This window comes from Mytilus trossulus, chromosome 10, assembly GCF_036588685.1.
Source record: "Mytilus trossulus isolate FHL-02 chromosome 10, PNRI_Mtr1.1.1.hap1, whole genome shotgun sequence".
NCBI lineage: Eukaryota > Metazoa > Mollusca > Bivalvia > Mytilida > Mytilidae > Mytilus > Mytilus trossulus.
Genome location: NC_086382.1, coordinates 69,388,347 through 69,508,040, shown reverse-complemented (window position 1 = coordinate 69,508,040; position 119,694 = coordinate 69,388,347). Strand labels below are relative to the sequence as shown.

Here is a 119,694-nt window from a genome sequence, read left to right as displayed (position 1 = left end):
ACCCAAAAAGCTAATTTTTCAAAAGAAAAATATTTTCAAGATACTAATGGGTGTTAAATATCTCTTTGGGCATTCCATTGGCTTATATCAATTTTGTTACAGAAACTATGTGTAAATGTAAATCTTTCGTAAAACTGTGAATTTTGACTTGTTTATAACATCACAAATGACCATAGAATATATATATTTTTCAATTGTTACAGCCACAATCCTTTTCCCTAATGTGATCTACTGAATTAGACTAATAACAGGATTCATACTAACAAACATGAACATCACGACAGGTGCCACATGTGGAGTATGCTCTGCTTTCCCTTCCAGAAAACCTAAGACTACCTGAGGTGTTGGGTTGGGTTCGTGTTACTCAATCTTTAGTTTTCTATGTTGTGTTTTACATGCTGTTGTTTGTCCTTCAAAATAAGTCTTTTTTCTTTTTTTGCCATGGCATTGAAAGTTTATTTTCTACTTGATGTTGTATGAGTGTTAATGAGACAACTCTCCATTCAATTCACAATTAGTAAAAAGTAAACCATTATAAAGACAGCCTTCAACACAAAGACTTCGTTCAAACCAATCAGCAATCTATAAAGGGCCCCACAAGTGACTAGCTATAGTGTATAACCATTCAAACATGAAAACCAATGTCTAATCTGTATATAAAAAACGAGAAACATGAAACACTTATGAAACAAACGACAACCACTGAAAAACAGGTTCTTGACTTTATCAGCCTGTTCATTTTTCAATAAGATTAAAATAGACTTCTTGCAAAATAGACAATGTTCTATACTGACATGCTGAGTAGGACAACTAAATAGCATTGAACATATTTATAAGTATTTGTCTTTTACAATTTTTTCACAACAAATGTATAACCAAATAGGTATATAAACCTGTAAAAACTCTTCTTCTAGAGTCACCAAATTGTTAAAATTTGCACCAAAAATGAGCCAACATTTGTTTTTTGGGGAAATTTAGTATAATATGAAATATTTCGTGAAACATGGTTAATAATTTTTAAAATACTAATGTCCATGCAATTTTTTGAGCATTCACTAGTATTGCTTGATCGGTTCTTTGTGTGTTTAGTCTTTTTGTTTATTATTTTAAAGTTTTGTGTGTCTATCGGAAAATGTATGAACATAGAAAATGGTAGTGTGAGCGGGGACTCCGTGTACACATTTTTGATTCATCTTGTTACTAGGCTGGTATGTTTATCCACAATCCCAAAGAGATATAATTTTGCAGTTTACGAATTTTGATATTCAACGATTCAAAGTGCAGAAATTGCTTTATTATACAAATTGGATAATAAAAAGATCTGCCAGAGCACATAGAATGCTAGACTCTTATCTTGCAACAGTACTTAACCAACTGACTTTTCTATCCCCTACACAATTATCTCTCATTTCATACTGAAAGAAATATTAAAATAGCTAGTTATGCCTTGATTCATAAAAAAATATCTTGCATCATACCGAACCTTCCTGAATGAAAAGAAGCTGATATTATCCTTTTATTAACTTCACTTTCCAAAAAATAGATGCTGTCTATAGATTCTTTCTACATAATTCACAGTCAGGTGACTGTTGAACACACTTATTTCATCGAACTTGAAATAAAGGATACGACAGATGCAATTAAGTCTGCCTCATACCTTGACAACACTTTACAACATAAGAGATTTTCAGCTTCTCAAAAATGAACCATCCATTTCTAACTAGCATTACTCCAGAAGCGCAATCACATGGAAGATATATCTCAAATTGAAAAAATATTTCAGGGATCCCATTTCTTATCATGACTTCCTTAATAGAGATTGCTGCTCACAAAGATGTTATTAAACCTAGTTTGAATTTGAAATCATCTTTTCATAACTTTTTCAGACGCCACAACGAGTTGGGTGACCGTCATTGAATATTTATTTCACAGATGACGACGGATATTTTTCAATTGTTACAGCCACAATCCTTTTCCCTAATGTGATCTACCGAATTAGACTAATCACAGGATTCATACTAACATGAACATCACGACAGGTGCCACATGTGGAGTAGGCTCTGCTTTCCCTTCCAGAGAACCTAATATAACCCGAGGTGTTCGGTTGGGTTCGTGTTGCTCAGTCTTAAGTTTTCTATGTTGTGTTTGCATGTTGTTGTTTGTCCTTTTCTTCAATTTTTTGACAGTTTATTTTCTACTTGATGTGGTATTGGGTGTTAATGGGATAACTCCCCTTTCAAGTCACAATTAGTAAAAAGTAAATCATTATATGTTAGAAAGTACAACATTTAACACAAAGCCTTCGCTCACACCAAACAGCAATCTTTAAAGGTCCCACAAATGACTAGTGTATAACCATACAAACATGAAAACCAAAGGTCTAATCTCAGATTAAAAAACGAGAAACATGAAACACTTATGAACCACATCTACAAATGACAACCCCTAAACAACATGTTCCTGACTTTGGACAGATGCAAATTTAAACAGATGTAGCGTGTTAAAACATTTTAACAGACGCCAAACTTCACCAAACCCTGAAGTAGTGGTGTAACATTACAATATAGAAAGACACACTATAAATAATCAATTGAAATGGTTAAACTGGATCAAAAACATGGCGTTGAATAAAATAATGTAAACAGGGAAACAATTTCAAATTCTTATTTATAATTATTCTTTTCATTTTATTTATCAGGGACTAAATTATTACAATAAAGTATAAAATACAAGGAACTACATAAGTGTTATGCACTATCAATTTGTTAAGATGTAATATTAACAACAATATCTTGACAAACACTAATTGTTGTATGATGTATGAAAAGTTAAATAATCCAATATATTTCACATGCGATTTTGTATTTTTCTATTTTACTTTGATATTTCATTGCAACAAAAGAATATCACCACATGATTTAGAGGCAAATCGGAAATAAAGTTGGGTTTTGCAAAATTTCTCTACCCATTCATATGATTGTAAACCACTCGTTTTGTCAAAATACATAAGATTTGCAATTAATCAGATATATGCACAGTTAAGGCCTTCAAATATACCTTTATTTTTTAGAGGCAGTAAAAGTTCCCTTATCGGCCGGAGGGACACATCTCGGCTACTTTTTTTTATTAGAAATAATAATGATTGTTGATATTGGTCAGCTCTTGTTCAGAATATAAAGACATATACTTGCAATATTGCAACTGAACAGAAGGCATATGCAAATCAGTCGATCAATTTTGATGGATAAAAACAGCAGAATGCTTCCATTTGAAGATGTCACATACCCTTTCATTCAATAGCATACAAGTAACATTTTTTTAACACTTTAAAGGTCCAATACGCGCATTTTAATTCTTTACTGCAATGTCCGCCTTGATTCAGTTCTGCATTGTCAAGTAAACGTGCAGTTATTGTAAAAATCTATAAGTTACAATACATCTTTTATTATTATAGTTATGTATTTGAAGGATACATGTTTAATGCATGAGTTTATTAAAGAATCATACAGGATTTGTGAGTATTTGATATCCATCCAATTATTTGATTATTAACTTTGTTAATCATTATGTATCATTCGAATTATTTTGTTTTAAAAGACATGACTGGATGTTTTCTTACATTATAATATTCATTTAGTAAATATTGATAACGTTAACATATAACAAACATATTACATACAACATTGTCAATCTCCAGATACATGTAGTGACCATATTAAATCTACTTTTATTTTGTAACAATAAATTGTCCTTTTTGTATGAAGAGGTTTTGCGTCGCATGATGCACTTGTTTTTACTGTCTTAATAACACGCTACCTTGCTCACAAATTGTTATCCATTTATAATGTCATTCAGGGAGAGATGAAGCTCTACAACCAGGTTTGATCCACTAAATTCTACATAAGGAAATGCATGTATAGTATAGGAAAATGACAGCTAATTTGTAATCGTTTGATGTGTTTGAGTGTTTCATTTTGCCATTTTTTAAGGAACTTTCTGTTTTGAATTTTCATGGATTTCAGTATTTTTGTGATTTTACTCTCTGATAGAAATTGAACTACAAATACAAAGGTACATTTAGTTTAAGAGTGTCCTCTCTGTAGCTCACCAAGATAAGAACTCTTACAAAATTATTTCAATACTTTCCAAATTTAAGAAACATTAACTAAGTATTAAAATCAAAATCTTCATCTGTCATGATCCAGATAGATTTTCTAGTTTTTAGTACTTATTTAAAAAAAACAATTTCCAGATTATACAGAAAACAGAGACGCGATATAATAGTAAGGTTAACAAATGCAATTCCCTCATATCCTGTATATATTTTTGTTAATCATGCTAAGATATTAGATCTTAATCATATTAATAATTAACAGTCAGTATGTATTGTAGATTATATCTGGTACTATTATACTTTTAGTATAATAGTGCGAGATAGCATGTAAAACTTTGAGATTTGTATTGATTTATTCTCTCTTTATGGGCCTTAAATTATTACGAATAAAGACATTTAATATGATTTGATTTGATTTGATTTGATTTTAAAACTACAATGCAATTTTCGCCTTTATGCAGTTCTGCGTTGTATTCTACAGGCATCGTTTGATTTGTATGTATAAATCAATAGCCTTATATCTTTATTATCATAGTGCATGAATTTATTTAGGATCTATACAAGCGATGTGAGTATTTTAAATTCAGTGGTTTACTTTATTTGATATATATTGTATTTTGCATGGTATTGCAATATTTATATCAAAAAAGAATTTAAGTGTGACAATACCATCAAGGTAACCATTTTAAACTTTTATCAAAAACTATGAGCATATAAAATCTGCTTTCGCTTTTGACCGAACTATAAACTGTTTGTCACCAGTAAAAGGGGTAGGAATTGATTTTGACTTGTATGGTGCTGTATAAATTACACACGGAACTATATCTTACAAACCCTCGTTATAATAAATATGAATATGTAACCCAAACCCTCGAAATCCATGTTTTTGTTATAATGTCAGTTACGGCAATGCATCTCTTACTTTAATTATTAATTTATTTGGATACTAGTCGTAATAGAAGTTAAAATCTACAACAAAACAAATTCGTATTCGTGTGATCTATAAAATAGTAAACATAACCTCATTTGTAGATTACTGGTATTGTATTATAAAAATGCTTATCTACCTGAAATCAAATATTTAAGTACTGTAGCCATCTTCAGGCACACTGAAATGACATAGAAAATCCAAAATCGGCAAAGGGCAAGTTTCAATATAAGAGAATGTCAACCAAAATTTAAGTGCATGTGCTTTGTATCGATTAGAAAATGTTAAAGTCGTAGATATTTAAAAAAATGCATATAATAAATATGACATCAAATTGTACTGTGTGTTTGATTATTTTGTTTTCAGTACCATTAAAACAGATGGCTTCACCATTTAATAGGGAACTAACACATGAAAATAATGAAAATGACGATAATTCACAACAAACTAGACCACTTCCTGATGGCAAGAAGTATCACGTGTTTATATCATACAGTGAAAGTGACAGACCCTGGGTCGAAACAGTAATACAACACTTACAAAATGATTACAATTTTAAGTGTTTTGAACATTCAACTGATTTTATACCAGGGAAGAAAATAGCGGAAAACATAGAATATGCTATGACAAACTCCGTAAAAACAATGTTTGTTTTAACGGAGGAGCACAATAAGAGTTACTGGTGCCATTATGAAGTAGAATTCGCCATATTAAAGTTGCTAGCTGAAATGAAAGAAAATGTCATCATTCCAGTCTTAAAGGAGGAATGTGAAATACCAGGCTATCTTAGACCATTCACTTATGTGAACGCCACAGGGGATTTGAACGTGTGGCTTCCAAGACTTGTTTCAGCTATGGAGGCAGAAGGTAAATTTCGAAATTAAAAGTGCAAACATTCATCTTTGTGCATTATTTTAATCATGTTTGCATTGTTAAGGATGAGTGTTCATCTGGTTTATACCTAAGAGTTATATAGTATTGATGAATTACGTTTTGAATACTACATAGCCATTTATATGAAAAAGTAAAATAACAAATATACCGAACAGTGAGGGAATTTCAAAACAGACAGTCTTAAAAAAATAGCAAAATCAACTGCACAAATACATCGATATCCAACAAAAGAAAAATAACTGTCATATGCCTGACTTGGTACAGGAATTTCTTTATGTAGAAAATTGGCGGGAAAATTCGATAGTTTGCTTCACTACTCCTTGTATGACAGTGGAATTGAATTTCATTATATTGACAACAATGTGTGAGCCAAAACAAACCAGCCATAACAGGTAAATAAAGGCAACAGTAGTATACCGCTGTTCAAAACTCGTAAATCCATGGACAAAATCGGGGTAACAAACTAAACGTCAAACATTATGGTACATCAGTCTACATTGTAATATAATATTTCACTATAAAACATATAACTGTTTTAACAATAATGTTGAAAAGAGAAGCATGATGTGCAAATGCAAATTCAACAATGTTTTTCCTAGGTAAATATTCTGCACAATTTAACGAAAAACATTCTGATGAAACAATTGACACTTTACTTTAAATTGAAAATTAACTCGGCGTAGTTCATAAGATTTTAAAGCTGTTGAACCCTACATTATTACCTCTTCTATCGTTTCTTATGTTTTAGCACTGCGTATTAACTATAATGAACAGAAAAACGTGCGAAGTTCTGTGAAAGGTGTATACAAATTTATGTGATGTCTATTATTAGTCCAGGCATTAATCTGATTAAATTTTAAGTACGTGCTTTTACGAGGCGACTAAACGCCTCTTTTCTTTAATTTATATCAAATATTTGCCATGATTTCATTGCATAAAATACAAAAAGGAAATACAAAAGAAAAGGTAAAGATCAATTAAAACATAACTTTTACATTTGCAATTCTTTCAGACATACAGTACAATCATGACATTGACTTAACCAGCGTAAAGGATGCAGGTATTGTCTTCATAAGATGTACAAAAACATAAAAACGGTTTCGACTGGTTAAAAAAGTAAAGGACATCACCAAAATTTTGTATGACATTTTCAAATAAAACTTGCATGTTAATGTAAGGGTGAATCATCGGTGGAAGAATTATGAGGAGTTATGTGAATTCCTGAGGTTTCGTTGGATACCCATTTTCGTTGATTTTGCGACTACAAAAAATAATTTTGTATAGGCTTATATACCGATTTCTGCACAGTAGATATTTAGCAGAAAAGATGTTCCTGTATAACTATATCATATAAAAAGCATGGTTTATTAATGGAAAAAGTTACGCCATTATATATGTGATGTAACTTGATATATAAATTACAATCTGTTAACCTTTTTACACGCAGTAGTAAGAGCTTTGAAGTACCATTTATAATCCTGAACACGAATTAAACATTTGCCACTGGACATAAAACAATTAAATTATCAATACTTACAAGTAACTATAACACTGTCACGCCGAAACTGTCTTTTAAACCATAAACGTTTAGTATATTAGTAATTGTGGTAAAACTCTTTACTATATTATGAACGCTAGACATTACTATTGGAGGATTTCACTGAATAACAGGGTCCTTATTTGGAACTTCAATTAGCCATATCTGCAATTATTAAATGGGCAACAGTCCGAACCAATGAATATGCTATTTTGAAAATAAACTTTGACACATTCCCCATTTACTTTCTCAAATTTATATTTCGAAACTAAAATTTGTTTATACAGGTAAAACAAAGTTAATGCATAAATTATATAATATATATATATATATATTTAGCATTCAAATGTGTCAAGCATTGCATTTAAATTTTCCTCTCATAGCAAGTACAAAGTATTTAAATTGGGGAAACTGTAAATCTTATTTTATTTAAAAAGATGAATACATTTGAAATATTTTCAGTAAATCGACACCGTAATCTTGAGATACTCCATAAGATGGAAAGTCAATTTAGCTGCAGCGGTCCAGTCTTCCAATCAAAATACGTGCCTCCCTCCTTGAGCAAAGATCCTGTAAACGTAATGTATTTGAAATTAAGAAGATCTGTTTTAATCTTTCGACTATAGGAGGGGCGAAAGATACCAGTTGGACGTTCAAACTCACCTAGAAAAAGAAAAAGAAAAACACACAAACAAACAAACAAACAAAAGTACACAAGACACAACATATAGACCAATCACAACAAAATCCATCCCAAAACTTGGGATGAAGTTAATGTATTGACAGCTAAACGCATCTTTTAATTTAATGTTGTTTTGGCATTGTGCCGCTTACATATTCATAAGAAGTTTTTTTTTCAGCCAAGAGATTGTCTGCTTGCTTTTCCTTTCCAAAATTAGCCTTGTGCAACAATATAACTCTTATATGGAAAAAAAAACCTCACCAGATAGTAAATTTGGTACGCCAGACCAACATTTCGTTTATACAACACACGACAGACCAATCTGATGACTAATCAGTGAAAGTCGAATTCTTAAAATAATATTTAATTACGCAGTTTAAGAGCATTGTGTTCCTTGTGGTATTGCTTGCTCCGGAGCTAGAATGTTTGCACCTAAATGATTTATTACATATTGTTTTGGAGTTTAAGCTATTTTTTCACACTCTGAAATTGTATAAATCTACTACAGATTAGCCAGCAGCTTTACCATGACACAATACACAAACTATCAACGAGTCATCTTGTCAAAGGTCGACACTGTCGGAATCTGTGGTGTCCATCAACATTGTTATGGATTGTGCTTTTTTTGACAATGAATGGCTTCGGAATTGTGTTTATAATCTTCTCTGTTCGTCAACAAGCACTAGTTGAAGAGCTCGATAAAGAACACGCACAGGGAAAAGAACTTTACACCACAGCGAAAAATCCACATGTTTTATTTATAATGGCTGGAGTTTGTCAATCCATTGGGTTGTTTACCATACTGTGGTCTGGTGTGTGTTGTTACTCAGAATATAAGGTAAAGAAATTACAACGATGAAATAAATTATTTAATGTATAAATGTGTATAAACTGTGCAGTTTAAGATTTCAAATGACATTGACCTTGGTGAGATGAATGCGTTATACATGAAAAGCTTCACTAAACATTAATTGAATAAACGATTATAAATAGCGCTTATAAGATAATATAACTTAGTGGTGTGGTAAAGGAATGTCGAACCAATTGTCTATTAAAATTTCACATTTTTTTTAAAAATTTATTTGTTATTGGTATACTAGTATTTGATGTTATTGTGATACGAATTTGTTGAGGAAGGTTTGCCGAAGAATGCGATACGATTTCATGACTGTGTTTTCCTATCACACAGGGCGATTGGGGTGATGCATTTATTTCCCATTCTTTCTTTCTCATATTTCACATATGTTTTCCTATTTTCACGAATATTCTATACATTCAAGTGTATAACACATACTTTGTATCTGGCTATTGACAGTACCATGTATTATGATAATCACGATTTAATGTATTACATTTGTCTATGCACAGGGTAAACGTCAGACTCATCGTGATCTCCGGGAACTGAACAAAAGACTTCTGCCATCCAAAGTTTTAGTTGCCTATAAAAGACAACGATGTCTGGCAAACTTTACCGTATCCTTTTTTTTTTATAGTAAAACAATATTCTGAAATAACAAAAATCAACACTTATTTAAACAACAGAATTTACTGACTTAAGAATCTTTTCCCAGGTATAGATAGCGTTGTCCTGATTTGGCCAAAAATATAATATTTATTTTTACTGTACAATGATTTTATAATCGGACTTTGGTCATCAAATTTCACCTCTTATTACATCGAAAAACTAATATTGTGTTTCATATGTAACGTCGTGCAAATAATTATCATCTTCCTTATCAAACTTAGATATGTTTTCTTTTTTATGATGTGACTCAGTGTGTAGTAAGTGTTTTAACAAAGTTTGATGGTGATGCAATATACTATGATTTAAAGCAACAGCTGTTGGTTACCGGTGTAAAAGTCTTGAAAATGATTTACAATGGGGGGTTTTAATCTCGGCATGTATTAAATCTTAGTGAAAATATGTTTTTCATCAATCACCATCCAGATGGTGTCAGTTATAGTACGAACGACAAATCAGCAACATGAACCCAAACCTATGATATGGGAAAAAACATTTAGACACCTATATCTGTTATGATAAAGAATTTCGGAGTATATCTTAATAAGAATTGATGTTTCCCGAAGTCAGTATGACTCTGTTATCTTTGATATTTGATTCCCAGATTAGTCCAATATGATAAATCTCTCAGAGTCACACATTTTTCTGTGGAGTGAAATTACCGATTTGTTTGAAACTATTAATACAGTTGTAACAAACCGTGAGTTAAAAATTTTCTTGTTTCGTTGAATTCTTGTTACTTATTAAAACGTTTTAGATTTTTTTACTGTTTTAAAATCGTTTGTCTTTCCTGTTATAATCGTGTGTTATGGTAAAGATAAATAATCAGTCCCATCATTTATTAGATTTTAGTTTGGTTCAACGAAATTTATACGATATATTTAGTTTACAGTTTGATTCAGAAGAAACACCGACGTAGCTAGATAATACAATTAAATATCTAGTTACTACCACAATTTGATTTTGTAATTTGCATTGTTATTAATGAATGTAACATCAGTTTTACAAATCTAATCTTGAATCTATACTAATTCTATCTTATTTTTGGGAAATATGTTTTAGAAATCCAATAGTTATCAAAGCTACCAGGATTATAATTTAGTACGTCAGATGCGCGTATCGTCTACATAAGACTCATCAGTGACGCTCCTATCAAAATAGTTATAAACCAAACAAATACAAAGTTTAAGAGCATTGAGGATCCAAAATTCCCAAAAGTTGTGCCAAATACGGCTAAGGTAACCTATGCCTGGGATAAGAAAATCCTTAGTTTTTAGAAAAATTCAAAGTTTTGTAAACAGGAAATTTATAAAAATGACCACACAAATGTGACGTCACTTTGTTGGTTTTTTTTAGAATTTCAAATGTGACGTCACTTTATACGTTGAGGCTTAAACCAATTCGGCTGAGTATTTTTATGTGCTGTAATAGGTTGTTTTATGAAATCTTTCCGTTTTTATACTGTAGATAGTCACACTTCGGTTTTCTCAGGTATATCTATTATTTAAACATTTTATAGAATTTACTTTTTTGCAAAAGTATGAATTATTCTAAATAATAAGGATGTTCTTATCCCAGGCAGAAAATCCTAGCCATATTGGGCACAACTTTTTGAAACTTTTGGTCCTCAGTGCTCTTCAACTTTGTACTTGTTTTGGCTTTCGAACTTTTTTCATCTGACCGTCACTGGTAAGTCTTGTGTGGACAAAACGCACGTCTGGTGAATTAAATTTTAAACCTTGTACCTTTTGTTAGCTATTATTCGTGTGTTTCTCTGTCCTATATGGTCTCCCATTTATTTATATTGTAGTGGTGTCGTGTAAAGTTGTCATTTTAATGTTATATTTAGCATTGCAAAAAAGAGGGAGGTTTGGCATGCCACAAAACCATGTTAAACTCACTATTTTTATATATGGTATACTTATTTAAGATTTCCAGAAAACCAGGGGTTATTTTTAGTGGTACCTCCTTTCGGGAGCTCTCTTTCTTATATGATTTTGAATGTATGTTGAAAATTGGCATGCAGAAAGGTGACATCTGTACAATTCAGGATATACCTAGTTTCTATGAAGTTAAACTTAAGGTAACATATTTAGAAAGCTGTGAAAATTGCAAAATTTGGTTAAACAGATATGGACATTTAATTGGTGGTATGACACCTTAATCTATTTACCGCTTTGATGTGCCTCTGATTTGTTCAAAACAACCAATCACTTATTTACCGAGGTTTCAGTTCACCGAACACACATATTTATGCAAGAAACAGAAATATCTACAAACTAAAGACTACAACGGTCGAAGAAATACACCAATGAAGCAACAATTTGGCAAACAATGTCATGATATATGATAGAAATAAACACTAAAGGGGGCCTAAGATATCAAAGGGACTAACAAGAACATACGCCATGGCAAAAAAAACATACAAAACGAATCTTCAGTTTATAGATGGAATATTTTTGTTTATCCCTCACAACATCCTATTAAACAAACATATACTTGAATTGAGCATGATTGAACACTTTTTATTATTGTGATAACATTGATTGATGGAAAGCCCTATTAAATGTTATCTTACAGAATCATATAGCTTTAGAAAAACACAACAAAAGAATACGACAGCGTCAGAATGGCGGTGAGATGGAATTTATCATGAATCATGAGGACAATGTTCACTTGTTGGATGATACAACTGAGATACCAATGGATGATGATCTTCAGGTACTAATAATCCTTTATACGGTAAAGACAGACAAACTTTACATTTCTTGGAATGGACCACACTAAATTTAATTCTTATCTATAACTGCAAGCATTTCATAAAACAGTATTTACACAGATCCATTTAAAAAAAAAATTTAAATCTTTAACCTAAAATGTATTTCTTGTTGCTTTCATTACTTAGACATCAACCATTTGGGGTCTTGGGTTTTTTTTTAGAAGAAAAATTGTGCTAAAAAATTAAAGCATTAGGCGTATTTTCGTCGTACCAATGCCGAAATACTGGCTACTGTGCTGGTAATAACTTTAGGAAAATAAAATTCACAAGTTGTCGACCTAGTGGTAATAATAACATGAAAGGTAAAAACTTTACTGCATCAGTTGTGATTTCGGTGAATGTTGTTTATTCATTGATTCTCGAGGCCGCAATATTTAAAAATTGAAGAAAAAAAACATTGTACAAACATTGGATAGTTTATAAGGTATGAATTTCAGTTCAGGAGACTACTATTATGCATTTCTTTTAACGAATATGCGTTGTAATTAGATTTTATTTCGATAAAAGAACATGCATTGTGTATTTAATGTTTTACATGTTTTATAGGAAAGGATAACTGAACTTTTGTTGAATTTGAGCTCAGCATATTTAATGGAATATATGAATGAAAGACTAGACCTGCCTATCGATTCCATCAGACATGCGTCACAAGCAAAGTGTCTTTGTCAGTTTGCAGAATCAATAAACACAAATTTGGACAATGTAATTAATGTATAATAATTGTGTCTTATTGTACACTCTCACCAGAAATAGTTATTATCATGCTCAATATAGATAATTATAAATGCAATGAAAGACAACGTAACTTTTAGTTATTTCATAGCAGTTTAACTTTTCTACAAATAAATATATACCCGTACTTTACTTTTAATAAGATATTTTTATATCTTATTTTTGCTATATATGACAATATTATCTGAAAAAGTAAAAAGGATGAAATTAAAAATTGAACTTTTTGCATATTTAAATGTTTTGAATGGTCTTTCTGACTAAACTTCATTCAGATTAGTTCGAATTATCGGTCCTACTAAAAAGCGCCCGGGAGCGCCCGGGAAAAGAAAAAGCCCCCGGGAAAGTAAAAATAGCGCCCGGGGAGAATAAAATAAATAATATTTTACAACATTAATGTTTTCTTGAATAAAAAAGGAAAATTTTGCTTGTTATGTCCTTAATATAAATTAGGAAAATGCACGATGCTAAATCTAAAGTGTGTAGATGGTGTTGTTGCATTTTTACATTTTAGATTTCAAAATTTTATATAGTTTACTTATAGTTAGTAAATATAAACAAGAGTTTATAGAAAAATCATGAACTTTATTGTCTTCGATCAAAACGTATACTTCGTTATTTAAAAATAAGCGTTGCCTGAGGTCTAATATTCGCAACTGCATGGTGAACACTTTTCAAAGTTTTGTATTTTACAAAACACACTTGAATTGACGGTTGAAGATTGAGGAAGGGTTTCAATATGCCTGCCACTAAGAAAAGAAAAGTTAAACCTACTGCAAAAGCTAAAGCTAATATGATATTCCGGAACTGTGGGATATGCCGTAAAAACTGTAAAATTGCTAGCATCTGCTGTGACAATTGTGATACGTGGTACCATCTACGATGTGAAGAGTTGGAATTGGCAGACTATGAAATGTTCCTGACAGAAGAAAATGTGAATTATTCGTGCAAAGGGTGTTTTTCCCATGAACAATCAGACGAATACACATACACCTCAGCGTTATTAAGATTGACAGAGGTGAGATTTGTAATATATTATATAAATAATAAGAGAGAAAATAATAAAACTTCTTGTTCAGTCAAAATGTACGCTTATGGAATTTTAATTTTCATTATTCTCCCCCGTTTTCATTTTTAAAAATTATATGTATGTTTAAAGTAATAAATGAAATGTATATTTATAAATATAATAAGCTAAGACTAATTAACAATCGTAAACTGTAAACACGACGCGCTGATTACGGTAATCCAATTGTAATGAAAGAAGATAAGACTAATTAACAATCGTTAACTGTACACACGACACGCTGATTACGGTAATCCAATTAACCACAATCGTTAATATTCAAAACCATTTGTGTGTATCTCATATATATATATACACAAATTGTTGATGACATCAAGGGAATGGTAAAAACACAGAATTGCAGGGAAATTTATACCGATCTAGCGTTAGATGACTCAATGGAAGCCCCAAGAGACTTGAAACAGATACAAAATTTTAAGTACAACGAGAAGAAAAGGGAACGTCCGCATCAACAGAAGGCATCTAATAATGCCGACGACATACAAACATTAATGAGTATGCAACATGGACATCCGTTTATTAAAGAAATTGTTCAACTCTCCGGCAAACCCCCTTCAGTAGTAGTGTATACTGATGAACAACTTCTCGATCTCAAGAAATTCTGCTCATCCGAATCTAAACATATCATTGGGGTTGACCGCACTTTTAATTTGGGGGCTGCATATGTTACTGTTACAGTTTTTCACAACCAGAACTTAATAAGAAAGGTTTCTAACACTCCAGCACCAATCATGCTTGGGCCATGCTACCTCCACTGGGACGGTTGCTTCCACACTTACCATCTATTTTTTAGCCACCTCCAGTGCTTTTTGGACGATATTCCTGGAGCACAGATTAGTGGCAAAAGTCTTGTATTTGGCTCGGACGAGGAAAAGGCTTTGACGAAAGCTATACAGAAGCGCATTCCAGATTCCCAGCAAATTCTTTGCACACGTCACATTGAGGAAAATGTTAAGAGACATTTGCGGGAAGTCATTGGCGAAAAAGACCCAAACTACAACACTGTGCTCCACGATGTTTTTGGTGTAGATGGTCTCCTCTCTTCTCCTGATGATGTTGAGTTTGACCTAAAGGTAATGGAGTTGGAAGCGAAGTACGAGTACAGTGTTCCCGCGTTTCAACGTTACTTTAGCTGTAGTACATCATCTCTCAAGAACTATGTTTGGGAACCGGCACAAAAAGACATTGCCCCAATTAACTGGAAGAACAATTCATGCGAATCCATGAACAATATTTTAAAACTTTCTACAAATTGGAAAGCCGTTAAGCTCCCGGACCTTATAGGCAAACTACACAAAATTGTTCAATTACAGTATCGAGATATACGCCGAGCATTACATGGCAAGGGGAACTATGCGTTGGCTCCTTGGGCTAGAAAACTTCAAGTAACAGATGTGGTATGGTCGTCGAAATGTGCAAAAAAAAAGGACGCCATTTTCAGAAAGTTAATGAATCTAAGCAAACCAAGAGACAATTTTGTGGAATCATCCGATGGAAAATTAAAGATTCCCAAAACTCCAACCACCGCAAGGAAGCCAAACCAAAAGAAGCGTATTCGAAGCAACAAGACCACTACCTTGAAATTTTCAACATAACTTTTAATGTGCATTGTTTTATATTTGTTTTGTACAGTAATGTAATTTACAGTTTGCATGAATAGGTGGTAAGACGCATAGTGCTGTACTTTTAGTGCTTTTTAACAATAGTAAATGTTTTATATGCATACGCTGATAAAGATTTATTATATCTTTTTTTTTAACCTGAAACTGTTTTAATGGCTTTGCTTATCAGTGTTTTAATATTTACTTTTTGTACTTTAAGTGCTTTTTCAAAATAGTAAAAGTTTTATAAGCAGATGTTGATATAGATTAATTATTTCTTTATTTTAAAACTGAATCTCTTTAAATGGCTATGCTTATCAGTGTTCTAATGCTTAGTTTTAAAATTAAACTGCTTTTTAAACCATTGTTTTACCTATACGGTACATGTATAGTACTGCTTTATTTGCTGATTTTTGTATATGTGTAACTATTTTAATTTTGTATAAAGTAATATCTAACTGTGAATTTTAAGGTTTTTTTTTTAGTTTTCATTTTCAAATCGTTTTTGAAAACATGTCTTTTGATGTCTTACATTTTATAAAACTTCAGCATTAACTGTGATCCATTATTATCTGCCTTTCGAAATAGTATTCATATATTATTGTTTAAATTGAAACATTCTTAGATGTGTTTGTGCTTTATAACAAATGTCTATTATCTTTATTTGCAAAATACTTGTCTAAAATTAAAAAAAATCAATTTACATAACTTATTTTATCGCCACAAAGTTGTCTTATACCATTACAATAACTATTTATTTTTCCCCGGGCGCTTTTTCTTTTCCCCGGGCGCTGTTTTTTCTTCCCCGGGCGCTATTTCTTTTCCCCGGGCGCTTTTTCTCCACCCGGGCGCATTTTAGTAGGACCCCGAATTATCCATCAATGTAATATTTATCAGTTGTATTTAAGAGTTGAATAACATATGGATGTAACACATGTAGGTCTCCATTATGTTATAAACTATCAAATATTTACTTTTGAATTCAAGAACAGTGTATACAATTTTAGATTGATCTGTGTAATTCAATATATGTTTTAATACGTAATGCTAGAGATGTTGCGTGTGTAATTGTCTTGCCATGTATGGTTATACACATCTTTTTGTAACTTGAATACCTGAGTATATATTTTATTGATAGCTTCTTAGAACTTTTAAAGATAGAATGTATAGAATGATGTTCTCAATACACTATGCTTACTCAGAAACAATTATGTTAGATATACTGTACCAAGGCTTGGTGTATAATAAAAGTAGAGATACAAATCGATATCTATCAAGCCAGTCATATTAGGACTTTGATTGAATGAATATCTTTACCCCACGTTTTAAAAGTATATAAATACACTTTGATTTCAAAACACTAATAGTTTCACTTTATCTGATTTCTTACACAGGCAAATAAAACTTGTGAAATACTTTCACAATTATCATCAACTGCTTTAAAAAATTCTATTTACAAAGACTTCTTAATGAACTATAAGGAACAAGAATGTGTCCTCAGTACATGAATGCCCCACTCGCACTATCATTTTTTAGGTTCAGTGGACCATGACATTGGAATAAAAACTCTAATTTGGCATTACAATTAGAAAGATCATATCATAGGGAACATATGTACTAAGTTTGAAGTTGATTGGACTTCAACTTCATCAAAAACTACCTCGACCAAAAACTTTAACCTGAAGCTGGACAGACAGACTGACGAACGAACGGACGCACAGACCAGAAAACATAATGCCCCTCTACTATCGTAGGTGGGGCATAAAAAGTAAAATCACAATGCAATAATACTGAATTCTTAGGAAAATTTAAAACGGAAAGTCCCTAATCAAATAGCAGAATCAAAAGCTCAAATACAGAAAAATGGATAACAATTGGCATATTCCCTACTTTGTACAGTCCTTTTCTTATGTATAAAATGGTGGATTGAACCTTAATAAGGTTATCTAAAATGTATAAGCTTATTGTTCTCTATTCTAATTTTATGGCCAAATAACATGTCAAACGTCTGCACTGCATGATTGGAATGGTTATTAAGATATATACATACATCATTCGTTACATGACATGTCTTTTTAATTTAATTATGCCTTTTAGTAAATGTTTGATTTTGTCTTCTGCTGACACTCTTCTATTAATCACATAAACTCTGTATCCAGGGTTTTTTGCATTCAGAACAGGTATAACAACCACAAATTTTTCATGGTCAAACAAAAACTGGTCAATTTTCATCTGATGTCAATCATGACCCGAAGAAATACTATTCTGCACGAGTTTCTCACTCAAATGATTAGTTCAGTAAACACTGAGATAACGTATCATCAGCTTGACAACTGAAGGGGCAATGTATTCTTATAGACTTGATTTGTTTCAATTGGTATGAACAGTAGAAGATTTAGATAAAAGCTAACAGCCACTCATGACAGATGCCAAGTGATTAGAAAAAGTCAACCAGCACTTCAACCAAGTGAACTAAAAAGGTGTAACCCTTTTTAATATTGTAAGACTAGCCATTGGTGGATTTCAAAATTCGTAGTAAAAGATTTTCATTTTGACAAAGGCCTCTTTAAAGAGTAAAAATAAACAAACATAATTACTTGAAAATTTTTATTTTCTGAAATCTTAAAAAAATGAAAATGAAACAGATGAAATGAAAATGAGTCTTCCCTCTAACACACTGAAAATAATAGTTGATAAAAAAAAGTGTACATCATAAATATATCGCTCAGATCCAAACTTGATAAACAGCATTATTCAAATGTAATGTAAATATACATTATAACAAATTGTTCAGTATTTTCTAACAATAACATAATCAAGAACAAATTATACCAGGTTGAGAGTTCAATTGCCAATTATATAATCTTCATATTCATATACATTCTTAAACACATGAAATGTCATGAACTATCTAAATAATCTTTCCTACGAAATTGGGCAATCATCATTTTACACAATATCTATCATTTTAAGAAAAACAAGTTCAAAAACTCTGGAATGCTGTCAAAAAGGAGGCATTACTGTTCTTATTTTGTAGACTGCATCAAAATTAATAAGTAAGGTCAAACTGGATATGGGCAGTTTAAAATCTAAACTTAATTACTTCTTACTAAAAAGTTTCTGCTTTATACTAAATTCATTCAGACACTCACTCTCCTTATTAAGCCAAAATAATCAAAGAAAATTTGACATATAAAAAAGGATAAGAAACATAGGTTAAATTCTGAAGTGCTGTTTTGAGGTAGTTGTATAAAATTTGACAAAGTACAGAAACAACACATCGAATAACTATTAGTCACTTAATCTTTGAAGTCAGGTGACACAAATATACCTTGGTAAGAAGTTATAAGCTGCAAAATTCTTGTCATGTAATTCTATATCTAACCTAGCTAGATATGATTTGTAATACACAGAAGGTAAATGCAAATAGACAAATTAAGGATGTATATTTGTCTTGGAATAGCAAGCATTCATGGCAGATAAGTGTTTTGCAGAAATTATCCTACTGGATAGGTGTAAATAAAATATATTGATGCATATAAAACATGACTAGAATTATACAAGTGAGCTAACAAGTCAGATAAAAATGTGTTTTTCACATTTATCAAAGCCATATTTCGGCATCAATTAAAAAATTTAAATAAAGCCCTGTCTACAGTTACAAGTATTCAAAAATATATAAATACTGTAAGAAATCACAATATCTGTTCAGGTTTAAATTTAATCTATTTCATGGAAAAACATGATCCTCAAATCAAAAAACCTATTACACTCAATTGAGGCTGTATCCTTATCAATAAGCCAGAAAGGTTTGCAAAAAGAGAGAAATTCGTAACAAGCTAATTAATTTTGTAATTAAAATGATAATAAATCTTTTTTGATGATGATGAAACTTTAAAATCTTTCTAATCTAGTAATATAAGTGTAAACATTTGATCCAAACCAGACATTAGAAAAATAGAAAAATAATGTCCACGTAACACAAAAAACAAACCATTTACAAAAAGGACTATCGAATCAAATGTTTAAGTCACAATGATCTTTTCCTCTGGTCTTTTAAAATTTGAATTTGACATTTTATAAAGTAAAGAAGAAATATGACCATGTTTAATCATATCTCATTGTTTGGAATCTAAAAAGGTAACCATTAAAGTTGTTTTAATGATATAATACAATGATATTGCACATCATAAAGTATGACTCTTTATATCACTTGTAACAAAGTACATACACAATCAACAAAGACCTTCACTGTCAGTTGATGTATTCTCTAGTATAACCAATTATACATTGGTGAAATAAAGTCTCTTCTTCTAGTACCAGCTGATAAAGCTGAGAACAACAATCTCATGTTGAAAATTCTTTCACTCAATTTTCATAAATGAAACAATCACAATAATTTCTAATTTGGCCAAGCTTCAATTGACGAAAATAACCACACCAGTTAATTTCTAATTTGGTCAAACTTCAATCAAGCGAGTCTTCATCATCACATTGGTCACTCCATGATTTTGTTCTTATTCTTTCTTCAGGAACAGTCAGATCTTCATTCAAGAAAGAGTTATCTCCCTTAGTTGTACTTGTTGAGGTATCTAAATCAACAACTTCTTCTCTCTCAATTATTACATCATCTTCTATCTGACCAATTAGACCCTCATCAAATCTGAAAAATCAAACAGTAGATCCTGTAAATTGTGAAACCTCCACCTTCAGTAAAAGGCTCTCTTTGAAAAACGTTTAAAAAACGAAATAAATGTATTTTTTTTTAGATCTTTCATCTTTTTTTGTCAACGAAAGTTAAAATCATCAATATAAACTTTGTCTTCATTTATAAAAAACAACATCATTGGTTAAGTTGTTCACAAGTCATTACACAGAAACAGTATGAATTGCAATTTTCCAATAGATTTAGGTGGTACCCAACACCTTCACTAAAATTAATTTGGCTCGTTTAATTTTCATAAAATTTTGACCAAACATTTACTTTGACCCTTTGACCAAAATGTAAAAATTTTTAAAAATTTGAACCAACCATTTTATGAGAAAAATTACACTGTTTATATGGCAGTTTGACAAACACTTATTTGGATCATTGAGAAGCTAAATATTCCCTTAATAAGACAAAGTAATTAAAACTTGTAGCTTATTTTTCCAGAGTTATCTCCCTGTAGTGTTAGGTACCACCTCAATGACCATAACTTCTGAAAGGAAAAGTCAAAATCTGCAATCTTCAACTTGATCTCCACTTTATCATCAGTGACAGCATATTATAATTTGAAAAGCATTTATAGAAGGATTCATAGGTTGTTGAATAGTAACAACATAAAGATCCATTTTGCCAATATATAAAGGACCACAACTCCTGAACAGAATAGGTTTAGATGGTCAATTTTGAATTAAACCTCCGATTTGTTATTATTATCAACATGGTATAATTTGAAAAGCATTGGTTGAACAGATCATTAGTTATTCCAAGACAACTCTTGGTAGGTGCTTGAAGGTCTCCTGACAGCAATACTTTCATCAAACTATTTTTTCTTTTCGAAAACCCTGTCATAATTCAATACACCATGACAGTGGCTACAGTATGTAGTGTGACTTACAACTGGTTATCATCTGGTGCCTGTAACAACCCCTGGTTTATCAATGACTGGTACGCCAACTCTAGTGGTTCTCCAGGAGCGTCAGATATCTTCAATAAATCACCAGTCACTGGGCTATGTGTCTGAAAAAATAAATGATCTTTATTCTGAAATCAATGTATTCTTTTCATTTAAAATAATATGCATAAAATTTCAAATACTTTAACAACTTATTATGAACAAGCCATGGATGAATAGGTTTAAGACATTGATAGATTTTTAATTACACCAATGCCTAGTTAAAAAGCATGTTATGCAACAGTCTGAAACCTAAAAACCTCAAAAACATGTGAAAATGTGTCAATTTTATAAAGTGTGGTTGAGATCAATGAGACAGGTCTCTAAAAGATAAAAAATTTGGAATAAAATTAATATATTTAACTGTTACACATCTGACATAACACTTTTCATAATGACAAAATGATATGATCTTCCTAAGCATACTAATCTAATTGTATAAATAAAATGAAATATTATAGAAAGTCTAAATGAACTTAGTCTTTTGTGGATAGTTGTCTCATTGGCAATCATACCACATCTTCTTTTCTATATTGCAGGAGAATATCACTTCAGGACATGCATCATTAAAATATATTCACCTTCAAACATGCCATAAAAGGTCTGTTTTCTACTTCAGCAACCATTGCTTTGAGGACATCTTCAGTCCAGTATTTCTGACCTGTTGGTAGCCTGACCTCATTCAGTTTCATTCTGACACCTTGTGCTGGTAGATCAAGAAATTGAATAGGTAATGCTCTTAGTCTGAAACGAGTGAAAGTTATATTTGTGTATTCATTCACTTCAAGGCATTCTTGTCCAATTTAAATATTTGTTTGCTGGTACATTCTAAAGTGTGTCTACCGTTAAATGTTCCCTACATTAGGAAAACAAGTTTCTCTGTTCATTCTATAAGTGTGTCTACCGTTAAATGTTCCCTACATTAGGAATAAAGTTTCTCCTCTATTACCCAAGCATAATAACTGATATCACTGATATAAATGCATTTTACTGAAAAAACAAGGTCCTGGACCCTAATTTGTATATTGAAATGTAGAAGCACAATGACCAGCATGGATTTCGACCAGCTGGAGTCTGCCTCTGGTAGCAAAATTTCTAGTTGTGTTGAAGACCCATTGTTTACTTTCAGCTGTTTTTTAATTTTTTGGTCGGGTTGTTCTCTTTGACACATTACCCATTTCCACTTTCAATTTTATATTACAGAAGTTTAAAAAATTAATAGGTTGATCATTTACATTCTCAAGCTACCTAAACTCCCTATTTAAAAGTTTGTAGCAATATATATTAATCAAAACTTGGTGATTATTTTTTAAATTTAGCAGGTTGTAAAAGAGTGAATACTCTTCTCGACATCTGTGTTGAGATTGAAAAAATCTTTAGTTTCCAACCTTTCCTTATCTTACCTGTCAAATGTGAGTATCTCTGAGTTTCCATAGTCAACATATAGAACTCTGGCTTGTAGGATCTCAGGATCAACTTCAATTATAAGTCCCCTATACCAACTGTTATCCATAGTGTATTGTCCTAAACATGGCAAACCTATAAACAGAGTTTACAATATCAACTGTTATCCATAGTGTACTGTCCTAAACATGACAAGACTGTAAACAGAGTTTACAATATGAACTGTTGACAATATTGTATTTATAGATCATTTTTGCTTGGTTTAGGAGTTTAGACAGCTGATTCATTATATAATCATATGATCAATCCTAATCATCATTACAGAAATATTCTTAATATTTAACTGCACAATATTTGAATGATTTATTCCCGTCAGGTTTAATATTAACCTTATTGATGAGTTTTTACTTTTCGTATCCATTGATTTAGTTAATCAGATTTGAACTAAATTTTTGGGCTTGTAATTAAACTAGCCATTTCTTATGCTTATAATTCAGACTGGTCATGTTATAATTTATGAGAATTTTGGATTTGATGTGTCCATATAAATTAATTCCATGACTATAAAGAAATCTCCTTACCTGGTTTTGGTATAGGTAATGTGTTGAAGTTATGAGCTACTTGGTTCAGTTCTACAGATATTAGTTACCTGGTTTTGGTATAGGTAATGTGTTGAAGTTATGAGCTACTTGGTTTAGTTCTACAGATATTAGTTACCTGGTTTAGGTATAGGTAATGTGTTGAAGTTATGAGCTACTTGGTTCAGTTCTACAGATATTATTTGAAGTCTTGTCAGTTGTTCGTTGATTTCATCAGTTCTCTCATCATTGTTCTCCTCTTGTTTACAATGTTGGAAATAGATCTACAATGAAAGATATTAAATAAACACATTAAAATCTTTCTTTAAGACTGAGAATGGAATTGCTAAATCACTTATAAAAATATCAGTTTCTATCTTTATTAGGTTAATTGATTTTTGGTCTGTCAAAATACTCAAATATTTGAAAAAAAAAGAGTTGTCAGATATTCATCACAATAAATCATGCAAACAGAGACCAAAACATTGAAATCAACTAGAGACTTATAGTCCTCATTATATTTCAAGCACTCTTTCTATTGTATTTGAATATGCAAGAAATATTTAAGAAGCATACTGAGAACTTTTCATAGTTTTTTTCAATTTAGGGACCAATTTAGTAGGGTACAAAGCTTAGCAGTTTACAAGGTCACAGCTGATGTTAAATCATCACAGTAAGATAAGATTTATATTTGACCATACTCACCACATCAGGAGCTTCTACATTAGTGATACACACATTAAAATATTCATTCTTAGGTGCCAACTTTACTTTAGGATAGGCCAACCTTTTCTGCAAATAAATAAGTAATAAATTTTATTCTTATGATCACAAATACTTGAAAGAATGTAGGTCCATTTACTCCTGGTAAAACTGAATTTTTAAAACAATATTAATATAATGTTAAGATTCAGAAGGGGAACGAACACTCATTAATTTTTTTGTTGTTCTTAAATATCTTTATTTTAAAACAATTTTGTGATGGAACATGTTGAAGACTTTCTAAATCAAATTGTAAAACATGTATCAAATATAACTTACGGCTTGAAGTTTAGGCTATGGACTTATGAATTTTGTTATTTTGTTAAAATACATTAGAAACTATATGAAATATGCTATTCTTTCCAATTTAGAGTATGTTCTTCAGTATCCTGTTAACCTTATCATCAGTCATTGCAATTTTACATTTATTTTGACCTACAGATGATAAAATTCTGCCGATCTTATTGCTGGTTTCTACTCTATATGTGACATCATTTGTCCTGTAACATAAACCTTTCTTGTATAGTATTGTACTGAGATCCTTCTTGTCTGGCAGGGTTATATTAACTTCTAATGGACGGTCTACTTCTCTGCTCTGTAATGAAAACATTTGGTCTATATTAAAATAAAGGGAGATTTGCTAATATGAACAGGTAATTTACATGTATAGAAAATTATTTTTTAACATGCTACTGCTCACTAACAATAATCCAGCTTTAAAGTAATATCTTAACAGGAAGTTAAAGTGAAGGTTGATTCAAAATATTGAAAGGTCGACATTCTTATCCCTCTTTCAGAGCAAAGGATATAATTCTAAAATATGTCTGAAAATCAAATTGAAAACTTTCACATGAAAATCATTTATTTCTTGTTTTTTACCTGTGTACACCAGAAATTAATTTAACTTGAAACTGAAAGCCTATGACAGCATATGTAACTAGATTTCTCCAAAAGTCACCAGGATTGTATATGTCAACTTCGCATGATTCTTACAAGTTATCTTAAAACATCTGATTGCCAAACAAGAATGTGTCCCTAGTACATGTAGTATACAGATGCCCAATCCGCACTATCATTTTCTATGTTCAATGGACCATGAAAATGGAAGAATATCTCTAGTTTGGCATTAAACTTAGAAAGATCATATCATAAGGAACAGGTGTACTTAGTTGTAAGTTGATTGGACTTCAACTTCATCAAAAACTACCTCAACCAAAAACTTTACCCTTAGGTGGGACAGATGGACAGATGAACAGACAAATGAATGAACCAACAGACCAGAAAATATAATGCTGTTAAAAAATCTTAATAAATCATGCGTTGTGTTTTCTATACGATTAATCGTCGTGATAGCTTATGCATATATATAATATAACCTCACACAGTAAAAGCGTTATGGTAACAACGTTATGTTAGCGCAATGTTTATACTTTGATATTTTCCAACAAATGCCCATAAATGGGGCATAAAAAGGAACATATTTATTTTTCACATTTAATTGAATTAAAACCCTTTTCTTCCTGAACTGAACGTTTTTTTGTATAAATATGTGTGTTTGCATTACCTTTATATCTATGACACAAGGCTTGTTAACTACCATCGTGTGCATCTTATCCAGGGTAGGTACGGGCCATTTACCTGTTGTTGTTACCTGTAAATATATAGCAACAATTAACTATAACTTGATCATGTATGAAAACCTATATAAACTGATTGCCAATGGGACAACCCTCCACAAGAGATCCAAACAACACAGAAGTTAACATTTATACATTTGTAGGTCACCACACAGCCAATTACACCAAACCGTTACTTGCTTTTTGTGAGCATGTAAACTATCATTTAGGTCAGAACATAGAACTATATAGCTTCCCATTGCTAGTTAAACACATTATGTGCATGACCTGTAGCTGTCTGTATTTGGATTGTTAAAGAAGCTATAGATATGTCAGTTGTTCAATTAAACTTTTTTTGATGAAGTAGGTAACAGTTATTCAGGTAATTCTATTTTAGATTGAAAAATAAATATGAGCTATTTGGTTTAACTGATGTTGAAATACCTCTTGTAACAAGCTGGTTAAAATAGTTCTATTACAAGAGAGTTAGTTTGAAGTACATTCCATTTTGTTGTTATAATATTGTGAAAACTGTGCATTGTGATACCTTTTCAGATTTTGAAACCTTTTGAGTGCAATGATGCTTATATTTGGTGTCATCACTTTTTATACTCAAAACATTAAAAATATATTTTGTTATGAAATGCACGAGTACAATCTCAAATTTTGTAGGGATCTCAATATGTGACAGCAAAACAACTTTGAGTGATCATTGTTTTTTTCCCACAATGCAACTACTACATTATACTTACAGGTATAACATTGTGTAACATACAGGCCAAACATTGTATAGGTATCTCTATAAACTCCAGTACACATGTTACACTATACTTACAGGTATTACATTGTGTAACATACAGGCCATACATTGTATAGGTATCTCTATAAACTCCAGTACACATGTTACAATATACTTACAGGTATTACATTGTGTAACATACAGGCCATACATTGTATAGGTATCTCTATAAACTCCAGTACATGTTACATTATACTTACAGGTATTACATTGTGTAACATACAGGCCATACATTGTATAGGTATCTCTATAAACTCCAGTACACACGTTACATTATACTTACAGGTATTACATTGTGTAACATACAGGCCATACATTGTATAGGTATCTCTATAAACTCCAGTACACACGTTACACTATACTTACAGGTATAACATTGTGTAACATACAGGCCATACATTGTATAGGTATCTCTATAAACTCCAGTACACACGTTACACTATACTTACAGGTATTACATTGTGTAACATACAGGCCATACATTGTATAGGTATCTCTATAAACTCCAGTACACACGTTACACTATACTTACAGGTATAACATTGTGTAACATACAGGCCATACATTGTATAGGTATCTCTATAAACTCCAGTACACATGTTACACTATACTTACAGGTATAACATTGTGTAACATACAGGCCATACATTGTATAGGTATCTCTATAAACTCCAGTACACACGTTACACTATACTTACAGGTATTACATTGTGTAACATACAGGCCATACATTGTATAGGTATCTCTATAAACTCCAGTACACACGTTACACTATACTTACAGGTATAACATTGTGTAACATACAGGCCATACATTGTATAGGTATCTCTATAAACTCCAGTACACATGTTACACTATACTTACAGGTATTACATTGTGTAACATACAGGCCATACATTGTATAGGTATCTCTATAAACTCCAGTACACACGTTACACTATACTTACAGGTATTACATTGTGTAACATACAGGCCATACATTGTATAGGTATCTCTATAAACTCCAGTACACATGTTACACTATACTTACAGGTATAACATTGTGTAACATACAGGCCATACATTGTATAGGTATCTCTATAAACTCCAGTACACATGTTACACTATACTTACAGGTATAACATTGTGTAACATACAGGCCATACATTGTATAGGTATCTCTATAAACTCCAGTACACATGTTACACTATACTTACAGGTATTACATTGTGTAACATACAGGCCATACATTGTATAGGTATCTCTATAAACTCCAGTACACATGTTACACTATACTTACAGGTATTACATTGTGTAACATACCAGTACACACGTTACACTATACTTACAGGTATTACATTGTGTAACATACAGGCCATACATTGTATAGGTATCTCTATAAACTCCAGTACACACGTTACACTATACTTACAGGTATAACATTGTGTAACATACAGGCCATACATTGTATAGGTATCTCTATAAACTCCAGTACACACGTTACACTATACTTACAGGTATAACATTGTGTAACATACAGGCCATACATTGTATAGGTATCTCTATAAACTCCAGTACACACGTTACACTATACTTACAGGTATTACATTGTGTAACATACAGGCCATACATTGTATAGGTATCTCTATAAACTCCAGTACACACGTTACACTATACTTACAGGTATAACATTGTGTAACATACAGGCCATACATTGTATAGGTATCTCTATAAACTCCAGTACACACGTTACACTATACTTACAGGTATTACATTGTGTAACATACAGGCCATACATTGTATAGGTATCTCTATAAACTCCAGTACACACGTTACACTATACTTACAGGTATAACATTGTGTAACATACAGGCCATACATTGTATAGGTATCTCTATAAACTCCAGTACACATGTTACACTATACTTACAGGTATTACATTGTGTAACATACAGGCCATACATTGTATAGGTATCTCTATAAACTCCAGTACACACGTTACACTATACTTACAGGTATTACATTGTGTAACATACAGGCCATACATTGTATAGGTATCTCTATAAACTCCAGTACACACGTTACACTATACTTACAGGTATAACATTGTGTAACATACAGGCCATACATTGTATAGGTATCTCTATAAACTCCAGTACACACGTTACACTATACTTACAGGTATAACATTGTGTAACATACAGGCCATACATTGTATAGGTATCTCTATAAACTCCAGTACACACGTTACACTATACTTACAGGTATTACATTGTGTAACATACAGGCCATACATTGTATAGGTATCTCTATAAACTCCAGTACACACGTTACACTATACTTACAGGTATTACATTGTGTAACATACAGGCCATACATTGTATAGGTATCTCTATAAACTCCAGTACACACGTTACACTATACTTACAGGTATAACATTGTGTAACATACAGGCCATACATTGTATAGGTATCTCTATAAACTCCAGTACACATGTTACACTATACTTACAGGTATAACATTGTGTAACATACAGGCCATACATTGTATAGGTATCTCTATAAACTCCAGTACACATGTTACACTATACTTACAGGTATTACATTGTGTAACATACAGGCCATACATTGTATAGGTATCTCTATAAACTCCAGTACACATGTTACACTATACTTACAGGTATTACATTGTGTAACATACAGGCCATACATTGTATAGGTATCTCTATAAACTCCAGTACACATGTTACACTATACTTACAGGTATAACATTGTGTAACATACAGGCCATACATTGTATAGGTATCTCTATAAACTCCAGTACACACGTTACACTATACTTACAGGTATTACATTGTGTAACATACAGGCCATACATTGTATAGGTATCTCTATAAACTCCAGTACACACGTTACACTATACTTACAGGTATTACATTGTGTAACATACAGGCCATACATTGTATAGGTATCTCTATAAACTCCAGTACACATGTTACACTATACTTACAGGTATAACATTGTGTAACATACAGGCCATACATTGTATAGGTATCTCTATAAACTCCAGTACACATGTTACACTATACTTACAGGTATAACATTGTGTAACATACAGGCCATACATTGTATAGGTATCTCTATAAACTCCAGTACACACGTTACACTATACTTACAGGTATTACATTGTGTAACATACAGGCCATACATTGTATAGGTATCTCTACAAACTCCAGTACACACGTTACACTATACTTACAGGTATTACATTGTGTAACATACAGGCCATACATTGTATAGGTATCTCTATAAACTCCAGTACACACGTTACACTATACTTACAGGTATTACATTGTGTAACATACAGGCCATACATTGTATAGGTATCTCTATAAACTCCAGTACACACGTTACACTATACTTACAGGTATAACATTGTGTAACATACAGGCCATACATTGTATAGGTATCTCTATAAACTCCAGTACACACGTTACACTATACTTACAGGTATTACATTGTGTAACATACAGGCCATACATTGTATAGGTATCTCTATAAACTCCAGTACACACGTTACACTATACTTACAGGTATTACATTGTGTAACATACAGGCCATACATTGTATAGGTATCTCTATAAACTCCAGTACACACGTTACACTATACTTACAGGTATTACATTGTGTAACATACAGGCCATACATTGTATAGGTATCTCTATAAACTCCAGTACACACGTTACACTATACTTACAGGTATAACATTGTGTAACATACAGGCCATACATTGTATAGGTATCTCTATAAACTCCAGTACACACGTTACACTATACTTACAGGTATTACATTGTGTAACATACAGGCCATACATTGTATAGGTATCTCTATAAACTCCAGTACACATGTTACAATATACTTACAGGTATTACATTGTGTAACATACAGGCCATACATTGTATAGGTATCTCTATAAACTCCAGTACATGTTACATTATACTTACAGGTATTACATTGTGTAACATACAGGCCATACATTGTATAGGTATCTCTATAAACTCCAGTACACACGTTACACTATACTTACAGGTATAACATTGTGTAACATACAGGCCATACATTGTATAGGTATCTCTATAAACTCCAGTACACACGTTACACTATACTTACAGGTATTACATTGTGTAACATACAGGCCATACATTGTATAGGTATCTCTATAAACTCCAGTACACACGTTACACTATACTTACAGGTATAACATTGTGTAACATACAGGCCATACATTGTATAGGTATCTCTATAAACTCCAGTACACACGTTACACTATACTTACAGGTATAACATTGTGTAACATACAGGCCATACATTGTATAGGTATCTCTATAAACTCCAGTACACACGTTACACTATACTTACAGGTATAACATTGTGTAACATACAGGCCATACATTGTATAGGTATCTCTATAAACTCCAGTACACACGTTACACTATACTTACAGGTATTACATTGTGTAACATACAGGCCATACATTGTATAGGTATCTCTATAAACTCCAGTACACACGTTACACTATACTTACAGGTATTACATTGTGTAACATACAGGCCATACATTGTATAGGTATCTCTATAAACTCCAGTACACACGTTACACTATACTTACAGGTATTACATTGTGTAACATACAGGCCATACATTGTATAGGTATCTCTATAAACTCCAGTACACATGTTACACTATACTTACAGGTATAACATTGTGTAACATACAGGCCATACATTGTATAGGTATCTCTATAAACTCCAGTACACACGTTACACTATACTTACAGGTATAACATTGTGTAACATACAGGCCATACATTGTATAGGTATCTCTATAAACTCCAGTACACACGTTACACTATACTTACAGGTATAACATTGTGTAACATACAGGCCATACATTGTATAGGTATCTCTATAAACTCCAGTACACACGTTACACTATACTTACAGGTATAACATTGTGTAACATACAGGCCATACATTGTATAGGTATCTCTATAAACTCCAGTACACACGTTACACTATACTTACAGGTATTACATTGTGTAACATACAGGCCATACATTGTATAGGTATCTCTATAAACTCCAGTACACATGTTACACTATACTTACAGGTATAACATTGTGTAACATACAGGCCATACATTGTATAGGTATCTCTATAAACTCCAGTACACATGTTACACTATACTTACAGGTATAACATTGTGTAACATACAGGCCATACATTGTATAGGTATCTCTATAAACTCCAGTACACATGTTACACTATACTTACAGGTATAACATTGTGTAACATACAGGCCATACATTGTATAGGTATCTCTATAAACTCCAGTACACATGTTACACTATACTTACAGGTATAACATTGTGTAACATACAGGCCATACATTGTATAGGTATCTCTATAAACTCCAGTACACGTTAACAATATACTCACCGGTATAACATTGTGTAACATACAGGCCATACATTGTATAGGTATCTCTATAAACTCCAGTACACACGTTACACTATACGTACAGGTATAACATTGTGTAACATACAGGCCATACATTGTATAGGTATCTCTATAAACTCCAGTACACATGTTACACTATACTTACAGGTATTACATTGTGTAACATACAGGCCATACATTGTATAGGTATCTCTATAAACTCCAGTACACATGTTACACTATACTTACAGGTATAACATTGTGTAACATACAGGCCATACATTGTATAGGTATCTCTATAAACTCCAGTACACATGTTACACTATACTTACAGGTATAACATTGTGTAACATACAGGCCATACATTGTATAGGTATCTCTATAAACTCCAGTACACAGGTTACATTATACTTACAGGTATTACATTGTGTAACATACAGGCCATACATTGTATAGGTATCTCTATAAACTCCAGTACACACGTTACACTATACTTACAGGTATTACATTGTGTAACATACAGGCCATACATTGTATAGGTATCTCTATAAACTCCAGGACACACGTTACATTATACTTACAGGTATAACATTGTGTAACATACAGGCCATACATTGTATAGGTATCTCTATAAACTCCAGTACACACGTTACACTATACTTACAGGTATAACATTGTGTAACATACAGGCCATACATTGTATAGGTATCTCTATAAACTCCAGTACACACGTTACACTATACTTACAGGTATTACATTGTGTAACATACAGGCCATACATTGTATAGGTATCTCTATAAACTCCAGTACACACGTTACACTATACTTACAGGTATTACATTGTGTAACATACAGGCCATACATTGTATAGGTATCTCTATAAACTCCAGTACACATGTTACACTATACTTACAGGTATAACATTGTGTAACATACAGGCCATACATTGTATAGGTATCTCTATAAACTCCAGTACACACGTTACACTATACTTACAGGTATAACATTGTGTAACATACAGGCCATACATTGTATAGGTATCTCTATAAACTCCAGTACACACGTTACACTATACTTACAGGTATTACATTGTGTAACATACAGGCCATACATTGTATAGGTATCTCTATAAACTCCAGTACATGTTACACTATACTTACAGGTATAACATTGTGTAACATACAGGCCATACATTGTATAGGTATCTCTATAAACTCCAGTACACACGTTACACTATACTTACAGGTATTACATTGTGTAACATACAGGCCATACATTGTATAGGTATCTCTATAAACTCCAGGACACACGTTACATTATACTTACAGGTATAACATTGTGTAACATACAGGCCATACATTGTATAGGTATCTCTATAAACTCCAGTACACACGTTACACTATACTTACAGGTATAACATTGTGTAACATACAGGCCATACATTGTATAGGTATCTCTATAAACTCCAGTACACACGTTACACTATACTTACAGGTATTACATTGTGTAACATACAGGCCATACATTGTATAGGTATCTCTATAAACTCCAGTACACACGTTACACTATACTTACAGGTATTACATTGTGTAACATACAGGCCATACATTGTATAGGTATCTCTATAAACTCCAGTACACATGTTACACTATACTTACAGGTATAACATTGTGTAACATACAGGCCATACATTGTATAGGTATCTCTATAAACTCCAGTACACACGTTACACTATACTTACAGGTATAACATTGTGTAACATACAGGCCATACATTGTATAGGTATCTCTATAAACTCCAGTACACACGTTACACTATACTTACAGGTATTACATTGTGTAACATACAGGCCATACATTGTATAGGTATCTCTATAAACTCCAGTACATGTTACACTATACTTACAGGTATAACATTGTGTAACATACAGGCCATACATTGTATAGGTATCTCTATAAACTCCAGTACACACGTTACACTATACTTACAGGTATTACATTGTGTAACATACAGGCCATACATTGTATAGGTATCTCTATAAACTCCAGTACACATGTTACACTATACTTACAGGTATAACATTGTGTAACATACAGGCCATACATTGTATAGGTATCTCTACAAACTCCAGTACACACGTTACACCATACAGGCCATACATTGTATAGGTATCTCTATAAACTCCAGTACACACGTTACACTATACTTACAGGTATTACATTGTGTAACATACAGGCCATACATTGTATAGGTATCTCTACAAACTCCAGTACACACGTTACACTATACTTACAGGTATTACATTGTGTAACATACAGGCCATACATTGTATAGGTATCTCTATAAACTCCAGTACACACGTTACACTATACGTACAGGTATAACATTGTGTAACATACAGGCCATACATTGTATAGGTATCTCTACAAACTCCAGTACACACGTTACACTATACTTACAGGTATTACATTGTGTAACATACAGGCCATACATTGTATAGGTATCTCTATAAACTCCAGTACACACGTTACACTATACTTACAGGTATTACATTGTGTAACATACAGGCCATACATTGTATAGGTATCTCTATAAACTCCAGTACACACGTTACACTATACTTACAGGTATAACATTGTGTAACATACAGGCCATACATTGTATAGGTATCTCTATAAACTCCAGTACACACGTTACACTATACTTACAGGTATTACATTGTGTAACATACAGGCCATACATTGTATAGGTATCTCTATAAACTCCAGTACACACGTTACACTATACTTACAGGTATAACATTGTGTAACATACAGGCCATACATTGTATAGGTATCTCTATAAACTCCAGTACACACGTTACACTATACTTACAGGTATAACATTGTGTAACATACAGGCCATACATTGTATAGGTATCTCTATAAACTCCAGTACACATGTTACACTATACTTACAGGTATTACATTGTGTAACATACAGGCCATACATTGTATAGGTATCTCTATAAACTCCAGTACACATGTTACACTATACTTACAGGTATTACATTGTGTAACATACAGGCCATACATTGTATAGGTATCTCTATAAACTTCAGTACACATGTTAGAATATACTTACAGGTATTACATTGTGTAACATACAGGCCATACATTGTATAGGTATCTCTATAAACTCCAGTACATGTTACACTATACTTACAGGTATTACATTGTGTAACATACAGGCCATACATTGTATAGGTATCTCTATAAACTCCAGTACACACGTTACACTATACTTACAGGTATTACATTGTGTAACATACAGGCCATACATTGTATAGGTATCTCTATAAACTCCAGTACACACGTTACACTATACTTACAGGTATAACATTGTGTAACATACAGGCCATACATTGTATAGGTATCTCTATAAACTCCAGTACACACGTTACACTATACTTACAGGTATTACATTGTGTAACATACAGGCCATACATTGTATAGGTATCTCTATAAACTCCAGTACACACGTTACACTATACTTACAGGTATAACATTGTGTAACATACAGGCCATACATTGTATAGGTATCTCTATAAACTCCAGTACACACGTTACACTATACTTACAGGTATTACATTGTGTAACATACAGGCCATACATTGTATAGGTATCTCTATAAACTCCAGCACATCAGCTCTAATGTTGTCATATCTTATATATTCCACATTACCAAAGTCTACAAACTCAACCTAAAAAACAAAAAAATCATATTTCTTCCAATTCCCTAGCTTCAAAATATTGGGCACTTAAAAACCATAAAACAGATATGGTCTCCACTTGCATGTTACCATATGAAGAACCATAACTTAAGAACAATAAAAGTAATGAGTTCTAACAGAAACTAATTTGGGAACGTACTTTTAAGGTTAACGCTTAATGCCCCCTCCACTGTGGTGTAATACAAAAAATAAATTTTTGAATACCTGACCCGATCTCAAAAATCCATACCTGTATTCTATGTGGCTCCACTTTCAATATTCTAGCTCTATGCCACTTTTCTTCTAGATGAAACACGGCAATACAAGCTTGTCCTTCCTGCCACCTTATCTCATCTCTACCATGTGGTTCAGAATCTACAAACTTCTCCTGTAATCTATTTACCATACTGTATAGAGTATCTTCTAGAGGAGTCAAATAAATAATGATGTTAACTAACTATTATTTCTCTACATCTGCTTAACTTCAATAAAATATCCACGTACAATTTGTGACATTAAAAATACTCAGTAGAAGGAACAGATTATTAGTTTTTCAGCAAAATGATAGTGTAATCAAGAATGTGTGCAAAGTACATGGCCATCAGCACTATCATTTTCTATGTTCAGTGGACCTAGAAATTGGGGTAAATCCTCGAGTAAAAATTTGGCATTAAAATTAGAAAGATCATATCATAGGGAACATGTGTACTAAGTTGCAAGTTGATTGGACTTCCAACTTCCTCCAAAATTACCTTGACCGAAAACTTTAACCTGAAGCAAGACAGACAAAAGAACAAACAAACAGAAGCACAGACAGAAAAAACATAATGCCCATAAATGATACACATAATTAACCTACCATTTTCCTTTAGTTCCTGTACCCAAATGATTCCTTCAAAATCAACATAAGCTGGCATGCCCAGTATAGAGGAACTCATTGGCTTGACTGCTGGCTTCCAGTAACTTACAGGCTGGATCTTCTTTATTTTAGCAGCTTCAGCTTCAACTAAAATTTTCTTCTTCCTTCTATAATTGAAGATAATGTTTTTCCTTCAGTAAGTTGCTTGAAGAAACGTTTATAAGTAAAAGAAATAAGAAAAGTTATGTTTATCTTACCCTGCTTTAGGGGAAAGTCTTCTTTTTTATTATTATAAATAATGACCTTGACCTATTGGCCCAAATGTTTCTATCTCTCTCTATATATAGATTAAAGTGAATTCAAATGCAAGGGCATGCTAAATAATTTCAATAAATATTCAACACATACTCGTATTATAGAAGATTTGAAAATTGTAAAATAGACAGTCCTGAAAATTTGAACTATGTATATTTATTAACTATTTGTAACTGGTCTACATTAAATCAAACACATCAATAGTTTGAAGATATCTTACCTTTTCACTAGAACAGAAGGTTCATTTTTGTATCTATAAATGATTCCTTGAAGGTAAAAAAATTTGTCACAATTTTACAATAACTGATCTTTTGATAGGAAAAGGAAATCTATTTCTATCAGTTTGTCTATGAGGCCATAAAAAAAAAATCCTCAAAAGTTCTAAATCTTGCAGAATTTTAAGAACAACAGACCTAGGCTATTAATTGGGAAAGCTAGTCACTTTTCTATGCTGGAGGGGATTTGATTTTTTGGAAAGATACAAAATCTGACAGAATTTTAAGGATAACTAACCTGTTGATTGGAATAGCAAGACCTTTTTCTATCAGCTTATCAGTGAGGCTGTAATAATGTTTTCTGGAAGGCTCTAAAGCTGTCTCAGAAATGTCTTCCTCCATCAACAGATCAATAGGTAATGAATCATTCTGGGTATTTCCCTGTAAAACATTAATCAAAGTTCTTATAAGCACAGAAGGATAAAGAATGTGTTAATTTATCAATGGGAAGTAAAATTAAATACATGTATTGTATTATCAATAAAGTATTGGTTGTAGTTCATTCAACTTCCAATATGAACAACGGGAGATAACTTGAAATTTTAATGATGACTTTAACAATGACAAAATTTATATTTTACAGCAGATATTAGATTCATGCACCTTGCAAAAGTTAGGTAATTTTTTTGACAAGTGTAACATTATTTTGTGACTTGATTAACTGAGCATATATTACATTTATAAATTTCTAGAAATGTTCAAGGATAGGATGTATAGAATATTATGATCAATGCTCTATATTTTGTGTATCAAAAATGTAGTGATAAGCCTTGGAAGATTGAGATGTCAAGTAAGTAACATAGGGTTTTGTTGCATTTCATGCAATCTTTACCCTAAAACATTGATATGTAAATTACAAGTCAATTCCATCTTTTCAATGAACTGCACAAAGATGTTATTTTCATGGGACATTAGGCATTTTTTCTTCTTTTTCTTTAGATGACAATAGAGACCAAAGCACAAAATTTTGAAGTCATATTGAATATTAAACAGGTTTTTTTTAACAATGATCTTTTCTGTGGTCCATAAGTTCAAAATTTCACATTTTTTAATTTATAACAACAAAATCGTCAAACAATACCTTTTTCTGGATATACATTTTCATATTTTTTACTTCCTCTGCCATGAATTCACAAGCTGTTCTAGACCATTTTTTCATGTCTCCAGCTGACACAATATCTGCCAAATGACAAGAAAAGGCAAAACACATCTGTTTTAGGAATGGCTTCTGTAGAGGTCTAATCTCTGATACGCCAACTTGACAAATATAACCATAATCCACCATAAACACCTACAACAAACAACAATCTTATACAGGTCAAGGAGGATGTGTAAACAATATTTGTAATAAGCATAATTCACTATTGAATTAATAGCCAAGAAATAAAATCTAGCCCTAAATTTTAACAATAGTTTTCCTTTTTTTAAAAAGTAAAAAGAAATGTGTTTGTATCAACACCAAGCGCCTTCACATAGCCATAACCATTAAAAATTCAATTATTTTAGGTCTTGCTATTCCACTTACTACTGGTTTTTACTCAGATACTTGTTCCCGAAGTCAGGAGCCTCTGGCCTTTGTTAGCCTTGTTTGTGTTTTTAAAATTTTACTTCGTTTATATGTTTTTGAGTTTAGTATGATGTCCAATTTCACTGAACTAGTACACATTTTATTTAGGGGCCAGCTGAGGCCCACTTCATGGTGTGGGATTTTCTCACAGCGTTTAAGACCTATTGTTGGCCTTTGGCTGTAAACTGCTCTTTGGTCAGGTTATAGTCTCTTTGACATATAGCGCTTCAATGATTTTCAGCATTTATCTATCTTTGGATTTCAAATGTTTTGCTTAGAGTGTTCCTGATGAAGGTAAATCTAGAAATGCACTTTGGATGCAAGAAATTATTATTGTTTCAATTTTTTAACATACTCCTCATTTCTTTCTCAGTTTTAATTCCTTATAAAAAGGGTCAATTCTTTGTTTAAATGAATATTATCTCTCTGATATCTGATAATAGTTCAGAGACAGAAAATGTCTGCTATTAAGTGCCTGTACCTAATTATATAATTATACAGTAAATAGAGGATACACACACATAGTAGATATTAAGTACCTCTGCTATAGTTTTATGAGGCATACTGAGTATTTTAGCTCTGTACCATCTTTTATCATCGGAATGCCTGGCTGCACAGAAGTTTCCAACCTCCCACGTGACCCACTGATCCTCACTCAGACGATACTCATTTCCTATGTCTTCCATTAAACTGCAACATAAAAATATAGATGTATGTGGCATAATTTCCATTAATATTTTTTCTAAAATCATAGATAACAGTGAACCAATGACAGGTAAATTCTATACACAATTGAATCCTTAGAATGGAAACATAGCTTGAGTTGTTACGTTCAAGAATATAAATACAGTATACGTATGAATTCATTTATATTCTTTGGTATCAATTTTCGTGGAATGAGGAAAACACACATTTTCGAGGTAATATAATTTTGTGGTTTGCCAATCTCAGCATAAATAGCCTATAAAAAATCTGTAATTCATTGAACATTAGAAACCCAAGAAAAATAGTATCAAACAAATAATAATGAATCCACAGTAGACTTTTAATATATATAGTAGCAACAGAGTTTTATTGTTGTAAGCATAAGAGCTTTGCAAATTAACCTAAAACCTAAAAATTCAAAATATTTAAGAAATGATAAAAACATTGTAAAGAATCAAGGATACTGTAAACTTATCAAAGGGAGACAATCATAGTGGCAAAATTTAGAAGGAAATCATTACAACAAATACCAATCTGATATTGATGAAAGTAAATTTCATAAACTTATCTTATAGTTATGAGATCTAGAGAAGGTACACCATGTTACAAAATGATTTGATAGTATTTATTCACAATATCTATTTACCTATTGAGACCATTTTCTCCTGCAGTAGCCAGCTGTACATAGAAATCTGTGGGTGATGTGAATTGACTGATGATAACTTCTAGCTCCACAGCTGGGGATTCAGGGTCAGATGTGTCACTAGCTTTACCAGGAGAGGGGATAGGGGTGTGCTGCTTGGCTTTTTCAACATCAAGACGCAAAGCTACAATGGATAGCAGATGCTCATTAGTAGGTGAAGCTTAAAACTTATGTCAATTCTTAGCATTCTTAAATCACTTTTAAGTGTACAGCTTAAAAAGAATCCTGTATGTTTAAAAAATATTTAACATTCATAAATACCTTACATCCAATTTACAAACAAAACCCATACTTATTGACTACCAGTGTATAGCTTTATTATAACTGGTTTTACTTACATGATTTTGATGATTCCTCTCCTGAACTACTTGTACTTTTATGATATTTTTCTGGAGAATCTGACTTTTCTTTCTGAGGAGACAATGATTTCACAGGAGAGCTTGATGTCACATCTCTACCAGGTGATAATCGTAATTGTGGTTGTTTTGGTGACAGACCAACATCATGTCTTGCAGGTGATTGCTGTTGTCTTGGAGGCTGTTGTCTCCCTGGACATGCTCCTGACTGAGGTTGTTTATTAAGTGACAGACTGATATCCCGTCTAGCAGGCGATTCTGATTGTTGTTGCCTGAGTGGGTGTGGTGATGTTTCTAGCTTCAGTGGAGAGCTGATAGGTGTAACATAAGATCCTGTAGATCTTGATGATAATGATTCACTTCGTACAGACTAAAATTTAACAGAACTGTGGGTCAATAAATGATAAAAGGTAAACATACAATCTGTACAAAAGTTATCTTTGAAAGATAGCTCTTTAAGTTAACCTGAGACATCTTATATTACCAACCAGGCAGTTTAACCAAGGTCTACAGACCAAACTAACCCTGTGAACAGTTGGCTTTTACAGAAAGGTCTAGGTTTTCAGACCAAACTAGCCCTGTGAACAGTTGGCTTTTACAGAAAGGTCTAGGTTTTCAGACCAAACTAGCCCTGTGAACAGTTGGCTTTTACAGAAAGGGAGCTATTGATATATCAGGTGAATAAAGATAATACCCTTGGAAGTAAGATGTCTAAATACCAGGTGTGTTTCTAAGCTTATAAGTATTCAATACATGTCTGATCCTTCATAAGGTCTTAAGCATATAAGTATCTATTATACTACATAACCTTCACAAGGTCTGAAGCTTTAAAACATCTGTTTTACACCCCCTTCACATGGACCCAAACTGGTTTTTTTCTCCAGAAGGACAGATCTAGTTTTAAAAGTATTACTGTTATAACCTTACCACACTTTCATCTGAACTGTCAATCACTGGCTGTAAATACTGAGGAGGCACAGCTGAAGACCTGCAAAATATAACATAAGTGAATAATTGGTATATATAACAAGAGGCTCTCAAGAGCCTCAATCGCTCACCTTAATTCTTTTGGTTAAATCTCTCATCAATGATTATTTTGGCTTTTCAATTTATTTAAATGTTTTTTGAATCTTCCTATTTTCTTCAAAAGCCCAAAAAAATAATCATTTTCTCCTATGTTCTATTTTAGCCATAGGAGCTATGTTTCTTGACATACAAGGAAATAAAATATAAAATTTATACTAGATACTCTGCAACTCATTTAGCCTAAGTTTGGCTGAAATTGATACAGCAGTTTCAAAGGAGAAGATTTTTTAAAGTAAGTCAACATGATGAACAAATTGTGAAAAAAGTCTTTAAAGGTCAATAACTCCTTAAGGGGTCAATTGACAATTTTGATCAAATTGACTTAATTGAGGATCTTACTTTGCTGAACATTATTGCTGTTTACAGTTTATTTCTATCTATAATTATATTCAAGATAATAAACAAAAACAGCAAAATTTCCTTAACATTATCAATTCAGGGGCAGCAACCCAACAACAGGTTGTCTGATTCATCTGAAAATTTCAGGGCAGATAGATCTTGACCTGATAAACAATATTACCCAACGTCAGATTTGCTCTAAATGCTTTGGTTTTTGAGTTATAAGCCAAAAACTGCATTTGACCCCTATGTTCTATTTTTAGCAATGGCGACCATGTTTGTTGATAGATCATAACTTCGGATACAATTTACAAACTAGATACCCTAAGGAACATTCAGTTAAAGTTTAGAAGTATTTGGCCTAGTAGTTTCAGAGGAGAAGATTTTTGTAAAAGATTACTAAGATTTACGAAAAATGGTTAAAAATTGACTATAAAGGGCAATAACTCCTAAAGGGGTCAACTGACCATTTCCGTCATGTTGCTTATTTGTAAATCTTACTTTGCTGAACATTATTCCTGCTTACAGTTTATCTCTATCTATAATAATATTCAAGATAGTAACCAAAAACAGCAAAATTTCCTTAAAATTACCAATTCAGGGGCAGCAACCCAACAACGGGTTGTCCGATTCATCTGAAAATTTCAGGGCAGATAGATCTTGACCTGATAAACAATAAACCTCATGTCAGATTTGCTCTAAATGCTTTGGTTTTTGAGTTATAAGCCAAAAACTGCATTTGCCCCCTATGTTCTATTTTTAGCAATGGCGACCATGTTTGTTGATAGATCAAAACTTTGGATACAATTTATAAATTAGATACCCTAAGGAACATTCAGTTAAAGTTTGAAAGTATTTGGCCCAGTAGTTTCAGAGGAGAAGATTCTTGAAATAGTTAAAGACGACAGACGACGACGACAGACGACAGAGGACGGACGCCAAGTGATGGCATAAGCTCACTTGTCCCTTCGGGACAGGTGAGCTAAAAAGGGGATACATTTTTATCCCAGTCAGATTTCATTCCTACATGTATATTGCATTGTAGCCATCAAGTTATTTTTTAGTATTTTAATTACGGTATAGCGGGTTATTTTCGCGGGGTGTAAATTTTCGCTTATTTTCGCGGATAGAACAAAATCGCCAAAATAAATTCCGCCAATTTAAAAGTGTACATGCAAAGGTAATGTTAAAAATGTTGAATCCGCCAAAATAATAACCGCCAAAATATTTCGTATACCTTATTCAATGAAAATCGCGAAATTTTACACCCGCGAAAATAACCCGCTTTACGGTATATGTGTTTTATAATAATTGAGATACAGAACAATGGATAAAGATACCAATAAATGGCTTATTTATAAATAGATAATGACTACTAACCCTTTACCCGTACTGATGGCATGTCCTGCTCCAACCAATTCACCATTAATGGTACAAATACCCGTGTCATCTTGTAATATCACATTTAGTTCAGGTCCTTTTACATCTGAAAATATCATCAATTCAAATATGCTATCACATTTGTAATAGTGTAAACACATTAATCCCTTTTACCTTTTCTGACAATTAATGGTAACAAACCATCTGAATATATCAATAAAAGAATAAGAATTTTACCTTATACACATACAAAGGAGTAGGTTCAGTAAAACCCCTTTTTAGCCTCAAAATATAGCTGTTTTACAAAATTGTGAAAATGTAATCATTTACTTATTTATTGGAAAGAAGAATGCTTCTGCTACGTAAATATGGACTGTTTTTGACAATAAAATGCGCATATATTGGGTACTAGCATCATGAAGTCATACTAAAATACTGAAATCTTCACAACTTTAGCATTTTAGTTATATTTTAGACAGTTTCCATCTGATATGAAAGTGGCCACATTCGTGTTCATTCATAATATTGAAATGTAAGTTGTATTTGATGATAATACATAACATAAAGGTTGAGGATGAACACGAATGAGGCCACTTTCATTTTTGACAAAAACCATCTGAAAAGTGACGTTTTTGGGGATATTTGATAGATTTATCATATTTAAGCTTGAAAAGAAGCATTTTTAATCAGTTAAAATCTGTCACATAAACTAATTGAATCAATTGAAATAGACACTTAAGTGTTTAAAAAGTGTCTAAAATCTTTTGTAAGATGAACCTGAAATTTGAGGCCAAAATGGGCCCTAACCAGACCTACTCCTTTTAGATAATATTGTGCAAGCAGAATTGAGATTAATAGTCTGACACAGGTCTTACAAGATAATTGTCTATTTAAAGTTATTAATAAAATTGTGAATGGAAATGGACAATGTGTCAAAGAGACAACAACCCGACCATAGAAAAGACAACAGCAGAAGGTCACCAACAGGTCTGTAATGAACTGGAGAAGTTCTCGCTCGGCACACACTCCATAATCTAGTATATTATAAGAGCATAAGCCTGAAACAGGGGAGGCACTCTACTGTCTCCACACGGCACTAAAGACAAACTCTGTAAAAAATAAAGTTGTGAATGGAAATGGGGAATGTGTCAGAGAGATTAAGTCTGGAATGGCATGCACACAGTTCTAACCTTTTCTGTAGACCATTGTTTCTGAGTGGTAGTCAGAACTCTAAACAATAATGCCTAAAGTTTAAATGTCAAAATATAATCTCCAACATATTAAGTCAAGAAGATAAACTGCTTCGTGCAATTCATTGATGACCAATTAATTGAACATGTTACTTATAATGATTTTTGTACAACATACCTGTAACATGTACAGAGAAAACTTTCATTGTCACTTTTCTTATCCACCAACTATTACACTGAAAAACAAAATAATCTCTGAATCAATACAATTCTAAACAAATTTATTTTAATTTATTTATATGACCATTTGTCATGTTGTTATCATGACCAGTCTGTTTGTTTTATATCTATTATTACAAAAAAACATGAAAATGATAAAATTGCTGTTAAACTTAAAGCATAAAATATGATTATGTTGGTTTATTGCTTTTATTTCAGTGGATCAATTAAAACCTTTGAGTTCGACATATCAGTTAAATAAATGTGTGCTTTAATATAAAATAAGGAGACATCTATCTGCCAGAGAATAAGTTCAGTATCAAAAGAAACTAATAAATGTTCAGTAGGTCAATAATAAACAGCTGCGCCATGAGCGCATGATACGCCCAACGTCTTATGTGGAAGTTATATGCAATAATCATAAATAGTTTCTGAGAAAGTTTTAAGCAATAACCATATATAGTTTTTGAGACACGGCGGAAAAACCCCCACCCTGTTTTTTTTTTTACAAAAAACTAAATATCACTAAAATAAAATTTTGAATCAAAACCAAAAAGTATACAGATCTTTAGATTAATATAACTAAGAAGTGTGTAAAGTTTTAAGCAATAATCATAAATTATTTTTGAGATACGGCGTGACATGTAAAAAAATAAATCCCCCTTTTTTACAAAATACTCAATCACTCAAAAATGAAATTTTGAATCATCATCAAAAAGTATACAGATCTTAAGATTAGTATAACAAAGACATGTATAAAGTTTGTAGGAATAATCATAAATCGATTTTGAGATATAGCACGACATGTAAAAAAACTCTCCCCCTTTTTTACAAAATACTCAATAACTCAAATGGGACAATACCCCTAATGCGCCTTGAAATGAGGAACACAAAAGTCACGTGTAAACGAAAAATCTCTGTGTAGTGATATTTGACACATTTCTATAATAACAAAATGACTGAGCTAAACCATTTGTGTTAATTCAGGAAGTAGGGGAACACAGAATAAATGTGTAAAAACTATGGAGCTATTAAATGTGTTCAAAGTATTAAATTTTCAATGCACTTATTGTGTTAAAAATGGGATTTTTTACCATGAGGAGCCACATCGCAAAAGGATACTCGGGTTTGCTAATTTACGGAAAAATGAATCACACTTCGTACCCCGAAAATTTAACCACATATGTAAAAATGTCTCAGCTTTGAAACAAGCCATCATACATACATATACAAGTTTACATTAGATTACATTTTTACTGATTAGTCACCATTACTTTTGATTCAAATCATATAAAATAAAAAATGAAACTTACAGTTCATAAAGAGCAGATCTTTACAAAGATAACATTTTTCTTTGCAATACACAAGTTGATTTATGTTATGTTAATGCAAGTGCGAGAGTGTGTGAATGTGTGTGTGATTGTTTCTTTTCCACTTTTTATTATAATGTTAATATTTAAATAATATATATTCACATTAGAAGAAAAAAATGTAGTCAATTTTTTGTTGTATATATATATATCAAACCTCTTAACACCATAGTCAGGTGGTGATGTAAAGGGATTGTAAAAGCCTGACTACTGAAAAAAAAAAAGTTTACGATATGGACTGAGCAACAGAAGAAAACGTTACCGTTACGGCCAATGTAGAAACAATTGCGCATATTGCCCCAAATATGAAATTTTGAATCATCACCAAAAAGTATACAGATATTAAGATTAATATAACTAAGAAGTGTTTAAAGTTTTAAGCCATAATCAAGAATAGTTTTTGAGATACAGTGCGACATGTGAAAAAAAACCACCCTTGTTTTAGTTACAAAGTGCCTTAAATCAAAAAGTTTAAATCTAATTTTCACCAAAAAGTATACAGATCATTTGATCATCATAAGAAACAACAATATTAAGTTTCATAAAATTTGGATAAGTCGTTCTCAAGTTACGGTGCAACATGTTTACGCCGGACAGACAGACGAACACAGGACATGTGTATACCATAATGCGTCCTGTCAAAATTTTGATGGGCGTATTAAAACTGCTACTTAGAAAATTTAGGGTTCAGTGGGTAAAGAGCTAAACTGACCTCTGATGACCAGTCTGTGCTAGCTGGAGTGATATCTGTTAATCTGCATGGTAAAGCCTGAAAATATAAATGTATATAACAATCAAAAAATTTGTAAGTGTTCCGCGGAACCCAGTGTCTCGCCTATTTTTGCTGTAAATCACAGGCTCAACAACAATGAGGAAAAAAATCAATAAAAATATTCCTCTTGTTACTATTTTATGATTGTAAGAAAATCTAAGTCCATTTAAAAGTAAATTACAGGAAAAACGGAGTAATCTTTGTACAAACTTTACTTCTGGATACAATCTTATGATCATAAATAACCTTCTGTCCAAGTTTGGTAAAAACCCAGGATAGTTTAAGAAAGTCATTAAAATTCTAAAAACTTTAACCACAGAGTGAATGTTATGATTCCCCGCAGAAAAACTCAGTCCATTTAAAAGTAAAATATGGAAAAAATGGATTTATTTATTTACAAAATTTACTTCCGGATACTATCTTATGATCATAAACAAGCTTCTGTCCATGTTTGGTACAAACCCAGGATAGTTTAAGAAAGTTATTAAAATTCTAAAAACTTTAACCACAGAGTGAATGTAACGTTTCCCCGCAGAAAAAACTAAGTCCATTTATAAGTAAAATACGGAAAAAATGGAATTTTATTTTTACAAAATTTACCTCTGGATATTATCTTATGATCACAAACAAGCTTCTGTGCAAGTTTGATACAAACCCAGGATAGTTTGAGAAAGTTATTAAAATTCTAAAAACTTTAACCACAGAGTGAATGTTTTGTTTCCCCGCAGAAAAAACTAAGTCCATTTATAGTAAAATACGGAAAAAATGGAATTACATTTTTACAAAATTTACTTCTGGATACTATCTTATGATCATCAACAAGCTTCTGTCAAAATTTGTTAGAAATACAGTATAGTTTAAGAAAGTTATTAAAATTTCAAAAACTTTAACCACAGAGTGAATATTTGTTGACGCCGCCGACGACGACGGAATGTAGGATCGCTTAGTCTCGCTTTTTCGACTAAAGTCGAAGGCTTGACAAAAAGATAGGAAATTCATCTATTAGATTACTGTAAACCAACTTATTTTGTGCTTATACTTTATTTTGCATTTCACCCTTTTTAGTCCACAGGGCTATTAAAATTCGCGATATTTTTTACTTGATGTAGTTTGACCAGGAATGGTCCAAATTTTAAATATACGCAATGATTCATAATTGTGTTATTTTTCTACTCATGAAAGACGTTAAAATATAAGCTAGTTTACATTACTTGAAACTATACATACATACAGTTGATTCCATGCAGACCTATACCTAGTACTCCTCTTAGTTTTGCACTAGGATATAAATATGTGTATTCCTTAAATAAATATCTATTTCAACAAAACACCTGTGCTATCACTAGCCACAAATGTGTAAAGTTTAGATAGATTTCAAGTATCTTATTTTACTGTAATATTTCACTTTCTCTATATGCAGTTTCTTGTTTGAAAGCATGCAAGTAATATCACTACCTTCTGTCTTTATGTGTAAAATAGCAATTAAGCTATAAAAAAACTAGAGGCTCAAAAGAGCCTGTGTCGCTCACCTTGGTCTATGTGAATATTAAACAAAGGACGCAGATGGATTCAAAACAAAATTGTGTTTTAGTGATGGTGATGTGTTTGTACATCTTAATTTACTGAACATTCTAGCTGCTTACAAATATCTCTATCTATAATTAACTTGGCCCAGTAGTTTCACAGGAAAAGATTTTTGGTCATGTTGACTTACTTATAGATCTTACTTTGCCAACATTTATTGTATTCTAAAGTTTATCTCTATCTATAATAATATTCAAGATAATAACCAAAATCAGCAAAATTTCCTTAAAATTACCAGTTCAAGGGCAGCAACCCAACAACAGGTTGTCCAATTCATCTGAAAATTTCAGAGCAGATAGATTTTGACATGATAAACAATTTTACTTCATGTCTGATTTGCTTTAATTGCTTTGGTTTTTGAGTTATAAGCCAAAAACTGAATTTTACCCCTATGTTCTATTTTTAGCCATGGCGGCCATCTTGGTTGATCAACCGGGTCACGCCACACATTTTCTAAACTAAATACCCAAATATGATTGTGGCCAAGTTTGGTTTAATTTGCCCACATAGTATCAGAGGAGAAGATTTTTGTAAAACATTACTAAGATTTACGAAAAATTGTTAAAAATCATCTATAAAGGGCAATAACTCCTAAAGGGGTCAACTGACCATGACTTATTTGTAAATCTTACTTTGCTGGACATTATTGCTGTTTACAGTTTATCTCTTTCTATAATAATATTCAAGATAATAATCAAAAACAGCAAAATCTCCTTAAAATTACCAATTCAGGGGCAGCAACCTAACAATGGGTTGTCCGATTCATCTGAAAATTTCAGGGCAGATAGATCTTAACCTGATGAACAATTTAACACCATGTCAGATTTGCTCTTAATGCTTTGTTTTTTTAGTTATAAGCCAAAAACTGCATTTTACCCCTATGTTCTATTTTCAGCTGTGGCGGCCATCTTGGTTGGTTGGCCGGGTCACGCCACACCTTTTTTAAACTAGATACCCCAATGATAGTTGTGGCCAAGTGTGGTTTAATTTGGCTCAGTTTTTTCAGAGGAGAAAATTTTTGTAAAAGATTTAGATTTACGAAAAATGGTTAAAAATTGACTATAAAGAGCAATAACTCCTAAAGGGGTCAAATGACCATTTCGGTCATGTTGACTTATTTGTAAATCTTACTTTGCTGAACATTATTGCTATTTACAGTTTATATATATCTATAATAATATTCAAGATAACCAAAAACAGCAAAATTTCCTTAAAATTACCAATTCAGGGGCAGCAACCCAACAACTGGTTGTCCGATTCATCTGAAAATTTCAGGGCAGATAGATCTTGACCTGATGAACAGTTTTACTTCATGTCTGATTTGCTTTAAATGCTTTGGTTTTTGAGTTATGAGCCAAAAACTGAATTTTACCCCTATGTTTTATTTTGAGCCATGGGGGCCATCTTGGTTGGTTGGGCGGGTCATTGACACACAATTTTTAAACTAGATACCCTAATAATGATTATGGCAATGTTTGATTAAATTTGGCCCAGCAGTTTCAGAGGAGAAGATTTTTGTAAAAGTTAACGACGCCGGAAGACGGACGATTGACGACGCCGGACGCCAAGTAATGAGAAAAGCTCACTTGGCCCTTCAGGCCAGGTGAGCTAAAAATGTCCATCTAATACAATATTTTTGGAAAATATATAACTTTATAAAAGGTGACAAATAAAACTTGAGCTGAAATTTTAGAAAAGTTAAGAACACCACTAGGTGGATGTAGATGTGCCAGAAGCTGATGTGTCTAGTTTGTGATTTTATATAAAGGCTGATTTCTTTATTTAAAACATAAGTTTAAAAAAAAAACTTACCTGTACTGGCATCATGATGAAATGGTCAAGTAGTTTTCTAAGTCTCCAATACGGAACTCTTTCTGTGTTTCCAAAGTCTACATACTGGACATCTACCTGTTTGTTACCTGGGATACCAATGACCTTTGCCCTATACCACATGTCATCCCCAGAGTATTTACAAACACATGGCATATCTGCAACAGAAAAGTTTCATAGAAACATTATTTACAGTTTGATTGAAAAATCCTTTCAACTCTACAAAAATAAGAAAACGTTAATTTTTTTCTTCTTCAAAAAACACTTTAAAAGTGTTTCAATTTTGCATTTGAAATTCTTTTCTTAGTATCTAACAATACAACCTTTAGTTGCCAATATAGATATCAAAGGTACCAGGATTATAATTTAGTACGCCAGACACACTTTTTGTCTACATAAGACTCATCAGTGACGCTCATATCAAAATAAATTATTAAGCCAAACCAATAAAAGTGGAAGAGCATTGAGGATCATTAAGTGTAATTTTGCAATTGAAAGATGAAATCACCATGTCTGCATAAACATATAGCATGTTAATGTCTGCATAAACATATAGCATGTTAATGTCTGCATAAACATATAGCATGTTAATGTAACTATTCCTTATTTCAGAAAGGTCTGCTTTTGAAGTAGAAGTAACCCTTGTCTACCAAATTCACTTTGGGATGGAAATACAGTTACAAGCAAGAAAAAATTCTATTTCTCTAATTCTATATAATTTTGAGATATGAGGATGTATTTTTAATGATCATAGATAATGCTTGGTAAAAAGAGTTTAAAAGTTTTAGGAAAGGAAAGATATGAAACAATCTGACGTAAATAGCTGACCACCTTGTTATATTTTAAGTTAGTAGTAAGTTGTGAAGATATTTGATATCATAGCTGATTTATTCACTCACCCATCTGTGGACAATATATAAACCATAAATCTCCCATATCTCTGTTGTATCTATCCTGCATCTGTCCCATCAGTTGGGCAAAATATGTGGAGTCTTCTGTTATCTAAAAGGTAAAAAAGAAAACTTTTGTTGATAAATGTGTCCTCTGGTCTTTGAAGATGATCGTCTCATTGGCAAGCATACAACATCTCCTTATTTTAATATTTATACTATGTACTATTCATCAAAGCAACAATTTAAATTTCAAGGAGATTTCTATACATTATACTTTTGAATCACACTTAAATACAGGTATACCACAAAACATTGACCAACTCAGGAGTCCATCTTAAATTATTAACTTTCCATTTAGTTGTTCCAGATATCAAATGTTACTTAAAATAAGTTATATGTCTAAGAGACAGCAATAGAACAAAATAATACAACAAAGATGTATACAACCTAATATTTTTTGTAAACACCTTGAACCTCTTATAGTTGCCTGAAACTTTGAGTCTGCAAAATGAATTTCTTTGATTTATTTACTAGCCGTTTTCGTCCTTAATTACTGATGAGTAGACCTACTAAATATACAAAAATTAAACCTCTAGAGTTCATGAATTTCAAATCAAGACTATTCAGTATGAAATTCTTTCTCCACAGAAGAACCTTTTCTATTTTTACCTCTTGAACATAGAATGCTGATGGATCTCCAGCACATGTCACTAACCCTGTAAATGAACAACCTCGGCTCTTTGGTTCTGGTTTTATAAATGTACGTCTCGTAGCAGTCTGACCTATAATTAATAGATAATATCACTGTTCAAAGCTTATTTTAAAAAAAGAATCAATTGAATATGAAGTTAATAATTAATAGATTATAAAACTTTTGATCACATAGAATTGACATTAGACCAAGTCTCTGACCTCTGATTGTGTAGGCTGAAAAATGAATAGAAAATTAAATGTAGTGTTTCACCTTTTAAAAGCAATATGTGTGGCAAACATAACAATTTTTGAGTTGTGTGTTATCAACAGAAAAGAAACTGCAATATATGTCTTTTTAATAAATATCATGTTAAAATAAAAAGAATTGTAGCATTTGATGTATGATCTTTGCCATACTCACCAACTACATTGCCAGAGTCTGGAGAGATGAATTTAGCAAGTTCTAAGAAGACAAGACTGTCTCTCACTGATATTGGTCTGTCATCTTTTATGTCTTCATTTGGTGGTTTACTGAGGTCAACATGTAGGACATTGTTCACTTCTCTCACAACCACTAGATTAAGGGTGTGATTTTCTGTCATTTTAACAAAGGTTGATATAGACTCTTCAGACCAGGCGCCAGTCTAAAATAAATTATAGAGAAACGTTTTTTTTAATTTCTAAAAAATTAAAAACATCTGCTATCTAAGATTTGAAGTTCCAATTGATAGAATACAGGAAAATACTTTATGTATATGAAATCTTTTAAATAACAAGAATGTGTCCATAGTACATGGATGCCCCACTCCCATTATCATTTTCTATGTTCAGTGGATCGTGAAATTGGGATAAAAAATATAATTTGGCATTTAAATTAGAAAGATCATAATCTAAGGAACATGTGTACAAAGTTTCAAGTTGATTGGACTTCAACTTCATCAAAAAATACCTTGATCAAAAACTTTAACCTGAAACTTGCACTATCATTTTCTATGTTCAGTGGACTGTGAAATTGGGGTCAAAAGTCTAATTTGGCAATTAAATTAGAAAGATCATATCATAGGGAAGGAACATGTATACAAAGTTTGAAGTTGATTGGACTTCAACTTCATCATAAACTACCTTGACCAAAAACTTTAACCTGAACGAACGAACGAATGAACGAACAGACGGAAGGACGCACAGACCAGAAAACATAATGCCCCTCTACTATCGTAGGTGGGCATAGTAGAGGCATAAAAAGAGAGGCTATATCCAACATAAGGCATATATGTTATCCATGTCAGTGGACACACTTTCAACATACAAGTGATTATCAATCTTTTTTCATGATCTAACCATGAAATTGATGTCACTAAAAACTAAATTGTTGCACACTATTGGTCTGTGTTTGTCAATCATACCACATATAAAGTTTGGAAGAGATTAATGATGTATTTACCTCTATCAACAACAAAATGTCAAGAGCATTGTTTTGAGTCAATAACATGACACCATATAGTTATAATTGTACAAACCTCATTAGCTGGTCTTATATCATGTAGACAGCATTCTATTAATAACTCAGGTTGTTTAGAATGCTTTGGCTGTATAGTTCTTATTCTGTAATAAACACATTTTTCAGTTATTAAGAAGTACTGAGGATTCATTTATTTTCATGGGTATCAATTTTCGTGGATTGCTGAAAACTTGCATATTCGTGGATATTTGATTTTGTGGTTTTGCCAATCCCTGTATTAAAACTCTATTAAAAATATGTTATTCGATGAAAATTTGAATTCGTGGTTCCCCTGTACCCACTTAACCAACGAAAATTGGTATCCAACGAAAAATAATGAATCCACAGTAAGTGCATTTGAAATGCAGCATACCTGCACAATTTCAAGTTTAAGCCAAGTCAAAGAATAGCCAAGTTAACGAGTATCAAAATCTTTTAACCATGACAGAAATTTTGTCATGAAAAAAACAACCAAGTTACAATTTAAATTCCCATCATATTATGAATGAATCCATTCATACACAGCTTAGTCAACTTATTTTGCATAAGTGCTATATTTGTATTGAAAATGTTCCTTATCAATGTAGAGGATTGATGTAGTACCTCCAAAATATTGAACTATAGTGTTTCCTTCGGTTACATCCCTTACTCTGCTGTATACCACTGTTCATCTTACCTATCTAATGGGACTTTCTGGGAGTTCCCAAAATCTATATAAAGAACTTCTACCATTGTACTTTTATAAGTACTCCCTTCATTGACGTCTCTTACTCTGGCTCTATACCACTTATCATCTTTGAACTTGGATAATACCATATCTCCTGCAAAATAATTATACAGAATTGGAAACTGAGAATATGAGACTCTTAAGACTATTAATGAATTTGTTTTGGTAATTCACACTGACACATGTGATTTGTTTTAGATTAATGTCCTTCAAACATTGATATAATGGATATGTTAAATAACATTTTACTAAAGGATGGAGGTGTTTTTATTTTAAGGTTGTGTTCTACTGGTATCTATTAAGTATGGATTTTTCACACACTCTCACTGCATTTACACGTGCTGTTTAAACATGCAAATTTCTCAATTGGTTTTTATTGTGGGTTTTGACTTATTTTCACACTCATGAAGTGTTCAGAATCATTAACAATCACTACAACTTCTGTTTGATGATGGGAAATTGGCTTTTCCAAAGAAAATATCGCAAAGGACCACACACAAATTGAATTACCAGAAAAAAAATTTATACAGATAAAAACCAGATGCTCCGCAGGGCGTAGCTTTATACGACCGCAGAGGTTGAACCCTGAACGGTTGGGGCAAGTATGGACACAACATTCAAGCTGGATTCAGCTCTAAATTTGGATTGTGATTTAATAGCTGACACAGCATAGGTTTCTGACACAGAATGAATGTGTTCTAATGAACTTAAAAAAAATTGTTTTCTCTTAGAGCAATTCACTATGCTGCTGAATATTAATCCTCTCAAAAAAATGTTTGAAGAAATTTTCTTTTTATTTATGAAATTTCAAATGAGAAAAATTGAACCCAAATTTTTAATCACATCCCCTTTCCCTTATTCCAAAACTAATCTCAATTAAAATATTCTAATGGAGTTTGCAACAATAACTACTCATTTAAATACATCATAAAATATTAAGATGTAAAAAAAACTGCTTGTTATCACTGAATGGTAAAGATTATTTAAATTTATCAGTTGGTAGTAAAATGTGAATATACATTGTATATTGTATATAACAAAGATTTTAGTTGATTCTGGACAAAGAAAGATAACTCCAATTAAAAAAAATCTTGCAATAAGATATTTCTTGCTTACTATTTTGAACAAAGAAAGATAACTCTAATTAAAAAAAAATTGCTATTTCACAATATTGTGAAATTAGATATTTCTTGCCATTGCACAATACTGTGCAATTGAAAAGACTTGCTATTGCACAATACTTAATATAATAATTTTAGATCCTGATTTGGACCAACTTGAAAACTGGGCCCATAATCAAAAATCTAAGTACATGTTTAGATTCAGCATATCAAAGAGGCCCAAGAATTTAATTTTTGTTAAAATCAAACTTAGTTTAATTTTGGACCCTTTGGACCTTAATGTAGGCCAATTTGAAAACGGGACCAAAAATGAAGAATCTACATACACAGTTAGATTAGGCATAACAAAGAACCCCATTTATTCAATTTTTGATGAAATCAAAAAAGTTTAATTTTGGACCCAGATTTGGACCAACTTGAAAACTGGGCCAATAATCAAGAATCTAAGTACATTTTTAGATTCAACATATCAAAGAACCCAACCGATTAATTTTTTGTCAAAATCAAACTTAAGTTTAATTTTGGACCCTTGGGACCTTAATGTAGACCAATTTGAAAACATGACCAAAAGTTAAGAATCTACATACACAGCTAGATTCGGCATATCAAAGAACCCCAATTATTCAATTTTGATGAAATCAAACAAAGTTTAATTTTGGACCCTTTGCGCCCCTTTTTCCTAAACTGTTGAGACCAAAACTTCCAAAATCAATATCAACCTTCCTTTTATGGTCATAAACCTTGTGTTTAAATTTCATAGATTTCTATTTACTTATACTAACGTTATGGTGCGAAAACCAAGAAAAATGCTTATTTGGGTCCCTTTTTGGCCCCTAATTCCTAAACTGTGGGGACATAAACTCCCAAAATCAATATTAATCTTCCACTTGTGGTCATAAACATTATGTTTAAATTTCATTGATTTCTATTTACTTAAACTAAAGTTATTGTGCGAAAACCAAGAATAATGCTTATTTGGGCCCTTTTTTGGCCCCTAATTCCTAAACTGTTGAAACCCAAACTCCCAAAATCAATCCTTACCTTTCTTTTGTGGTCATCAACCTTGTGTCAAAATTCCATAGATTTCTATTTACTTAAACTAAAGTTATAGTGCGAAAACCAAGAAAATGCTTATTTGGGCCCTTTTTGGCCCCTAATTCCTAAAATGTTGGGACCAATACTCCCAAAATCAATACCAACCTTCCTTTTATGGTCATAAACCTTATGTTAAAATTTCATAGATTTCTATTCACTTTTACTAAAGTGCGAAAACTAAAAGTATTCGGACGACGACGACGACAACGACGACGACGACTACGCAGACGACGCCAACATGATAGCAATATACGACGAAAATTTTTTCAAAATTTGCGGTCGTATGAAAAGTTGTTTGCATGAAATCTTGTGAGAAGAAGCGAGGCCTATTATGGTTACAGTCCTGAAAGTTGGATGAGTATAGATTAATATTTTACACTTGAAATACACAATTTCTATATTTACTATAATTAGCTTTTAATTAGATTTCAGTAGCTGTGAGTACTCTTGTATCTGTGTGTTGTGTCTTTGGTCTTTATATAACTATAACTGAGACTTAATGGAGAATAAATGACATCTACCACTCACCTCTGGCCAGTTTTTTCGGTATAGGTGCCACAGGACTCCTGGCATACGAGTTGATGGCTTTAGATAACTTATTTAGAATATTCTGATCTGAACATTTCTGTACCATAAATAAACATGGATTTCTAACATGAGTGACGATAACTGGTGTTGATGAGCCTGAAAGTGGAATATTTCAAAGTAATTGCACATCATTACCAAAATTTATGAGATGTGTTGTGGCAATACTTACAGCATTAAGATATGTGACAAAAAATATTTTCTAAATGTTGTATGTTCAAGTACTGAGTCTGGTAAAAGTCTTTCTCAATCAGAACAAAAGGCAAACTATGCTGTAAAAAACATAATTTCTGCAGGCAAATATCTGGACGAGATTATTATTTTTTCTGACTACGTTAATGAGGTGTTCATTCATTTTTATTCTTGAAAAGACAGTATCAATACCATACGTCAGAACAATGTAGACAAATATACAATATATGTACATATATAATGTTGGAGCGTTAGAAACAGGACAAAAAAGCGAGGCTCACTACACCCTACACTTGAAACTTCTCAAAATCTAGATGATTGTCTTTAATAATTCTTTGATGTGAGAATATATAAGTAGTCTTTACCTCTGATCTTCTCCCCCTTTGATGGAATAATATCAAGGTCAGGGGTCATACTTCTGGTACTGCCTTGAGAATTATCTATAGATTGATCTAAAATAACAAAAACATCATAAATTAAAAACGTCCATCATGAAAATTTAAGCACTTGTGGGCCAATACTTTGGTTAATAAGCCAGACAGCATTATTAGGTAAGGTACACTACCCTCCTAGTCCTACAGACAGATAGATTGGTTAACTGTCCAACTAAACTATTCTTAAAGGGGGATAGTTTACCTACCCTAATAATGACTTCACAGCTCAGCTAGCAAACAAGCTAAACAAAGATATTACCTTTACTTACACTCAATGTAATCAGCTGTAATGTTAAAAGCTTATAATTGGAACAAGATATCAGCCATGGTCTGATCGAAAGATCTGTAGGATAGTTTTGTTAACATACTTTATATTGAACGTAAGAGTTTTCAACAAAGATGAAATAGCAATAAAAAGTGAATAAGTCCCCATACAAATTTGATACTCATAACTAAGCAAGGTGGCAAAAAATGTGGAAAATGAATAGTAGTGACTATTTTTCAATTTCATAAGCAAGATACATTATCATATTTCTTAATGCAATTAATCAGTTACAGTAACACATAATCCTAATGTAGTTTCTAATAAGAACATTTAATTTCAAGATGATGATGAAAATGTGGGTCTCCATAGGGTTAATGTTTCTAATGAGAAATGTATGCTAATAATTTCACCACGTAAGCCACCCAATCAATATCAAGTGGTGCTATTTGCAGATTTGAAGAAAAGGTCGGTGTGTCCATGCGACAACTGTACCTGAGACAAAACTTTTGCATTAACATTCTCTGACCCTCTCAAACCACACAGACAAATCACAGTGTGTCTTAGTTGTACATACCTTCTAGGATAACATCCTCTGATAGTCTGGATACCACACTTACTGAATCACTGGGTGTCTGGGTACCAGTACTGTCTGTATCATCAAACACCAGACATTCAGGCTTATCTGACAGGGTAAAATAGGCAGCTCTGAAAAACACATACAGATTGGGATAAATCAAATAATCAGTAAAAGCATTTGTATTTTTTCATTTAAATTATATCATTTATTAGTTCACTTATACACAATTTTCTAGCAGTTGTATTTCTTTGGAATGAAAGGGATCAAACCTGAATCTAACAGATTTGACTTTTAAATGCCTTGATTTTCAAGTTCCACTGGCGAGGTTCATCAAGATGAATCACCCATCTGTTGTAACAAATTATAAGCATAGTTTCCACACACTATTATGGCAATTGTGTATTTTTCTCTATATCTTTATTTTATATAATATTTCATAGCATGCTACTTGTTGGAGGTTGAAAATAAGGATGCACATGCCATTGTCAATATAAATATCAATGTCATCATATGCAAAATAGTGATGAGCAGATTATCAAAGGTCTTTTGTTAGATTGTAGCTGAGAAGCACATACCATGTGAAAAAAAATTGATACTCTATAAAGTTATTCTATAGTAAAATTTAGGATAAATCAAGTGCATGCTACAAGGTTCCCTCCACATTCACAATTTTTTTTAAAACATAACCAGCTTACTTTGAAGGAACTGTACCAGTGATCATACCATGCCCAATGATTTCTTCCATCAGTTTGTGGTCTTTCTCAAATCTACAAAAACATATCAAAGAATCATATAAAATGAAGAAACACATGAAGATGTAATCAAGACATTTTCTTGTGTTCATTTTAAATCATAAATGAGTAATTTATCTGAAGTTTTTCGATATCAAATATAGAATTTTAATTCACTGTTACTTGGATACATACCAACACTGTGCATAATGATCAATTGATCAATAACAGTTTAAGATTATTTTTACCTGAATCCATTTGAATGGACTTTTTTTAACAGAAATTTGTACAGATAAAATTCTCGATATATAATTTGCTACTGACCCCTAAGGAACTACATAGTGTTAGTAAAATCAATAGGGGGTGAGGCTAACAAGGCCAAAATAAAAAGATTGTATGTTTGCCCAAACGCGACCGACCCAAAATAAACCTGCCGACTCAAATTCTTTTTTTGACGTTGTTTGGAAGATTTTTTTTTTTCAGATTTTTTTCGTGTCTGCTCCATCATCGTATAAAACTTAATGTTTGTCGTTTTTGCTTTTGAAAGTAGCTGTGAATAAGATAAAAAGAAAGCGTGTAAGAGACGCAGTTAATCGATATTCGATGTTCTCTGTTTTTATCTTCTGATTTAACGAAATGTAAAGAAGTAAAACATGTGAAGTGGCACAGTTTTTTTAAGCTGTAGTCGTCTGTACAACCAAACCCTTACCTATATGCTCAATGTTAATTTCATCCTGTCATCGACTATCTGATAGGAATATTTAGGTAGATTTGTTCAAAACCATGTGCAATCGAATATTTTCAATGTTATTCTGACAAGAAATGGATCCGGTAGTTGCGAATTTCAATCTTGCAAGAAGTTTTAGTTTTTACTGAATAAAAAGGAATTATTTCTTGATAAATTGACGTCTTTAATTATAATCTTACTATATCGTGTGCATAAGATGCCATTTTACTCAAATAGTTCAAATTTACAAGTCTCAGTTGACAAGATCAGTACATTGCTGTTTCAGTGTTTGGGAGAATTTGATAAAACTATAATTGCTCACAGAATCAGAAATATAATCTTAACTGAATGTAATTCCTTCTCAATAATCTATACAATATAAATATAAATCCCTTTTGACAAGAGAAATCTGACTTTTGTCAGAAATATTTTTTTCACATGTGCAAAAGTAAACACATGTTATGGACACCATATTGGATTTTTATACAAATTTGTGAGGAAGCCTCTAAAACCTTGACCTGAAAATAAATAGTCTTTAGAAAACGTTAACTTTATGCAACTATATTTGATCAATAATGATTATTTAAAAAAAAAAAAATGATTATTTAAAGAAATAAAATTATAACAAATACGTTTTTAGTTTGGAGATTCTACAGAACATGCTTTGATCTATTTATAGCCAAATTAGTTTACCTGTGTGATAATGTGAAACATATATTTTTTTCAAAACAAAAAAAACCACAAACTATGGATGGTAGATAATAATTCATATAAATATTTTAGGACATTTAATCTATTTTAATAGATATAGAATTTAAAACTGCGAACAAATTTAATCATTACATACAATCAGCTGATATTTTTTTTACACAAACATCGTTTTGATGTAACTGTGGAAAATCACTTCATTAATCCACCAGCCCTTTCACACATATAGCAATTGTCAGGGTTATAAACATCTCAGGATACAAATTGTATATAATAGTAGACTTATTTATTCATACAGGTTTTAAATTTATGGCTTTTGGTTGTCTCTACAAAGGTTGGACGGAAAAAAAAGAAATATTGTTTAAATATTTTCATGCAAATTCTTAAAAAAAAATAAAAAAATTTGCATACCTACCGACCCACACCCAGTCATCATGGGTCGGGTTTGGGCAAACTAAAATATTTTTTGGTGGCCTCGCTGATTCCAATATGTATTTTTCTAACCTTTTATAGATCTGTAGGGGGTCAATAGAAAACAGTATAACACATTTATTGCACACAGGACATTTGCTAAATCTTTTATACAAATAATCAATATAACAATAAAAGAAGATGCGACATCATGATACCCCGATGAAATCCCCCTACAGGCTCCCGACTTGGAAGGTTCCCCCTCATGACTGTGCTAAATATATAAACCAATTATTATTTATTTACTTGAGGAGCAATAACAAATGTTTTGGGGATTAAAGATATGTTTGTTAACCTTATTCTTTCAGAAGATTCTTGTTGTTTAGGTTCCACTATACAGGGAATTTCTCTGGACCGTTGTAGTTGTTGTAGAATGTCTTTAGCATTTAATACCACTTCATCACTGTTACTGAGAACTCGTTGGGCAGCTGTTAGATAAAACAATATAATTAGTTAGTTAATCAATATATTGCCACTTTCAATAGTAAAATGTGAACATTGAATCTCACTGAATTTTAAGATTTGCCCACTCTACAGAATTGTATGTTGAATCTAGGCTGTGTTGCAACAAACATGACAAAAAAGAACAGCAAATGAGAGCAAGCCATGAGGGCTATTCCAGTAAAAATTATCCAGGGGGGGGGGGGGGGGGGGGGGGATGTCACTTATTTTTTTACCCCCCCCCCCCACCTATGGAGAAAAAAAAAACACCCCCACCTAGAACATGTATTTTCTTCCAAGACCCCCTACCTAGAGAAGAAAAAAAAGTTAGCTAGTTTTTTAAAGTATATAAAAATGTTGCATCCTGTCAAATAAATGTAAAATTTGTTGGTTTATCTATTTCAGTGCAGAATATTGGAGTCTTTTCATTTGAGATTGCATTAAAAGACATTTTGAAGCAACAGTACATGAATTATAGTTTAGTAGGACTAAAGAATTCCTGCACCCCTGTATTTCAAATGAACCATTCATGAAAAGAGATATATAAACTAGAGGCTCTAAAGAGCATGTGTCGCTCACCTTGGTCTATGTGCATATTAAACAAAGGACACAAATGGATTCATGACAAAATTGTATTTTGGTGATGGTGATGTGTTTGAAGTTCTTACTTTACTGAACGATTTTGCTTCTTACAATTATATCTATAATGGATTTTGCCCATTAGTAACAGAGAACTACATTTGGTAAAAATTTACATAAATTTACCAAATTAATGAAAATTGTTAAAAATTGCCAATTGGAGGGCAGCAACCAAACAACCAGTTGTCCAATTCATCTGAAAAATTCAGGGCAGATAGATATTGACTTGATTAACAATTTAACTTCCTGTCAGATTTGCTCTAAATGCTTTGGTTTCATAGTTATAAGCCAAAAACTGCATTTTACCCCTATGTTCTTTTTTTAGCCGTGGCGGCCATCTTGGTTTAATGCCCAGGTCATCGGACACATTTTTCAAACTAAATACCCCAAAGATGATTGTGGCCTAGTAGTTTCAGTGAAGATTTTGTAAAAGATTACTAAGATTTATGAAAAATGGTTAAAAATTGACTATAAAAAGCAATAACTCCTAAAGGGGTCAACTGACCATTTCAAGATAATAACCAAAAACAGCAAAATTTCCTCAAAATTACCAATTCAGAGGCAGCAACCCAACAACCAATTGACCGATTCATCTGAAAATTTCAGGGCAGATAGATCTTGACCTGATAAACATTTTTATCCCATGTCAGATTTCCTCAAAATGCTTTGGTTTTTGAGTTATAAGCCAAAAACTGCATTTTACCCCTATGTTCTATTTTTAGCCGTGGCGGCCATCTTGGTTGTTTGATTGGGTCACACCACAAATTTTTTAAACAAGATACCCCAAAGATGATTGTGGCCAAGTTTGGTTTAATTTGGCCCAGTAGTTTCAGAGGAGAAGATTTTTGTAAAAGATAACTTTAATTTACAAAAAATGGTTAAAAATTGACTATAAAGGGCAATAACTCCTAAACGGGTCAACTGACCATTTTGGTCATGTTGACTTATTTGTAGATCTTTCTTTGCTGAACATTATTGCTGTTTACAGTTTAAATCTATCTATAATAATATTCAAGATAATAACCAAAAACAGCAAAATTTCCTCAAAATTATCAATTCAGGGGCAACAACCCAACACCCAACTGACCGATTCATCTGAAAATTTCAGGGTAGATAGATCATGACCTGATAAACATTTTTTCCCCATGTCAGATTTGCTCTAAATGCTTTGGTTTTTGAGTTATAAGCCAAAAACTGCATTTTACCCCCATGTTCTATTTTTAGCCGTGGCGGCCATCTTGGTTGTTTGATTGGGTCACGCCACACATTTTTAGACTAGATACCCCAATGATGATTGTGGCCAAGTCCAAGACTAGGACTATACATTACACACACACAAAATTTGACAAAAGTGCATGGTGCAATTTTTTTAATGATGCAAAAGGTTATAAAGAACTGATAGAGGAATTAATTGTGGTCTGTGGCCACTTGGCCCTTTGGGCCAGGTGAGATAAAAATGGACCACTCCTGTCCAGAAGCATTTTTTTCAAACTTTGTAATTTTTGTTTAAAATGGTTTTATTAAAATTTTCATGATATTTTTTTTTTATTAATGAAGTCTTGTGATGAGAATTTCTCAGTCTGATGTTGCATTTCTCAAATTGGGGTTTGTCTGCTCTGCCAAGCAACATGGGTTTGGTATATTGTTGGCGACTGCTAGTCTTTTTCCTGTGTAACAAGGCCATATTTTTCCGCAAAAATTAGGCCATTTCTTTCCTTCAATACCACCCACACAACATGCGCAGAATATTTTTTTATGGACCACATAGTTTGGATGTCACCCACACATATTTTTTGTGGGGAGACAGTATACAAGGGAGGGGGTACATGAAGTTGTTATAAACTGTATGCAATAAAATATTATTTGGGACAAAAATTGCGAAGAATTGGCCAGTCCACCTTATTTAGGACATATTATTTGCAAGGAAAGAGATTTAAGTACAGCAAATTCTTCAGGTGGGGCAACCGGTTGGCACCAACCATTTCATATTTCAAATGTTGGGTGGAGATTGGGCCTGGGATTTTAATAAAATATAATAGGTCATGTTGGTAGGCTCGGTGTAACTCTATATTTCGTAAACAATTTTTTTTTCAACAGGCAACGGTTGGGCAATATGATATACTTTCCTGTGTACCAAGGTCAGATTTTTCAGCAAAATAAGGCTTATTTTTGTTTCAGAAATATCCAAGGCCACCTACAAGCAAGAACAAATCCAATGGTCCGTAGCATAAATATTTTTAGGGACCTAGTAGTTAAGATGTCAGCCACACATATTTGTTTAGGAAAAGGTAGAAAGGGTACTTAAAGAAGTTAAAAATTGTATGCAATAAAATATTATTTATGACAAAAATTGCAAAGAATTGGCCAGTCCTCCTTAAAAGGACATATTTTGCAAGGAAAGAGAAACAAATAGCCAAACATCAGTAAATATTAATATTATATATATCCCGACATTGTCTGGTACATGTATATGCACAAATTGTGTCTGCATCCATATAAACAGAGATAATTTCGTGATCTTGACATCGGCTAGTTTACAGACTGCACAAATGAACTTATAACGACTTTTTCACTTCACAATCATTTATATCCTTGAAAATACGTTTAAATATCTATTTGGAATCAATTTCTTTAATATTGGATAAAAGGATCTGCATCTATACTTAATGTGACGATTCTAATGACTGTAGACTGTAGATCACGTTTACTTTCGATTTTTAAACGAAATGAAATGAAAACGGGAAGTGACAATTGAATAATAATTTCAGAATAAAACTGGATTCATATACCAACTTTTACGCATGCGCAATACATAGAACAGGAAGCACCTGTTTGCAAGTGAAAATATTTACGTTTTGAATAAAGTTCATTCTTTCTAATCGAAGTTGTCGAAAGTTTTTGATGAATATTTATATAAACTATGACGAAAATACGTTAAAATGATGAAACTACGACAAGCAAACAGCAAATTATAAGGGATATTGAAATTACAATACAGTTGAAATGTCCGGGAAGATTATCAATTTTGTTCAAATGACGAAAATACGACAGAATTGTGAGAAATGATTAAAATGAAATGCTGACTGACTGATTTAACTTAAATAGATTATTATGATGGTCATTTATGAGGTTTTATAATAATAATTAAGGGATTAGTGACCCATCTGATTGGCGATAGGTGGATTACTTGTCATCACAACTTTTAACACTTTTGGTAAACGCTAATTACCTAAGGGTCATAAACTTGTCAAAAACATATAAAGACAGGTAGAATCAAGTAATTTGATGTGTAAATATTTTTACACTTTCCAAATTTAAGTGACGAAATTGATATGAAAAATTTTGTCATTTCGAAAACCTTTTTCGTAAAATACGAAAGTGACAAGCGCTAGCAAAATCACTGTATGGACTACAGTTGAGCACATGTATGCACCAAATTGGGGAGATAATTCTGACTTCCGAGAGATAACTCTTACTGCTTCCGGCTCTTCGCGTTTGACAAGAACACAAACAGACGCTTAAAATTATTGGTCTGCCAACTTTATTTGAATTCGGACGACCTTTTCAGGAGAATCTTCCTTCATAACAGATGGAACAATATGTTCAACCTATCATTCAGAAACCCCCCACCAACAGAAATGTATTCAAATCGGGACCACCATCCTCCAGAATACAATTATGTTGATAACCCCCACCTATGGAAAAAAATATCATCGGCATTCCGCTCCTCCTAGGTAAATTTTACTGGAATAGCCCTGAAGTGATTTATTGTGTTTTTTATGATTTTACTCATAATCATTTCTGTTCCTTCACTAACATTCAAAAAGAGCACCTGGCCATTGAGGAAGCCGTCTTTGTACCATATTTCATACTAAAAACAAGTAAATTTTTCTGTTACATAAAAAAACAGATAGGTTGTGGAGTGATAGCTATATATATATAGCTAAAAGATTAACAAATCTTCAAAATGTATCTAATTATCTGTTATAAACTGTCAGCCTTGTTATGGATGGCCCCTATATACCAAGACCCTTCTGTAATTTTCTATAGCCTTACCTTTAACTGCACTCTCTAACTGTTTTAGATTGTCCTGCATTTCTTGTTTCTGATAAAAGAGTTAAATTGATAATAAGAAAACCATCTGGATACTGCAAAACTGTACACATACTTAGAAATTTTTATAATTTTGCAGATACTACATGTTTGGGATTTTCTTTGGTTTATATTCTAATGTCTAAAAGAATGCTTTTAGCTTAGTGCTCATGCATGTACAAATGTATGTAATAAACAGTATTTAAATTAGTTCAGCCTAAATGTGCATGAAATGTATGTTCTATGTCTTTTATGTTTTAATACTTTTATTGTGTACCATTATTATGTAAATGTATGTATTTGTTGGTTATAAAAGCTCAAAGAGCTTATGTTTATTTGTTATGTGACATGTCGACTATAAATAAAGCTTTGAATTGAATTGAATTGAATAAGAGTTTTAATTATTTGTCAAATTTTAAAAAATGGAATTAATCAAAGAAAAGCTTGTATTTCTCCTCAAATTAAAATTTCTGGTTTTAAAATACTGCAGATCATTTTTAGGGATTGGAGAAGGTATTTCATTGATTTTTGATCATGTGACTTTGATAAGTCTGCATACAAGCCTGTATAAAATACATACTTCATTGGTCACTTAAATACGTTGTTTACCTTCTTTACCAAAGATTGACATTCACAAATAAAAAATTATAAATCCACAGTTCCACAAAACCATCAAAAGTCGCAAATATTATCCTATGTACCTACCAGGTCATGTAATGGTTCCACTCCGGCCTTAAATGCATCATATACTTGTTGTATTAGCTGTTTCTCTCTTGCCTGTAAAACTCCATGTAGACCAGTGTAATAGGTGGTGATCTCTTGTATGACTTCTGTGGTTTCCCCCTTCATGTCGGGTAATAACCCTGAGAGGGACTGAAAATTATACATGGTGATTTAATGAGAGAGATTTTCAGAAAAATATAATTAAACATCCGTTGTGATTTTATACAAGTTCAGATGTATAATGTATTAGACACCAAACTCTTACTGTTTGAACACCAAGATAAACAAAATTTTATGGTGGAATAATAAAAGTCAATGCAAAAACCTTAGGACTTCAATTTGTCATTTACTGATATACTGTGAAAGTACTTTTATTCGTGGGGTACCAATTTTCGTGGTTTTCGTGGATGACTTTATCCACGAATTTAAGTGACCAACGAAATAAAACAACCATTGTCTAAATCAAGACATGGAAAGATTCCCATGTAGGTTTGACCACTGATATGATCTAGAGAATATATTAAATAACGCTAAATATGAGAATACTGTAATAGCATTATTTGACAATTCAAGATACGTTCATAAAATTTGTTTATGTTATAGTTTTCTTTAGGTGACATGTTTATGGCCTAATTAACACCTTTGATGGTCTTTAATGTGTTGGTCACTTTATCTTGGATTAATTAGTGTTGTTACTATGATTTACACGGGTCAATATTTTCTTTGCAATTTTCTTCAATCCAGACTATTTGTAACCTTTGTTTTTAAAGGCTTTTATTTTTCATCTTTTTTTTTTTGAAAACTAAAATCCTTGAATTTAAAAACCCATGAACATGTAAATATTGCTCAAACCACGAAAATTGATACCCACGAATTAAAGTACTTTCACAGTATTTTTTTATAAGACCACTGTACATATCATACAGAATATATTTCTTATTTTTATATTTTTTTATACACCCATTTCAACCTTTTCATGTCAGACCATGATGACATAGTTACCTTCTCTGCCTTTTTCAACTTTTTAATAACTCTACTAGCAGTCTGCATAGCTGGTTCCATTTCCGAGACGACAACTTTATTCTGAAAAAATAAATAAACAAATCTAGAATTTCTTGACATAATTAAGCAATTGTACAAACTTTTTTTAATTCAAATACTATCACTATTTTCAATGTAACTAGGCCGATAAGTGCATTTGACTAATGCAACAATGTTAAGTCAAGCAAATATTTATGCTTTTTCTTTCAGTCATTGTAAAAATCTCTTGAAAACTGATCAAGCAAGAGAGCATTCAAAGAGGTTTAAGGATCTTGTATCTTTTCTATCAAAAGCAATAGAGAAATATTTATGTTCTACATCAGATTGAGGCACTTATATACTTTACCTTTTCTTCCATAGACAATATAGAATGGTTTTTATGTTCTCCAGTGATAACACATCTTGAACAGACTGGTGTATGGTCATCCTCACAATAATACTCTATCAGTTTACCATCGTGTATGGCACATGTAGAGGAGACTTCTAACTGGCAAGTGGTGTTACTACAACAACAAAAATATGTTCTTTTCACAAATAGTTCATTGATAGAGTTAATTGATCCACTAACATACATAACAAAATATTATATATTGTAAAGTTTTATAGAGAAAAGTTTATTTTGAATTAGTTACAAGTTTTGAGAAAAAATTAACAAAAATATCATTTTCACCTATTTTTCGTTTTCTGATAAATTTTCTTTTTTCATAAAATACTTACCTTTCTTCCTGTGATAAAGGTATAGCTTGATGTTGTCGGAGAGTATTAGATGAGCCATGAATCTGTAAGAAAGTTAAAATATGCTAACTGGATAAATCTCTATCTAAATGACAAGCAAACCAATGAAAACATAACAATTATATATCATATCAGTTCTAAAGTTTATCTCCTGAGTCTGAATGTACTAAGTAATTAACGAATAGAGTTAAGAACACATAATTGTACCCTCCATGGGGAATGTTGCTGTCACCTCCTTCAGTTTTATAGCTCCAACATTAATCATACCCCCTCAGAAAGGAGACATGTATACTGGTGTCACCATCTGTCCACCTTGTTACATTTTTCTCAGTAACAACAAAAAAGTTGCCTGAAATTTTGTTGCAAGTCTTGTGTCAGCATGCCATATAAAGTTATGTTTTCAGACTCATTGCTTAACAACTTCCTGTTTACAGAGTACCTTTATATTCTTACACAAAATTGTATCTTCCACAGAGAATGTTGTTGAGTTTGGCCAATTTTCACGGTATAAAAATTCAAAAATTTGAACTCAAATTCAAATTTTATGAATAAATTATACTTACCTGACATATGTACTTTAGGATTTCAATCTCGTTGGTATTAGACTCGACCGGAAGTTCAAAACGCGCGGGAACCAGATGTTATGCTACATCCGGTTTCCCATGAACTTATCAGTTTTCTCACGGCGGCTTGAAAGACCCCGTTAAGAAAACTTAAAAACTTCCTGGGGAGGAAGGGTGGGTAGTACATATGTCAGGTAAGTATAATTTATTCATAAAATTTGAATTTGAGTTCAAATTTTTGAATTTTATATCATAAATTAAGGTACTTACCTGACATATGTACTTTAGGATTTCTATTGATTACAAAGCAATAATTTGTAGCAGGAAGTTTTGACAAAAAGTTTTCTTAAAATACTTCTTCTTCCAATAAATCACAAACTATAAACTCTAGTATATACAACTTATTATACATGGAAATACGTACACTTACTATGTAGTTCCGTAGTTTATATTTATTTCAACAACGTTGAAAAACATCTGATCATACAGATTGGCCGTTAAAAACCTGTGTTTTTAAACACTCAGGCAAACTGTCATCTATGTGCATTTAAAATCCACCACCATTCCCACATAACGAAAAACATATATACACTCTCCCTCAGCGACTCGCCGAGGAAGAACTCATTCTTCATCCTACAAATTTAAAAAATTTACATTAACATCTTTTAAATAGAACTTAGTAAATGTTGTGGATTTTGCCCAATCTGCACTATCCAACACATTTTTCATACTAAATCCCTTAAAAAGGGCCCATGATGGTCCTATTGACCTAGTTGAATGACCTCTTACTTTGCCTGTTTGCTTTTTATTCTGCTTGTAAGCCATCTTGATAGTTTTCACTATCCAATGTGATATTGTTTGAGCTGTTACTGGTTTATGAGGCTTGTTAATTGATAAAAACAATTTAAATTCTTGTTTTTCCCCATTTTGTCTCAGTTCATCTGTTCTTTTCAGATACATGTAAAGAGTTCTTTTTGGATCTAATAATTTGCTCTCTGGAAAAGCTGGTATGAAAATTTTTGAATTGTCATGATAAGCTCTATCTTGTTTAGCTAAACCATGTCTCAAAAAAGTAACTCCTTTTTCTTGAATATTGACAGAGCCTTCGCCTAGTTTAAAAGCTTGTAAGTCACTACACCTTCGAAAAGTTGTAATAGCTATTAAAAAGGCAGTTTTCCATGTAAGATGCTTTAGGCTAGCTAATCTCATCGGAGTAAAAGCATGAAAAGGAGGTTTCTTGAACATGTCCAAAACAAGTGGTAAATCCCATTCTGGCAGCAATTTGCGCTCAGGTGGTCTACTGTTAAACACCCCTCTTAAAAGTCTGATAATGTAAGGATGTTGTCCTACTGGTGTCTTATCAACAGGAGGCAACACAGAGGATAACATTGATCGGTATCCTGCAATTGTTCTATATTTTAACCCCTTATCAAATAAAGATGCTAAAAAATTTGCACACTCTTCTAAAGTTGCAACATATGGATCAATTTTCCATTGATTACACCAGCTACTGAATTGTCTAAATTTACATTTGTAGTCTTTGTGTGTACCAGATCTCCATGAGGCAGATAATAATTTTCTAGTGTTTTCTGAAAAGCCTTTTGCTTTAAATTGTTTGTCGATATTCGCCATGCAGTCAGGTTGAATATCTCTGGATTTGGATGAACTATTTTTAATCTTCCCTGACCTTGTTCTAGCAGATTTTCCCATTGAGGTAATAGTAGGGGTTGTGCTATCAACAGTTGTAGTAACTGTGGATACCACCATTGTTTTGGCCAAAAAGGTGCTATTAGAATCATCTCGCATTGATAATCTATCATGTGTTGTAACACTTTCGGAATTAGGGATAGATGAGGGTAAGCATAAGCAAACATCCTGTCCCATCCGATTGCTAGGGCATCCTGTGTCAGTGCTGTTGGATCTTGATCCCAAGCACAAAACACTGGACACTTGTGATTCTGAGCCGAGGCAAACAGATCTATTGTTGGTGATCCCCATTCCAAGAAAATCTTGTTTATCACTGCCTTGTTCAGAGACCATTCTGTTGGTCTTACTTTGATCCTGCTCAGTTGATCTGCTAGAACATTTTTTACCCCCGCAATGTGGGCTGCTTTGATTACAATTTTGTGTCTCAAAACCATATTCCAGAGATTCCATGTCTGACTGCAAAGCTGAATCGATTTTGTTCCTCCCTGTTTGTTTATGTACTGTACTACCGTTGTATTGTCTGACAGAATTAGTACATGTTTGTTTTTCAAAACAGGCAGGAAATGTTTGACTGTTAGAAATACTGCTTCCAACTCCAGATTGTTTATGTGTTTGAGCAATCTCAATTGATTTGTTGACCACAGACCCTGAACAGTTTGAGTCCCTAAATGACCCCCCCAACCTGTCATCGAGGCATCTGTTGTGATTGTTACACTTGTTGCCCCTTGATATAGAGACCGCCCTTTCATAGTGTTTGCTTGGCACAACCACCATGCTAGATGAGCTTTTAGCTCTTGTGTACAAGGAATTTGATATTCCAGACTCATTTTGGAGGGTCTCCAAACTTGTAACAAGTGCATTTGAATTGGTCTCATGAACAAACGACTGTTGGGAATCAATTCTAGGCAGGATGCTATTATGCCCAGCAGTTTCAAATAATGTCTTGCTGTTATTTGACCCCTCATTAACTGAATAATTGTTATTTTTAAGTTTTTGATTCTCTCTGGAGTTGGATACACTAGTCCAAGATCTAGTCTGAATAGTCCTCCTATGTATGTTATTGTTTGAGTAGGAATTAATTCTGACTTTTCTGTGTTTATTATAAAACCTAGAGAAGTAAGGAGACTGATGGTTGTGTCTCGATTTTTTACAAGTGCAGATTTTTGTTGATCGACTAAAAGCCAATCGTCTAGGTACACTGCTAATCTTATACCTAGTTTTCTCAGATGTGCTGCTACAACTGAGACTATCTTTGTAAATACCCGAGGTGAGCTTGTTGGACCGAAACATAGTACTTTGAACTGATACACTGTTTCGTCTATTGCAAACCTTAGATATTTTCGATGTTTTGGAAAGATTGGTACATGTAAATAAGCATCTTGTAAATCGAGAGAACAAGCCCAGTCTCCTTTCTTGACTAAATTTAAAACCTTGGTCATTGTATCCATTTTGAAGTGTTGTTTCTTGAGATACTGGTTCAGTGGTCGTAAATTTATTACGGGTCTTAATTTTCCGTTTTTCTTTTCTACTAAGAAAAGTGTGCTGTAGAAACCTGTCTGAACATGTGTTTTTTGCACAATTTCTACAGCGTCTTTTTCTAATAAACTTTTTACTTCTTGTTTTAGAATTTCCAAATTTGTGACATTTACAAATGTCTTTTTGATTCCTAAAAACGGAGGTTTTTGTAAAAATTCCAGTTTGTAACCATTTTGAATTATAGCCAAAACCCATTTGTCCTTTGTAATTTCTTCCCATTTTGGGAGAAAATGAAAAAGACGACCACCTACTGGTATCTCCGGAAACAACACTATTCTCACCTTGTCATTTTCTAAAGGACTTCCCTCCTCTAGCCGGAAAGGGAGTCTTCTTGTAACCAGTATCTGGTTTGGAGAATTTTCCATCCTCTGTCTTTTTGGTGAACTTTCTAGGTCCTGTGTTGGAAGACTGTTTTGGGATAAGAAAATTCTCAGATGACTTGTCTTTGTTTTGATCTGATTTCTCTATTTTAGCCTTTTTAGCTTTACTAGAATCCTCTGTTGAAGGTGTTTTCCTTTTCCTGTCTTTTGGGAAAATATCAGGCAACAAATCATCAAGAGTTTTATCTTTGTCTTTTCTAGCTTTTAAAGCAGAAACTAAGTTATCCCCAAAAACACCTCCAGTCAGAGGCAAATCTGAAATGTCTCTAGAATCATGAAGTAGAAACATGGATGTATCAGTCATACACATTTGACGTCTCAAAATATGGTGAAACGCACCTGCTCTACCAGCTTGATCCAACTCTTTCGTGGACATAGCAAAAATGTCCCTTACTTGTTGAATAGCTTTATCAATGTTAGGCGTCTCATCAGATAATAATTCTAATAAATTACCAAGACTCTGTTGCATATACATGCAAATGACAATACCCATGAAACTTGCTTGCTGTCCTCTATATGCTATTTTCTCAAGCATTTTGTAAGGTTGGGAGCATAAATTTTTTCCTTTAGAAAAAGATGCTTTACTGCCATGTCTTTTAACTAAACAATTTCCAATGAAATCATCTAAAGTTGGTACCTGAAGGAATTTTTCTGTTTCCTCATCAACAGGAAATAGTTCTTTAGTTTCTTCAGCAAATGCTGATACTAAATTAGGTTTGAGTGCACACCAGTGACCCATTAGAACCTCTTTTTGAGAATCATCCATTGTAATGCCAATTTTTTTCTCTGTTTTCTTGGCAATGGCATCCTCACCAAAAATATCAAATAAACATTTCTTTGCCTTACTTGACAACTGTTCATCATTAGAGCCTTCATTGTCAGACTCTGTCCCTGAACCCAAAACTTCGTTTTGAACTGGTTGCAAAGACATTACATCATCACGATCATCAGCTGATTCATTATCTGAATCTCTAGACCTAAGTGTCGATCTTTGTGACTGACTTTTACTCGTCTGTCTTTGTGTCAGACTTGAACTGGACTGTCTTTGTGACAGTGAATTATCAGACGTATTTATATTGTCACCATTTGCGGTACTTGTCTGTACATGTCTAGCTGTTAGTTCACCCTTTAACAAGTCAAACATGCTATCTAACTTACTATTTAAGTTTCCGAACTTTGTGTTCCACTTATCTTCTAACTCCGAATACTTGGACCTCGACTTCCTCTTTTTCTTCGTAACTACAGACGAAGATGAAGGTGGCTTCTGCCCTTCACAAGAGGAATCCTCCAAAGTATCTTCTTCCACCGGAGAAATATCTCCGTTTCTATTTTCTTCTGCCATCTCAAACGGCAGAAATTACGAGCACGTAATACACGACTATCTTTCAAGCCGCCGAGAAAGAAAACTGATAAGTTCATGGGAAACCGGATGTAGCATAACATCTGGTTCCCGCGCGTTTTGAACTTCCGGTCGAGTCTAATACCAACGAGATTGAAATCCTAAAGTACATATGTCAGGTAAGTACCTTAATATATGATATAAAATCTGGGAAAATCTTTTTATTAAATTGACTTTTATGCAATGAGGTTCACCATCGTTTTTTTGTTGAGCTTTGAGGGGAAAATGCCAAGCCTTCAGTGAAAGATAAAGGTTATCTGAATTGAATGGCAATAGATATCACAAAGGGGCATGTTCTATGAAGAATATTTCAAATGAAAATGTGGTTGAGTTGTTGTCTCTTAGACAAATTCCCCATTTCATTTTCAATTTTATTCCATAATTAAATGCATACCTGATTAAAACAGATCTTACACAAGATGAAATCACATCTGTCACATTTACAGGTAGCTAGTCTTCTACAACATTCACGACATAACTTCTCTGCTGTAATACAATTATCATACATTTTAGATATTTTCTTTTAAGTGTTTGACTTCGATAAATTATTTAATGAATAATTCTGTAATTTTTTACTGAACCTTTATAGACTTAAAAATATTATTTTAAGGCATTGATATTAAAAACTTTTATATGTGTCTTTCCTCATGTATATATCAATCTCAGAAGGGTTGATTAGGGTAAAGAAATATGTTCATGCCATGGACTTTAGACTTTAGGCAGTTAAACCCTTGTCAAAGTGGGGTCTGATTGCCTGTATGGATTGTATAAATATTGCAGCCACATCTCATCTGATGAAATATTTGCTACTGGACATAAAGTGAACAATATAAAATAACCATGTAAATAGGCAGCCATATATCCTACCTCTTTTATCAGTCAGAGAATAATCTCTCTTGGATTGCATATTCATTCCAGCTGGTGTCAATTTACTCAGTTCTCTACAATAACAATTTATAATCTATATATATTATATAGGTACAAGTCTAACGGTATACATAAAATTAACATATTTAATGCAATACATATAAAATAAACATATTTTTAAATGCAATACATATAAAATAAACATATTTAATGCAATACATATAAAAACCAGATGCTTCGCAGGGCGTAGCTTTATACGACCGCAGAGGTTGAACCCTGAACGGTTGGGGCAAGTATGGACACAACATTCAAGCTGGATTCAGCTCTAAATTTGGATTGTGATTAAATAGTTGACACAGCATAGGTTTCTGACACAGAATGAATGTGTTCTAATGAACTTAAATTTTTTGTTTTCTCTTAGAGCAATTCACTATGCTGTTCAATATTAATCCTCTCAAAATAATGTTTGAAGGAATTTTCTTTTTATTTATGAAATTTCAAATGAGAAAAATTGAACCTTATTTTTTAATCATATCCCCCTTTCCCTTATTCCAAAACTAATCTCAATTAAAATATTCTAATGGAGTTTGCAACAATAACTACTCATTTAAATACATCATAAAATAAACTGTAAATAAAATGTAAATCAAAGCGCGAAAGCGCTGTAAAGGCAGTTAATTACAGGTTGTGTGTATTTCTAGTCCAGTTATATCATTATCTTCCATAGAACAGAGGTGGTTTGTAGAATTTAAGATTTAGAGTTCTTTTGTACCTTAGTTCACCTATACATGTATCTATAGTCTACTGTTTACAGTATATTTTCTGTGCCTCGCCATGAAATGCATTTTTAGCCATGGCCTTGTCAGTTTGCTTTAAATTTATGAGTTTGACTGTCCCTTTGGTGTCTTTCGTCCCTCTTCTTTAGACAGATAAGAACATTTCCTTTTCAATATAAATAGACTATTTTTAATTATTGATTGTATACGCATATTCTATGACTCCCATAAAAAAATAGTTCACAAAGATTGACTAGTCTCTGTACTGTGTGTATAGCAAGAACATCAAGTAACATAATGGTAAATGTACATAGTAACATGTCAACTTTTTTGATGACCATACCTGCCAACTGTCAGTATTTGCAGAGTATTTCCCCCATCGAGCTCGAGGCTCCCAAATGGAAATTTTGTAAGAGCAATTTTGTCGATTATTTAAAGAAAACAATTAATTCAACAATGGCTATAAGCTTGTTAATGCAAGAAGAAGCCAAAAACCACATTAGAATATATTTGAAGGGAATCCATGACAATCGCCCCATTAGCAAATAGCCCCACTTTTTCACTAACTCGCCCCACTTTTAAAAAAAACCTGCCCCAACCTGGATTACCAAATCGCCCCACTTGTGAACTGTGTTAAATCCTGTTAATATTACTCCTGCCAACTCGCCCCACCTACATGTAATAGAAAACGATAATATCTAGATAAATATATTATTAACCAGGAAGAATTTAGTAATGCCAGCTCGCCCCACTTATGTAAAAAGATGTTATCCCGTTGTATATAAGTTAAATTCTGTTAATATAACTCTTGCCAACTGGTCCCACCTAATGGAAATCGGTGAAATCTAGATAAATATATTATTAACCAGGATGTATTTAGTAATGCCAACTCGCCCCACGTATGGAAAAAGATGTTATCCCATTGAATATAAGTTCAATTCCTTATATTGTATTATGATACAATTAACAGGTTTCTTTTCAATTGTTATGCAAATAACTAAGCTTCAAAACTTACATTTATTCTTCAGTATATATCAATAATAGTAATTAAAATTAATTTTCGGTTTGTTTGTATTCTGTGTAGATTAGTTTTCATTAAAGTGGTGCGAGTTTTTATTTTTAATTATATATAATATATATATATATATATTAATCTAAAAATTACCGTTTTTTTTATAAGTAGGGCGAGTTGGCAGGAGTAATATTAAACAGGGTTCTCGCTAAGGCGAGTCCATGAGTCCTGGACTCAACAAAATCTGTCTGGACTCACCATTTTCAAAACTGGTGAGTCCACAAATACATCAATATTGAAATATTTTGTATAAACTGAACACAGTTACCATGACTCACCGTGGCCAAAAATGACGAGTCCCTGGACTCGCCTTCAAAAATCCTTAGTGAGAACCCTGATTTAAAATGATTTAACCAATTTCACATGTGGGGCGACTTGGCAGGAGTAATATTAAACATGATTTAACCAATTTCACATGTGGGGTGATTTGATAAATCAGTTTGTGGTGTTTTTTTTAAAAGTGGGCCGATTAGCCAGTGGGGCGACTTGTCCTGCTTTCCATTTGAAGGCCCCCTTGAAGGTTTTGTATGACTATATGAACCATCTTTCACGTAAAACCCCCATGTGCATTTTGAAAAGTTGGCAGATATGTTTCTAACTCCAGGCAAAATCTACCGGTATGAATGAAAAAGAAGTTTTCAATTAAGGCTCTGTGGCCATAACAGCTGTCTCATTAGCATTTTAACCACTTCCTATATTTGCAATTAAAACAATAGAAGAAAATTATTCAACGCAAAAACAAAACTTACTTGTAAATATGAAATTCTCTTTACGGTATGAGTTTTTCTCCTTGTTTGAGATCGTACAGTAGTACCTGTAACTGCTTATACCTATTTCTTATTCACTTTTGCTTGATAAACTCACTAAATATCATATACATTGTACCACATCTCCTTATTTTTATATGCATTCCAATAACATGAACAATTGTGATTCAATTCTATATATACCAAAGCAAAATGAACTGCACCACTTTCATTCACTAGTATGCATCTTTTGGCAAAAAACAAGACTTTGTTCTTAGATGACACAATTAATATAATATATATTTATTGATAAAAAAATAAAATTTAGTATACAACTCTTTAACGGTATAAAAAAAAGCACAGCTGTGTTATAAATTGTGAAATTTGTGCTGAAAACATAGACATTGATGGTATTTGAGTAATTCCATATGTGAAGCTCAACATTAGCTCGTCAGTTGGTGGTGGACAGTTATAGTTCCTTTCTGCAGGCTAGGATGAATGACTTTTCAGGAAAACCAATTTCACAAATCAAAACTTTCCTCTAGCATGTCTAGATTTCTCCTACAATATTCATCCAGTTTAGTTCTTTTGTTTTAATTGGACACCGTCCTGATTTTTAAATTTGCAAACCATTCAGTCTCCTGCTTGCAAATGGTGCATGAAAATAGGATGGGTATGGCAGTAGACAAGTCTCTTTAAAGTGGGTTTGTGCCCTGAAAAAAAGTTTTATAACTTAAGTTTAATTGAAACTTGTGCAACACATATACCTAAATAACTATATAACATAGAAGAGAGCATCATTCGTGTCAATGTTTTGTTCCTGTTTACATTGTCATTGATATTTTTTCAGAAAGCCTGAGGCATAGCTCATGAATTCCTGTCATTAGACATTGACATTACATCCTAAATTAACATAATTACTGCTAGAATGATTATCAGTATGATATACATACACTATCATTGTACAGCCCAAGTCTTCAGTATATATAATTGTTGCATTCATTCACTCCTGTGTTCAGTCGTTCAAAAATTTCTAAACATCAACAAATGAACTTTAATAACAACAAGAAAACACTAGAAAAGATACGTACATACAACCCGTGTTTAAGTGTATTTGAAAGAGAAATAAATCTGGTTAAACGATGTAAAAAGGAGAAATATATCTGGTTAAACGATGTATAAAGGAGGGAAAATTGTAGATATTGCATTACGATGCGTTCTACCTATATAGCACGTGGATATGTTTACATATTTAGACTTGACCCAGTATGACCCGTACCTTGTAGGTCACCGGCGTCGTTTAAACACTTGACTACAGCAGTCGTGTATAAGCTAGACAATAAAAAGCTTAAGCCTGTACTTTTGTGTGAAGTAAATGTGTTTGTTCTGTACATTTAAATTGTTTTACCTGATAGCAAGAACGTATATCTATCCGTTTCCTTCTCAATTCACTTTGTCAAATTCTTCGAGCTTCTTCAAAACATACGTATTACTGCGCCGGAAGTGAAAAAAATATGAGAAATCCTCGTAAAATAGTGCTATTTTCAATTTTGTGGAATCCATTTTGTTATATTAATTATACAAAGATAAAAAAAATTTACGATTAATTATGAATTTGCATATCATTATACGGAACGTTTATGGACTATTTTTTAAGTCGGTCATTTTGGCGGTAAATCATGTACACATACACACGTAGATTGGCTGGTACCCGATTGTAATGTTACACATCAAATATATCAAATAGCTAATACCCGGAACGTAGTACCGGGAACCAGGATAATACGTAGATAACATACATAACTAATACCGAAATTGAAAACGCTTTACGGTTTCTCGTTCATAAACCGAATTCCGCTTTGAATTATAGAAGATGCAATATTAATCATGTTCAGTCGACTTTTCATTGATATATCAACGTCTGAACTAATTAAAGAATCTTTAGATGTCAGATAACACTTGAAATTGACCCGACCTCTTTCCACACGGAATATACAAATAATGATAGTTTGTAGTCAGGTTGACTGCTTATAATGCAAAATACACACTTATAACAAGTTCTATAAACGAACAATACACACTGATCGTTTCTTTAGTCCCCAATGTAAATGAAAGAAACAAAAACCATATCATACCATAAAAAGAAGAGGAGAAATTCGAACATTTCCGGATCTATTTCTGGCCAAAAGACCCCCAGCATGGATTGCGTATGAAAAGATGAACCTCATGACTTAAAAGTCAGGCCTTAAAGCACTGCCTTTAAAAAACTGCTTGTTATCACTGAATGGTAAAGATTATTTAAATTTATCAGTTGGTAGTAAAAAGTGAATATACATTGTATATTGTATATAACAAAGATTTAAGTTGATTCTGGACAAAGAAAGATAACTCCAATTAAAAAAAATTCTTGCAATAAGATATTTCTTGCTTACTATTTTGGACAAAGAAAGATAACTCTAATTAAAAAAAAATTTGCTATTTCACAATATTGTGAAATTAGATATTTCTTGCCATTGCACAATACTGTGCAATTGAAAAGACTTGCTATTCCACAATACTTAATATAATAATTTTAGATCCTGATTTGGACCAACTTGAAAACTGGGCCCATAATCAAAAATCTAAGTACATGTTTAGATTCAGCATATCAAAGAGGCCCAAGAATTTAATTTTTGTTAAAATCAAACTTAGTTTAATTTTGGACTCTTTGGACCTTAATGTAGGCCAATTTGAAAACGGGACCAAAAATGAAGAATCTACATACACAGTTAGATTTGGCATATCAAAGAACCCCATTTATTCAATTTTTGATGAAATCAAAAAAGTTTAATTTTGGACCCCGATTTGGGCCAACTTGAAAACTGGGCCAATAATAAAAAATCTAAGTTCATTTTTAGATTCAGCATATCAAAGAACCCCAAGGATTCAATTTTTGTTAAAATCAAACTAAGTTTAATTTTGGACCCTTTGGACCTTAATGTAGACCAATTTGAAAACGGGACCAAAAGTTAAGAATCTACATACACAGTTAGATTCGGCATATCAAAGAACCCCAATTATTCAATTTTGATGAAATCAAACAAAGTTTAATTTTGGACCCTTTGGGTCCCTTTTTCCTAAACTGTTGGGACAAAAACTCCCAAAATCATTACCAACTTTCCTTTTATGGTCATTAACCTTGTGTTTAAATTTCATAGATTTCTATTTACTTATACTAACGTTATGGTGCGAAAACCATGAAAAATGCTTATTTGGGTCCCTTTTTGGCCCCTAATTCCTAAACTGTTGGGACCTAAACTCCCAAAATCAATACCAATCTTACTTTTGTGGTCATAAACATTATGTTTAAATTTCATTGATTTCTATTCACTTAAACTAAAGTTATTGTGCGAAAACCCAGAATAATGCTTATTTGGGCCCTTTTTTGGCCCCTAATTCCTAAACTGTTAACACCAAAACTCCCAAAATCAATCCCAACCTTTCTTTTGTGGTCATCAACCTTGTGTCAAAATTTCATAGATTTCTATTAACTTAAACTAAAGTTATAGTGCGAAAACCAAGAAAATGCTTATTTGGGCCCTTTTTGGCCCCTAATTCCTAAAATGTTTGGACCAAAACTCCCAAAATCAATACCAACCTTCCTTTTATGGTCATAAACCTTGTGTTAAAATTTCATAGATTTCTATTCACTTTTACTAAAGTTAGAGTGCGAAAACTAAAAGTATTCGGACGACGACGACGACGCCAACGTGATAGCAATATACAACGAAAATTTTCGGTCGTATAAAAACATATTTTTAAATGCAATACATATAAAATAAACATATTTAATGCAATACATATAAAATACTGTAAACCAACTTATTTTCATGAGTACTTTATTTCACATTTTACCCTTTGTAGTCAACTTCAATGCTATCTAATTTCATGATTTTCTAATTGACCTGATGAAACATCAAAGTTTTACATATTTGTGACAATTTATATTGACGAAATTTTTCTACTTGCGCTAGTCACGAAAACAAAATGGCTCACAAAAGTTTGTTATTCTGTATTCTGATGGCAAAATTTAAAAGAAAAGTGAAAATACAAGGATCTTACTGCACTGTAAAAAGTCTGTTATTTAATAACATTACATATATATAATATTCACAGTACCTATATAACATCAGACTTCTGATTTAGGATGATTTCTTTGAATATCACTAATAAATTGTCACGCTTACTGATTTTGATAGATATATTTATTTGTATTGCTTTTGACCAATCTGACTTACAGATTTAGATAGATATATATACATTATCTTGGCCTTATGACCAATGTGACTTGCAGATTTAGATATATATATTATCTTGGCCTTATGACCAATGTGACTTACAGATTTAGATAGATATATATTTTATCTTGGCCTTATGACCAATCTGACTTACAGATTTAGATAGATATATATATTATCTTGGCCTTATGTCACCAATGTGACTTACAGATTTAGATAGATATATATATTATCTTGGCCTTATGACCAATGTGACTTACTGATTTAGATATATATATATTATCTTGGCCTTATGCCCAATGTGACTTACAGATTTAGATATATATATATATATATTATCTTGGCCTTATGACCAACGTGACTTACAGATTTAGATATATATATATATTATCTTGGCCTTATGACCAATGTGACTTACTGATTTAGATATATATATATTATCTTGGCCTTATGCCCAATGTGACTTACTGATTTAGATATATATATATTATCTTGGCCTTATGCCCAATGTGACTTACAGATTTAGGTATATATATATATTATCTTGGCCTTATGACCAATGTGACTTACTGATTTAGATATATATATATTATCTTGGCCTTATGCCCAATGTGACTTACTGATTTAGATATATATATATTATCTTGGCCTTATGCCCAATGTGACTTACTGATTTAGATATATATATATTATCTTGGCCTTATGCCCAATGTGACTTACAGATTTAGATATATATATATATTATCTTGACCTTATGACCAATGTGACTTACTGATTTAGATATATATATATTATCTTGGCCTTATGACCAATGTGACTTACTGATTTAGATATATATATATTATCTTGGCCTTATGCCCAATGTGACTTACTGATTTAGATATATATATATATTATCTTGGCCTTATGCCCAATGTGACTTACAGATTTAGATATATATATATATATTATCCTGGCCTTATGACCAATGTGACTTACAGATTTAGGTATATATATATATTATCTTGGCCTTATGACCAATGTGACTTACTGATTTAGATATATATATATTATCTTGGCCTTATGCCCAATGTGACTTACTGATTTAGATATATATATATTATCTTGGCCTTATGCCCAATGTGACTTACAGATTTAGATATATATATATATTATCTTGGCCTTATGACCAATGTGACTTACTGATTTAGATATATATATATTATCTTGGCCTTATGACCAATGTGACTTACTGATTTAGATATATATATATATTATCTTGGCCTTATGCCCAATGTGACTTACTGATTTAGATATATATATATTATCTTGGCCTTATGCCCAATGTGACTTACAGATTTAGATATATATATATATTATCTTGGCCTTATGACCAATGTGACTTACTGATTTAGATATATATATATTATCTTGGCCTTATGACCAATGTGACTTACTGATTTAGATATATCTATATTATATTGGCCTTATGCCCAATGTGACTTACTGATTTAGATATATCTATATTATCTTGGCCTTATGCCCAATGTGACTTACTGATTTAGATATATATATATTATCTTGGCCTTATGCCCAATGTGACTTACAGATTTAGATATATATATATATATTATCTTGGCCTTATGACCAATGTGACTTGCTGATTCAGATATATATATATTATCTTGGCCTTATGACCAATCTGACTTACAGATTTAGACATGTTAGATATACATATATATTATCTTGCCCTGTCAACGTGACTTACTGATCTAAGAGGATCTTTTGGTTACACACTATCATGCCTGTTGTGTATACATCTGGCCACAGACTTTTAATTCCATCGTCACTGATAGGAGACGGAACCTGCAAAACACAGAAAATTTATAGATACAATATAAACAAGAAAAACCTTCTTCAACATGTTCAAAACCTTTAACCTGAAGCAGGACAGACAGACTAAGGAATAGAATGAAAATCATAATACCAAGTGCTGGGTGGGGCATAAAAAATACAAATAGATACAGAATGCGTTTTTTTAGATGCTTTTGTTTTACTGATGTATGGCATGAACAATGAAAACAGCACAAATTAATTGTACATACCTGACAGGTAGGACATGTAATACTTGTCTTGTTTTCTCTGGCTAGCTTGTTGAGGCATGCTGCACAAAAAGTGTGTCCACAATGAAGTAATACTGGATTTCTGTTGAATTTAGGTGCATCTGAAATGTACATGTATGTAGAAAATATTATAGTCGGACAAAAATTCTTTATGAAAAATTTTCATTCAAACATTGGGCTAGTACTTACATGTACATGTGGGTGAAAATTCTCAAAATTTCCACTTTATGATCGAAAAATCGAAAAAAAACTTCAAAAGTTTTAAAAATTTAATGTCAAAGCTGTACACATTCCTTACACTGAACGATGTCCGTTTTAAGTTTTATTTACATAAAATGGCATTTTTGACCAAAAAACTATATTAGTCTGGCTTCAATATTGATATTCTTCCATATTCTTTAAAAAAAAATGTTCACTTTTTTTTAATTCTTGTAAATTGCGTAAATTTCATCTGATTTTGACACGGTTTTCATGAAATGGAAGCACCATCGATGTTTACACTTCCATCATCCAGGTATTCAACAATGAAGAGTAACTCGTGTTTGCAATGTTTTGAGCCGGAAATGTAAAAGAGGTATTACGATTCTGGTAAAACAAGACTCATTTTCAGCTGTCTATACTGTTTGCGGCATGGAACATTCGGATTAAACCTGATAGCCCTGATACTGGCATACAAACAAACACCATTGAAGGAACATCATTTATTACATAACAGGAAATTCAGCATAATGTATATAAAATAGTACAAAGGGAGACAAGCAGTTCACCTACATTGTACCAACACATAACAGAGTTATCTCTCTTTCTATACTGCCTCTGCATTGGCTAGAGGTATAGGGGGAGGGTTGCATAAGACCTCATAAACATGTTTTACCCCGCCACAGTTTTGCGCCTGCCCCAAGTCAGGAGCCTCTGGCCTTTGTTAGTCTTGTATTATTTTTAATTTTAGTTTCTTATGTCCTATTTGGAGTTTAGTATGGCGTTCATTTTCACTAAACTACTATATTTGTTTAGGGGCCAGCTGAAGGACACCTCCGGGTGCAGGAATTTTTCACTGAATTTAAGACCTGTTGGTGACCTTCTGCTGTTGTCTGCTCTATGGTCGGGTTGTCAAAGAGCAGATTGCTCTGAGGGATAGGATTGCCATTGTTTTCATTGACACAGGTATACATGTAGCTGGATAATATTATTTTCAAAACTAATTCAACTGCACATGTAAAATGTAATATAAGTAATCTAAATAATTACAAAATAGCCAATCCCAGATTAAAGTGTATGAACAATATACTTAGGCCTATTGTGTTTTAGTTTTGTACTATCAATTTTAAGTTTACTTTCCTCAGCAGTCACTGAGACTCAGAGTGAGAGAAGGGAATTTCACTTCGTGTCTTACATGTGTCACTTATTTTCCTACGTAAATTCTAGGAGGAACCCCATTCTTAACTCTTTAAATATTTAATTTCCTTTGGGTCAGTGATCAGGACTCCTTTCTGAACACATTCCTTGGTTTAAATTATGATCGTTTTTAATATATTAACACGACAATTATCAACGGAACAAGTTAATTTTTTTCAGCGTCTTGTTTTGATTTAGAATTCACGGAAGTTACTTCCGGAAGGGAGACAACTGGAAACGATAATATGGAAGACTCCATTTCGCCTGAAGGGGTGTTGTAGTTACTTTTACGATGTGGACTACATTTATTTTAATTCAAATGATGCATATTATGATTTAGAATTATACAACAACAATAACCCTCAATAGCAGACAAACATAGAAAGGATCCAATGAGTTATAAATTAATCAATCAATGTCAATTGAGAGGGGAATCCAGAGCAACCATTCAATCTAATACCCCTTGAAGTCAAGAAAACTATATGCATGCACATAATTTCCTAAACAAACCCTGGAGCAAGAACGTACATAAATTAAACGACCTAGATGGTTCTCTATTTCTTTATGAAATTACATTATCAAATATCAGTTTTATAACAAAACTCCACTTCAGTTCTTATATGACTGAAATAGATTGATCAGAATTTAGAGAACTCTCGCATTTTAATCACAACTGCGGAATTCCCTCTGACCTGTTTCTAAATTTATAAAAACACTAAATATAAATACTGCTGAACTCTGATTTTTCTGTGTTGTTAAAATCCAGCATATAAGTCAAAGGAAATTATTTCTAATCAAACATGAAGATTATGAAAAGAACATTTTTTTGTTGTTTAAGTTTAATCCATTTGTTTGTTTTTACCTTTAAAACCCAGAATTTCCATGAATTCATAAGAATTTGAGATGTTCCTTAATGATTAGAATAAAACAGTTGACGTGAGGGAATGGCCCCTGAGCCAATCGTATTTATATAAGTCTACAGCTAGATTGCTTGAAAGCAATCGTATCCCAAAAACGAAATCCCCAGGTCCCGAAATTCAAATAAAGAATTCCTAAAACCTGAAAGGGTCCATCCTGAAATCCCCAGCTTAAAATTACCTGACCCCGGGGTCCCTATAAAGGTCCTATCTCCCCTCTTGAATGTATGTATGTATATATTATGTACTGGTAAATTCCTCCAATACCCCAAGCATGTCGAGAGCTGCGAGGGTACAGTGGAATCCATGTACACTTCCTATTGGGATTAAGGAGATTTGTCACTAATGTATTTACAATACTTACAAGGACAGTCCCCAACCCAACTATTATTATGGTGGAGGAAGTTGAAGTACTCTGAGAACCACCGGGCTGCTCAGCAGGAACAGACCAACATGACCAACCCAAGAGTTATTAGCCAATTGCTCTCATGGTCAAAGTAGCACAGGACTTTGACTAAAAGATCAATCTGCTGATATCTTTTCTTTGTCCTTGTTAATGTTGAACATTATAAATAACCGAGGTCCCCAAACTACCCTAGTAGTTTAAAATCCGGTCTGGGTACCAGAGATGTGTGTGAGAGGGTGAAAATAACCCTTCTGTCAGATGTACTGATATGTTTAGCAACCCTAGTGAGAATCAAACTTTTTACCTTAGCACTGTAGTGTAACCATCAGTCTTAACCACTAGACCACAAAGTCACGTTAATATGATATTGAAGTAACTTAGGCTGTCAGTTTTCAAATATGAATTGTACATGTAACATTAGTCATCTGACATGGTAATTCCTTGGCCTTTTAACTTAACTATGCACTTTGGGTTTGGCTCATTCAGTGATCTTTAGTTATTGAGTTTAATGACATTTGGTATCTTGTGGATAGTTGTCTATATAGTAATAGGCAATTTCACCATTTGATAAATAAAGCAAACCAGGAACAAACAAGAAAAATATTAGCCGCTGCTTTGTTTCCAGTTGTTTTTAGGGGGTCATTAGCAAGCACTATCCGGTTTCAGAAGTACCAACAACAGAATCATATCTTTGTTCTATGTCCTGGTTTACTGAGCATTTCACCATTTGTAACTGAACAATAATAAACAGCAAAATCCCTCCCCCTTTTTTCATGTCTTCACCGCCAAAGAGCCGATTTCGTTAATGTCATGTTATGCATTTATTACCTTTGGTTGAATAAAAGCTACAGCACTTCGGACAAGATGGACACTTTTGCATAATTGCTCCTGTTGTCCGCAGAAAAGATGCAAAGGCCGTCGTGCATGCACGCTCCGAAATCTCGCAACGAACGAGATGATCAAATATATTTGGCGGGAAATATTGACTTTCTACTTTCGTTTTGTCCTCAACACATTTATACATAAATGATCTTAAATAATATGGTCGACTTTTTCAATCCATTTGGTGTAGGATGAACAGCTGAGCTATTTTTTACCCATTCGTAAATTCAGAACCATTTTGTAAAATTGGACTTTAATAACCAGCTGTCAGTAATTTTTACTGTAACCTAAAATTGCCTTTAATTTTGTCACATGATCTCAGTGACACCTTCTTCTTCTTGTTAAAAAAAGTTTCTAGCGATCCTTCAATTATTAAGGATTATTCGCCGGGCGTCGACTATAAAATTTATAATTTACACTAGCAAGAAAAAAAATCCAAAAAAAATCGAAGTAAAATTGAGAATGGTTCCAATGGGGAATGTGTCAAAGAGACAACAACCCGACCAAATAAAAAAACAACAGCAGAAGGTCACCGGTATGTAAATTTCATAAACAAATTTTGATAAAACCGATAATACATTTGATAACAAAATAGTCAGTGATAGAATATAGGGATGAAAGCAGATTCTGAGATCCTTCTATTGAAATCCATCTATTGTACTGCATGCTACTTTTTGTTGTGGCAGATAGTTTCAATTTATATAACTTCGTGGATAAAATGAATATTTATCACTGTCTTTAGATGTTTGTATTTGCCTAAGTGAGAGTGGATTGCTTTGTCTGGTTCTATTGTCTAGTGGGATCAAAAGGTTATTTGTAGGCCAGGACTGCAACAATTTCATGAATAATTTTGTAAAAGAAAACAAGTCTGTATCGTAAACGCCTAATTTCGAATGGGCACCAATTTAGGTCTGTCATCATTTCAGTAACTGAACAGGTGTTATGGAAGCGGTTGCATGATAAGTGGGCTGCTCTTCTCTGAGCTTTTTTAATTTGTGAAATTTGCTGTTTTTGAGGTGGATCCCAGATTGTTGAGCAGTACTTTGATTTTGGTCGGACAAGAGCTTTATATGCATGCGCTTTAACTTTTGGTGAGGCTAATTATAGGTTTCTACGAATAAATCCAAGGGACTGATTTGAGAGTGATTATGTAATTTATAAGTGAAGTCTAAAGGTTTGCGTTTTTGAGTTACACTGAGAATGTTGATCCAACCTGCCTATCGCTTCTATCTGCAAACAATCTTAATATACTAGTATGTTCAATATATTCTAGCTGCCAAATCGTTGATAAAGACTTTTTTTTTAATGGACCAAGTACTATGCCTTGGGGTACCCCAGATGTTACAGGCATTGTATTTGATGTTTCACCTTCAAGTACTACTGTCTGTGTTCTGTTTGTTAAGAAATCTTGAATCCAATGATATGCGTTGCAATTTATACCGTAGAAGCCAATTTTATACATGAGGTGGTGTTGTGAAACTTTATCAAATGCTTTTGCAAAATCCATTATTATGATGTCTATTTGAATGTTTTCATTATTTGAGTTTGCAAGATCTGGAATAAATGATATTAGCCGAGTTTCACAGGAGTGGGAGGATCGAAACCATGTTGTAAGTAATATACTAGTAGTATTTTATTTCCCCAGATGTTTCATTATACTACTAGCTACAACATGTTCTAATAGTTTGCAGCACTGAGATGCAAGCCAATTATATTGGACGATAGTTTATAGGATCGTGTTTGTCGCCTTTTTTTAATGCTGGACATACACTTGCGTGACGCCAGTCGTCTGGGATCTTTCTAGAGTTCAATGATGTTTGAAATATGATTGATAAGATTAGAGTGAGAGGTGATTTACACTCTTTTAAACTTTTTCCATGAATGCGATCAGACCCAGCTGCTTTGCTGATATTGATATTATTTAGAAGTTTTTTCTATACCCTGTTGTTGTATTATAATATCAGGCATCTGTGGATGTTTACTGACGCTTTTGTCATAGGGTTGTTTCATTGGCGCTCATACCATCTTAAATATATGAATCATGACTATCTTGTCGCAATGACCAACTAGCGTTTCTTTATTTTTATTTTAATTACCTTCTTGTCCCTTGTCATAATCAAGTGACATATATACTGTTTTGATTTGATTTATATAGTAAAGTTCTTGTATTTTATTTTATTCTTTGCACACCTCATTTTTATTGTGCTTCTTTCCTTGTCCATTGATGTCATTAGCACTATCTTTTATTGTTGGTATTTCTTAGAACTTATAAATCTTTCTATATTTGAATTTTCAATCTTGTTTTATTAAAATAATTCATGAAAACATTTGAATGACCTTTTTATATATTACTTCCACGATTGTTATTTGAACATGAAATAGTCACTCTTAGTGCAAGTTAAGATATTTCCTTTTGGACATTTTCTGTATAATTAACTTTCTGAAATAAATTCAAAATCTTCCTGCTAGAGCCTCCAACGATGGAGTGTATCTACTTCTAGGTCAACTACTTGTCACTGCACTTTAAGGCTCATTAAAAATAAGTTCTGATAACGTTTGGTACCCTAGCGGGAAGCGACTCTGTTGAACATGATCATGCTTAACGTCAACTGTTTACAAAAAAAAGGAAAAAGAGTGAAAAGGCTGGTTTATCATGTTTATTAGGACCTGAGACTACTATAACACATATACATGTATATATAGTAGTCTCAGTTAGGACTGATAACATTTTGAAGTCAAACATTATAATTTACCGTATGGCTCAGGGGTTTTACTGGGGCCCTCGTGACACTAGCAAGTGTGAAAAAGGTCAGACATCAGAGAAATCTCGGACTTATAGTCACAGACGCTCAAAAAATTGATTTGGTAATTTAACTATAGAAATGTATCTGCATACAGTATTCACAGGTCAAAACCAAGAGAACAAAACATATGTATATATATTATTAACTATGTATTTGCATTCAGGCATCACAGATCAAAATTCGTTCATTGTGTGTTAATTTGCATTTGTGTTTTTTTTTTTAAATTAGGTTAAGCCTTCTTATTGATATTCTATAGTGTGTCTTTCTATGTTGTAATGTTAAACTATTGTTTTAGAAAAGGGAGAAGGTTTGGTACCATTAAAACTGTTAATCCTGCTGCAAATGTTTGCACCAATCCTAAGTCAGGAATCTGATGTACAGTAGTTGTCGTTTAAAATTGTTTATGTAATTTATACGTGTTTCTCGTTACTAGTTTTTATATATATTAGACAGTTGGTTTTCCCGTTTGAATAGTTTTACACTAGTAATTTGTGGAGCCCTTTATAGCTTTCTGTTCGGTGTGAGCCAAGGCTCCGTGTTGAAGGTCGTACCTTGACCTATAATTGTTACCTTAAATAAATTGTGACTTGGATGGAGAGTTGTCTCATTAGCACTCATACCACATCTTCGTATATCTACTTAATGGACTCAATAACTGAACGTCGTTATGCAAATATCACGTCACTGTTTGTCGTCATGGCGTTTGCTTCAATAAGTAAGTAAGGTCTTGGTATAATGCCTACATCAAGCCAGGCTATGATTTTACGTAATATAGAATCAAAATACCATATACCATTGAGTTCTTATAGAGCAGGATCCGCTTCTTGTTTTACGAAGCCTGCAGAGGTGAACAATGTAGATATCAATGAATTATTTGACAAAGCTTGTGCATCTGAGGACGTTAAATACTTGGAAGCATACATGCACGGCAACGAAAATGAAATACGTACAAAGATGAGCAAGATTTTAAAGTTGAAAGGTTTTAAATCAATTTTATCCTACAACCCGCTTATAGATAGCTTTCAATGGAAATTCTATAAAGAAACTGCCGACAGAGTCAGGCCGAAAACTGGATGTTTAGTCCATAGGAGTGAGAATGAAAATGGCGAACTTTATAGACCAAAGTCGGCAGCTGTGGGAATGCACGGAAGACAGGTTTCATTTACAGATGACGTTAAGACAGCTTCCGAGTATAAGCTACCTGAAAACATTCGGTCGTTAGGGTTTCGGGATCCTTTCAGAGAAAAAGAAGCTAGAGCTAAGCCATCAGCCACCCTGTTTAAAAAGAATGCATCAGAGATCGAAGATAAAAGTGAAACTCTCGTTACATCTACAAATATAGAAGTCAGTGAGGTCAGCGAGGTTAATGAGCCAGATATAGATCTACTTAAAAGGTAACATATTCACTATGATACAGTAGACAAACCATAAACTGATAATTTGATGGCTTTTGTTTAATCCAAAAACTCGTCAAGGCTTGTGACGATTATAAGCTTGACCTATGAAAAGTCGTTAGTCATACATGTATTATGATTAGATATTCACCAGCCATGCGCTATTATACAAAAAGGTCACATATTCACTATGATACATCATTTACAGTAAACAAACTATGACTTGACGGAAAATATAGCTTTGTATCACGAGCAACACTGCTTACACTTCTCGAGCACCTGAGATCACCCCTTGTTTTTGGTAGGGTTCGTGTTGCTCAGTTTTTAGTTTTCTATGTTGTTTCTTGTGTAGTATTATTTGTCAGTTTATTTTCGATTTATGAGTTCCTCTTATATCTTTAGCCCCTCTTTTAATGACCTTTATTTATTATTTATTCCAAACTCGCCGAGACTCGGGAAGATGAAAAGCTTGTAATATGATTGACTTTTAAATTCTTGGGGAAAACAAATCACCAAAAAATATAGCGCATGGCTATTATTAAAAAAATAATGTATCAATTCTCGATGGGACATTGCGACCATCTAGTGTAAATGAAATTTAATTATAAATAATTGTACGGGACAGTCAACATATTTTTTATCAGAAATATATGAATATTTGTATTAGGCAGTGAAACAAAAAATATAAATGATAAAGGGTATGAAAACATTATTCGGAAACATTTTACTTTCAGTTAATTATATATTCAGTCAACATATTGCAACTGTAGACAATTTGGATACAATTTGAAATCCCCCCAAATTAATGTCATAAAAACGATTTCTGGTGAATATATTGATTATGGTATGGAAATTATTGAACAAATGAATTTATGTATATACTTAACTAAGGCTGCTGTTTGCACTTTTACCTTTATTCCAAATCCATAACGTATAATAATCGTTAAAAACATTTCATTTTGTGGTGCATGGTTTCAAATTTGCTGGATGCTAATTAACTTCATCTGGTTTTTGTTGTCAAAGTCAATCGAATTTGATACCTTAAAAAATAAACATTAAATGTAGGAGCACATGAAAACTAAGCGTGATGTTTATTTTTCTTTCTTTCTAATTTGTTTGGTCTATTTAAAAGAAATTGTTACACCAACAGTTTTCGAAAACAAATATTACAACATAGTTAAATTCTACATTAACTGTATTTATAAAAGTAAAATTACCACGGCTACGCACATTTCACACACGTTTTCATGCCCCACCTACGATAGTAAAGGGGCATTATGTTTTCTGGTCTGTGCGTCCGTCCGTCCTTCCGTCTGTCCGTCCGTTCGTTCGTTCAGATTAAAGTTTTTGGTCAAGGTAGTTTTTGATGAAGTTGAAGTCCAATCAACTTCAAACTTAGTACACATGTTCCTTATGATATGATCTTTTTAATTTAATTGCCAGATTAGACTTTTGACCCCAATTTCACGGTCCACTGAACATAGAAAATGATAGTGCAAGTTTCAGGTTAAAGTTTTTAGTCAAGGTAGCTTTTGATTTAGTTGAAGTCCAATCAACTTGAAACTTTGTACACATGTTCCTTAGGTTATGATCTTTCTAATTTAAATGCCAAATTATATTTTTTATCCCAATTTCACGGTCCACTGAACATAGAAAATGATAATGGGAGTGGGCATCCGTGTACTATGGACACATTCTTGTTTAAAATATTTTTTGGTGCTAGGCTCTACTTGTACTTTACTATCATATTTCAATTTTATAAGATCGACGGGTGCCAATATGGATGTTGAAGAATCGCCAGCTCTGCCCCAAAAATGGGATACTAGTAAATATGAAGATAGATGCTACCCGGCTACACATACACTCAAAATACCTCCAGAAAAACATCCTCTAGTGGTGTGCTTCAGTCTACCAGAAAATGAAAAGTATTCTCACAAAGAGGTAAAAGATATGCTGGTGAACGAATTCAATTGTGATATCACAAAACTACAGTTTGACCCATTGTCTGTACGTGCTGGCGATACTGTTGTGAGAAACAGATGGTTGGTGGAAGTTTCAAGCAAGTTGGAAGCAGATCACATGGTTCGTGCTGGATTCAGACTTGATGATGTCCAAATTGTCATAAAATCCTTAGATGAGATAACAAGCAGAGAACACCAGACGTATTTGTATTTAGAAAAGATAAGAGGCGAGAAAAGAGACTTGAAATTACCGATTTCTATGAAAAAAGCGAAATCTGCACCCAAAATTATGAAGACAGTAAAAGTAAATTAAAAAATAAAATAAATATATTCATTGCATTTATTGTCGTGTACAATTTGTCAAAGTGACACACTCATCATTTCTTACAATCGGACATACTTTTTGTGATTTATTCAAAACACAATTGAATAAAATAAAATACTTTTAGAGCGAAAAAAATCTTATTTATTTAAGGTTAACGATAACCTAGTGGTATCTTACGCAGATATAGTATCCATGGTTACTGATTGTTATACGTCGCGTGTCCAAACACAAACAGGCTCTCGACAACACACCCTTGCTTGTAATTGAAGGCAAATATATATAACATACTACAAATAAAATGAGCAACAAATAGCTTGACATACCTCTACTGTTGTCCACTGGGTAACAGCTAGTATCTTTTGGTTATATTTGTTCTTGGGTTGCTGTCTCATTTAATTACACAATTTTCATTTTATCAATATACATCATGGCACAAAAAAAATCAATTATAATTGAGAATGGAAATGGGGAATGTGTCAAAGAGACAACAATCCGAACATAGAGCAGACAACATCAGAAGGTCACCAACAGGTCTTCATTGCAGTGAGAAATTCCCGCACCCGGAGGCGTCCTTCAGCTGGCCCCTAAACAAATATATATACTAGTTCAGTGATAATGAACCCCATACTAAACTCCAAATTGTACACAAGAAACTAAAATTAAAAACAATACAAGACTAACAAAGGCCATGCAGAGGCTCCTGACTAAGGACAGGCGCAAAAATGCGACGGGGTTAATAGATATAGGAAGATGTGGTGTGAGTGCCAATGAGACAACTCTCCATCCAAGTAACAATTTAAAAAGTAAACCATTATAGGTTAAACATGTTTATGAGATCTCAATCCTCCCCCTATCCCTCTAACCAATGCAGAAAAGCAAACGCATAACAATAACGTGACGGTACCCAAATTGCACCTATTTTGACATTTTTTTCACCTACACATGACTAACAAACGCCGGATGTTTCTGAAGTATATACTGTTTTGCTTTAGTATATTTTAATCTGTTTAAATGGGATCACTACATTAGTCCGTGTCTACACAAATAAAAACATAATGAAAACCAGCGTACAAAGAAAATCATTCAATTTATGTATCAGATATAACTGGCCTTATTTCCAAATTTTAGAAATGTATTTATAGTTTTAAAAAGTTATATCATTCAATTAAAAAGATTACAAAAAACTTTAAGACGGAGACGATTAACGATTTTATGACATTTTCGTGTTTTAATCAAAATGATTTATCTTTCGTTTGATCTATATACCATAAAAGACATATCAAGTGGTTTTCATACATGAAAAGTTTTATATATATATAAAAAACAGGATATTTAAATTATTAACCCACATATATATAAATTAAATTCTTTAATTGGTTTTACTTTATGCTAAAAAATTGATTTATCTGTTTAGAATCTTAAGTGATAATTTGTTCTACTAGCTACTTAGAATACCTATGTAAATAACAAGTCTTTTTTAAACGTAACATTTTGTGTATAAATAGGAGTGTTTTACTGATATACTGCGCTGTAAAGAGACTGAGGTTTACTCAAAATGTTTCGTAGAATTGCAATGCTTGTTATCCAAGAACAAATCCGACCGACAAAGTTCGCTCGTAAATGGCGACGAAAGGCAAAGACGAAAACAAAATTGGAATCTTCCCTAAAAGAAGGTGAAACTAGGCTAAAGTGTGTGAAGCCGAAGATGCTGACGAAATCAAATTCATTTATAACGAAAGGACCAGTGAAGTTAACTACGAACACATCATCAGAAACATCGGTGCCCACTGTTTCTACATTTAATAAATCTTCCTCCAAATCAAACACACCTCGTGCACCAAAGAAAGAAAAAGTCAAGTAAGTGATATTTTTTTTCAAATTATTGTGTTAAAAAAGCTTACAAAATCTAAGCCATTTGGCTATGACGTCATGTATTTGATCCGTCAATGACGTCATAGTTGTGTTCGTCAATGGCGTATGTTCTTTAACCGTTACATGTGTCCAGTTTAATGTTTCTGATTCCGATCTAAAGACACCCATGCAAAATTTGTTGAATTAGTTTGAACTGAAAAAGTTATTTCACAGGTAATAATACACATTTAGTTCGTCTATTTATCATTATGTTAGTATTGGTGATCTAGAGCAGAGTGGTGACAAAGAGAGGAGAAAGATACCTCATTTATCAAAAATGAACTGACTACATCACGGCCACAAAAGACAAACAAAAGAACACAAAACATAGCATAGAAAACTAAAAACTAAGCAACACGAACCCCACCAAAAACTGGGGTTAATCTTAAGTGTTCTAGAAGGGTAAGCATACAATGTATCATGCTCCACATGTGACACCCGTCGTGTTGCTCATGTTGTTGCAAACCCGGTAACAATTCTAAGTCGGCAGGTCACATTCGTGCAAAAAGGGACGGAATTGTAGATTAGGAACATATCCACTATCATCTGTGAAACGGACATTCCATATTGGCCAACCAACTCATGGTGCAGCGTTTAGATTACTGATGTAAAATTAAAAGATCTTAAAAACAAGAACAACTGTTAACTAGATAAAGTGATGTCCCTGTACTCCACTCTGAAGTAACTGTTTTATAACAAAGTCAGTATAGGATTTTCTTAAAATTTCCTTTTGTCAGCGAGACACAATTGATGCCCTCGCAGATGCAAAGTGTTAAAAATTAACTATAGCATTTGACCGCTTAAATACCCCCAAATATTTGACCATATTTGACAAAGTTCAACTACCTCCCGAAAGAGAAAATATTTATAAAAATCTAAACCCTGACCATATAATTATTAAAATTATGTATACGAACAGACAGCAAAGTGAAAACTTCTTAGGATTCAATCTGTAGGTGGAGTTATGCTGAATAACTATATATACGGTTACCTATAATGTTACGGACGGACGAACGGACAAGGGTATACTAAAACAATATGCTCCCAAGTTTTTAGTTGCGGGAGCATTACAAAAATAGTTTGCAGGGACAAACTACCTGTAAGATACACCTTTTGAAAAATCAATGTATTATTTTAAAAAAAAAGTTGCGTGTGAATGGTATCATATGGCTTATTTCTTTTATTTAAGTCCCGCTTGTTTAAATTGTACGGATACATTTCGAATCATGGAACTATATTTAAACTTTGTAAAATATAACAGTATAATAATTCACAATTTTACAGAAACTCCACAAAAAAATGAACCTTGTATGCTATTCTTAATTTTGCAGGTATTCTAATGAAATATTTGATGACGTAATGGCAGAAATTAAAAAGTACGCTAAAATAAGTGAAACAAAATCACAACCGGATCCTATTCCAAATGCTTTGATGTTTGATCTGGGCGGAAGTCATGCCTCACATGAAGACGTGTACCATCAACTGAAACTTCTGTTATTCTCAAACAAAGAGTGTCGCATGAAATCTCTCCAGTACTTTCCAATGTCTTTCAGATGGATCATTTTATTAGATAGTCAGAAATCACGTGATGTGCTAGCTGGTAGCGTTATAATCGTAAATGGCATCCGAGTAACATTGAGACGTTACGATGATATTATTGCACTGGAATATAAAAAGTCTTCGAGAGCAAGTGGGTTTATTGATACTGTGAAAGGCTACTAATTGTCACACTTCTGGTGTAGTTATTACTATATGATGGGCGCGAGATACTTAATCAGACTTTAGTGCCTCAAATTACTAATTTATCCATGGTGCACAGACGCACAGAGACTTGTCAGCACATTATACAGGCACATACACAATTATTAACTATGTATTACTTTCGGATACCTCTCTACTACTAGACGTACTACTAGACGAACATTTCCTTATATGACCGCACTATGTTCTAAAGACAAGTCTATATGTTAATCTGATACATTTTATATTTTGTGTCAGACCCTTTTCAGACTATCTGGATGTTGTTTGTTCGTACCTTCATTTTTTCTGCGAAGTCCAACGTTATTGGTTGTTGTGGTGACCTTATGGTACTGTCCAGTATGTTCTAGGTGATTCTTGTTATCTTTTTCATTTTTGATTAAAAAAATATTTAGAAATGGAAGCACTTTTCGTGATTTTATGAAACTCTTGAGCATTATGTTAGAAGTACTTTATGCATATATTTAGGAATTTTTCTATCAGTTTTACTGCTTTTACTTTTTTTGACATCTGTTAATTATTAATCCAACAAACAGAAGGATATTCTTTATTCTTTAGTATTCACTGACCAAGTTCCAATGAAGTATCCCAATAAACTACGTCGTAAATACGAAGGAAAATACTCAAAGTTTAATAATAAAAAAAAAAAAAAAAAAAAAAAACCAAACAAATACGACTGAAACTTGTATCATTAATCTCCACAGTCACATTTAAAAAGAGCAACAGGAGACCGACTATGCAAACATGAACACAAACATATACTTGCAGTATGCTAGACATAGTTACATAACACAAAACAATACAATGTAACACATCAATACTTCTAATAAATACAATATTTATTCAAATTTTAATCTATAAGAATATATGGAACGTCATGGGATGTATGATGTATTGTTTTCCTTAAGCGAGGCATGACTGGGTAATAATGAAACAAAAGATAATGTTAATCGCCAGTAAGATATGGGCAGTGTATATAGCAACGTTCATATCTTGGTATATATGAGTTCACCTGCCGGACTAGATAGGACCCATTATATTCGGGGAGCGTAATTCAAAGTTTATTGACCGACTGCTTTTGAAGTTGAATATCAGATAGATATAGGAAGATGTATTATCTTTTGTACTTTTAAATGTTATCGAATTAAAGAGGCGAATGCAAATTAGACAAAGTCTGCAGTGGAAGATGTCAAAAGACTAAACATTTATATAAATTAACTGACTAAGTATTTTTCAAATACGCTTCAACTATAGAAGTGATCCATTTTAACTCGCTGTTTTTTTATCGATTGATTAAATGATTGATTGTTAGTGTTTTAACGCCACTTTTGGGCTATTTCGTGGCGAAGTTTATTTTGGAGGAAGCCGGAGTGCCCGGAGAAAACCACCGACCTTCGCTCTTTTTTGAAAATGAAAATTTAGATTTCATCACTGCAACAAGTGTGTTACTATAATTATCCACTCGAGACAGTTTGATTTTAATATTAAAAAGCTCGAGGCTTGCCTGTTTCTCTGATGTTTTTTATTCTCCCTTTTCAAAGATTTGCGTAACGTATATATATGTTCTTTATATGTGACGCCATCAGACATGGTCGCCCTTTTATTTTTCCTGGCGTTACAATAGTAAAATTCAGAAGAAACCAAGAGAATTTGACGTCATAATTCATTTTCGACCAATTATTTGCCGAGAACAGTTCGGCAATTTTTCACTATTATAGAGAAACATTTTGCACACACCGATAAAGGATAAAGAAATGTGGAAAATAGAACAACATTAAGAGAACCGTGATGATTTTACCCTTTCACTCAGTTCATCAATAAAAGTTCGTGAAAAAAATATTTTCCGAAATCGTATAGCACTTCTTAAAAAATGTCAAAATCTGTTCTGGAACATCTCCTAAACACAAGACACGCTAGATATCATAGATATACAAATATACCATTCAGAAGATTTTATTTTATCATACAATTTCGTTTTTATTGCTACATATAACTCAAATATTCAAGAAGTACAAAACGGATACACTTTCAGAACTACCATCAGAAAGAAAAGGAATCATACTTCTATATTACACCTAAACTTGTTACCTGGAAAAGCTTGATGCCATGTAGTAAACTTTTGATATATATTTATAGTGATGATGATCAGGAATGCGACAAAAAAAAATAAGATTACTGCGACTGTCATACAAGTTAGAGGTTTAGCTAACTATAAAACCATGGTTTATCTATTCGCTAGACAGAAAGTCGATAGACGATGGATGCGATTATCATGATGAGCTTGCAACTGCTATGATTAAATATTTTGGAATTGAAATAAAAAAAAAAATTACATTACAATAAACATTACATTTAACCGCTATGGCACTTTCCAGTGACAATTTAATCTGTGTAGACCACGCATCATTCTAAATGTAACGGAATTTGACGAGACTGTCATCAAAGTGAGAGGATTAGCGCTTTAAAACCAGGTTTAGTCCACCATTTTCTACATTTGAAAATGCCTGTACAAAGTCAGGAATGTGACAGTTCTTGTCCCTTCATTTTTGATGCGTTTTGTCATTTTATTTTGCCATGTGATTATGGACTTTCCGATTAGATTTTCCTCTGAGTTCAGTATTTTTGTGATTTAGTTTTTAAACCCTGCTGACTGTCATTGGCGATTGCCAAATAAATGGATCACCAGATGTAACCAAATGGAATTTAAATATTAATTTGACAGTAAACAAATAAACTTGCGGAAAAGATGGTATACCGCAAACAAAAGGTGCCAAAAATAGTACGGATTTCGACAACCAATGTGTCTTCGGTAATGTTAGGAATCGACACGGTATTTGGAAAGCCATATAATTTGAATGGTCGAAATAGAATCATATAAACCCGAAGGCATATATAAAATATATGTTATCATCCTTGTACCACCTTCACTGGTGACCCAAATGGATATATCTATCGTAGAGTTTTCACTTGTTTAGACGCCGGTGTGTTGCTCACATGTAGTCTACATTAACTACAAGATTCTGATTTGCAGTTCCTTAAAAAAAAAGATATGTCGCTGGACATACACACGGACAAAGGCAAAGTAGTATACGACTTCTTTCTGAACTGACGCATGATAAGAAACACAAAGCAGTTATCATGTCTATCACTATGGCAGCATAACAGACTTATAATGTTGCCTTTTGAAAATCACCATTACGATGACATATTTTTCGAATTGTTTTAATGGTTTAATTCGATAAATATTAAACCAGATATATTGTATAGAAATTTATTAAACGTAATACATTAGTAATAAGAAATATTCACGCGTGTGTACATTCAAGAAATCGACATCAAATGAGTGAACAATGTAATATTTTTTGTAGCATGGAAATATGTAATAACATTGATTTATTAACACAAGTTGCACTCCTGGGACGAACTTCTTATTGTACCATTTCGATTCTAATCAAGCCTGTGTATAAACTTATCTGAATAATTCAACGATGTTTTATGCAACTCATTCCTGTCCTGTAATAGCATCCTTTGTTCAAGACGGAAACCATACAATTCAACTGTTAGTGGAAAATGTTCTGCATTTTCTAGATTATGGCATGAAGACCTACTATTGAGTGAATACTTTCGTCGGAAACTGTTTATTAATAACAAAAGACAAATTCTTTAATTCGGGAATTTGGTAAGTAATGTTAATGCTAACGTTTATTTCTTTATATATATTGTAATCAAAAATAAAGTTATATCAAATAAACAGTGAAGATCGTGATAATAACTGTATACAACTAAAAAAGAACGATCATGATTTATTTCTGCTGGATCTAACAAGACTAGCTATTCAATAACTATTTCTTTGTCGTATTATCTGATGAATTAAAAGATAATGGGTATACAACTAAGAGACAACAAACCAAACACACAAATGATAAACTTAAAGTGGTACATTTACTTAGCCTTTAAACTACAAACAAGTCAACAGAAACCAAAAACGTCAACTTGCATCGAATAAGAATACTATTTCCTCTCTTTTTACCTCTGATTAAATATTTTGTAAGAACTTAAATATATATTCGCTGGTAGGTCGATGCCACCATTGTACCATTTCATGTTGTTTTCCGTCGAGTAATAACACCACTGCAATGTAATGTAATGCTTAAATCCAGAAAATAATACAACCAAATCACTTCATATTTATATAATTACATTAGATGTATGTTTCATTATAATACTTTATTTAGATTGGTTTACTGAACATCACGTGTTATTCCGTAGGCAATTACATCACTCAATAACACTTTTCATTCATGATAGCACGTGGTCCCATGATAAAGTGCACAGTGCACAGGTGAATAAAATACAAAATTTATAAAATTCGTGTTTTCATGATCATAGCTAAAAAATGTAATTATAAGTATTGAATGCTTCTTTTTGTAACTTTATAGGGTTGTAAAAGCGTTGACCGTGCTTCATACAAAATGTACTTCGGTCAACGCTTTTACACCCCAATAAATTTACAAAAAGAAGCATTCAATTCTTAAATAAAGTGTGTACATTGTAAACATAGATAGTCTGCAAGTATGTAACAGATACAAGTATTATTTTTTAATATAGATGAGGAAATGAATATGTACTGATCTATCGCAACAGGGATCCCGAAATGTCAAAGAAGGTAGAACGAAGACTACCACGCCCACCACCGGAGCTAATTCCAAATGCTATTTCTTTCGACTTGGGTGGAAGTCGTGCTTCCCACGAAGATGTATATAATCAATTAGGAGCTTATTTAAAGTCATTCGGAGACTTTCACATTAAATCTCTTCAGTTTGTGGCATTGTCATTTCGATGGGTTGTTCTATTGGACAGTAAAACAGCACGTGACAGAATAGCGGGAGGTCGGATCAATATAAATGGCAGAACAGTCCTGTTGCGTCGCTATGACGATATTATGTTGTTGGAGTATAAAAAGTATCTAAGAGCTAACGGACTAGTAGATATGTTTAAACAGACATGACAGAATGCTTTTTTTGGATTAAAGAAAGTTAAGCTGTAGTTAAAAAACGGAACAAATATAAATGATGAACAACAGACGGATAATCATATGAAACTTTGTACAAAATGTTTGTGCATTTGGAAATCGCCAAGCAGTTATTGTATATATAAATTGGACAAGTGATCCATATAATATTTATATTTCGTGAGAAACACTTACGTGCAACCAATAAAAGAATAAGTAGAAAAGGTATGTCTTATACTTATACATGTATGTAGAGAATCATCTTCTATTTATTTGGATTGTTACAGTAGTTCTGTTATGTAATGTTCTTTTTTTCCAACGTAACACTATCTTTATTGCATAATTGCTGTAACAACTTACTAAGTTTACAGCTTTAACTTAGTATCCCTCATGTTAGCTTACATAATGGTTAAGGGAAGCACTATTTAGCAAGCTATTATGTCTTCATAATATTAGTATTCATAACATAAGTCATTTCACAAAATATATTTGTAATGTTCTCATTCTTGTGTTATATCTAAAATTGCCGTAGACAATTTTAAGAAAAGCGAGAGGTTTTGTTTGCCACACAACCAGGTTTAACCTACCACTGTTTCTTAAAATGTCCTTTACCCAGTCAAGAAAATTGCCATTGTTACCTCAAAGTTAATTTTTGAGTGTGTTGCATTGTCGTTTTATTTTTTGTTGCTCTTTAGTGTGTCTGTTGTTTCGTTGTTTTCCTCTTAAAAATCCTTAAGTTTAAGTTTTTTTTACCCGGAATTGTTTTCTCTCAACCGTAAAGATAGCAACATATGAATTCTTTTGAACTATTGTCTAGCTTAGTTCACCTTGATATCTTTAAAGTGATGTTTGCTACGATTTATTTAATATTATATTAATAATTTAATACAGCAATGCATCTTTTGATTGAATCATTTTACTATTTATGGAAGAAATGTTTGAAATCTGTCTTTTGAGTTCATATCATTCTTTTCGTCAGTTTTCATCAGATATCCCGAGAATGATGTAAACTGTAACCCAGACAACACTTGATTCTTTGGTAATACACAATATACCATGTCTCCCTTCTCTAAATAAACAATGGCGCTGTTGGATGAACCCATCTCGTATTCTATATTTCCTGTTTTTCCATCAGCCCATGTTCTGACAATATCCTGCATTGATTGGGTGTTCATTTTTCGTTTGACCTACAAATCAATTTGCGTGAAATAAACGGTCTAGTAGTATTTCCTGTCATGGAGTTTCAAAGTGACAATTGACTATTCGAGCCAGAAATGGGTGCATCTTGTGTTAATAAAGTCAAGGTTGATTTGAGAGATATTGTGTGTGTGTGTATATCAGGTCTTTGAATATTTCTGTAAGTTCTTTTTGTTGTGTGTTGTTGTCTCATCCAATCAGGTTTCCTTTCTTTTTTAATAATGGACATGTTGCACTTCATAGAAAAACAAAAGATTTTTAAAATGTATTGATCCAAACTATTTTTATAAAGTATTTCTGTTGTAAACGAAATGATAAAATGATATTACAATATATTATAAGTCCCAATAAACTGTCAAAAAACCCGAATCGATTTACAAGAAACGGTACCAAATTCAATAAATGGACTCCATCACTCGTCACAATTGGAAGACTTATGGTCAAAGATTATTTGTTTGACGGTTGCTGTAAATAATAATCAGTAGGAACTTACACGTAAAGTGACCTCAGCTATGAATGACTTCCTGGTGTGTATATGCATATGGAATTGGTAGAGTCCATTATAGGGGGTTACAAATACACCAACACTTTGGCGGTAAGATTTACCATAATTGGCCAGTACTTGATCAAAAACTACTATCTGAAAAAAAAGATGTTGAAATATTATCATTATAAGGAACACACAATGATCGTCTTAAAAACTGTTTGGACTTCAATGGTTTTGATAAGGTTTAATTCTTTTAAAAACTGTTAAATGCAAGAGTTGTATACTGCTGTTCAAGTCATAGGTCCTTAATTAGTTTAAAAATATAGAGAAATGAAAATACCCTAACCTTCTACACCGTCGACGAATGAATGTAGGGTCGCTATGTCTCGAGTTGGTGACACAGTGTCATAGGCTCGAAAATACAGTAACGTATTTGTGTTGCATTCCTTTGATCGTCGGTATATAAATGATAAAAACGGATTTCCTTAAGATGTATCTATCAATATATCTATACGCAAAAGTTTAATTAAACAGCAATAGCAATGGTTCTCGGATAAACATGTATTGTCAGTATTTTGTCTCGTCTTATTTTTTACAATGATACCAGTTTGGAGATTACATGTTGCATTCGAAAGAAAATAACAGTATTACTTATATATGTATTACACCACAACTAACCCTGTCCTGACCGAATGGTCCATACTGTGTCATAGTCATCACAGCTGAGAAAGCAGTAAACACACTGGGGTGCTCATGACTAATGGTGTGTGTTGTATTAACTATCACTTTCCCTGGAGGTCCAGGTATTCCAGCTGGACCTACAGAGCCTTGTAGTCCTCGGTCTCCTTTTTGACCTTGTTGACCAGTCTTACCGTCCGGTCCTGGGATTCCTTGTAGACCTTGCGGCCCAGGAGGACAGTCACATTTTGATTGTTGTTGTGGAAATGGAAGTAAATCTGCAATAATGTTTGTATTAAATTATAAAAAAAACTAGGAGGTTTGTTAAAAAATATACACTCGCTTGTGATCAGAAGTACTGTAATAAATTTCGAAATAACACCATGCATTTTCTTAAATTATTCGAATTCATCAAATAATGTCACTTAAAAAAAGTTTGGTCGACCGCTATCGTTTCAGCTAGTAGAAGGAAAAAGAAAGAGGAAAATCCTGACCATTTGAGTGTATATCTAGCAACAATGGGCAACACACCTACCTTTATTTGTTGTAGCAAAAGCACCATGGATATATAGATTTACTGGTCCATTTGTTTCTAGCTTAGTAACCGGACAAACAGTTTCGTTTGGTGTTGTAACAGTTACTTCAGGTGGTTTCTGGAGTTTTTCTTTTGATATCAGCCCTCCAAATGAAATAATTGATTCATCTGTAGGTTTGGTGACTGTTTGTATTGAGTTGTTATCAAAGTCAACTGTCTGTGGTACAAAATCGGAGTTCTGAGACTGACATACTGCTAATATGACAATTACTGTCACAAAGAATAATATCGCAGTCATCGATACTGCTAACGTCTAAAATATGATCAAAAGTTTTGCTAATAAATCATTTATACATAGATAATCAAATAGAAATAATGTTTTGAAATTTGATGAACTATATTTAAAAAAACGAACATATTTAAGTAGGCACATTTTATAAACTATACATGTGAATATAATTGTATAAAAAATGTAATAATTAGCAATATGTACAACTTGATTAGATATGTAAACTTTAATAAACACGGAACAGAATCTTATAACATTAGAAAGAGTCTGACTTGGCTGTGCAATATAAATATAGTGATTAACCCGTAGAAACAATAAAGATAAGAAATATTTGGCAATTTATACAATTCCATCTAAAATATTATTTATAAAAACATTGAACTATGAATTAAAGGAAATAAAGAGCAAATTGTGACACTTACCACGCTGTACAGACCTTAGTGTTTTTCTTCATAGAGATACTTGGCTTATCAACACAGTGTAAACTTACTATTGATAGGGAGGCAGGTGGTCCTTTCTATCTGGTGATGATCTTATCAACACGTATGCATGTATTTTAACAGTGAAACAGAAGACGAATGGTCCACTAATCGTGGGTGTTTAGATAAAGTGAATGTTACCCAGTCATTTACCGGTTTGATTTTTTTTTAATTATCTCTACTACTCGATCCGCAATAACAAATCGTCATGTCATTATTTCCAAAATTTTGTTATCACACTGATGGTATAGCTGCACCGGTTTTATCATTGATGGAATCGGTTGTTATCGTCTTCTACAAAGTAAGCACATATGATCATATTAAAGTTGTACACTTTTATATTTCTGAATGAATGAAACAAAAACCAAGGAGTTCCTCAGTTGTTGCAAATAGTTATCAAAAGTACCAGGATTATAATTTAGTACGCCAGACGCGCGTTTCGTCTACATAAGACTCACCAGTGACGCTCATATCATATATTAATAAAGCCAAACAAGTATGAAATTGAAGAGCATTGGGGATCTAAAATTTCAAAAAGTTGTGCTAAATACGGCTAGGGTAATCTATGCCTGGGAAAAGAAAATCCTTAGTGTTTCGAAAAATTCAATGTTTTGTAAACAGGAAATTTATAAAAATGACCACGTCATTGATATTCATGTCAACACCGAAGTGTTGACTACTGAGCTGGTGATACCCTCGGGAACGAAACGTCCACCAGCAGTGGCATCAACCCAGTGGTGTAAATAGTTATCAAAATTACCAGGATTATAATTTAGTACGCCAGACTCGAGTTTCGTCTACATAAGACTCATCAGTGACGCTCATATCAAAATATTGCATTGTATTCTTTTTATGGTAAAATAAATCTTTTAGAACACACAGCATAATAATTGTTTATTATTAACATTGAACTATTTTTAATAAGTAGAGCATCATACGAGTGAAGATTATACAGGATCTGCAATAATGTATTTAACAGGAGAAGAAAGCTGCAAATTGAATCACTTAATAGTATGGTAAAGTAATTAAACCAAAGACCTTCTTCTTTAACAATATTTTTGAAATTGTAAGACTTCGGAGGACCGTTAATTTCTATCTTCATTCAGCGGCTTTAGCTTCATTGTAGTTCAACAGAAATGAAGCTCATATTTTTTTTTATTATCATAATTGAAACTTATTTGCCATGTTTTAGTTGCTTTTGATTGTGTTTATGTGTACGACTATTGGATATACTTGGTGTATCATATCATAGACACAAGGGAGCCTAATATATGCCAAGGAAAATAGAAATACAACGATTGGCAAACATTTCAGACGGAATAATTTAAATGTGGCAAATATTTATAGAGTAATAATTGTATTCCAGTTAAGGCTTCAATAGTTTTCAAAGGTACAAGGTAAATAATGTGATACCACAGACGCGCGTTCCATCTACACAAGACTTATCAGTGACGCTCAGTTCAATTAGTTTCAACGCAAAGTATAAATTTGTATAGCATTGGGAAAACTATATGTTGTACCTTGAGTACCAAATGTATGTTAATTATCCGATTAGAATAGTAGTAACGCGTTTCTTTGCGTTCTTCTAATAAAACGTTAGGTTCAATTTGGTCTTATTGTATCTGCTTACATTGTTTATTGTGAAGTTTTAGCATGATCAAACATTCCAATGTCATGAAGGGATTGATACAATCTTACATAATATTTGGTCGATTATCGTTCTATTATTGAAGTCTATCACAAATACATTCAAGATAGTAATGTTTTAACTTTGATAAACTATAATTACTTTTACAATATATAACGTCGGGCAAGGTCACTTATTTTAATATCTAGAACAGGTAGATAAATTTAAAAACTAATATAGATCACCTGACACGGAACTGAAAATTTCCAAATGATATTTTGTCTTATATCCTATATTATGTGTTCGACGCATGATTTCAGAAACACTTTTCATCATTTCAAATGTTGATATTATATTTTTGGATTATGATTCAAAAACGTTTAAAGTTATTTTACAAATATGGACGTATATATCGCTAAGTGTTGATCAGCTGTTTTAACTACCGTTTCTAAGGAATCTATGTATATATATTAAATATGTCAGCTGAACTGAGTAATTCTGAAATTGAAAAGATTGCCAGGATTATACATACATGTATCGATGAAAATAAACCCCAAAAAATCATCAGTACATTATGTATGTTGACAATAAGTCAGCGGAAATCAATAGTGACTTTCAAGATCGATAGAAGGCCTGCATTGTTTTATGCATGTTTAAAGGGTAAAGCAGATATTATAAAATATTTGTTGGACGAATGTGACCCTGATGTTGAACAAAAAGGGTTTTTTAAAATCCGAACTTATGAAAACGATATTGAAGCTCCACCTTTATGGTGTGCTACTGGTCTTGATAATGGACTTGCTATAATAAAACTTCTGACTGAACATGGTGCAGACATGAATGGACCTACCAATTCGGATTCGACGCCATTAATATCAGCGTGTATATTGCAAAATATCCCTATAGTCGAATTTCTCGTCGAACATGGTGCTAACATCAGGAAAGCTTCAGAAAAAGGATATTCATGTTTAATGGCAGCCGTAGCTAGCACGGAACTATGTGCGTATCTTATTTCAAAAGGAGCAAGTGTTAACGCATCAAGTTTGGATGGATATACGGCCTTACATTACGCTGCACACTCTCATAAATTAGAAACCGTGAAGCTGTTATGTCGGAATGGAGGATCGATGACCGCCAAAACAAACTATGAAGAAACACCCCTGACAATCGCTGCTCTTAGAGGCAGTTCGTTGGTTATAGAATACTTTCTAGATACTTATGAATTCCCACTCGAAGAAAAATGCGCTGCGTTTGATTTATTAGGTTGCTTTTTAGTAGACGATGACGTCACACGGTGTGTTTTAATGTGGGAAACATCATTAAAGCTGCGTGATGAAGTGACTCAAACTATGACCAATGTTGGAAGAAAGGTGACACCTGTATCTTACTTTCAGTATGCAGTTGAAATAACGTCAGTAGAATCTTTACGTGATCTAACTGAACCAAATGATCTTTACATGCAAGCATTACTGAAATATTCCAGGATTTATGGTGAAAGTCATCCAGTAACAATCAGAAATATCTTTAACCGCGGTGCTCTGTATGGCGATAACGGCTGTTATCAGCGATGTGTTGAACTATGGAAGTACGCTTACACGCTAAGATTAAAACAAGACGATCCTTTAAATGGTGACACTACCCAAAGCGCGATAAGTTTAGTAAATATCATTTGTAAATTAGAAACACAATGGATTAACAAGAAAACAAAAGAACAGGTAATTTATTTACAACGGTTTTAAAAATCCAGACTAATACAAATATAACTTCTGTGTGAAGTTATTTGAAAAAAAAGAACCTTAAATGCAGTGATATGTCACCACTAAAATGTTTAGATGTTTTCCTTAATATTTATTTTGCTCCCGGCTATCAACAATGAAAAAAACCCATGTCATATGTTTAGCTATAAAACAAATGAAACAGTATGTGACTGTTAAATAGTCACCAATCGATTAAGCGAACACAAAGATAGATAGGAAACAAAAACCATTCAACTATAAGAGGAAAACAACGGAACAACAGAAACACTGAACTGTAACAAAACAAATGTCATCATACATAGAAACGGTCTATTTGATAACAATTGCCATATTTCTGACTTGATGCAGGTCATTTTAGGAAACACAGGTGGGTTAAACCTGGTTTATTGGTATCCAAATTAAATAATAAAATCGACAAGGAGGGTCGGTTGAAATAAAAAATTAACGTCACAAGACAGATTTCAGCTGCATAATTTGGATGGAATTGGCCCGCAATGGAGTATGAATTTCATACTTCATTCACTTTTCCAGTGAATTTACTATCATGGTTTCCTCGATTGAAGGTTACTTTTTACAAGAAAGTTTTCAACCAAAATTTCCAAGTAATATTGTCACCCCATCGAGAATTTAACGGACCCGTCATCGATTGTGTGACCATAAAGGAATATCTGTTTCACAGATGAAGCCAGAAACGTTCCAATTGTAAACAACAATCATATTCTCTTTTCCTTGAAAATGCTCTACCGAATGAGACTGATAACCAAAAAGTAAAATCACTCAACTACTGAACTCGGAAGAAAATTCAAAACGGAAAGTCTCAAATGAAATGGAAAAATCAAAAAGCCCAATAATATCAAACCTTGGCACTTAAATAATAGTCAAGATCTACTTGAGAATCTACAATGGTTTGATTGGGCTTGTATTCGTCAGTCTCTAGTTTTATATGTTTTGTTTTGTGAATTGTTATTTGTCTTTTTAAATTTAAAAAAAACTAAGAATTTTCTTATCCCAGGAATAGATTACCTTAGCCGTATTTGGCACAACCTTTTGGAATTTTGGATCCTCAATACTCTTCAACTTTTAATTTGTTTGGCTTTATAATTTTTTTTTATATGAGCGTCATTGATGAGTCTTATGTAGACGAAACGCGAGTCTGGTGTAATAAATTATAATTCTGGTTCCTTCGATAACTATTTACATCACTGGGTCGATGCCACTGCTGGTGGTCGTTTCGTCTCCAAGGGTATCACCAGCCCAGTAGTCAGCACTTCGGGGTTGACATACATATCCAATATGTGGTCATTTTTCATAAATTTCAAGTTTACTAAACTGTGATTTTTTGAACAACTAAGGATTTGCTTATCCCAGGAATTGATTACCTTAGGTGTATTAGCACATGTTTTTGGAATTTTGGATCCTCAATGCTCTTCAACTTTTAACTTGTTTGGCTTTATAACTTTTTTTAATATGAGCGTCACTGATGAGTCTTATGTAGAACAAACGCGCGTCTGGCCTACTAAATAATAATCCTGGTACCTTTGATAACTATTAGACGTTTTTAATTTGTTGCTAACTTTTGTGTTTTTTACACAAATGAGTTTGGAATGCCCTTTGGTATATTCTGGCTTTCGTTAAGGGTTGTGAAATTTCAGATGCGACAGAACCAAATGAGAAAACAAACGAAAAAATTATTAAGACCTTAGATAATAAGTAGAAAAACACAATGATAGAAAATAACCAAGCAAAACGTGCGAGTCGGTTCAATTAAATATGTTTGTGAGTGCTCACACTGGTTCCTAATCAAGAAAATAATCCAACGCAATAACAACAAAACAAACAAGAAAATTCATTTAAAAAGGGTAATACTATTTATTTTTAGATTTTTTTCAATTTTGAAATTGATTTGCCTGTTTATAATTTCAGGTGCAAATGACTGATGTTTTGGATGCTTTCAAGTTGATTGTTCGTCAAATTGAAGGCGTTAATATTGCTCTCACCAAACGCCCATTTAGCATTACTGAACAAGGAAATTTGCAGTGCCTAATGCAGTTAACACTACATTTAATACGACTTTTCCAGTTTATTGGTGGTAGCGTGGTTGAGCGTGTAGACTTTATAGAACAAGTTGCGTACTTGATTCAACTGGATCCCAGGGGAAAAAGTAATCAGACATTATTACACCTAGCAGTCGATCCCGATATTTCTAAAGTAGGAGATGTTTCTCTGATGAAATTTCCCTCAGTTTATGTGGTTGATATACTGTTGGTCTGTGGAGCAAATACTTTTATCCGTAGCGACGATGGATATGATCCACTGATAAAAAGCATTAAATTTTCTGACCTGCCTTCTGAAAAGGTTTAAAAGAAAATGGAAAAAATCTGTTGAAGAAAATTATAGTCCATCGTTTAAAAAACAGCTAAATGATTTCAATTTTATTTAATTTATTTTTTGGTTTGTTTTGTTAATTTTTTTTTTTTTAATTTTATTTGACACAATATTAATTTTGTAAATAAATTATTTTTCATTTAAACCGCTACTCATTCTGATATGTTGATGCCCTTTATTATTATGAATATTGTGTACTCAATTATCATATAGTGTGCGTCTTGCTACGTCTTTTCTATCCTAAAAGTATCGAAGTACGAATGAACTCATACAACTAGTCACTATACGAGAGATAAAAAGATATGGTCGTCAATTCTCATGTAAAAGTTTTCAGCATTGGTAGCACGAGTGAATAATCCATTGTTAAAACATGATGCGTTTATTGAACCCCCAGAACAGTTGATTCATACATATACAGTGTTCTAAAAACTGTATAGTTTACAAAAGGTTTAAACACTTATAATATATTCTTGTATTATCAAACGTATCAAATGAGATTATCCTTAATTCTACATTGCAAATAGAAACATAAAGATAAATGAACTGCTTCTAACCTATAGGTAATCCTTGTTGTATTCAAAATGTAATCACAGAAAAAACTGACAAACTCGACATTGCACTGGTATTATTTCATAATTAACCGAAATTTAATGTTCTGCCTGTACCAAGTCAGGATTAAGACAGTTGTTATCTATTCGTTCGATGCGTTTGAGTGTTTGAATTTGCCATTTGCTCATATAGTTTTTGGTTGGAATTTTCATCGGAGGTCGGTATTTTATTTAAGAAACAAAATTTAATAACCAGGGAAAACACAGTGCCAAACGCTAAAGAAAAATGTAGCAGTCGTCGACTCAAATGATAAAAAATCACGTTTTGATTAAATTAATTAAATGAAAGATAATAGAAAAATCGCCAACTGAAATAGAATTTTCTTTAAACACGACTAGATATTGTGATTGTCAGTTCATTCTAAAGATAGCTTTGTAGATACTCTACTGTAAAATGCCTACGTGTATAAAAACCGCAAATTATTTGCTAACTACTAAGTTGAAAATGACGTCACAAATCAGTCTATAATACCGCCTTTAATGTTGACGCCTGTTCCTAATGGAAGCACAAAAGATCCTTACAATGACAGAGAGCTTACCACAGCAAGGATTGACTTATATATGGTTCCTGTTAAGAAAACATGCTGTGTTTGTGTCTTGAATTAAGTTTATATTTAGCATGTTCCTTTCCAGGAGTGATATACTGAGTTTGTTTCTACTTTCGGCATACATCAAGTGCTTTAACTGATTATATATATATATTCATACGATTAAAGACTTCTTTGACTATATAAACAGTCTATCAACAGTCTTCATTTAAATAATAAAAAAAAAGAGTCATAAATGTAGTATTATAGTTTATATAATTTAAAATTACCGTTAGATTCGGACTAATGAAATACCATTGGTAGATCTGTAGATAATTATGTGTAGATACAATAAAATACAACCAAAGCTGATATAACAAGTAGTAGAAATCACATGCCATAATACTTGTTATTCTGTATAGAAACTTTAGCACAATGATTTCCTGAAATGCTTGTCCTGAACATGATCAATATTTCTTTTTCTGCTCTTTAGACAAAATGGGGTGAAAAAACGGAAAGTGTTTAAGTATGAAAAAGACTTAACTTGAATTATGTTTATTTATTATTATGTTTTCGCTGCTTCCCACCATTGTTTTGTTTTATAAATGATTTCGGCCATGATTTTTTTTATATCTTATGTTTTCTTATTTTTGGTGCACATAACATAACAAGATGTTACTGAGTACGATGTATTTGTACAAATAATACTCCCGTCACTTATTACCAATGACGAGACAAACTGACAAACGATACAAGGAATCACCAAGATCAGACTACTGTTTTATCGTTAAATGAAACAAGAATATTAAACTGTAGAATATTAGTTTTTGCGTTATATAAATTTCAAATTGTTCGTTTGGAGTTACAGTTATTTAGTTGTTGTTATAAGAAGTGTTTTGCAAAAATTCCACCCTGGCAGTGTATTAAACGTCGGTTACGTCAGATTCCTTCAGATTTCCAACAACGATAACACAGTTATAACTAACTCTTATAACAAAAGAAAATAACTGATTTTTCTCTGCAATAACAGAATAATATTTGATTTTATTTGAAATATGACAACTTTATGTCTAGATTTATATAATAAACGAGGAAAATTGATATCCACATTCAAAGAGTTAATAGAAACAAGAAAAACAACATCTGTCTACTAATAATATGAGGCAAATCTTTGAATAACTGCATGACAGTTAGTCTTTCTAAATAAACTTAAGGTACGAATTACCTTAGGGGCTCCGGGCTCCTGTATTTAGATAACTTTATAATTATGCACCAGCCTCGAGATAGATTTTACTCATGAAAGCTTATTTTCAACTGGATATATTGTGCTGCTTCCGAATGATAAATAAAGAACACTGAACATTGTGGTTTAGATGGGTTTAGATGTTAACTTGCATTATATCTCGTGTTTGAGCTGTTTTTCCTTTGTATATTCTTTGTATAATGTATATACATATAATTTTTATGCTCTTCAACTTTGTACATTATTTTGCCTTTTGAACTATTTTGGATGCGAGCGTAACTGATAAGTCTTTTGTAGACGAAACGCAAGTCTGGCGTAAACACAAAATTTGATCCTGGTATCTATGATGAGTTTATTTTTCCCATAATGAATCCTTTATTAAAAATAAAAATTAATCTTTATCTGTGACTGTCTGATGCATTTTTATAATACAAGTTCGAGAGATATTGAATCATGATTAAAGTATATATTGTGCACTGACCACCATCTGCATGTTTAGTATTCTATCAGAATAATAGTAACAAGTTTTGGAGCAAACATTTTGAAAACATGCCGACCAAATCGATTTTTTATCATCTATTTTCATCAAAATTTAATATTTTATATATAAACAAACATTGCCACCAAGGGGTGACAAAGTCTTTTCTGAAATTTGGCTATGATCGCTCGGTTGATGAAATATATACTGATTTAGATTAAAAAAATTATTTAAGTATAAATGTTGTAACGTTTCTCAGTGTGTTTCATTTTTATGTTGTGTTTCTTTTGTGTCGTTGTTCTCCTCTTATCACTCAGTTTTAGTTTGTAACCCTGATTTTTTTTTTTGTTGAGTTTCGAATAGCTGCATACTACTTTTTCCTTTATTTCAAACTTTAATAACCTAATTTTATCTTAGTTTATTTGACATATTTAACGTCGAGCAAGGTCAATTATTTAAATATCTAGAACAGGTAGATAGATTTAAGTATATATATGTATATTTATGGATCAACTCACACGGAACTGAAAATTTCCAAATGATATACACGTAGTCTAAAATATCAAATTACTTTTTCGATGCATTGTTTCTAAAAATCACTTTTCTTCATCGTCAATGGTAAAGTTAAAATTAGATTTTTGATTATCGATACGGTTTAAAGGTACTTTACAGACAGGGATGTAAATACCGTTATACAGTTTTGATCAGCTGTTTTACTACCGTTCCTAAGGTATATATATAACAAATATGTCAGCTGAACTGAGTAATTCTGAAATTAAAAAGATTGCCAGGATTATACACACATATATTGATGAAGATAAACTTAACAAAATCATCAGTACATTATGTATGTTGACAATAAGCCAGCGGAAATCAATCGTGACTTTCAAGATCGATGAAAGGCCTGCATTAGTTCAGGCATGTATACATAAAGGGTAATGCAGATATTGTAAAATATCTGTTGGACGAATGTGACCCCGACGTTGAACAAAACGGATTCTTTAAAGCACCCACCTGGGAAAGTGGAATTGAAGCTCCGTCTTTATGGTGTGCGACAGGTCTTGAAAATGGGCTTGATATAATAAAACTTCTGACTGAACATGGAGCAGACGTGAATGGACTGACCAGTGTAAAGTCGACACCATTAATATCGGCATGTGGGTCGCTAAATATGCCTATGGTAGAATATCTCGTAGAACATGGTGCAAACCTCAGAAATATTACAGAAAAAGGATATTCGTGTTTAATGGCAGCTGTAGATAACACAGAACTATGTGCATATCTTATTTCTAAAGGAGCAAGTGTTAACGCTTCAAGTGTGGATGGATATACGGCCTTACATCATGCTGCACACTCTCATAAATTAGAAACCGTGAAGTTATTATGTCGAAATGGAGGGTCAATGACCGCCAAAACAAACTATGAAGAAACGCCCCTTAAAATCGCTGCTCTCAGAGGTAGTTCAACTGTTATAAAATACTTTCTAGACACTTATGAATTTCCAGTCGAAGAAAAATGCGATGCTTTTGATTTGATTGGTTGTTCTTTGGTGGATGATGATATTACACGTTGTGTTTTAATGTGGGAAACAGCATTAAAGCTGCGTTTTGAATTGATAAATACTATTACCAACACTGACAGGGAGGTAAAACCGGTATCTTTCTTGAATCGTGCAGTTGAAGTTATGTCAGTAGAAACTTTACGTCAACTGACTGATCCAAATGACTTTTACATGCAAGCACTGCTAAAATATTCCCGGATTTATGGCGAAAATCATCCAGTTACAATCGGGAAGATCATTTTTCGTGGTGCTCTTTATGGCGATAATGGTTGTTACCAGCGATGCGTCGAACTATGGAAATACGCTTACACCCTAAGGTTAAAACTAGACGATCCTCTAAATGCTGACACTATTCAAAGTGCGATAAGTTTAGTTGATATGATTTGTGAATTGGAAACAAAATGGGTTAACAAGAAAACAACAGAACAGGTAATTGTTATAAATAATTTTTTTTACAAAATATCAATCAATACAATAAGTTTTTCAGATAAAAACCATTTTAAATAAAAATGAGCTTTAATGTTCACGCTAAATGTTAAGATTTTTTCGGTAATATGTCTTTTGCCCGGTTATCTAAAAGTTGTACAGACACCATCACAGATTATTTGGCTGTTGTGAGATATCTGTTTTCACTGTTGACGACGGTGTGTTCCAATTAAGTAAACGACTTAAATCCCGTCTTATTTGAAGTTTTGCTTGGACTGTTTTTTATTCGATTGCTGTTTCTTTAGGGAGCCGTTGTCAGTTTCTAGTAAATAGTTTGATTATCCCTTTAGTATTTGTCATCTGTCTTTTTAAGACTGGGAAATGCATACTCGAAGCAACCAAAAACGAAGACTAATTATATATAACGAAAAACTTTAAACCTAAAATAGTAAATGACAAATAATAGTGACATAAAATGACCAACATCACACACTGGACTACAGGTATATAAACAATGCGACTATGTTAACATGTTTGTGTGTCCTGAACCAATTCCCTATCCTGATAAAGTGATGTAACTATACAACAATAAATCAAACGGTAAAAATCAGGTTCAAAGGTACTAGGCTTTAATTTTTATTATCTCTATTAATAAGCTCTTTTGTCATTTCAGATTCAGACGACGGACGTATTTGATGTCTTCAAAATGATTGTTCGTCAGATTGAAGGCGGCAAAAATGTTCTCACCAAACGCCCATTAACCATTATTGAACAAGGAAATTTGCAGTGCCTAATGCAGTTAACACTACATTTAATTCGACTTTTCCAGTTTATTGGTGGTAGCGTGGTTGAGCGTGTTAACTTTATAGAACAAGTTGCGTACTTGATTCAACTTGATCCCAGGGGAATAAATAATCAGACATTATTACACTTAGCAGTAGATCCCAATATATCTAAAGTAGGGAATGTTTCTCTGATGACATTTCCCTCAGTTTATGTGGTGGATATACTGTTGGTCTGTGGAGCTAATACTAACACCCGGAACGATGATGGTTACGATCCACTAAGAAATAGCATTAAATTTTCAGACCTGTCTTCTGGAAAGGTTGAAAACTAGAGAAAAAAAGCGGACTTAAAAAAAAGAATAATAAACGTTTAATGTTTAAAAACATTTTGATAAATAAGAGATTTGTATTTTGTTTTTCATTTTGTTGTTTTATTAGATGAAATCCTGTAATTGAATACCACTTTGGTTTATTTTATTTTCTGTCTTTTAAAGTTATTTCATTGCTTACAATATGGTATAGATTCGGCTCATGGTTGCAGGCCGTTATATAAGTTATATGGTTGGCTACTGACCCCATACGGATCCATAGAGGGTTAGTACAATCCATAGGCGTTTTGCGGCGTTTTGTTGAAAAATAAACAACGAAACACAACAACATTAATAGATTACGTCTCTAAGGCGTCATGAACCCCATATGAAACTTACTAACCCCATATGGTCTCATAGGGGGTCACCACGTGACGGTGTTTAACCAATCTCAACGTGATAATTCATCTGTGGACCGATAAAGTTATTTACATTCTAGTCCTAACGTCTCTGACAGAACGTAATCTCATTGGTTCTCATATCATATCTCCTATTATATTTTTATTGTTGTTTTTCTTTAAGGGCATACGATACAGTTTTGATCCTGTATTTACAAGTTCATGAAAATTTGCATATAGGATACTTTTTACCTGATTAAATCAAATATGTAATAAAAAATATACCTTCATGTGCTACTTTTTGAGTAAAATGAGGTCGAAATTTTGTATATTTGCTCAAAATTCAGATTTGTGGCCGTAATTTCTTTTTCGAAAGAAAGACATAACTTTTTTGTTATAAAAGATAAACACAAATTGTTTTTTGTTAAATAATCGGTAATTTCTGTATTTTATAAATATCCTAAAAAATGTGCAATTTTTTATTCAGAAATAACTCATATTTATCAAATGTTCATGAATTGAGGAAAGCACGTCATTTTTTACTGTATGTTTATCAAAATTAAAAAAAATCCTCTATTTACAGTTTTATAAAATTTGGGTCAAATAATCTCCCTGCAAAATGAAACAAAATGCCGTTTGGAAAAATAGGGGTCCATGAACTCGTTTTCAAATTAAATCAGTTTGAACGATAAAAATCGGTCGAAAAATGCATCTTTTCCCGATATGTCACAGTTTGACGTCGCGAAAATAACAAATTACGTTAGCAACGTCATAACCTTCCCTGTAACTGTATTGTATGCCCTTAATCATTCAATTGTCGCTGCGGACGTTAGAAATGGGGATTTTGTTCATCACATTTGTTATTGGTATATGTTAGTTTC

The 119,694-nt window shown here is 32.7% G+C and overlaps 8 protein-coding genes across 10 annotated transcripts; 6 read left to right on the top strand and 2 right to left on the bottom strand.

Annotated features, from left to right (window-relative positions):
• The first annotated feature begins 5,422 nt into the window (after positions 1-5,422).
• On the top strand, positions 5,423-7,028 carry LOC134688117 (toll-like receptor 2). The gene is made up of 2 exons (XM_063548589.1): positions 5,423-5,909; positions 6,949-7,028. Exons 1-2 carry the CDS (start codon positions 5,423-5,425, stop codon positions 7,026-7,028), a joined length of 567 nt encoding a protein of 188 aa, XP_063404659.1.
• Positions 7,029-7,939: 911 nt separating this feature from the next.
• Positions 7,940-13,410, top strand: LOC134686559 (uncharacterized). 2 transcript variants are annotated; one of them, XM_063546231.1, is made up of 6 exons: positions 7,940-8,051; positions 8,664-8,993; positions 9,524-9,628; positions 9,902-9,937; positions 12,258-12,398; positions 13,003-13,410. In XM_063546231.1, exons 1-6 carry the CDS (start codon positions 7,971-7,973, stop codon positions 13,171-13,173), a joined length of 864 nt encoding a protein of 287 aa, XP_063402301.1. In that variant the 5' UTR covers positions 7,940-7,970; the 3' UTR covers positions 13,174-13,410. The 2 variants fall into 2 exon arrangements, with proteins under 2 accessions (XP_063402301.1, XP_063402302.1); XM_063546232.1 differs by lacking the exons at positions 9,524-9,628; positions 9,902-9,937.
• A 5,053-nt stretch (positions 13,411-18,463) lies between these two features.
• On the bottom strand, positions 18,464-87,958 carry LOC134688428 (RING finger protein 17-like). 2 transcript variants are annotated; one of them, XM_063549134.1, is made up of 41 exons: positions 87,828-87,958; positions 84,264-84,382; positions 83,927-84,024; positions 75,309-75,382; positions 74,836-74,927; positions 68,839-68,900; positions 68,468-68,624; positions 68,083-68,163; positions 67,063-67,230; positions 66,322-66,370; positions 61,481-61,613; positions 59,244-59,315; positions 58,546-58,676; positions 57,638-57,724; positions 57,024-57,179; positions 54,229-54,373; positions 53,572-53,656; positions 52,476-52,698; positions 52,031-52,143; positions 51,368-51,470; positions 50,451-50,626; positions 46,995-47,051; positions 44,872-44,929; positions 43,504-43,609; positions 41,626-41,686; positions 40,681-41,068; positions 40,286-40,466; positions 39,474-39,624; positions 38,449-38,658; positions 37,606-37,748; positions 36,778-36,944; positions 36,169-36,341; positions 35,787-35,909; positions 25,842-25,928; positions 24,717-24,872; positions 24,221-24,307; positions 23,655-23,799; positions 22,937-23,072; positions 22,115-22,277; positions 21,477-21,598; positions 18,464-20,536 (listed from the first exon to the last, which is right to left on the bottom strand). In XM_063549134.1, the coding sequence occupies exons 1-41, from the start codon at positions 87,877-87,879 to the stop codon at positions 20,341-20,343; spliced, it is 5,286 nt and encodes a 1,761-aa protein (XP_063405204.1). In that variant the 5' UTR covers positions 87,880-87,958; the 3' UTR covers positions 18,464-20,340. The 2 variants fall into 2 exon arrangements, with proteins under 2 accessions (XP_063405204.1, XP_063405205.1); XM_063549135.1 differs by having other exon boundaries at positions 74,836-74,924.
• Positions 87,959-91,355: 3,397 nt separating this feature from the next.
• Positions 91,356-94,379, top strand: LOC134688427 (uncharacterized). The gene is made up of 2 exons (XM_063549133.1): positions 91,356-92,079; positions 93,843-94,379. The coding sequence occupies exons 1-2, from the start codon at positions 91,421-91,423 to the stop codon at positions 94,351-94,353; spliced, it is 1,170 nt and encodes a 389-aa protein (XP_063405203.1). The 5' UTR covers positions 91,356-91,420; the 3' UTR covers positions 94,354-94,379.
• A 1,451-nt stretch (positions 94,380-95,830) lies between these two features.
• On the top strand, positions 95,831-98,305 carry LOC134686557 (uncharacterized). Its single transcript, XM_063546229.1, has 2 exons — positions 95,831-96,222; positions 97,608-98,305. Exons 1-2 carry the CDS (start codon positions 95,921-95,923, stop codon positions 97,996-97,998), a joined length of 693 nt encoding a protein of 230 aa, XP_063402299.1. The 5' UTR covers positions 95,831-95,920; the 3' UTR covers positions 97,999-98,305.
• A 5,557-nt stretch (positions 98,306-103,862) lies between these two features.
• On the bottom strand, positions 103,863-106,763 carry LOC134686556 (collagen alpha-1(X) chain-like). Its single transcript, XM_063546227.1, has 5 exons — positions 106,654-106,763; positions 105,943-106,255; positions 105,408-105,685; positions 104,736-104,882; positions 103,863-104,232 (listed from the first exon to the last, which is right to left on the bottom strand). Exons 2-5 carry the CDS (start codon positions 106,238-106,240, stop codon positions 103,969-103,971), a joined length of 987 nt encoding a protein of 328 aa, XP_063402297.1. The 5' UTR covers positions 106,241-106,255; positions 106,654-106,763; the 3' UTR covers positions 103,863-103,968.
• A 1,999-nt stretch (positions 106,764-108,762) lies between these two features.
• Positions 108,763-112,502, top strand: LOC134686555 (protein fem-1 homolog C-like). The gene is made up of 2 exons (XM_063546226.1): positions 108,763-110,052; positions 112,018-112,502. Exons 1-2 carry the CDS (start codon positions 108,814-108,816, stop codon positions 112,453-112,455), a joined length of 1,677 nt encoding a protein of 558 aa, XP_063402296.1. The 5' UTR covers positions 108,763-108,813; the 3' UTR covers positions 112,456-112,502.
• A 2,808-nt stretch (positions 112,503-115,310) lies between these two features.
• On the top strand, positions 115,311-118,442 carry LOC134688116 (protein fem-1 homolog C-like). Its single transcript, XM_063548588.1, has 3 exons — positions 115,311-115,319; positions 116,270-117,325; positions 117,996-118,442. Exons 1-3 carry the CDS (start codon positions 115,311-115,313, stop codon positions 118,437-118,439), a joined length of 1,509 nt encoding a protein of 502 aa, XP_063404658.1. The 3' UTR covers positions 118,440-118,442.
• Positions 118,443-119,694: the final 1,252 nt, after the last annotated feature.

Excerpts from the sequence above, each read along its gene's own strand:
- LOC134686555 (XM_063546226.1), top strand. The coding sequence starts at position 108,814 with ATGTCAGCTGAACTGAGTAATTCTGAAATTGAAAAGATTGCCAGGATT. Across the intron at positions 110,053-112,017 it reads ACAAGAAAACAAAAGAACAG|GTGCAAATGACTGATGTTTT; the intron begins GTAATTTATTTA and ends TTATAATTTCAG.
- LOC134686556 (XM_063546227.1), bottom strand. The coding sequence starts at position 106,240 with ATGACTGCGATATTATTCTTTGTGACAGTAATTGTCATATTAGCAGTA. Across the intron at positions 105,686-105,942 it reads TTTTGCTACAACAAATAAAG|ATTTACTTCCATTTCCACAA; the intron begins GTAGGTGTGTTG and ends ACATTATTGCAG. Across the intron at positions 104,233-104,735 it reads TAGCTGAGGTCACTTTACGT|GTCAAACGAAAAATGAACAC; the intron begins GTAAGTTCCTAC and ends ATTGATTTGTAG.
- LOC134686559 (XM_063546231.1), top strand. The coding sequence starts at position 7,971 with ATGGAAAGTCAATTTAGCTGCAGCGGTCCAGTCTTCCAATCAAAATAC. Across the intron at positions 8,052-8,663 it reads TGAGCAAAGATCCTGTAAAC|ATTAGCCAGCAGCTTTACCA; the intron begins GTAATGTATTTG and ends AATCTACTACAG. Across the intron at positions 12,399-13,002 it reads CAATGGATGATGATCTTCAG|GAAAGGATAACTGAACTTTT; the intron begins GTACTAATAATC and ends CATGTTTTATAG.
- LOC134686557 (XM_063546229.1), top strand. The coding sequence starts at position 95,921 with ATGTTTCGTAGAATTGCAATGCTTGTTATCCAAGAACAAATCCGACCG. Across the intron at positions 96,223-97,607 it reads CCAAAGAAAGAAAAAGTCAA|GTATTCTAATGAAATATTTG; the intron begins GTAAGTGATATT and ends TTAATTTTGCAG.
- LOC134688117 (XM_063548589.1), top strand. The coding sequence starts at position 5,423 with ATGGCTTCACCATTTAATAGGGAACTAACACATGAAAATAATGAAAAT. Across the intron at positions 5,910-6,948 it reads TTCAGCTATGGAGGCAGAAG|ACATACAGTACAATCATGAC; the intron begins GTAAATTTCGAA and ends CAATTCTTTCAG.
- LOC134688427 (XM_063549133.1), top strand. The coding sequence starts at position 91,421 with ATGCCTACATCAAGCCAGGCTATGATTTTACGTAATATAGAATCAAAA. Across the intron at positions 92,080-93,842 it reads GATATAGATCTACTTAAAAG|ATCGACGGGTGCCAATATGG; the intron begins GTAACATATTCA and ends CAATTTTATAAG.
- LOC134688116 (XM_063548588.1), top strand. Across the intron at positions 117,326-117,995 it reads ACAAGAAAACAACAGAACAG|ATTCAGACGACGGACGTATT; the intron begins GTAATTGTTATA and ends TTGTCATTTCAG.
- LOC134688428 (XM_063549134.1), bottom strand. The coding sequence starts at position 87,879 with ATGCAAAAGTGTCCATCTTGTCCGAAGTGCTGTAGCTTTTATTCAACC. Across the intron at positions 52,699-53,571 it reads ATATAAGACCAGCTAATGAG|ACTGGCGCCTGGTCTGAAGA; the intron begins GTTTGTACAATT and ends AATTTATTTTAG. Across the intron at positions 35,910-36,168 it reads TGGAGCCACATAGAATACAG|GTTGAGTTTGTAGACTTTGG; the intron begins GTATGGATTTTT and ends TTTGTTTTTTAG.